The 119,727-nt window shown below is 44.9% G+C and overlaps 7 protein-coding genes across 20 annotated transcripts; 4 read left to right on the top strand and 3 right to left on the bottom strand.

Annotated features, from left to right (window-relative positions):
* The first annotated feature begins 13,446 nt into the window (after positions 1-13,446).
* Positions 13,447-19,532, top strand: LOC100538849 (protein C19orf12 homolog). 3 transcript variants are annotated; one of them, XM_085234917.1, is made up of 3 exons: positions 13,447-13,605; positions 16,963-17,139; positions 18,492-19,532. In XM_085234917.1, the coding sequence occupies exons 2-3, from the start codon at positions 16,980-16,982 to the stop codon at positions 18,755-18,757; spliced, it is 426 nt and encodes a 141-aa protein (XP_085091043.1). In that variant the 5' UTR covers positions 13,447-13,605; positions 16,963-16,979; the 3' UTR covers positions 18,758-19,532. The 3 variants fall into 3 exon arrangements, with proteins under 3 accessions (XP_085091043.1, XP_085091044.1, XP_003209831.1); XM_085234918.1 differs by lacking the exon at positions 13,447-13,605 and adding an exon at positions 13,638-13,760; XM_003209783.5 differs by lacking the exon at positions 13,447-13,605 and adding an exon at positions 16,403-16,560.
* LOC109369771 (protein C19orf12 homolog) lies at positions 19,500-22,195 on the top strand. 2 transcript variants are annotated; one of them, XM_085234922.1, is made up of 3 exons: positions 19,500-19,637; positions 20,090-20,266; positions 21,766-22,195. In XM_085234922.1, the coding sequence occupies exons 2-3, from the start codon at positions 20,107-20,109 to the stop codon at positions 22,029-22,031; spliced, it is 426 nt and encodes a 141-aa protein (XP_085091048.1). In that variant the 5' UTR covers positions 19,500-19,637; positions 20,090-20,106; the 3' UTR covers positions 22,032-22,195. The 2 variants fall into 2 exon arrangements, with proteins under 2 accessions (XP_085091048.1, XP_085091047.1); XM_085234921.1 differs by having other exon boundaries at positions 19,517-19,664.
* A 496-nt stretch (positions 22,196-22,691) lies between these two features.
* Positions 22,692-26,760, top strand: LOC146543478 (protein C19orf12 homolog). Its single transcript, XM_085234920.1, has 2 exons — positions 22,692-25,471; positions 26,335-26,760. Exons 1-2 carry the CDS (start codon positions 25,312-25,314, stop codon positions 26,598-26,600), a joined length of 426 nt encoding a protein of 141 aa, XP_085091046.1. The 5' UTR covers positions 22,692-25,311; the 3' UTR covers positions 26,601-26,760.
* Positions 26,761-40,017: 13,257 nt separating this feature from the next.
* PLEKHF1 (pleckstrin homology and FYVE domain containing 1) lies at positions 40,018-42,324 on the bottom strand. Its single transcript, XM_010717770.3, has one exon. It carries the CDS (start codon positions 42,322-42,324, stop codon positions 41,503-41,505), a length of 822 nt encoding a protein of 273 aa, XP_010716072.1. The 3' UTR covers positions 40,018-41,502.
* Positions 42,325-42,334: 10 nt separating this feature from the next.
* Positions 42,335-87,290, top strand: LOC146543477 (uncharacterized). 10 transcript variants are annotated; one of them, XR_014886117.1, is made up of 5 exons: positions 42,335-45,944; positions 48,838-48,942; positions 67,721-67,780; positions 77,560-77,672; positions 80,468-87,290. XR_014886117.1 is itself a non-coding variant. In XM_085234914.1 (4 exons), the coding sequence occupies exons 1-3, from the start codon at positions 45,436-45,438 to the stop codon at positions 67,755-67,757; spliced, it is 651 nt and encodes a 216-aa protein (XP_085091040.1). In that variant the 5' UTR covers positions 42,335-45,435; the 3' UTR covers positions 67,758-67,780; positions 86,845-87,290. The 10 variants fall into 10 exon arrangements, 5 of the variants coding, with proteins under 5 accessions (XP_085091040.1, XP_085091039.1, XP_085091038.1 ...); XR_014886115.1 differs by having other exon boundaries at positions 79,682-87,290; XR_014886114.1 differs by having other exon boundaries at positions 79,155-87,290.
* Positions 58,135-60,853, bottom strand: POP4 (POP4 ribonuclease P/MRP subunit). The gene is made up of 7 exons (XM_085234999.1): positions 60,752-60,853; positions 60,633-60,685; positions 60,271-60,494; positions 59,694-59,771; positions 59,435-59,496; positions 59,018-59,119; positions 58,135-58,518 (listed from the first exon to the last, which is right to left on the bottom strand). Exons 1-7 carry the CDS (start codon positions 60,756-60,758, stop codon positions 58,382-58,384), a joined length of 663 nt encoding a protein of 220 aa, XP_085091125.1. The 5' UTR covers positions 60,759-60,853; the 3' UTR covers positions 58,135-58,381.
* Positions 76,055-106,332, bottom strand: VSTM2B (V-set and transmembrane domain containing 2B). 2 transcript variants are annotated; one of them, XM_085234909.1, is made up of 7 exons: positions 106,317-106,332; positions 93,467-93,583; positions 91,850-92,081; positions 91,500-91,684; positions 90,373-90,402; positions 89,717-90,110; positions 76,055-76,783 (listed from the first exon to the last, which is right to left on the bottom strand). In XM_085234909.1, the coding sequence occupies exons 1-7, from the start codon at positions 106,317-106,319 to the stop codon at positions 76,695-76,697; spliced, it is 1,050 nt and encodes a 349-aa protein (XP_085091035.1). In that variant the 5' UTR covers positions 106,320-106,332; the 3' UTR covers positions 76,055-76,694. The 2 variants fall into 2 exon arrangements, with proteins under 2 accessions (XP_085091035.1, XP_085091036.1); XM_085234910.1 differs by lacking the exons at positions 93,467-93,583; positions 106,317-106,332 and adding an exon at positions 92,149-92,333 and having other exon boundaries at positions 91,850-91,995.
* Between the last annotated feature and the right edge of the window lie 13,395 nt (positions 106,333-119,727).

Raw genomic sequence — 119,727 nt, 5'->3', positions numbered from 1 at the left:
GCTAATGCTTATGATGTGGGGAGGAAGGAACTTGAGTTTCTCCAGATGTGTCCTTTCCAAGCCAGAAATGTTGTTGTGAGGTTATATTCAGAGGTTCTCTATGTCAATATTTCCAGATGTTTAGTAAACCCAGCCTTTCCTCAGCATGTGAGCAGATCCTTTCTACAGGGTGAGCAACACAAATCTGATGCTAGAAATGCCCCCTGCACTGCAGGTGGTGCACACACTCACAGTAAAGGTGATGTGGTTGGACTCTCATGCATGTACTCTCCTGCTGAGTTGCACAAGCACAACAAATTGTATGTGTCCCAAACATTTTGGAAATACATTGCATGCTCAGACCATCTGTACAACACATGTACCACAAGCCTGATGATTCTTTAAGAGTTGGACACAGTGCATGAACTGCACCACTCCTGGTGACATATTACAGCATAGGAAATTCAGAACAGGGTAATGACACAGAAACATTGCCTTTTACTGGGAGCCTCTAGGAAGAATTCTGCCATTGGAAGAATGATTCTTGATTCTTCCGTCTCCTGTCTTGTGACAGAGAGCCATACTGTAAGACTTAGCCTGCTTTCCCTATGCTTTGCTATTGCATAGATTTTGACAGGATCTGGGAAGGCAGTGGTTTTTGATTTGGGAGGGAAAGGGGATGCCTTGACTGGAACATATTTTCTTCACCCATGTGAATTTAAGCCAGAAAAGCAGAGAAAAAACAAAAAGAGCAAATTGGGAGTAAGGAGAGGAAAATATAACCCAGGGTGCTCATTATTCAATCCAGCTTTGCCATCCTTCTTCAAATCATGTAAGAGAATCAGGCCCAGAATGAGAATTACAAGTGCTCCCATGGAATTCTGCCCTTTCCAGGTAAGTACAGAAAGCTGTAGTTACTAGATCAGTGATGAATCATGATTTTGTTCATCCAAAGAGCCTTAGGCCTTTTCCCCCTTCCAAGCATTTAACTTACTTGCAAGGCTGACAGAAAAGCAGTCGATTTCTTTTTCTTTTTTTTTTTCCTCTCAAATATCCATTTGCCTTTCCATTTATCTACTTTGATCTAAAATATAGAACCTGATGGATGCTCTAGGTAAATCAAACATTTTCTGTCTGCCAAAACGGTTTTGCAAATGCTTATTTCATGCCATTACCATTTTTCTGTTTCTAGCAGTAAATCAAAAAGTATCACCCATTCATCCACTTTAAAAGTAATGCCTTTCCTTTGCATAATTACACATACCCAGTGGAGATCTGTATGCACAGTAAATCTATTCCTTTAAAAGGTTTCGCCTTAAGTACTGCAGTGACATAAATTGGTGTAGAGCAAATTTATTTATTGAATGGGTTTATTCTTTTAAATGATCTGGTAACTGTTCCACTTCCATTGTTTGATTTGGGTGGGGAGAGCTTTTATTAATGTATCAGATTTAATTCTGCAGCAGTTGTTTATGTGAAAAGGTCTCGCTCCTTACAGGACTTTGTAGCAATTTATACATGTGTAATTTATTCTCATTACAGGTTTGTTCTTAACTGGTGCTTGGGGGGTCTTCACTGTATCTCCAGTAGATCCTTGAGAATTAAATAGCTTAATGAATTTAATGAGCAAATCTGGAAGAAGTACAAATAGAGTATTGTATGTATTCGTGTACCGCCTCCTCAAATGTGCAAATAAACTAAGTATGGTTTTAAAAGTGAGAAATGGCCGGAAACAAATGTGTTCCAGCAATAAGCAGCCCAGGCAATATTTTGGCAAAATGAAGATAAAAAAAAGGATTTCATCATTCTCATGTAATCTCGTTCATTTTTATCAGTCATGCCTGTAGCTCTCAGGGGTATCAAACCTAAAGCAGACAAGCCCAGCTTGTGGAAGCCTGAGAGTGAAATAATGAATTTTTAGTAGATCCAAGTTTATTTTTAGGCTTAATAGAATTATCTTTTATTTCTCTGTAAGTGAAATTGTAGGAAAAATACTTAAAAAAAAATTAAGAAATTTTTGCCAGAACAGCAAAAGTAGCACTGGAACCTAAGCACAGTTAAGCACATTCAGACTCTGATACTGCGTTTGAAATTGTGGCCACGGCGTACTCTTGCAAAACTTTACATGCGTGTTCAGTTTCATGCACACAGAAGTCTTGAGTCATGTGTTGAGTCTGAGAATATACATGTTTGTAGGCTAAGTTGTAGCAGGAGTGATCTAGTGGAGAGCTGAACAGAACTTGAGTGTTCTTGTGTTTTCTGTGGAGATACTTTGTGTATTACTGGATGGGAAAGTAAAATTCAAGTATTTCTTTAGGCTGCGCAATAAAAACATGCAGCAATGTTTTGGGGAGAGGATGATTCATAGGCAAGCTTCAGGTATCGAGTCTCATTTGGTTAATAAAGGCAATTTCATGAACACGATCAAAATAGTCAACCCTATAATTTCACACTATCCATTTCAAAATGCTGTCTTTTTGTCTCCCTAGCTTTACAAGGCTGTTATACGCTGTTGTATAGTCAATGAATATAAAGATGTTATAATTATGAAATAAACAAGAGAGTTTAGCAAAGCAGATTATAATAACAAAAAGAGAATAGATAGAAAGCTTACCTGCATCCTGGACTCACTGCAAAACTCCAGAGAAGGGATCCCCAGAAGAGAACCTTCCCTTCTGGCAGTCAGCTCTTAAATGGGTCCAGGAGAGGTGCAGCCAGGCTCCACCCCTTCTGGCAGCACAGGTGAATTGCCTTCACCTGTGCTCCTGTGGCTGACTTACTGCTTGCCTCAGGTGATTCAGCAGTTCCCATACAGCTGTCATGCTGTCTTACCTTCAGTTAGAAGGAAAATATTGCTTTATTATCCAAAGCACATCTGAGAAAATGTCATGGGCCTGGGATGAGATACTTATGATAATTACAGATTTAGGAAGGGCCACATATTGAAGGGGGGAAATTTTTACGTGCAGTTTCACATCCCCAGCCCAGAAAGGTCATTCGTTTTGAGATTTCATTTAAAGTGGAACTGGCTTTTTGGGGTCCTTTTCTAATACATAAAGTAGATCAGAGGTTACCAACTGCCCCTTTATGATCAGAACTGAGTGAGGTTTTTGCAATCATATGGCTTCACAATGAGAAGAGTAACAAACTCTGGGCAGGGTAAGCTTGGGGAAAGCCCCCCATGCAAACATTAAGGATCAGATTCAGTACTGGTGTCTTGACTTTGGTTGATTTGTGTATTCTTAAAGTTTGATTCTTGTTTCACATCAATTCTAGCTACTGCATTTAACACTTAATACTGACATGTTACAATAAATCACAGTTTTTCTTTAGTATTTAGGTGTACACGTGAAGATGCATACAGCCTAGTCTAACTCAGCTAGCCTGAGTAGGGTAACATATCTGCAGAGAGATGTATGCTCTGAGCAGGAAGAAGAAGCATTTTAACTGGTTTTTGATAACTGTCAGGGCAGGAGTGTGTGATGTGGTTGCCTGCAATAGCAAGAGACTGGATTAGAAAGTGACAAAGATGCTCCTTTAAATGCACTCATGGGAGATGCTGACTGGGAGCACAGGGGGTGCAGCCTTCTTTGCTGGAAACAGCCTCCCCTCTGTTCTGTAGTTGGGAACCAGAGGAGTCACCTTACAGGGCAAGAGTACCTCATCTCCCAAACTGGCTCAATCTTTGTCTTCCCATGTTGTTTGCATCGATGCTAATCAGTGTTAATTATGGTAGTGGGGCTTGTGATGTACTCATTATAAGAGCCATCCTATTTTTCTGTGCTTGTACAGTCTGTAACACAATAGAGCCCTGATTGGGGTTCCCTAGATGCCACAAATAGTAATACAAATTGTTGTTATAATGAATACGTGGTTCACGGTGCAAGACTACCCAATCCAGTTCAGCCTACTGAAGCATCACATGGTGACTGTTTGTGGCTACCACTCACTGTGGCATACTGGATGTGTCTTGACAGCTGGGGCCTCTGCGCAGTAGCCCATTTAAGCTTTTGTTCATGTTTAAATAGGTGCTTGATTTTAACTTGCATTAATGTCCGTGGTTGGTGTAAATATGTACTTGAAGTTAAGCATCTACTTAAAACTCTTCTGATTCAGATTCCTTATTATGCTACCTTCCCTTTCCCACTACCACTCGGACTACACTGAGAGTTGATGGCCACTGCAGGTGTTTGTTAGTTTCCCAGCTCAGCAGTTAGGTGCAAACACTGGGAGATGCTTCTTCTCGGAGCGGAGCAGCCAGCTGAGTGTAGCTGTGGGTGGGGGCACCCACCTGCTGCTGTGCCCAAGGCAGCTGGCAAGCTGGTGGCTGCGGTCACCTTCCCAGCCATGCGCTCCATGCTGGCACCCCTGTGCTGAGCTGGTATCTGACAGATGCGGTCTCCTGTGTTGGATTGGGTTCAGTTGGGCTGTCAGCCTTGCTGAGAATTCCAAATCCACTGTTTATACAGTTACTTAGTTTAAATAATCACCATTCAGCCCTTGACTCTGCAGCCCCAGGCTCTACGCTCTCAAATTCCAGAGAATTGGAATAGCTTCATAAATTTTTATCAAAGAAACTTTTCCACAAAGACCTCTAGTCCCATTTTTTTCAGCTTCCACAGGACTGTGTGCCTGGATGTTAGTTCCCTATCTGCACACTGGCCTCTACTTGTCTAACTCCCATCAGTTCTCTGTTGTGTACAGCAGTATGTTTATCAAGCTTGCGTGACCAAAATGTTTTAGATTGTTAATATCTTATGTTGCTTCTCTTGAGTGTATGTTTTTAAAGAATTTTGAGTCACTGTTGAGTTGCTTCTGTGTTTGGAATTAATTTAAAATATTTAGTATAGCAGCTAGATTTTTCCCTTTCAACTATGCTGTACTGAAATTTCATGATCTACAGCACACCCTAGTGATACCTGGAAATCATGAAGATAGGCTGAGTCAATTTTACTTGCTCGGTGTTGATATAAAACTTAGAACTCCACAAAGGCCAAGACGTGACAATAAAAATGCCTTAATATCCAAGACAGGAAGAGATTTAAATTCCTTGCTTCATAAAACAAAAATAGTTCTAGAAATTGAGACCACAGTATATACTTATGTGAAGAGGAAATCTATATAATGAGTTCCTTTGGATTTCAGTCTGAAGCGTAGCACACACTATTAAAACAGACTATGGGAGACAGCAGATCCAGTTGTACAGGAAGAGAGGAGAATAATTGTTGAGGTTTTCTTTTAGAGACAGCATGGAGGGAGCAAACAGGTGCAAATACAAACAGTGTGAAGGACACCTGTGGGCAGTCTGTATAGGTTGGAAGTCCGAATGACCTTTTAGTGTCTTATGATGAAAACATTAAAAATTATGCTGGATATTCAGTTGCTCCTTTTGCAGATGGTTGGATCATTTGGGCTTGCAGATGATGGGACCTATATTTAGTTTTCAGTGGCTAACAGGTTCCATATGATCTTGCAGAGGAATGTACACCTACTCAACTTTTTAGGTGACCTTCCACTCATTTTCTTCTGATCTGTATTTCAATAATTTGATTTTTTTATAGTTGTCTTAATGCACAGAATGTTAAGGATTCTGAATTGGCTGCTTGTTGACTCGCAGCATGTAAGGAGAAAGAAGGGTTGAGACGGACTTTGAAAAGAAGTTGAGAAGTATTTATCAGAAGTTAAATCAAACTGGTGGTGTATGGATAACACTGAATGAAAGTGAAAACAATATGAATATAATTGAAGGAGAGTGTAGGCCTTTTAAGTTAATGGGTATTGAAGTTAAACCTCATATGAATTGTCCAAGACATACAGAATTCATCAGACACAAGGTGCCCCAACCTCCCTAAGTGTGAAAGCTGGAGAGCACACACTGCAGATACTCGAAGCAGCTTGTGCCAGTCCACTGTGCCTGTAGCTGCTGTTAGCTGTGTGTCTTTAAGCTCCAAGTAATTAAGCTGTTCCAGGAAAAAGTAGGTTTGGCCAGAGAGCACTGAATGTCTGTAGGCAAGCATTCAGTTCTTATTATTTTCTTGAAGGGTCACTGAAACCTTGACCACTGCAAAGTACCACATTCCAGTATCCTTGATCTGCTTGCAGCTCCAGCTTGGCTCCATGGAAGTAGCTGATCCTCTATCTCTGTTACATCAACAGAGCATTAATTGCCTATGTAAGGCAAGGCTAAGGGTGGGGTCATTTCTGGCTCATGCATGCATGAGAAATCTGTAGCATTCTGGGGAGAAGAGACAAGTTTCATCTCAAAGGCCTCTGCATTTCACTCTTGTCAGGTAATCCAAACAATAATGGAAATGAGTATTTTGTTTTATGTAAATAAAAACAAAAAGTTTGCAATAATTTATGGTATTTATTTAAATGACATGCAAATTACTTTGTGAAACTTAGGGGGAAAAGCAGCACAACTGAAACAGCACAATTGTTTCCAAGAATGCCTCGCATTCATTTCAAATCCACATACAATATTTCATTCATGCTTAATTATTTCCCCAATGCTAGTCTAAGCATTACTAGTTCCCTTTGTCTTTTTGGTTTTGCATGCAGTGTGATTAGCAGAACTGCTTGTGCTCTACCAACTCCTGCACATATGGGGTTTAGCCTCATTGTTCGAGGGGTGGAGCAACAAGCAATATGAGCACTCATGCTGCCAAATTTGGCACACGTGAGCCCTCCAAAGTATACAGATATCACCCGTTTCATTTAAATCCCTGTCCATATTTTGCATTGCCACCATAACGGCAACTCCATTGTCTGGATGTATTATTTGAAGCAGATTTTCTGCCATTGTTTGTGTACTGTAATCCTTGAGGTTTCTGCAGTCATCGTGAGCAGCTTACTTGAAAGAAATCACTTAGCTCTCACAGATCACTCTCTGAACCTGCTGGCAAAGGAACAGGCCATGACTAAAGCATGGGACCTGTGATCTTTCTGAAGAAAATCTCTTCAGCAGAGTTTATAATTTGTTGCTTTCATGGGGCTCTGTTCTCAGGGTTTGGACTTGGTGTTATCTTTCATCCCCCGTGGATTTTTTCTACAAGGCATGATGGGAATGTAAGCTGAAAAAAAAAAAAAAAAGAATAATGCTAGCTGTGGATGTGTACCCTAACAACATTTTACACACATTTCAACTACTGGCAAAGAGAGACATCTACTGTTTGACAGAAATTAAGGATAGTGGCTTATTGTAATTGCATTGAAATCTTAGCCTTTTATTCCTCCATGGAATAGAGATTGGCACATCCTGCTGTGAGTCTTTTCAACAGACTTTGGAGAACTTAATGCTTGTCTGCTTAAGGCAGAATAAAAGATCCCCTGGAACTTATCACAGAACAGGGGCTGTTCAGTTCTTTTCCTTTCTAGCATTCGGTCATCTGTGTGGTCAGTGTTTCGTACTCCAATGGCTCTTGCATCTCGTGGTTGTATATGTGCACACTGTTGTAGGTAGAGCAGCCTGGCAGAAGCCCTTCTTTATAAATTACGCTCATTACAGGTTTTGAATGCATATCATTTACTGCAGAAATAACTATTTGTTGGATTTTTAAGACAGTGGCTCCCAAAATGAAGCCTGCAGAAAGCGTGCAAAGGCTTCTTTGAAGATTGTAAAGAGTGGGCTTATTCCAGGTTTTTGTTTTTTTTTTTCCCTAAGTCTAGATCATGTCATAGAACAACTGTAAATGTGGTGTAAACACTGCTGTGCTTCATTGAGCTTAGCAGTAACTCTTTAGACAACGTTGTTGTAGTCACAGAGGCAACACTTGGTGATTGCAAGTAAAGGAGAGAGGTAGCTCAGGAGATGGTATTGAAACATGGCATGCTAAATTGTGTAAGTCTGAAAATCCCACTATAACCTATTTGAGTATTTTCAGTGGCTTCTGGAAGCTTTGAATCTGGTCTGTCATTACACAGAGTGATTCAGATTCACCTTTCCATCGTGCTGCCTCCAGCACGTGACATGAGAAAATGGGGCAGTGCAGTCTGTGCCTGTTGGCTTCCTCCCTTCCCTCTGTACCACCTTGGTGAATCTGAGCATCCCTCTGTCTGCAAATTGTCAGAATTCAAACCAGAAGACTAAAGAGAATTGTTCTCTGTGCCCAGAAGAACAGGAAGCTATGTAAAAGTCACTCTCTTTCATCACCAGTGATGATGTAAATTTGGAAGTGTGGTTGGCCATGGACCCTTGACTTTGATGGGACTTATAATCAGCCCAGTCTTCGTGTCCCCAAAGTACTGTATATTTGTGGTCAGAATTTTATGTAGCTGAACTTACTGCTCTCAGGCTCTGCAAGCACTGGGCTACAGTATGGATTTCTGAACCACTGAATCATACTGAGTGTGGAAATTTCACTGAAGTCGTTTCAGACATTTTTGAAAATCATCCTTTCATCCTTGTTACTAGAGTACTTTGTTCCTTAATTGAATTTACTGCACACGTTTTAGATCGGATTTCGAACTTTGTCTGTTTTGTGTGCTCTTTAATGAGAGATTTGGAGAAACGTCAGATGCATACATTCTGTGAAGGAGTGATCTGTCAGTGGAGAGAGGAAGTGGTAGGGGATTCTTTTTTTAGTTCCTCTCTGGAAGCCTCACAAGATATTTTATGTAGCTTTTTTTACTAGGACTTTCCTTCCATGTTCAGATGTGCTACAACATAAATATACAGACTAATTCTAGGATACTAACTTTAACGTTTAGATTTATTGTAATTTTTTTTTTTTTCTGAAAAGGTCACAGAAGGGCTATTCTGTGCCAGTAAGTATAATTATTGAATTAGACTGCTGAGGAAACAAAAAACACAGCATGAATGATTATTATAGTGATTCTAAAGGATCAGAAGATACGTATGCTGTTTGTAGTTAAGGATATGCTTTAAATATATTTAACAGCTTGCTTGGATAATGCTAACTATGAATATATACTATATTCCAAACAAGTAGTCTATATTTTTAGATCATCCTTCAAAAATGAGATGATACGAGGTAACTAATAATGTTTTGTGACCTTCTTTACCAGTAGTCCATCATTTTGGCATTGAAACTGATTACGGCAAACTTGTCACTTCATCACTTGGGAGTGTGTGCAGAGAGACCAAAGAAGCACTTCTTAAATGTGCAGTAGAATGATTTAGTTCACTCACACTGTTCTTCGAATTCGTCCCCTTTCCTACAAGCTGATGAGGCAAACCTCTTCTTTGCTTAATGTCACACAAGGTACGTTGAAAGGCTGTGAAGAGACAGATGTTATAGAACTTCACTTCATATGCAAAAACCTGTTATATCGTTTATTTGCATTCAATTAGAAGTCAGACCCTGATGAATATCTAATGCAGGAAATGGGGAAAAGATTTGCCATTGAGCATATGCTTTGCTCGTAGTGGATCTCTAGCCTGCTATCATGTCTTCCCGTAGTGAATTGGGTAAGAACTGTCATTTTCACTATGTTATTTACACCCTTATTTCCAAGGTGAAGAGTACCTAATAAGATTACCTAATAAGGTAAAAGTTGCTAGGTTACTGGTTTTAGGATTTCTTTTACTTATGTCACTACACAGAGTTCTGCAGAAAGCACGGCTCCTTTTAAACAGCCAGTCTGTAGTTGAAGATTTTCCCTTACTGGAAAAGCCTGGCTCTGTTCAAGGGCTTATGTGCTATAGAATTACTTTCATATTCATTTTCTTTTTCAGCGTAGGTTGTGCCTGCTTTGTGAATTTCAGAATTTGCTAGGTAATCTGGAAAGTAATGTAAGGAACTTGGACATTTTAAATGTGTTGTTTTCAAGAAGGAAAAATTCAAATTATAATATGAAGCAGAAGTGGCAGACTCTTTCAGAACAGACGCTTCTTCCTGTGACCCTTCAGAGCACTCATATGGTGGGTTTATAGCACTTAGAGAGAGAGAGGTACAGAACCCAGACATTAAACAGCTGAGCTGAGGGAACTGATACAAGCCTCTTACCCTCTTAGACCTGGATATGATTAGAAACCTCTTTTGTTGCATCATCTGTTCCCTTTCTTTGTGACCATTCCCATCACATATTCTGGGAAACATATGATATTTCTTCCTTTTTTATTTTTCTGTTTGCTTTGAATAATATTTTGAATTAAACCATCCTCTCCAGTATCCAAGCTAACACTGACACGAAAGTGAAAACTTAATTGGTACTTTAAGTTGCTTTACAAACTTCCACAGGTGGATCTGTATTACTTGCACATGCCTCAAGTCTTTGTCCTGATACTGTAATAGTGATAAATACAAAGATTGCAGAGAAAAGAAAAAAAAGCTCAACTAGCTGAAAATAAAAGTCTGCCATGTATGGTTGCCTAATGCTTGTGTTTCCCAAGGGAAACTCAGGCATTGAAGAAAATTTAGAGAAGTGGCTTCAGCTTTTTTTTGGTCCAACAAGATTAAGTGCCTTATCTTAAATCTGCCATGGCTTCCTGTGGAGGTAGTAGGGATTTCAGATAATTGCATCAGGTATTTGGGACCGTTCCTCCAGCACTGAGCTTGCTCCTGCTGGACACTTTCTCTAGACCCTGTACAGAGCAGGCTGGAAGCCAGAATGAATCAGTCTGTTGGCAGCAACAGCCAACTTCCAGATGAAATCATTCCTGGCCCCCCTTGGCCTATCTCCTAGTATGTCAAAAGCTGTGAAAATACACAGTGAACACTTTGAAGACATGTTGGACTTGTCTCTAGTTATTTTGGGTTCTGCCATATGCTAGGGAAGGACTTCTGGCAGGAATCTGCTAAGTGGCTCACTAAAACAGAATTGCCTGTGCACTGCTACTGTAGTTGGTTTCTGAGGTATGCTTTTGACAGACAATTTATATGGGTGTTTGAAGACTTTGAGGGGGGTGAAAGGGAATATTTTTTTCCTGATTGCTTTCAAAACTCCTAGTAACCTAAAGAGGAAAAAGGCACAAAACATCCCACTGAAGGAAGTTAGATAGTCAGTGAACGCTGATAAAGAAACAAAGAGAACTGCTACATAGGAACAGCAATGCCATCACTACTTTTAAGAGCCTAGCATAGTGTGGTGAATACAGTGACATTCATGGTGGGATCTGAGTCACAGCAGGACTACCTTGAATTGCTCTCACCCCACCAATTCCTAGAATACAAAACACATATGAATGTTTATCCCATATACTAATTATTTATTAAGTCTGGATGTTGAAATTGGGATAAATACATGCAAAAATTAATGATTCCACAATACACAATCCTGTAAGAGAGAATTCAGCCAACAGAGCTATCCCTTCTGTCACTCGAGATAACTTTTTCCCATTTGGCACACTGTGATTGCGGACCCGTGGCTAGGTGGTCGGACAGCCACCAGATGGAGCCAGCCGGGCAGTAAACGTGGGCAGGAGGAACTGCGGTGGGTCTTCCTACATCGCTAAGACTGAAAATAGGGCTTCTATAAACATAGTTATTACACCAAAACTCACAGGATGTTTGGTGGACTGTGTGATGTGCTGATTTATGTGTAGAGGCTGATGCTCGGTAAGGAAAACAGGTACTGACTAGTAACTACATGCAGGAAGAAATCTGGACCCAAGTGATTACAATGGCCAACGTCCATCAATTTCAACAGCCAGAAATTCTTGGAGAGTGTAGTGTGTCTTAGAGCAGCACTTATAGCCTTAGAGATACATTTGTCACTGTTCTCCCACATTTTCAGTATAGTAACTTTTAGGGAAAATGTAGATCTAGTAGGCTAGATGATGCAGCCCTAATAAATTACTAGTATTTGTCCTTAACTGGAGTTCTGAGTTAATTATTCAGTTCAGAATGGATTGATAAAAATGCCCTTTTTCATGTCCTGCATGCTTCATTGCTCTTCATTTTGCTCCTTGGAAAGCTGCTTACAGCTGCTATTTTGGGGTGTTACTTTTTAAAATGTATGTGACATTTTGGTTCTTTTCATTTTAGGAATTACATTTGATTTTTACATTCAAATCATAAAAATCAAGAGTACCGATAGACCTGTAACATTTTGAGTTGTTAAACAGAGAGTTATTTTATGTGATCATATAAAGCACAGGGAGGTTAAAAAGTCCCCGGTGCAACAACAGGAAAGAGACAAAAATTGCAAGTTATGTTTTCTTTTCCTCATTCTGAATTTTCATCTTCTCAACAAGGAACTGGGGGAGTGGTTGGGGGGGAATGGTTTACTTTAAATCAGAGATGAAATCATAATAAAGACTTAGTTGACAGGGAAACAAAAGCCTCACAATAATCCATCTTTGGAAAACAACAGCTTTTTTAACATTAGGCAGCAACTTTTTAAAGACTGTGCTGGCGTTAAGAAACAGTGTGATATTTCTAGAGCCATATGTGACACAGCTGTTTAGCACTGCTTCAGCTCATCACTTGTTTCATTACATATGGTGCTATATCAGACTAGCATGCTGCACTTTAGTGAACCAATGACTGAAATAAACATAGATTAAGAGGATGCGGAGTTGCTCTTAGATGCAGCTAGTTGGACCAGTCCTAACAGGTGGACTATTTGACGGATGACCTGGCTGTGAGATCTTATCCAGAGAGTGGTGGTCAATGGTTCAATGCCCCGATGTAAATCAGTGACAAGTGGTGTCCCTCAGGGGTCAGAACGCACAGCCCAGAAAGATAATTGTATCCTGGGCTGCATCCAAAGCAAGGGCAAGGGAGCTGACCCTGCATCTGTGCTCTGTGCTGCTGACACCTCATCTGGAGTACTGCATCCAGATGTGGAGTCCTCAGTATGGATGTGGACCTGGTTGGAGAATGTCCAGAGGAAGGCCACAAAAATGACCCAAAGGATGGAACACCACCTTACAAGGACAGGCTAGGGCTGTTCAGCTTGGAGGAGAGAAGGCTCTGGGGAGATCTGAGAGCAGCCTTTCACTGTCTAAAGGGGGGCTGTAAGAAAGAAGGTGACGGACTCTAGCAGAGTCTGCTGTGACAGGACAAGGGGAAATTGTCTGAAAGAGGGGAGATTTAGATTGGACATGAGGAAGTTATTTACAGTAAGAGTGGTGAGGCACTGGCACAGGTTGCCCAGAGAGGTGGATGCCCCATCCTTGAAGACACCCCAGGTCAGGCTGGACCAGCTCTGAGTACCCGATGTGGCAGGTATCCCTGTTCAGTGCCGGCAGATTGGACTAGCCGGCCTTTAATAGTCCCTTCCAACTGACACAATTCCGTGATTCTATGATTTAATCGTATTCTGTGGCACAGAGCCTTCCTTCCTCTTTTTTCTAATAGTCCGGCTGGGACCGGGAGCTGAGAACACCGCAGGAAACGCTGCCATTCTTGTAATATCCAGAGGGCCTTTACTACGCTCCTGCGCGGTTCCCCGCGGCCGCCGGCAGGGTTCCTCGATTCCTATTGCCTACCCCGGGCTAAGCATTTCACCTCGGGGAAAGCAGGGCCGAGCCCATTCCCGGCCGCAGCTCCCTTCCTCCTTCGCCGCCTTCCCCTTCCGCGGCCGCGCCGCGCGGGGTCACCCCCAGTTCCGCGCTCCTCCCCCGGCGCCGGCCGCGCCGCAGCCGCTTCCTGCCGGCCCCGCGGCAGCCGGCCCCGGGCTGCTGGGCGGAGGCGGGCGCTGAGCGTGCCGCGGGCTCAGGTAGCAGGCCGCGGCGGGGATAAGCGGGATCGAGGGAGGAGTCGCGGCCGGGAGGGGTGAGGGAGGGAAGGGCCGCGTGGAGCCCGCGTCGCTCAGCCGGGTGTCCCTGCGTGCCGGCGGCGCTCCGGAAAGGGGCGGTCAGGAACGTCTGGAAGGTGATGGGGGCGGCGGCGCGGGCTCCGGGCCCGGCGGGGAGGCGCTGACGGCACGGGAGGGCTCGGCCGGGAGCCGCGGTGTGGCGGGAGCGGAGCGTGGGGCCGGGAGGAGCGGCCGCTGCGCCTGGCTGCAGCCGTGCGGGTGTGGTGTCCGATGGGCCGCTCCTTGCCGGGGATCGAAAGAAGGATCCGTGCGGTTTATAAATTGAAAGAGAAATTGGGTGGATCCGACTTGTTTTTAAGATATGAAGTGCTCGTGGCTGGGCTTTCACAGAGTCTTATGAGCTTAGCCAGCTTCTGCATACTACAGAATTCAGCTCTGGGTTTGTTTGCTCACTAAGCAGCATTTCGCGTTGAAGCCAAGAAATCCGACAGAATAACTTGACATGCCATGAGCTGTGTCAGGCAGGTATTCCTTCAACACAGTGCCTGGTGCATGGGGACTCAGCCATACACAGCGAGCAGGGCACGCAGCTGTCTGCATTTTCAGCACATTTCCCCAAAATGGGTTACATAGGCATTGAGTTCCCGGGAGCTTATATTGCTCCACCCTCTTGCATGTGCACTCCAAAATGATGGAAGGGCTCTCTGGACTCTGTCTAGTGGTCGTTGGATGAAGGCTAGCAGTCATCCTTGGGAAGGCTCGAAGCCTTCCTCGCTGTGACCTTGTAACTTCTAGGGGGGTTGCATTATGCTGCAACGGCAGCTCTGCCCTCCTTATCTTCACAAGAGTTCCCTAGATTTAGCCCAAAGAGAAGAAGTAAATGTGTTTCAGCATGCAGGCTGTTGGTTTAGCCTGAGATCCTGCTAAGGTGGAGCAGGGTGTTCACGCATTCATTTTCTTCTCCTAGAGAGCAAGAACTGTGTTCTGCAGCAGTTGTCCTCTCATTTCTCATGTCAGTGTCATTCTAAATGGAAAGCAGCTCACCTATTCTTAAGCAAACTAAATACAAATGCTTATTCTTCTCAGTTTTCAACATCACCATTGCCAAGATTAGTAGGATGAGTTGTACCATTGGCACATTTTGGTCTTTGTTTCCTTACCGCTCAAGGAAGAACAGTACAGCTGTTTTTTAATGCTTTGAGCTTGAACTTCTGTGAATGAAGCAGCGGATCAGTGTGTCACCAACCAGCACGCACTGTTACTGTCATGCGCTGCTGTGTCCGAAGCCTGAGAGCACCCCCACTCACCTATGGTACAATGAAGAACTGAGGTGTTTGCTTTAGGCTGGCTTTAGGAAGATGAATGAAGCAGCGAGAGGAGGTGACTGTCTGAAGGATTTCTGAGTGTGTATCTCTGGAGCTGTGGATCATTCTTGGTGCCTTTCTCAAAGAGCACAGTTTTGTTCAGAGTTAACCATGCTTGGATACCACAAAGACAGAGATGGCTTGGAGTCAGCCATTTTATTTCTGTTTCATTTTCACAGTAGATAATTTTTATTGTGAAATGCTTCACTTTCACTTTGCAGAGAGGAGATGTGTTGTAGGAATGCTTGAAAATGACTTGGTTTGAGCTGCCAAGGTATGATACGTGCTGTGCTGTTTTGAGACTGAAAAATCAGACACTCAGCTACTGTGTAGTATCAAAGTTACAAGTACAGCAATAACTCTGTGCCTCCTGTGTATTTGTGATTATATTTTTAGTCATGTTGTGTGCATTGTTTTATTTTTTCCAGCAACACCTTTCCTTCTTTGTTGTGCAGAATGAAAGGCATTGAAGGTATTTGTGTCACAAACAAGCGTGCTGTTGTTCTGTGCTGAGTCCTTTCAGCTCTCACACTGAACACTTCATGAGCTTGTTTGGGCTGAAAGTCTTAATTTCTGTTCATGGCAGTTTCTCTGATCTCAGTGTTCTGAATTGGTATTTCACTGTTGTCGGGATGACTTTCACAATGTGAGGGGAGGGTATTATTTTTGTTATCTCTGTGTTCCTGCCATTTAGAATAGTTGCAAAAGTGGAAAGTATCCTTTGGCTGTAGTGCTCTCAAAGCCAAAGCTGTGCTTTTCATTGCCTGGTAATGTGAAAAGCTGTGTTTAATCAGAGCTGCATTTGTTGGAGGTCAGGATTTTTGCAAATAACCTCTCCTAGATGGGAATATATGGATTTCTGGAAAAGTTGAAGTAGTTACCAAAAGGTGTGCTTTTTGTTCCTGGCTCAATAGTATGTAAACATTGGGTGCAGAAATAGGAATACGATCTTTTTCAGGGCAGCCTTCAGTAATTTTTTTTTTTTTTTTTTTTTTTAATACTCAAAGCTATTCTGCCATTTCCTGTAGCTTCTCGCCTCGCTCACTACACTTGCTGTCACCAACTGTACAGAGACACGGTTATTCTTTAATATTTAGTATGCAGTTATTTCAGCTGGGAAAAGAAAATGCCCTGTAAAGTTGTCAGCTCATGCCCTGCTGGACGAGATTTTCCGAGGAAGAAATCCTCCTGCCATGTCTGTTCTTTCCTATTGTTCCTTTCCCACCTCTGCCTCTTCTACAAATGAGAGTTGTGTTTCTTGTCTGGTTGAAGTCCCATCCTGCCATTCACAGACACCCTGTGTTTCTGATTCTGTACCTCCAGAGCCTCCCATAGGTTCCCAATCTCAGCTGTCACCTCCAAGCCTTTTTGAAGTCTGTTTCCCTCCTCCTGGATCTTCCTGCCCACTGTGGACAACCTTTGGTTTAAGCATCCCAGTCTTCAGCCATCTGAAGCTGGCGTCGAAGTTCTTTAACATGGAAGAAAATTAGGAAAAGAAGTGAGATGTAACAAGAAGTAACTAATTTACTGCAAAAACTAGGACAAAGAGAAGGTATATAGCAGATATGCAAACTACAGTCTACAGGTTATGTTTAGATGAAGTTCTGCTTGATCTTTGTCCTGGGGCCATACCCAAGGCAGAATAAGGCCAGCAATTGCTTGAGGCAAGGGGAATGTACTCCAGAACTGGATGGAAACTTTCTTACATTTTTCATTGCTGTAATTTGCCCTTGCTCGTTCTTCTGAGCTCATCCAAACAACAAAGTCCTCTGCTCTATTCTATGGTTTCATTTAGGTTTGTTGACCATAAACTTTTTGGTTTTCTAGAGAAAAATTAGAAGATAATTTTTTGTTTTTCCATAATGACTGTGCCTTATTTGTCTTACCAGCTGCAGAGCTATAAGCAGCAAGATTTCGTCCCCACTGCAGTACCCAACTTAAACATCTTTTTCAGGTCCTTAACCAGCCAAGATGCCCATCCGTGTGGATCAAATGGTGCAACTGCTTTGCAGTGTTTCTCAGGAGAAGGGAATGACAGCAGCTGTCAAACACTCTGGTAGAGGAGCACTCCTGGCAGGTGCAACTGCATTTGTTGGGGGTTTGGTTGGAGGTCCACCTGGCATCGCTGTAGGTAAGTGTGTTTGCTTTAGGGTAAGACTTGTGGTTAGCTCATCGAGTGAAGAAAGCAGCAGGTCTGCTTAGTGGGGTTGAGTGTATTGGCAAGATTTCATTCAAGTGAGCTTTAATAACATGCCATTTTGCATTTCAGTCTTTCAGAAGAGTGTTTATAAGAAGTGGTGCATCGTAATGGTGCTCACTCCTCTGAGTTCAGAGGGTGATGATCAGCAGCTCAGAGTCCAGTTGGAGATCTTTGACTAGTGGTGCTCCCCAGGGGTTGGTGCTGTGTCCAGTCTTGTTCCATATCTTCACTGACGGCCTTGAGGAGAGGATAGTGTCCACCCTCAGCAAGTACTGAAGGCTGAGCAAGCTGGGTCTGTTCAGCCTTGAGAAAAGAAGACTGAGGGGGGATCTGATTAATGTTTATAAATATCTTAAGTGTGGGAGTCAATGGACATGGCCAACCTCTTTTCAGCAGTCTATGGGGACAGAACAAGGGGAAATGCCTATAAACTGGAGCATAGGAAGTTGCATGCCAATATGCGTAAGAACTTCTTCACGGCAGGGGTGACGGAGCACTGGAACAGGCTGCACAGAGAGGCTGTAGAGTCTCCTTCTCTGGACATATTAAGGACCTGCCTGGAAACCTACCTGTGTAACCTGCTGTAGGGAGCCTGCTTTGGCAGAGGGGTTGGACTTGATGATCTCTAGAGGTCCCTTTTAGCCCCTAGAATTCTGTGATTCTCTGATAATTATTGTGTTGGTGTTCCCTTTTAAGATGATGGTGACCTCAGTGACTTAAAACTCCTTTTTCTGAGAACAGGAAACCATACACAGATTAGAGGCTTAGGTATATACTCTTTGGAGTCTTTTGAACTAGCTGTTATAAGTTGATGAACTTAGTCTCTGTGAACACCTTCTGAAGTTTGGTCTTCATGGGTGTAGGAAGCTGCAACGTGCATCTCTACAGAAGCTGTATGCTGGAGTCATACTGGGGGTCTGGAGTAAAAGATTCTGTGTTAATGGTCCCTGACAAGGCAGTTGTTAACAGTGTGTTTTCCATAGTGTGGAATTCATATAACAGCAGAGCTTGTCCTAAAGAGACCAGTACCATAAGGAATGTTGTTTGATTTCTGACTTTGAGTTTGAAACTGTTAGCTTTCATTGTGTTGAGTTCCTTTGTTGATGTAAAAAGCTGTAAAAACTCTTCTTGGTACTTGATCGTCATTCACCAATTGAAAGAGGATATGCCTTGTTCATTCAACTCTGCACTGATTTCTAATGAGGAGGTAGACACTAATGATGAACATCTCTCTAGAATTTTGGGTCTAACTATAGGGAGTAACATCTCTCTTCATTTTCTAGGAGGAGCGCTTGGTGGACTGCTTGGTGCCTGGATGACCAGTGGACAGTTCAAGCCGGTCCCTCAGATTTTAATGGAGCTACCTCCTGCCGAGCAGCAGAAACTCTTCGATGAAGCCATCGCAATAGTCAGGAATCTAGACTGGACTGATATCGCTCAGCTGACTGCACTTGTCATGGGAAGTGGTCATCTCCAGCAGCAGTTGGCAGGAGTGGTGATAAATTACCTCACCAGAGAGCTAAGTGCAGAGATAAAGTATGGGGAATAAATCTTCCCAGAGAGTGTTTTTAGATTGTAGTGAATTTTACTCTGACAGTTGTGATTCTTCAATGTATCAATTGTTAGTTAGCTTTACTAGTTACAAATGTAGGCAGATCTAAGTATTACCTTGCTTTTCTTTCTTTTTTTTTTTTTTAACAGAAGTTATTATTGGTTTATTGTATTATCCTGTCACTGCCTTGCTGTGTTATTTGAAGTACTGTGTAGTGGGATTGAATTCAAGATCACTGAAGGGAATTCTGGTTCTCTTGCCATATAATGTAGCACTAGGTAAAATTTTCAAAGCCCTTGTATTTTATTTAGGAGATGTAATCCTGTTTGTTGAAGTGCTTTAAATTTCTTCTGTGTATGGCATGAATGCCGAAGTGTCGAGGGCACTTTGAAGGATTTTACCTGGCATCTGAGTATTACAAGGGAAAATTGCAAGAAATTATTTCTACTGTGAACTCACAAACCTCAAGCCTTTCTTGATTTTTTTTGTCACGTTTTTATTGTAATTCTTGGGAATTCGTTTCTGTAAGAAGAGAAGCCAATACCTGTTTGGAGGAACTTAGAAGAACAGGTATAATAGAGCCTACAGAATTAGTAGTTCCTGATATTCTAGAACTGGAATGTGTGGCAAGGAGACTGGTTAAAAAAGGGGAGTGAGGAAGAAGGGCAAGTCTGACATTTTTATATGTTTAGGATAGTCATTTTAGCATTTGTTTCTCAACTGATTCTGAACATCTGGTCCTTTGTTTTCATTAAAATATTCCTAAGAAGCATCACAATGGTCTGTGTTTGGCTTTAGAGTGCATGAACTGTTTTAAGCATGGAAGAAGATGTGGAAAAGAAACAAGTTGTGAGAAGTACCTAATTTATGGCAAGAGGTAGGACATAGAGAAGATATATAGCAGGTATGTAAACTACAATCCACCAGATATGTTTGATTGAGGTTCTGTGTGGTCTCTGTCCCGGAGCCGTACCCAAGGCTGAATAACACCAGCAATTTCTTGAGGCAAAGGGATGTACTATAGAACTGGATGGAGACTTTCTTACATTTTTCACTGCTGTAGTTTACCCTTGCGCATTTTTCTGAGTTCATCCAAACTACAGAGTCCTCTGCTCTATTGTGTGGCTTCGCTTACAATTGCCATAAACATCATCTTTTGCCAGCAAAAAAATCTGGGAAACTGTTAGCTTATGATTTCCCAGAAATGAAAGAGAAAGTAATTTCTTTTTGATCCACAGTGACTGTGGCAGTGTATTTTCAGTCTCACTGACTCCAGAGCTGTAAGCAACAGGTTTTATTCCTGTTGCAGTAGTCAAACATCTTTTTCAGGACCTTAACCAGCCAAGATGCCCATCCGTGTGGATCAAATGATGCAACTGCTTTGCCGTGTTGCTCGGGAGAAGGAAATGAAAGCTGCTGTGAAGCACACTTTTCGAGGAGGGATAGTGACCATTACAACCGCCTTTGTTGGGGGTTTGCTTGGAGGTCCACCTGGGCTTGCTGTAGGTAAGTGTCTTTGCTTTGGGCGTATGAAGTGTGGTTGACTCACTGACTGTAAAAAAAAAAGCAGCAGAAGTTTATTTAGTTGGGATGATTTGAAGTGAAGGGGTGAGTATTGGCAAGATTTCATTCAAGTGAGCTTTAACAAGATGCTGTTTTGCATTTTGTTCTTTCAGAAGAGTGTTTTGAACAAGTGGTGCATCATAATGCCTGTGTCAGTGTTCCCTTTTAGAATGACAGTGACCTTGGTGACTTAAAACTGCTTTTTCTGAGAAGAAGCCGTATGCACATTAGTGGCTTAGGTGTTGACTCCTTGGAGCCCTTCAAACCAGCTGTTAGATGTTCGTTTGCTTTAGGTGGGCAGAGTGCTGGTTCCCATCTGCTAAGGCATGCCAGTGCCAGATGTGTGGCACATAACTGAGAGAAAGTCTCAGGCTGAGAGCTTTGCTCCATCATGGTGGAAAGGAGTGGAGATGGGAGGACTTGAGGCAGTGTCAGGAATGTGAGGCAGTGTTTGCAGACGCACGGGATGGAGAAGAGCAGCAAAACGATGTTTATTTCTGTATTTTAAGGCTGCTCTCTATCCATGTCTTGGTGAACTCCTTAAATGTCTTTCCTCCCCACACTGAATTCTTTCTAAACATTAGAGAGAAGCCAGAGTCCCATAGCAAAGACTTGTATCCTCTGTATCTGTTGAACTAAGCAGTGTTGTATGTATGGTTTAAAAGGTGCCCTGTCACTGAAGTCACATTGCATCAGTTCTTGAGTACACTTTACTCTTAGGAGCAGTTCCATAAACCTGAAGGGCTTACTGGTACTGAAGTAAATTGCAGTTTCTTTGCAGCATTGTAAATCACTGAAAAGCACTGTTCTGTATGGCTGGTAGCCATTAGATACTGCACATCAGTGTAGGGCCATGATCCTAATTTCTTGGCTATAGCAGTCCTACCCACATTATCTATATGTGATCCCTCTGCTCTGCACTTGATGGCCTGGAACCACACTGTGTGGCAGAGAGATTCTTCTCCAAGTCTGGTGGGATGTTAATTTTGGTAGGAAAAAGATTGAATGTGTCTGAATAATCCAAGAAAGTTGATGATCTTGGCCTCCATAAGCATCTTCTGAAGCGTGGACATCATGGGTGTAGGAAGGTGCATCCTGCGTCTTTGCTGAAGCAGGAAGCTTGGATCATACCAGGGATCTGTAGTAAAAGATTCTGTGATAATGGTCACTGGTAAGGCAGTTGTTAACTGTGTTTTCCATGGGGTGGGATTCATGTAATAGCAGAGCTTGCCTTAAAGAGGCCAGTACCATAAGGAATGTTGTTTGATTTCTGATTCTGAATTTGAAACTGTTATCTTTGATTGTGTTGAGTTCCTCTGTTGATGTAAAAAGCTGTAACAATCCTTGATTCTTTGATCATCATTTGAGGAGGTGAACAGTATTGAAGAAACATCGTTTTGGAATTTCAGGTCTAGCAGTATTGAGTAACATCTCTTTTCTAGGTGGAGTGCTTGGTGGATTGTTTGGTGCCTGGATGAACAGTGCAAAATTCAAGCCAGTCCCTGAGATTTTAATGGAGCTACCTCCTGCCGAGCAGCAGGAACTCTACATTGAAGCCATTGTGGTACTCAAGAGCTTAGACTGGTCTGATTTTGCTCGACTAACTGCTGTTGTAATGAATAGTGATCTTCTGCAGCTGCAGTTGGCTAAACTACTGGAAAATTACTTTACCAGAAAGCTAAGTGCAGTGATAAAGTATGGAGCATAAAGCTTTTCAGAGCAGATTTGTAGGTTGTAGTGAATTTTACTCTGACAATTGTGATTCTTCAGTGTGTTAATTATTAGCATTAGTACTGTCATTGTAGCTTTTGTTTCTGAACTGATTCTGAATATCTTCTGTCTTCATTAAAATATTCCTTAGAAGCATCACAACGGTCTCTGTTTTGCTTTACAGTAGATGAACTGTTTTAAGAACTGGGTACTTCATTTTCCAACCAATTGTTCAGCATTTGTTGCAAGGCACACAGGAAACAAGGTTAAAAATTGAAAAATGAGTAGATGTGCTTTTTTTTTTTTTTTTTTTTAATATTTAGGAACAAGTGATACTGCTCTGATAATTTTAGTCTTGTAATAAGGATCTCTCCATTTTTGAGTGGTGACATTTCTCATAGTTGAGTTTTGAATGTGGAAGTTTCAACTCAAAATTTGCTGTTGTTTAGATTTGATTAATTCAGTTCTGCAAGAATACTTTGTTGTTAATAAATACAGTTTACTTTCTTTCCTGGAGTGCAGGACAATGACTGTTGTTTGAAAGTGTTTTTTCAGTGAGATGAAAGCCAGCAGCAAATGGCGGCGAGCACTTCTGATCTTGCTGCAGTTTCATAATACATCCCTGAAGTCAGTGTTTTTTCAGTTTGACAGATTACACACAGTACAATTCTCTTTTAAGTCCATACATACTCTATAGGTGTTTTAAAGTATTATTTTTTAAAACTCATACACTTCTATTTGCAATTTTATGATTATTTCACAAACCGAATTGACTCTTCTGGAAGAGTATGCTGCAACTAGAAGCAGATACGTGTGTGAAACAGGAGGAGAGAGCCTGTCCCCCTTAGAATCAGCCGTTCAAAGATGGACTTGAAAAAACTTGGCATGTGGTTGTGAAGTAGGTCACAGGAAAGATTCTGGTTTCAGTTAATTTATAATAGCAGTCGTTATTTAAACTGATTGCTGGCAGATTTTAGGGTAGTTGCGGATATCAGTGTGACTCCAGTGTAACACATTAACAAATTGAGGACCGAAGGTAGATATTGAATTAATTTATGGTGCTTATGGCAGTGTCACAGCCTTGAATTGAGCTTAATTTATAAGAACGTCAGTCCTGTGCTGTCATATGTTACTCTGTTTCTTATTCTTTCAAATACTTTTCATTATATACACGGCAATGAGAAACTACTTCTAATGGCAACTTTTTGGCATTTGCTGTAGTGTGAGTATGAGATACATGTGTACCAGGGGGAGACTGGTCAGAGTGGTTCAGAGGGCTGTGTGGGCCCATCTAGCTTATGTTAAACACTACTGCTGCTGAGCTCACGAGCAGCTTTGTACTGTGAGTTGCACAGTAGCATGCTATTAGCCAATGTAATTGAATGTACCCATGTTTTCAGGTAGCTGATGTAAAACCAGAAAGAAATGGGTTGTTTGTATCACTATTTATAAAGTATGATGTATGTGGAACTTCTCAAATGGTAACAAGTAGCTATCTTCAGAGTGGTAGCAGTAAGTTTGCAGCAAGGTGTGCAGTTTGGTCTAAAACACAATCTATCATTGCTGGTGATAGAAGAACAGAAACTAAGTTGGCTATTAATTTCAAGTGAGTTTGGGCGTACAACAGGGAGGAAACAACCACTTGACATTAAGGAGACTCTGGCAGCTGTCTACTGTAGGGGAATTAGCATGGGACACCACAGTATTGGTTGTCTGTACGCTAGCGATATATGGCAGTTCATTCTGTTGAATGCTGCAAAAAGAAATGGTTATTGTCTTTTGCCTCTGACTACTGTCCTGTGCTACAGTGTCAAGGGGATAACAAATTTTGACTCTTCCTATTTGTTTTCTTAGTGCTCAAGGAAGAACAGAACAGCTGTATTTTAGTTCTTTGAGCTTGAACTTCTGTGAATGAAGCAACGGATGCAGTGTGTCACCAACCAGCACGCACTGTTACTGTCATGCACTGCTGTGTCCGAAGCCTGAGAGCACCCCAGTCACCTATGGTACAATGAAGAACTGAGGTGTTTGCTTTAGGCTGGCTTTAGGAAGATGAATGAAGCAGCGAGAGGAGGTGACAGTCTGAAGGATTTCTGAGTGTGTATCTCTGGAGCTGTGGGTCATTCTTGGTGCCTTTCCCAAAGAGCACAGTTTTGTTCAGAGTTAACTGTGCTTGGATACCACAAAGACAGAGATGGCTTGGAGTCAGCCATTTTAGTGCAGAAGTAACCTTTCATGTTTGCAATAGATATTTTTAACTTGAAAGTTGTTTTGCTATTGCTTCATTTTAACTTTGCAGAGAGGAGGTGTGTAGTAGGAAGGCTTGAAAATGACTTGGTTTGAGCTGCCAAGCTATTATCAAAACTGTATTTGAGATTGAAAAATCAGACACTCAGCTACTGTGTAGTATCAAAGTTACAAGTACAGTAATAACTCTGTGCCTCCCGTATATTTGTGATTATATTTTTAGTCATGTTGTGTGTATTGTTTTATTTTTTCCAGCAACACCTTTCCTTCTTTGTTGTGCAGAATGAAAGGCATTGAAGGTATTTGTGTCACAAACAAGCGTGCTGTTGTTCTGTGCTGAGTGCTTTCAGCTCTCACACTGAACACTTCATAAGCTCTGCTGTTTGGGCTGAAAGTCTTAATTTCTGTTCATGGCAGTTTCTCTGATCTCAGTGTTCTGAATTGGTATTTCATTGATGTTGGGATGACTTTCACAATGTGAGGGGAGGGTATTATTTTTGTTATCTCTGTGTTCCTGCCATTTAGAATAGTTGCAAAAGTGGAAAGTATCCTTTGGCTGTAGTGCTCTCAAAGCCAAAGCTGCGTTTTTCATTGCCTGGTAATGTGAAAAGCTGTGTTTAATCAGAGCTGCATTTGAATTTAGTCATTATTGTCAAGAAATAACCTCTCCTAGATACGTGTGTCTGTAGAACTGGATGGAAACATCCTTATGTTTTTCATTGCTTTAATTTGCCCTTTTTCATTCTCCTGACTTAGTCTTAACAACAGAGACCCCTTCTGTCCTGTGACTTCATTTACAGTTGGAATGAATATTATCTTTTCGCCTGAAAAAAAAAAAAAAATCATTTATGGGAGGTCTTTACGTCAAGATTTCTCAGAAATGAAAGAGAAAGTAATTTTTTGTTTATCCACAGTGGCTCTGGCAGTGTACTGTGTCAGTCTCGCTGGCTCTTGAGCTGTAAGCAGCAAGATTCCTCTTGCAGCAATCAAACTTACCTTAAATATATTTCTCAGATCCTTAACCAGCCAAGATGCCCATCCGTGTGGATCAAATGACGCAACTGCTTTGCCGTGTTGCTCGGGAGAAGGGAATGAAAGCTGCTGTCAAACACTCTGGTAGAGGAGCACTCCTGGTGGGCTTAACCACGTTTGTTGGGGGTTTGCTTGGAGGTCCGCGTGGCATCGCTGTAGGTAAGTGTTTGCTTTAGGATAAGACTTGTGGTTAGCTCACTGAGTGAAGAAACCAGCAAGTGTACTTAGTGAGTGTCAGTGTATTGGCAAGATTTCATTCAAGTGAGCTTTAACAAGATGCTGTTTTGCATTTTGTTCTTTCAGAAGAGTGTTTTGAACAAGTGGTGCATCATAATGCCTGTGTCAGTGTTCCCTTTTAGAATGACAGTGACCTTGGTGACTTAAAACTGCTTTTTCTGAGAAGAAGCCGTATGCACATTAGTGGCTTAGGTGTTGACTCCTTGGAGCCCTTCAAACCAGCTGTTAGATGTTCGTTTGCTTTAGGTGGGCAGAGTGCTGGTTCCCATCTGCTAAGGCATGCCAGTGCCAGATGTGTGGCACATAACTGAGAGAAAGTCTCAGGCTGAGAGCTTTGCTCCATCATGGTGGAAAGGAGTGGAGATGGGAGGACTTGAGGCAGTGTCAGGAATGTGAGGCAATGTTTGCAGACGCACGGGATGGAGAAGAGCAGCAAAACGATGTTTATTTCTGTATTTTAAGGCTGCTCTCTATCCATGTCTTGGTGAACTCCTTAAATGTCTTTCCTCCCCACACTGAATTCTTTCTAAACATTAGAGAGAAGCCAGAGTCCCATAGCAAAGACTTGTATCCTCTGTATCTGTTGAACTAAGCAGTGTTGTATGTATGGTTTAAAAGGTGCCCTGTCACTGAAGTCACATGTTGCATCACCCCACTGAAAATAGATATGCCTTGTTCACTCAACTCTGCGTTGATTTCTAATGAGGAGGTGAACTCTATTGATGAAAGTCCCTCTAGAATTTCTGGTCGAATAGTAGGGAGTAACATCTCTCTTCATTTTCTAGGAGGAGCGCTTGGTGGACTGCTTGGTGCCTGGATGACCAGTGGACAGTTCAAGCCAGTCCCTGAGATTTTAATGGAGCTACCTCCTGCCGAGCAGCAGAAACTCTGCAATGAAGCCATCGCAATAGTCAGGAATCTAGACTGGATTGATATTTTTCAGCTGACTGTACTTGTCATGGGAAGTGGTGACCTTAAGTTTCTGCTGGCAAGAGCTGTCGAAAGGTTCTTAGTCAGAGAGCTAAGTGCAGAGATAAAGTATGAAGAGTAAACCTTTTGGGGCCTGGTTTCTAGATTTTGTTGACTTTTACTTTGACAACTGTGATTCTCTGATGCAGCAATTAGTAGGATTAGGATTGTCACTGTAGCTTTCATTTCTCATCTGATTCTGAATATTCTGTTTCCATTTAAAAAAAAAATCCTAAAAATCATCACAGTAGTCTCTGTTTTGTTTTAGAGGAAAGGAATTGATTGAAGAAGTGGGCACTTAGTATCTCAGCCAATTTTTCACTCTTTATTTCAAGGCAATCAGGAAACTATTTATTAGGTTTGATGTACACGGACCTTCTTGGGTGGAGGCATGTCCCTATTTTCAGAGTGGTAGCAACATGGTTGTGACAAGGTTTGCACACTGTTTTGAAGCAGTTGAGTGCAGCCCTGTTCTGTTGTGTTAAGATCACCACAATATTTGTCTTTTAGGTTTATCAGAGGATTTGGGCATTAAATAACTTTTCAGCAGATTTGATCGTAAAGAACTGCTCAAGAATGTATTAATATCCCTCTGTTACTCTTCTTTGGTACCAATGTGGCTGTCTGCCACTGTATCCCATGTTACTGGAAACAGCTACAGGCAGGGGATAGTATCTAATGAAATCCATCCAGTTGCAGTGTCCAGGATAAGTATGAGATAGAGCCATCACCTGGGAAACAAAGTAAAGCAGTTGCCAGCAGTTTTAGGAAGCAACTAGAATTGTCACTGCGGGGAGATGTACATACTTACATAAATAATCCATCTGTGATGGATTTTATTATTAATTTGGTTTGGTTGTAGATGTGACAGAATCAAGCTAGATTTTCACTGGCAGATAGTGTATTTTTAGATTTTTTTTTCTAACTGTCTGGTTTAAAAATGGAAAGCAAACATGATTATAAATAGTTATGTTAGCAAAGAGAGACTATTTTTATTTACTTGCTTTATTATTTAATGGCAACCATGAATTCCAACATAGATTAGTAATTGAGATCTGCCATCTAGTGGCAAGTAGATTAATTCTTAAATTCAGCCATCAGGGCTGCCTCTGTGGATAACACAGCTATGTTTTTCTGTGAAAAGTCGGGGTAAATGAAATTGTGTTAGATTACAAATATCAATCCACCTATGACTATAACTCATGTACATTCCCCTGCAAAGAGGCTTTTTTAAATGATCATTATCATAAGTGGGCTGTGACTGCACAAGTTTTTGCTGCAGCTGCATGACAGTTTTCACTGTAGAAGAAAATATGTAGTCAGCAGAAGGAGGACAGTTTGTGTTTTTTGTTGTGGCAGTGCTTCATAGATTTGCATTGCAAGGCAAGTATTTGCTGTGAAATCCAAATAAGTTGCAAAGCAATGTAGAGATACCGAAGGCTGGGCAGACTATGAGAACTTCCCAAAACTTCTATGCTGCTACATTGCCAGGTGAGTCATCAAACAGGAACAGTGGTACTAAAAAACTGTTTTACACTGAGAGCCTCCCTTGACTGAATGCTGCTTTGGGAAAGGCTTGTGGTGCAGCCCTCTTTTGTGCATCAATGTTGTGAGACTTGTGTTAGTTTTTCCCTTTATGAATTCTAGAATAGCTCACAGCAGATTGCAGTGTCTTGTCTAGGTTTGCTAAATTTGTTCAGTTTGGTCCTCTAAAAAATCACATAAAATTTACTGATAGAATCTGTGTTTGCACAGCAAAAAAGCAAAAAACCAAGCTCCTTTTATTGCTAAAATCAAAATCAGTTCAAACAGGCAACAAATTTAACAAACAGGGATGGCAGGAGCTAGATGAATGACAGGCATTAAGTTGTGTGCTGGAGAACTGCTTAAATATTCACTAACTTCCTCTAACTCTGAATGAGCTAATTTATGTATTAGTTGGTTAATAACATATGGAAAATGTGACAGCACCCAGTAAACTCAGGGTGCTCTAATCCCTTTGTTTAAAATGACTTGTGTTTTTCACATCACAAGGACATTGGAGTATCATCTTCACTTAATCTTCAGTAGGTACAATGACTAAAGTTCAACATTTAATTTATCATAAACGTGTCATATTTTTTGTTCTAGCCAAAGCAGATTCCAGTCCCCAAAAGCTGACACACCATAAAGTTTATTACCCTACTACCTAGTTAACGAAGAACAAATAGAACCCAAACTGTTCTATGACCCTATGACTCAGTAACTTAGGAGACAAGATGCTAATTTACTGATCTTGAGTTTACAGCTGGAAATGAGAACCTAGACAGCAATTTCAGTCTGCGCACAAGGTAAAGCTATTTTGAACCTCAAACTTGAGGTTCTGCAGGGTATGTGTGTCCTCACAGAGTGGGGTCTGGTGGCTCTTAGCTCTGATTGTTTAGTTGCCACGTCAGCAATAACCTTTTACTCTGGTATGCAAAGTAACACAGATGAGCATTACATTGGCAGTTTCCTAAGGACAGGTCCCTGTTCTTCCAGGATTGCACACCTGCAGCTGTGTGGGGCTTTGCTGGTGAAAGATGTGCACAAACCTGAGTCTCCATCTTTCTTTGAAATGCAACTTGTGAGCTGCTGACAGGAAGGAGTGCTGAATATCTGTCTGTATAGAGTTTCTGACCTGGAGGGAAAAATAGTAGCTGTACTTCCTCTAGATGCAAGGTTCTTCCCTGCCTGTGCTGTAATTACCTTCTCACTTTGAACAACAGAGTGGTTTGGAGAGGTTGACTTAGAGCAGCTTAAGAAAGCTGATTAATCTGCTACGGCAATAATTTGCTGGATGATTTGATCAGTAATTCAGCTCCCCCAGTGAGATGCTTCAAGGTGAGATGGCAGTGACAATACCAAGTTCCTGGTGGAGGGCTGTGAGACATGACAATTACTTACAGAAAAAATGGGGTGTGATAGTATCAGCACTGAGTTATTATTTATTATTATTTGACTATTTCTTAGCATGTTGTTTGAAATTTTTCTAGTGGTGTGATACCATCTACCATAGTCTGATTATAGGCCACTGTGCTCTAGCAGAACTGCATTTCCCTTTTACAGTTTACACCCCAGTGTTCCTTCCATATGTGCTTCAGTACATCATGACATGGGTGAGTTGGAATGGCTGCATTCTCCTACTCCTGATAACACCCATCTCTTTCTTAGGAAGAAAAGCTCATGCTCCAGAGGACTCAGGTGTGCTAGGTTAGCTCTTCTTTGGAAGACACATTCTATTAAATACACGTAATATAAAAAGTTACTGAGTTTGTATTTCAGATAACAGCAATTTGGTGACTAAACATCATCATTGACTAGTTGATGATGGTTAATATATCTTTTCTTCTTTTTAGTTGGTGTATAGGAAATTTGTTATAAACTCAGAGAAAGATCTTGTGGAAGGGAATGGTGATTGTATTATTCAAAGTCACTAAGCAAATTGATTTTAGACAGTCATACTCTCATGACAAATCTGTTCAAATGATCTGACTGGGATTGCTTGCATTTAACATGAAAGATAAGTCAAGTCCTCAATTCATCTCTTGGATTCTTCTTGATTGCCCAAAGATGAATTATTTTTTTTATATCCCTTAGAATATCTTTGATAATGATTCACTGCTAGCTTTTGTCTTTCTGTTAGCTTTCCTGTTATCCTGTTACTCTGAGGGGCTAACAGAAGAAGGAATGGCATGCGTGATTTGCTATAACCTCTGCCATTGTCCTTGTGTCAGAATGCAGTGTTTCATCTGAACAAGATGCTTGTGCTGTGATCTTATCAGAGTAGGGTCTTCTGTTGGGCTCAGTAGGAACTGCACATTCCTCAACTTGATGAAATGGGATCCCTCATTATCAATGTAGGCTTCTTTTTTGATTACTGTTTTGGTGCTTTCACGTACCTATTTCCAGCCATATATAATGTATACCAATTCAAATAATTTAGTCAAAAATTATGCCAAATTTTTCTGTCTTTCCATTTTTGTATTGCAGCAGCTTCAGTAGCAATAATTAGTGAAATATGGGCAGATCTGTGGGGTTTATGCTACACAGATGCAGTGGTAGGACTCACTAAACTCTGTCTATACTAGCAGGTTAGAAGCAACAGCACAGCCAGATGGTGGCTACTGGTAATATAAAAGCAATGCATTTTTGCCCCAGAGTAAAAGATCTGGTGGAGAAAGCAATAGCTTCTTAGGCTGTCACTGCTTGGCCAGTTGATGTATATTACTCAAGACTAATTGAATTGCAGACCTTCATCAGAGTTGGAAAGCTTTAAAAAAAAAAAAGTCTTTATATTACAGTGAACTAAAGCTATTAGCCCCTAAGTAACACATGGGGTTTCATCTTTACCTTTCTAGAGATCACAGAAATCTATGTATTTTTCAGGCTGGAAGCCAGAAATCAAACATTCATTACATAATTGCAGTAAGTCTGAGCTAATACTTCTCATTAAGTATGATTTATGAATTCCAAAAGAGCCTAGGAGGTAAATACATAAAAATTATTCTGAAGTCTGCAAAAATGAAAGCATTCATTTCTTTGGATGATTGTGCAGCAAGAATGATTTAGGCAAACACGAACATTTGGTAAGGACATGGCATTTCAGTATCTGTACTTTTGTGATCCTCTCAAAGTGGTGTGATTTCATCTAATTTTGCTGCTGATCTTTCAGCAAAGATAATGTTCTAGCCAGAGAATCAACCAGTGCAGGCAGAATCAGCCTCCCTCAGATCAACATTCCTTTGGAGCTGCAGGAGATGGGCGTCTGCCATGATGCAGTATGTGAGTCAGTGGATAAAACCTATTTTGGTTTTAGAATTCCAGGTAAGCACATTCTTCTGATATTTGTGTGTATTTCCTGCTTAAATTGTTCTCACTCAGCTAACTGTGCCAGTGTACAGTAACACTCTGAGGGAAATATTTTTGGCATCTCAGATACTGATGGAAGTTTTCTGCATGAAGACAGGCACCTTTGAGTTTAGACTTCTGTTTGCATTTACTCAAATCTTTCGAGCTCTAAGAATCTTTAGGCCAAAATTAGAGGGGATCTAATTTTTCTTCCTTGCCCTTCCAGGTTAATTTTAAGCCCAGTATTAACAGATTTTCCAAAGTCATAAATTGAAGACTTGCTCCGTATAGAGCAGTGAAGAAAAGATGCAACAGCTGAATGTGGTAGTTGGGCTTGGTATAGATGGCGTGCAAGAGCAAATGCTCCAGGTTAGTTCAGAAGGGAGGGGACTGGACAAAGCTCTTTAGCAAATATTGTGTTAGAACTAAAGACTTGCTGAAGTATCTATAGGAATGCCAAAGTAGAGCATACTTTTTACCAAACTGCAGTTTATTAATTGCTTGTGCAGGAGCAAAATCTGTAATAAAATACTAAAGAGGGAGATGGTAAAGCAGGACCTTGAATCTTTTTTTGTTGGTTCCCATAAAAGGGGCTTTGCTTGCTTTTTCCTGGCATTCTCTCCAAGAATTTATATAGAAAATATTTTTTCCATAACCGCAGCGAACAGCCTTCAATTGCCTGGCAGCCGTTTGCATACTTGAGGCTTCCTTCCCTCTCTGAAGTTTAACTCTGCAGGAGCTTGTGCTGCTGCTGAGTTGGATCTTTCTTTCGGTCTTTTGTGTCCCTAGCCCAGGTTCTTTGGAACTTGGACTGTTGAAAGCGGCTGCAGCATGTCTCACTTGAGTAAAGGGCAAAGATGAGCCTCAGTATTGTAGTGCTAATGATAAGTAGCAATGAGGATAAAATGGAGTACTCCTGTAGCTCTTTACATCTTCAAAGTGCTCCACTGATACTAATTAATCTGCCAAAGTAGCCTTGTGACAAAGGTACGTGTTTGTACTATATGCGATTTAACTCTTCTATATTGTTCTGCAATAAAACAAAACTGGATGCTTCTTCAGATAAAAATCAGGAAATCAGTTAACCAACCTCAACAATTAAGGCGAACTTCAAAGCTGTCTCGCTTCTTTTGGTTAGCTTTAGCACACTTTTGGGAACCTCAAGTATTCGTGCAAAGCACCATCGTGTCAAGCATTCAACAGAGTGGCCCCAGTGTTATGCAATAGTTTGTTTCCATTTATATCCACCAGTGTATATGGCTTCCACCATTTCTTAACCCAACACAGGGGATGTGGTCCCAGTGCCACTGGAACCAAAGTTAAACCTGGGCGCTGTGCTGGTCTTAATTGAAGAGCCTGAGTTTGTGTGCTGCTGGTGCCCCCCTGTCCTAAGTATATTGTATGTGTACACTGCCACAGCAGAAAACAAAGTCGTGCTGTGTGTAGGTGCAGTGCTGGCATGTCAAGGAAGAACACATAAGCTCTGTTACAACTGTAGGATTTCAATGCCTTTCTGTGCAGTTAAATCATCTGCTCCCAGTACTCCAGTGTCTGCTGTCTTCTGTCTGCATCTACTGCCAGCTTGAACTTGAGCAAGTCATCAGTAGAAAGGTGGATACTGCTTAGTATTGAAAAGCACCCAGAGAAGAAAGATCACCCTGACTGTATAGTCCTAATGCTGAGCTCTGAAAGACCTATTTCCTTCCAGGAAAGGGTTTGAGGTCACTGTGGACAGATTTCTGAAAATACAAGCTCAGTGCTGTATTATCAGCAGATCAGAAGACAGATAGAAGGGTTGGAATGGACGAGGAAAGAAACCAAGGACAAAGCTGTTAACTTGCTATGTCACTGAATGGATCCAGTTTACAACCACATCTTAAGTCTGCTTGTCCCATTCTCATCAGTCCTTTTTGAGCCCAAAAGAGCAATTGTAGTGCTAGAAAAGATTCAGAGGGTGATGTGGTATAGAGGTGCATCTGTATAAAGAGAGACTGATAAAATAGTTCAACCTGGAAAAGATACCAATTGAGGGAACTTTAGTAAAGGTTACGAACAGCACGCAGAAGAACAGCAAGAGCAATAACACTGCATAAAAGTCAGGGTGTAGCCATTGAAACAATTGAGGTAAAAGGAAGTGCTTTTTCACTAGTGAATTGTGGAGCAAATTGGCACCGGATGTTCTGGATGCCAAAACAGAAATGTGTTCAAAAAGTGATTAGGCAGATTAATGGTAGGGCCAGCAAGGACTATTAAACACACTACCCCAGAATCAACAGTTGGTTTGCAAGAGACTAAAAGAGAGAAATATCAGTCTATGGGTGCTTGTTACACTTTCCCTAGCAATTTTCAGGTAGGTGACTTGTGGCTCTGTTTTATTAAGGCTATTTATATGTGTTATGCCAAACACAGTCTAACATACAGTTTCTGTAGTGTTGTGCCAATATATGTGCTACTCAAGTAAAACATGACATATGTGCTGCCAAAGCACATTCTGAGAACAGTGCAGCACACTTCACACTGCATGAAATCTTTTTCCTTTAAGAGGGGAAGACCTGCCCACTTGCCTTTGTGCCTGTTATCCCTTTTCAGGAGTGGAGCCTTCCTCCCTGAAAATTTCCAGTGTGTAAATAAGCACATAAGCAAACCAGAGGAAAACCTGACCTCTCTTGCTTGGTTGCAACCGGATATTTCATTTTCTCAGAATTACAGTATCAACTTCAGAATTAATCCAAATGTTTTTATTCTTTGCACCAATAAGAAAATGCATCCGTGGCACTAGAATCTAAAAACAGACAATATTTATCAAGAAACAAAGCTCACTCATACTCGGGTTCAGTAGAACTTACATTAAAATACTGTCATGCCATTGTTCGGTTCTGCAGAAGGGAAAGTGGTTTTACTCAGAGAGATTACGTGAGCCCTATACTGATTGAACAGACCTGTGCTTCTCTTTGAATGTTTAACTGTTGTCACAGAACTAAAGTTGATGTAAGTGTGTCATGTTATTTTTCTCGAAACTGTAGCAAACTGTCAGTTCGCAGATACAATTGCGTGAGGTTTGTTCAGTTCAGCATTCTGCCAGATGCTGATTTCCTAGAGCACAGTGTATTCTCCACATTCCAGCACACATTCCAGCGATCGTAGCTTTGCAGAGTTTGGCTCCAGGAAAGTTCAGCCTCCAAAACACAAGAGAGACATTCTGTTGGGGGAGTGGGAGGGAGAAGTTCAAGTGCTGCTGGATGGGAGGCAGAGCTTTACTGGAGGTGGATCAGTCTGGTCTGGTCAAAACAGCTGCTATGACCACATCTGGCTCTTGAACTGCCTTTGGAAGTGTGTCTCTTGGGAGCTTTGTGGCTCACGCTCACTTTAATGACTGGATTCTCTGCTTGCTTCCAAGATAGGTCTCCTCCCCATCACCCACGTGGAAGAGGAGCTGCAGTCCTCATGGATTCCCTGCATGATTCATGAATTTCCCAGACGATTCTCCAGGGCGGTGAGGATGCTGAAACTGGTTGAGGATTAACACTGTTTTACCAGGGTCTGTCTCTAAATTGTAATATGTAAAATAACAAGCATGTATTTTAGAATTGCTGCTGTGATACAGTCGTTTGCTAGATTTTGGTTATTGCGTGTCCCTGAGGAGAGAAACAGAATGTCAGCTAAAATGTTGAATGCTTTGTTAGTGATTGCCAGCATGCTTGAAAAGCTGAAGCTCATGGAAGGAGTGGGTTTTCAGCAACAGGGCCACACTATGCAAGACTGCCCTGCTCTGGTGGTTACACTAGCTATTACAAATCCCACTCTAATGAGGGTAATATGCCTAGGGAATATAAATAGAATAAACCTGCTGTGGTCACATATTAGAAGCCTGTAACTCAGTGGCTCTGCCATATATATGAGTTATGTAAATGCCATTTTGGAAATCATCGCCTCACTTCTGACAGTTCCATGACAGGAAACAAACTCCATGGGTGTGTTGGAGTCCTGCAGGCCTCCTGCTCCTGTCTGGCTTCATGGACTGGGCTCTTGCTATAAAATTTTGCATCTCTCTTTGTACCTGCTTTGTCTTTATTGCAAGGGAGCATGACAGAAAAGAGCCTGTGCGGCTCTACAAATCAGGCAAATAATAAGCAGATATAGAAGCTCTGTGATTTGGTGGGAGTATCTGTAACAACCTGGGGTTATGAAACTGGCATTTCTAGTGTCTGCTTTGAACCAATTTTATTCCACTATGGAACAAAGAATTCATCTTTTTTCTGTGGAAAAGATGGCAATATTAGGAAAATTCATGCTGTACATTTACTGGTAGTGTTATTCTATCATAGCATTACCTGCTGTATTATAGCAGCAGAAGTACTTCTGAAGTTTTGAAACAGCAAAGTGTGACAGCCTCTATCTGTCACCCTTCACTAATCAACACTGTAGCTCTTTACCATCTGGGTTTTGGAGAATCTCTCATCATTAAAGCTCCATCCTTGCAAACAGATGGCCACATTGTGTGGTGTCCCTGCTGAAGTGCCTCCTGGGATCTATACAGACCTGTTGGGACAGTTGCATGGGTTTGCTCAGCCTGCTGGCATGCACGTCTTGCACTTATGTGGAAGGTGGTTCTAAGAGAAAGAACAAACATGGAGGCTGCCTGATACCCTGTAGGCCAAGCCCTTCCCCAGCCACAGCACCAGTGCCACTGACACTGTCTGGGGTTGGGGGTGAACGAGCAAAGACCTGCAGGCTAAGAAAGCCATGCATTGTGTGAAATCTAGCCGGGCTGCTTGCTTTCTACAGGCTGGTCAGTAAACAAGATTGCTTGAGCCCATTTTGAGGTGCTAGAAACTGGTTTATCTGAAACCTGCTGCTGAGTAAACATTCTTCAAGGCAGAAACTCTGATGAAAACAAAATAGTGACTTGGGTGCAGTGAGCTGAGCGCTGGTTATTCTGGTGTGTGTTTCTGTGTTTCTGCGTTGCCAGCTTGCACTGCAGCCAAGCCATTCAGGTGGTCTGGACAGTCGCTGGATGCTGCTGTCAGTGGTGCTCAGGCACCTGGGGCAGTGCTGGAGGCAGCATATGGAGGTGTCACATATGGCCTGTTACTGTGGGGCTGGCAGGAAGCAGGCTCTGGCAGCTCGCACTCACCCCAGCTGATCTCAGCCAGGCTGCAGCTCAGCCACGTGCCTGAAGGCAGGCTGTGGGGATGTGCCATGAAGATGGTCCCTCTGTGGGCTTTCATGGGGGAAGGAACAGATCTGCTGAGAGGCCATGGTGCCACTCTTACTTTCTGTCTTGTATCTCTGGAGGAGCCTTCATGTATGAAACCACTAAGGCATCTGCTTTTACCTTATGTGTTGCATCTATGACAAAAGCCATGTGTGACCTTTTCTTCTTCTGTTAGAGGAAGAGGCCCATCTGGTCTTGAGTTAATGCTTTTCCTTTCTCAAATCCTGTTTTTCTTAGCGTCTCACCAAAACACTCAGATTGTTTTTAGGACAACTATCTGGAGACCAAGTCTGCTCTGACGAAATAGGAACCAAAGCTTCCCTCAGTGCCCAGCAGCCACACACAGCTAGCACCAGCAGCACTGTGCCCATTGCCCAGCCCAGTGCTGGGCTGCACAGAAGTGCTGTGAAAGCTCTGGCTGATGGAACAGCGACAGGGAGATTGTGTAACATGCTGTGGGCTGTGAGAGTCTGAGAGGTTAACAAAGAACCTGCTTATGGTTCATTGTCACTGCCAGGTCTTGCTGGAAAGGAAGCCCAGCACCGCCTTCAAAGGGAGCTGCTCAGTGCTACTGAGTGTTTGGTACCGTTTCCCTGCATGCCTCTCCTTCAGCTGCTGTCTCAAGAATGCAGCACTGAGTGCTGCTCTGAGGTTTTATGAGCAAGTGCAGAGGCAGGAAAGGCTCTTTCTCATACAGTGTGCTGCACCATGATTTCTGTGTGTGATGTACGGTGTAGAGCAGCCCTGGCTGTTTGCTGCACCAGGTGCACAGCGTTACTGGGAGAGCCCCTCCGGTGCTCCCATCTGGGGTGGCTGGGCAAGAGTTTCTTGGAATTACATTCTGTGTCCACTGTGGAAATAACAGTAAGCATAGAGTGATGTTAAAAATCCAAGGCTTGGAGCAGAAACAGCCAGAAGTAGGAGCCTCTGATTTTAGTTTGAGACGTGTCTCTTTAAAGCTCTGCTGTGGTTGTGTCCATCTGTGCTTGTCATTCCTTTGTTAACCAAAAATCCCAAGCTGAGGGAAAACTGCTTTGCAGTTGTAGTGAGATGGAAGAGGCCCTGGGCTGTGGCAGAGCCAGAACTTCTGCTTGGGATAAAAACTATTTGAGTAACTTGGAACTGTGGAGCTGGCTCACTTCACTGTGCTGCCTTCAGATGGCTGGACGTTGTGCTGAGTCAGCAGTGTGCTCCACAGCTTGTGGTGTTCCTTGGCTGTGCCTCAGGCAGGAGCACGCATTTCCACTGGAGCCCTTCCATCCTTTCTTTTCAGTTTACTCACAGATCACATTTCCCTGCTAACTTTTATTTTGCTTTTGTGACTGGCTGCTGTGGCAGTGTCTCTTCTTCCTTCCCATGGATTGTGGAGGGCTAATGTGGATTTCATCACAGAAATGCCTTCATCTCTGTTTGCCTTTGATGGAGAAACCCCAGCAGCTTGAGTAGGTCTGGTAACATTCCAGTTTTGTTTCTCTTGTTCCACGCACGCACGTTCTTCTCACTCCTAACAGCTATGGGGACCGTCCTCTGACTCATGTGCCCAGCTGCAAAGCAGAGATTTTGCTGAGTGCCAAAAAGTTCTTGCGTTTCTCTTACAGTGACTGGGTTCCAGGTTCTGCTCGAAGGAGCAGAAAGACCCAATTTCAGCCAGCTGGATTTCCTGAACCAACCACCCCTGCTGGAATGGCCACACAGTGCTGCTGTGTTCGGGTCTCGACACCTTCAGGCAGGAACCTGTGCAAGGAAACCTTTCTGGCAACTAACCCCCACACATCGTGTTTGGGAGTTCTTTAGGGAGTGGCTGTGACCCCACAAACTCCCCTGCCTGCATGTGTTTTTTCCAAGTGAGCATTCAGACTGCTGCTCTTTCTGCTGGTTTTTTTTTTCAAATTTTGATGAGTCCTTGGCGACAGAAGTACTTAGCTAAAAAAAAAAAAAAAAAGGAAAAAAAAAAAGGAAAAAAGGAAATGCCCCATTAATGCACTGGAGATAGAATCAGGCTGGAAAACTCAAGATAGACTGTAATAGCACTGACCATAATGTAAAACCCGTATGTTGAAGAGGCCAGATACCTCTCTGTATCTAAGTTCTTTCAGGCGAAGCGTGTTCTCCAACCTGTGGCAGCCCCAGACTTTCCGGGTCTCCCTGCACATCAGCACCAGCACAGCCAGCATTTGCAGGAGCAGCTGCTGAGCAATGCCCTGAAGCTGTCTGTGTGGCTGCAACACTGAGAGCAGCACAGACTGTCTTGCAAGAATGAAAACTGTGAGAAAGAATGTGAAGTTACAGGAAGTCAGTGCATCCGTCTGAAGTTTATGTAAGTGCAAGTGCCAGTATGCACCTTGGGTCTAAAGCAACATTCAGACTGATACTTAAAGTAGTGGTGTGTATCTTGCTCGTTGTCCTTAGTCTCACGGGTGTCACAGCTTTTCTGTGCTTGACTGTTTTTCCATGCAGAAGAAGTGGGGAGGTACTGGAGCAGGGTGCCTGGGGAGGTGATGGAGTCACTGTTCCCAGAGGTGTTTAAGGAAAGGGTAGAGGTGGTACTCAGGGACACAGAGTGGGTAATTCTGATGGACTGCTGGACTAAATTATCTTAGAGGTCTTTTCCCACCTAAATGATTCTGTAATTATTAGAGGTGTGACTGTCCTCCATTAGTGGGTAAAAAGTTCATAGATCTCTTGGGAATTGATAATAGTAAGACCTTTGGATATAGAAGAAAAACTGATCTGTAAGACCTTTGGATATAGAAGAAAAACTGATCTATAAGAGGACTGAGGAATAGGTTCAAAACTGGAATGTATTTCTGAAGCCAATTACTGGGAAGAAACTGAGAGTTTTGCCTAAGGAGTACAGAATTGGAACTTAAGTTATGCACACTGATTCAACAACTGTGCTATTTTTGGCTTGTGAACTGTTCTAATGGCTGTTTATTTTTAAGGTCATTTTCTGTTTGCATAGCATATACACCCTTCTGGTGGGTGGCAGGCATTATAAAAACAATCACTGCTGCTCAGAATTATGAACTAAACTGGAAGAGGGATGGCAAAAAAACAGAACTTGGTGTACTTACTACTTTAAAAAACATCTGTTTCGGTCAGAAGGTTTGTTGACCCGTTCCAAGCTGTGGCCCCACCGGAAAAATCCCATTCCAATTAACATAGACTACCACAGGGGATTGCAAAAGACTTGGGAAAACTCGGACAGAGTATAAACAGAAAGGAAGCATCAGGTTTGGCAATTTCTTCCAAAATACTCACCTTCTGGTAGCAAATACAAGACTAGAACGTTCATCTCATGGCTGAAGAGTTGCTAAGAGCTGGATTTCATGCTGGCTGCCCATGCCTGAATCACAGCATCTGTCCCATTCCTTTCTATAAGGCTCATGTAAAATAACAACACACATCACTGACATATTTTTCTGGCTTCTTTCTGGTGGCCATATCTTTATTCCCACACAGTCAAGTAATACAAATTGATTGGACAGTGGCAGTTTACAAAAGAAAGTAAGAATGATTATTCTGAGCTTAAATTTAAAAAATCTAAATCTGGCCACGTGGCATTCAATGCCATATTTAGACCAGAAACTGGTAAGGAAATGGTTTATAACGTTGACAGTGTATTCTCAGCCGTGTTCCTTTCCCAGAAAATAAACTACACCATACAAAAATATACTAAAATTATTAACTGAGTTGGTGGAAATGTCTGCTGCAATATAATTGCTGTTGTCTAATTATCAGCATATTTACTCCAGCGCTACATTATGACAGAAATAAACTGTGTTTATTCAAATATTCAAATTTATTTTGAACTTTTAAGTTCATCTCAAATTAATTTTCTTGTGCTTCAACCCTGAAGATGCATTAAGGACATTAACTTTGGACTTGTGTAACTGATACAAGTGAGTGAGCACAGGACTGTTCAGTTCCTTGAGGTCTTTTTCAGGAAGGGAGTGGGAATCAAAATGCTGAACCTCTTTGATTTTAAAAATTCTAGAAAAATGCCCCAGATTAAGACTTGCTAAAAGTCTTCCCTGGGCAACTCTTTTACCTGATAGGCTTGAGGTCATCAACTCTAGCAATCTGGTGAAACTGCCTGGTTTTGAGATCTGGAGCTCTGCTTTTGAGTCAGCTGCAGTAAATCTTTTCCTTCTCTCCTTTGTATAAATGTACCTGTCCCTCTTCCCATCCCTCCCTTCCTTGTCTGATATCACAGATATCTGATATCGTGATTTCTTTCCATATGAGAGCCCCAGCCCTCTGATAAGCCTCATATGCATTCACAGTGCCATTTCCTTAGTGTTTCCAAAGTTCAGAATTCCTGGTGTAGAAGTCAAAGTCCATATCTATCTCACCACCCACTGAGGAGAGGCAGGTTTGCACAGCTGCAACAACAGTCTCTGAAGTAGATGTAATACCTGTGAAAAGAGCCTGCCTAGAAGTTCTCTGTTCTTTGCAGAGAGAATGCCTCATGGGAAGCAAAAGCACCAGTTTTCTGCAGAGCCCCATCTGATGGTCCCGCCACCTCTGAAGGAGGAATTCAACACAAGCAGGCAAGCATATTTCAGCCAAGGATTGCTAGCTCCTTTTTTCTCCCAAGAGTATTATTGCTCCATTTTTGCAGACAGGAAGACTAAGGCACAGAAGGGTGAACTCACTTGGATCAAGACTGATCTCTGGTCCGTACTCTTCTCTAAGCTGTCACTCTGCTTGTGTATGTAAGATGTTCTCAGAATGACCTGGGCTAGTCCATGACCTTTGTTCTCCTTGCAGACAGCACAAACAGGGGCCAATATCCACCTTCCCAGGCATGGCCCCCACAGAACACACCAAGAAGGACATGCACTGGAGGCCAGAAGTTGGCTTCCCAGTATTGAAACACCACCGGTTCTCAAGGAGGTCAGCTATGGAAAGATGACCAAGATACCTCTGAGGTATAAAACTCTGTGTCTGCTGGCCACTGGTCAACTTTGTAATCATCAGACTTGTCACTGTCATCACCACTGGAGGGTTCATAGCCTGGGATGGCAGAACGGTACTGCTCCGGCTGCCGACAGTCAGCCTCCTCTTCCTTCTTCTGTTCTGCCAGCAGCTGCCTGTAGCACAGGTTGCAGACTCTCAGGGGCTTGGGGGACAGCCGGGGCATCAAAAACCTCTGCCTGGAGCAGTCTCCACACACCACAAAGCCACACTTGCGGCAGTGGTGCCTTCGAGTGAGCGTGGAGAACTTGGTCTGCGTGCAGCGCATGCAGATGTCTGTCGCCTTGTCGGGGATCCAGGGGGCCGCGTGCTCTGTGGAGGGCTGCCTGCCCGTCTTTGTCAGCAGGTGCCTGATGCACTCCTCCAGATGGCTGATCCACTCCTTCCGCTCCGTCAGGGAGGCCGCAGAAACCACAAAGGACTTCTTCGAGGTTTTGATCATCCAGCGGTTCTTCATCTGCAAGGTGTCTGGCAGCGTCTCCAAAGTGACATCTTCAAGGGGAATGATGTGCTGGGAATTGTACTTCCTTTTGTTAATCACTATGCTCCCATACACGAGGATGTCATTGAACAGGAAGAATATGCGAGGCTTTGGTTTCTTGCGGCATTCTTTGGTTAAAATCCCTTCTCCCAAAAGGACTCTTCCTGGCACAGCTAAGGGTTGTCCAGAAGCCCCAAAGCAGTTTTCCACAGCAGCAATGCGCTGGCTGTTGATCTCGGTGTTTGCGAGGTGGTCCACCATCTCCAGCTCACCTTGAAGAGAGGAAAATAAAGAAGTGGTGAAGCTGCACTTGGCAGACCACCAGGATGAGGCCGAGCAGCAAGCCTGCGTGCAAGTGATAAGCTTCTCACGTCAGTGGAGGTTAAAATAATCTCTTTTCCACTCTTCGCATCAGTTTATGACCTTTTAGAATTATTTTTTCAAAGTTTCTGACCCCACTTTGCAACAATCCGGTCTGCATTGGGGTGGTTCCATTCACAGCAATGGAAGCTCTCTAATACAGAGCCCTCTTTTCAGTTACATCCGTGCTTTTTACCAGCATAACTGTATTCCCATACAAAGAAAGCGAACTGGCCTGAAATACTTCATACATGGGGAGTTTCTGCACTGTGACAGCTGGTGGGGACCAGGGCCAGGCATTTCTGTCCCTGCCAGCAGTGAGCACAGCTGCACAGGCGCTGTGCACAGGCACTGTCCTAGTGCTGTGAGCTGGCTGATGATGGGCTGGATGCAGTGCAGGGAGGATATCTGTGGTCTCTGGAGCCAGTCTCCCATTTCTGACTGCACGCTCATTTTCTTGAGGATTAGCTGCAGCTACGCACCTCCCAGAATGCTGTTTTGGGTCAGAGCTGAGGCAGACTTTTGGAACCAAACAGAGTGCTCTACTGTTTGTTCCCACTGATCCTCCCTGCACGACAAAAGGAAGAAAAAAAGGAAGAAAAAAAAAAAAAGCAAAAAGGCAGCAGCTACAAGAATAAAAAACCCAAACAGCCAGCTCCTTCCTCCATTGCCCCAGCTGTGCTTCATCTGCCTGTGCTTCCAGTTATAAGACTCATTACTCTGAAAATAGCCTGATGTCTGCTGAAAGAGAAGTAGATAGCAGCATGCTCATTTTTCCCTACACCTCTGCACCGTTGTTCTCACACAGCCCGGGTGCTTGTGGTTTTTTAAAACATACATAAAGGTAGCTCTGAAGCAAAAGCTGATGTTGTGCTACTCACAGTTTGCAGTAAGAAAAGTGCTTTATGTTGTACACTAAATTTTTCAGTGCACCTAATTCCTTCTGAGTTTAATGGTACACCAAGACGATTCAGGCCTAACAATCCACGAGAAAGTGAGTCATTTCCTCTTACAGAGAGGTAGTTCAGCAATCACGAGGTAGCCCACAGATCACAGGGATCTGTGCAGTCCTAGTTTCTATGAGCATTTCAGACCATAACCCATATAGAACCTCTCCCCACATTTTTCTCATTTTTGAGTCTTTATAGCCAGTGTGTTGGAATGTGGGGGAAAGGGAAGGCAAAGAGAACAGCACGCTGAGTTCTGAGTGTTTGAGATGACGATTTACATTCTTGTCTTGCCCTTCAGAATGCTAGAAGGGAAACCGCAGAATAGCTGTTCGAGGTCACTGTGCACTGTTTATGTATTGCCTAAGCTATTTAACAGACTGCTCAATTCTCTCTAGCCCCCAGATTTTTTTCTTTGAGAGCAGGCCAGCAGTCCCCATACAAAGTAATCGTGCTGGTTCAGCCCTGTGAGGGAACCTGAAGGAAATGACTCTGCATTAATAGCTTTTTGTAAGTAGTGCTGTGCGACCAGTGCTTCTCAGAAGCTGCAGCTATTGGGATTTCTAGTTGATGCACAAAGGCAGCACCTTCTGCAGCATGGGGCTTGTCTGCAGGATAGCGGCATGGCTTCCACCAGCCCTGCTTGCTGCCTGACAACCTTCCCAAGATTTGCCTTGCAGGAGCTGCTGGGATCTTGGATATGCACACAGCCAGGCAAACCCAAGCTGACATGTCACTAAAAGAGGACAACCCTGGGTGAATCTTCTCCTTGAATTAAAGGCAGGATGCCAAGGCCTCCCAGTTCTTCCTGCAAGGATGTGAATCTTCAGAGTCCTGAAGTTCAGATGTGATGGAGCTGGACAGTGTAAAACATACCCACTCATGTGTGTCCTCCAGTGTGATGTGCAATTTAAAGCTAACCGTAAGTTAAATAGTTACAACAAAAAGCATCAGAGAGATGGAAGTATATAAGAAAATACCTTCAGAGGAAGTCAAAGTGAGCAGCTATGTAGTAGAAAAATGTGAAACAAAAAGGGGTTCCCGTTAAGTGTCACGCTTCCACCCAGAGAGTACCTTCTTCCCTCTGGATTGTTACACACGTAAAAAGCCATGAGTTAACTAAGAAAAGCTAACTCCTTCTTCGGAAAATCTCCCTGCTACAACTAGCAGTATCATCTGTTGCTCTAGGCCTGGATATTTCCCTAAGGAGTTCTCACAGGGAAGAAAAATAAAAGCTTTCTTCTTCCATTTCTATCCCCTCAGGCATAATAATGTTCCAGTAAATAACTGGAGCACAGCAGTAAAAACAAACAAACAAAAAAAAGGAGTAGGACTCACATTGCTTAACTTCAGGCTTGGACAACAGCTTCAGTACAACTCTGCACTCCCTGTTCAGCTGTGGGGAGGCAGCCAGCTGTAACGGGTGGCTCACCCTGTCCCACCATGAGGGAGAGCAGCCCTGCCCCGAATTTCTACACAGCCCATGGCTTGACTAAACAACAGACAGATTCCATGTTAATAGCATGACTCACTGCAGATAGTGCTCAGCTCTGCTTTGGAATGTATCTGCTATGTATGGTAGTTCCTGAATAATACGGTTTCCCTTACTATGAAGCATCCTTGCCTTCAGGAACAACAGCGATGTGGTATAAAAAGCAGAGTATAAATTGTATTCTAGTCATTCTGGTAAATATTTTTTCCCCTTTTTCATCAAGTTAGCTCTGTGACTTCAGATTGTGCTGCTTGTTACCGAGTGATGCAAATGCACATATGCCTCACATGGTAGAAGAGTGGGAAGATGTGCTTTACTGGCATCCTACTTTACATGAGAGTTTTCAGCATGGCAAAGTTTTCTTTCTTTTTTGTGTCACGATCTGTTGACTTTGCACGTGATCAAACATTATCCAGTTCGTACAGTTGGTATTCAAAGGAAAAATACTATTTTGTCTGCACCCAACTCCACGTTTTAACAATGAGTGCTTGTTAACTTGTGAATATAAATAGTCATGCTGATGCTTGCCAGACAGTGCTTCGACTTCAGCTCCCGGGTCACTGAGTCTGGGCTATGTTTTTGAGGCCGTATGCAGCTAAGGTGCAGGCAGAGCAACGCTGGGAGCAGTTCTACCTGACTCTTCAGCCCCGCAGCCAAACTGAACTGACAGGTCTCGGTATCCGCAATGCACACCAACCGCCGGGCCGGCCCAGCTCTGCCGGCACCCGCAGCAGCCCGAGGCTCCGCGCCTCGCCTCCCTCCAGACCTCTCCCTCCTCCCGGTTCTGGCAGCTGGGCGGCCTCGGGACACAGGGCTGACAGAAGCTCCTCCTCACCCAGCGCTGAGCGCCCGGGGCGAGCAACGAACACCGCTCCGCTCCTCTTTCTGCCCGGTTGCAGCTCGCCTCCTCTCCCCCGCTGGCAGCCGGCACAGCCCCGGCACCCGAGTGCGGTGCAGACCCAGCTGACAGCGGGTCGGGCTGCGCGAGCACCAAAAGAACAGCAGCGCACGGGAGCACACAGCAGTCACTCGCCGGGGGACCGGAGGCCTCCGACCCTCCCAGTGCCGCTACGCACGGGCAGGTGTGAAACGCGCTCCTACAGGCTGAGCAACAAGCTTCGTCCCAGCACCTTCGGTTCCGTGCTCGTTCTCGCTAAGCGGAGCGCCTCCGACGCGAGCGAGACCTGAACCCCCACGGCCCAGCGCATGGTGAGCCGGGCACGCCCGTGTCCCGAGCGGAGTTCGCGTAACGCTCAGCACGGGCAGCGCGGCTGCTCGGGGCGTTCTTTCCCTCTTTCTTTCTCCCCCGTCTCCTTTGCAGCCCGCCCCGCTCGCCGCAGAGGTGCCGGAGGGCGCCCGCAAGGACCCCGGCAAGGCGCAAGCTCCCGCGCGCCGCGCCGCTTCACGCAGAGCCGCCGTCCCTCTCGGAACGGAACCCCGCGCCCCTCGCACGAGCCCCCTCCCTCGCGCCGGTACCTCCGCGCTCATCTGACGCCCGACCCTCCGCCCGCGGCACCGCTGCTCCCCGGCCGCCCTCGCGCCAAGCGGCTCCGCTCGGCGGCCGCCCCGCCTCGCTCTCTCGCCCCGCCCACTCAGGGTCCGCCGGCCAATGGGCGTCGCTCGAGCTCGGCGCGCCGCGGGGGCACGCTCCGCCTTTTCGGTGGGCAAAGTGCAGCGCCGCCGGGAGGCGCTGTAGAGCAAGCATGCCGTGACGGCCTGAGGGGGAAGTAGCTCGCGGGCTGGGCGCGGTCACGTGGGGCGGCGGCGGCGCTCTTTGTGCCGGGCGGCTTCGGGCTCGTGGGGCTCCGTCAGAGAGGCTGGCATATAGCTGAGGTGCTCGCTCTAATAGCTCTTCTATTTCTAATGGGCACTGATGGACCTGTCAAAGTATTAGAAATGTGGTTTTTTTCCCCACATCCTCATTCTCTCAGGCAGCGGTAGCACGGGCAGCTTGCGGCAGCTCGGGGCCGAAGCGCTCGCAGTGCCGCGTTCCGCACGGCCGCGCTCCAAGCGCCGATGCTGCGGCAGTGCCGGGCCCGGGGCTACAGGCGATGAGCGGCGGCTGTGGGTCACAACGCCTCCGGGCTGAGGGGGGGCGGAGCGGCGGCAGGACGGATTAGCAGCCTTTGGTGTCGTTATCTGATCCGTCGCCTCCGCCGTTTGCTCTGAAGCCGCTCGCTTAGCGGTAGCAGAACTGTCGTGCCCGGCTGGGGTGCAGTGATTTCAGAGCAAGTAAAGGGAACTGCAGCTGCTCGGCTCGGTCAGCCCGAGGTGAGCTCTACGGGGGAGAAAATGCCTCGTTATCATCACACACCGGCAAAGTTACCTCTGTGCTGCGCTCTGTGCGAGCGGTGTGCATGGAGGGATGAGCGTCGTGTCATCTGGCTGCAGGTGCAGTCAGCCCTGTGGTACACATCTGTGAGTCTGTGCTGTGTCTCGGCACTGTGTGCTTCAAACATGCCGTGCTTCCAAGTCTGGCAGTGCACAAATTGCAGAGCCGTGCTTGGTTCCATCGGTACGGATCCAAACTGAAAATATTTCCAAAAAATTACAAGCTCAAATACACTGAAAGCACTGGCAGCAAACTGGCTGCTGGGACCTGGTGGCTCCTCTCTGCCGAGGACAGGAGTGCCCACTTGTTGGCTTGTTCCTCAGGGCCCAGCTGCAAGGAGATTGCCAGCGATTAAAATATTGCTGAGAGCAGCCGTGAGACTTGCTTGCTCCCATCCCCTTTGTGTTGGGAAGCGACATACAAGAGAGGTGCTTTTGTTTGTACAGCAGCATGGCTGTGTGGTACGTGAGCAGCCGCTGATGTACAGCCCAGCTCAGGTCTCCCTGCAGCAAAAGCTGTGCTGTGCAAGGAGCACAAAAACACTATAACACTATTCCATGCAGATTCTAAACTATCAAGTTTGCATCATAAAGGACCTTGCATTTGCTGTGCCTTGTCCTTCCCTGCTCAATCTTCAGCTGTGTTTCTCTGATCGTGCACATGCGGTGCTGTATGCAGCCTTTAGGAAGAGCTGATGTGCTGAACAACCAAAAGTAACCAAAGAGGTCTGTGGCACAGTCTGAATGTAAATGCTGTGTATAACATACATCATAATGAATTGCTCTTTGGTAGGTCGTAGGAAAAAGAAAGAAAGACATCTGTGGTTGTCACTGTGATGAGAAGTGTTTCAAAGTCATTTTGTCTACGCTGGTGTTTGTGTTGAGCTTTGGCAATTCTCTGCACATCTTGGTGCTGTGAAGTTATGAGGTATTTTCCTTGCTCCTTAATATTCAGTGATGAATAATGGTGGTGAAACAAGTAGTGGGAATGAAGGATGCTAAGGATCTTCCTGCTAAGCCAGTTTTGGCTTAATAGCTTTCTCTCTTCGCAGTAGTCTGTAATTGTAATCACAGAAGTGGTTAGAAGGTCTGATCCAAAGCTTGGCAAGAGTTCTGATTTCAGTGGAGTCTTGGATCAGCGTGTAATATGTAATTCTATTTATAGCCACCTTCTTGACTGTAAAATACGGAGGGTATTTTATTTTTAAAATCTTCTTTATACGATGTCATCAGTGTGTGTCGTTCTGCATGGTACTGAGGTCTGATGGAACTTGAAATTTAAAGCCATGAGCAAACCAGATGCACCAGCATCCTCCTGCAGGGCCAGGAGCAGAGCAGGCAGCAGGTGGGTCTCAGTGGGAAGAAGCAGCAGTGATGGAGAAGCTGCAGTGGCCAGGTGCGCTTCACTCACAGCGCAGATCTGCATCCCATCCCTGCCCGTCCTGTGACACCTCTGGCTGCTTCCAAATGAGTTCTTGGGTTTACAGCAGCGAGAGCACTTTGTAGCTGTAGAAGTGAGTGTAACAAGCAAGGAAGCAAGGAGTTGTATTGTTTCAGTAGAGAAGTTTCTTTTATCCAGGTTACTTAGGCTCAGTTTTTTGGGGGGGTTGCATTGCTAACTGTGCTTTCTTTCACTCTTAACAGGGTGCGCGCTGGATCGGACATTGTGAGTCCCCAGGTTTCACAGAGGAGCTGCCCAGAAGAGAACTCACAGCAGAGAAGATTGCTCTGTTCTGTGGAGCTGCAAGGGTGAGTACCAGCAATGAGAGGGCAGTAAGCTGGGCGTGCTGCCCTGTTGCTGTTTGTGTGTAGTGTTCACCCAGTGATTGGAGCAGGTCTAGTGTTCTAGTGTGAAAAAGGATGAAAGAGGAGGGTTAAAAAGAGGTGAGGTAAGAGTGTGAAATGCCAGAACCATGAAACAGAGCGGGTGTTTGGTGTGGAGAGAGGTGTGATATTGGAGAAGAAACATGTGAAATTGATGAAGAAAAGAGAGATGTCTAAAACAGCATTTTGCAGCACGCTTTGAGGGAGTACTGCATTTTTGGGTTTGACTGTCCTTCCTTAGTAATATAATTCTGTGCACGTTGTCCATTTGAACTCTTCTCCTAGTATTCTTGTTCTGTTTGAACAGTGATCTCATATTCACTGTGTGCTTTTATTGCACAAGATAAACCATGGTGAACAATTAGGTGTTTCAAACAGTAAACTTATGTAGATAAGGCATTTCAAATATTAAAATGGAGAAAAAGCAGAGGGAACAAGAGTGTGATGATCATCAGTTAATTTAAAAAGATGTAGATGTGTTCACCTATGATTGATAAGTCAAAGACACACAAAGAGTTTAATTCAGAAACCCTGCTTTGTGAGTGCATATAGCTTCTATTTATGTGATGAACGTGCTTTGGTCGCTTTCCTTTGGAAAACTCCTTTGGAACTGCTGCCCAAGCTGAGTGTGTGTGTTGCTCTGAAGGAGAAAATCATCTCTTTATGAGAGATCCGTGCCTTGCCCCACATCAGTGCCATTTGTGCAGGAAAGGAGCTGTCGTGGTTGCCTGGGGCGTCTGAGGAAGTTGTGTGCACTGAGTGCATACTGCAAAGAGTTCTGTGAAAAGAGAAGGAAAAAAAAATGAAGGAAAAAGTAAGGAAATATAGTTTCTCTTTGTGTTCTTCAAATAAAAGGGAAAATCAGAAATGCAGTGTGTTTTTTCAAGGTGTTGTGCTGATACGGTGGAAAGAGCATGTTTCAGCTTGGCTGGGATCTCTGCCCATTGGCATGTTGGATCTTGAAGTGGAAAGGTGCTGAGCTGAAGGAGGAGCCCCAGGGATTTCTTATGAGATGGAAGGCTTATCTGCTTTTAGGTAATGTCTCGCTGATGAGGTTGTGCAGGGTAGGAAGTGTGACACTGGCCAGAATGCGGACGATGTGTGAGAAGGGTCTCACTCTAAGTGTGAAAGTTGTTGCCCACTTGAGAAACCAGAGGGGTTTTTTGTGATAGGGGTGTGCAGGAGTTGTCCATATGCATGAGCTACCATCCTGCCTTTTTGGGAGTGGTGGGTACCTGCAAGAGTTAACGTTTCCCGAGATGTCTCTTTTTCTGGTATAATGAGATCTGCAGAAGGCCTTATTTTTTTTACTTTTTTTTTTTTTTTTGGGGGGGGGGGGGAGGGTTCTTCCAGAATGAAATACTTTGACCCTAACCTCAGTCCTGAAAAGCAATTAAGGGGAGGCAAAGGAAGGCAATGCAGTTTGGCTCTGTACCTTTTGGGCCGTCTGAATTCATTAGCTTCGGAGCCCCCCCAGGTGCTTCAGCCTGTAGCTCCTCCTGCACCCAACCTGGGAGACTCTCTTACCACTACCGCATGCATTAGCCTTCATTAATACAATTAGCATAATATCAGATAGGATTCATTATTCCCTACAAAAAGATAAAGCCAGTAATACGTATCTCAGAATCAAATTCCTTAGCGCCCTGTCTTGGGATTGCTTTATTTTGGAGTTGTTTGCCTCTTTATATCCTTCCATCCCCTAGAAAAAAAGAAAGCCACTTAATTGTAAAACTGTTTGGGTCAGAGAAATGCGCGGAGATGATTCTTCACGCATGCTAAAGAGGTGAATTGATCTATGGGACCCACGCGGCTCAGACACCACTCAACAGTAGGAACTGTGAACTTCATCTTCTTCAAGCACAAAAGCTACTTAGTTTCCCCATGTTGAAGACTTTTTATAATAGCAATAAGACAACTCTAGAGAGAACCATCTAATATTAACTCCGGGGAGTAATCATCTAATCACAATCTGGGGGTGATTTGAAGCACTCATCTGGACCAAATGCCTCACAACACCCCAGGAGTGGTTTTATTGCATGGTAGCAGTACCCCATTGAGCCTTATTGCTTAATTAAAAACAAATTCCCAAGTAATTTTTTTGCCTTTCCATAAAAACACAGTAGTACATAGCATGTATAAAACATCCATTAAATGATGGTAGATGCAAATTTACATTGTGAGATACAGTGCTTTTCTTTACCACTTGGGGTTGAAGTTAAATGTAAAACCATTTCCTATAATCTGCGCACTGCTGCGTTTAGAGAGGAATAAATATGGAAAGAGAAGTTCATCGTAGGATGCCTTGTTTTTATTAAGTGATATGTTTGGTCTCCTTACAAAGCAGTTTGGTTTCCCGTCCATCTTACAAACACAGCAGTCTACCAGCAGCATGGCCTTTGCTGCCTCCTCCTGCAGGCTGCCTCAGCTCGCAGTCCTCTGCCAGTGCACATCTGCAGTAGGAATCCCAATTTCTCTTTGGGGTTTCTGTTTCTTTCTGAGCAGAGAGAGCGGGAGTAGTGCAGGTGACATATCTGGAATGCATCCAGCATACTGTACAGATGCTGCCCCCATGTCCTTTGTGGGTTTTAACACTAGCGGGTTTTTAACACTTGTGGGTTAAGCCTAGTAGACGTGGTAGAGCCACTTGTGGTTTTGCAGCACAGCTGAACTCCGACTGCACGAGGCTGCTAGGGCTCCACCTCCCACAGTTTTACTGGACTTGCTGCTACAGCTGTGTCTTCTCTGCAGGAGGGCCAGGTGGAGAGGTGGAAGGGCAGGAAAGTCGTTTTTGTACTGCTTCAGGATCTCAACCTACACCTACAAAGTGCTTTCATAGCCTCAAAGTGATCTCCAGATGTCACGTTCCCCAAGGATTCCAAGTGTTGTCCATGTTTTACAGGCAGAAGCAGTAAGTCCAAGGTTTTATGTGATGGTGTGAATGCCACAGATGTGTCAGTATGACTTTTTCTTCATTAAAAAGCACCCAGTGCCTTTAATTGGTGAAGATGTGTCTGCAAGTACACTTGTTTTGAACAAAAGCTGAGTATTAGTGGTAGCTATTACTCTAGTTGTCCTCGTGCCAAAGCCTTCTTGTGGCACCACAAACTCTGGATGGAGGCTGACACTTGGATCAGTCTCACCTGCTGTGGGCTCTGCACAGTGCTGCATGCTCCTTTCTGCCTTTCCCCATCAGGCGGTGGTTCCCTGGGGCTGGTGGGAGCTGAAGCTGCGTGCTGTGCAAGTCTTGCTGACAGCAGTTTGCAGCATCCAGGGCTCATGCTAAAGAGGCAGCCTGCTTTGTCCTGTATTTAGGTTTTGTAGAAAATAATTACCTTTATCATTTGGTGAACGTGTTGCTAGAACACGTCTTGTTACAGAGATGTTAAGCGTTGTGGTGGAGGATTTGTTAAAAAGAGGTTGTGGCATTGAAGTGGTGAAAAGAATGAAAGTAAAGATTACTGCTGCTTCTGCTGCCTGAGATTAGTGAGGACAGTGCATAGTGTAACAAAGTCTGTGTATTTAATCTGATCTGCAGCAATGTGTGACAGTGCTGGGTCAGGAAGGGATGTGAGAGGGCCTGACAGTGTTCTTGAACAACACCCATTTTTACCTGGCAGACCTGGGTTTATTAGGGATGCCGTTACCGTGCTGTGATCTGACAGCCTAGAGCTGCTCATACAGCTGACATGGAGCACGTACCAATAACAGGAAGCCCAAATAAGTTTAATACCTTCAGCAAAGAGTTTCTTGTCCCCTCAGCGTCACATCACTTACAAATGCTCATTGCATCTTATCATACCATGAAGGTGGCTCAGTGCAGTGGGACAAAGGTGCACTGTTGGCTAAGGGGCTTTGCCAGCTCCGTACTGCCCTGCCGGCCAGCAGCTCCCACAGGCACTGCTGCAGCCCCACAGTGAGGGTGAGAGGAGAGCTGCCCTGGAGCAGCACCCGAGGAGCGTTGTTGCAGTATCTCCTGCTTCTCTTTTTGCAAGTAGGTAGCAGAACAGGAGGGCTGTTGGCCTGCATTACACTGAGCGGAACCAGCTGTGCCCAGCCTTGCTGGCACCTGGTCACGCTGCACGTCTCACTGCATGGCAGCAGCAGCTGAAGGGTTTGCAGAGCACTCTCCTCACCTGTTCTCTCATCTGAGCATACACTTTTAAACTTTAGGACACAATAAACATATTGACATGTATTGGCCTTTAACAAGATGAAGAGTTAAGAATTTTACATGGATGGTTCTGGGATGTATATGACTTCTTCATAGAATATATTTTTTTTGTGGGGGAAATGAAAGGCATGGTATTTTAGCAGTTGAAAATGCCTACCTTAGTTTGGTTCTATTTCCTGATGACATTTTGGCACCGAAAGCAATTTAGGAAACATATCTGCAATAAGTAAAAAGCAGGTGTTACAGAAACATCAGAGGAAGGCAGCTGTCACAGGGTAAGGAATGTACCGGGTTAGCTGTATACATATGCACAGTAAAAAACGCAAGTTCATGTAAGGTGAGGGAGCGGTTTCTGAGCACTGTGTGCTTCATGGACAGTTTTTCAGAGCAGAGGGAGAAAAAATCCCTTTAAAACTGTGAGCATCTGGCTCCATCTGCTGGTAGCAAAGCAAAATACGTCGTTCTGGGCCTAGAGGGAGGTGAGGTTTGTGTTTAAGATAGCTGCAGCAAAACCCAGCCAAAACCCAACAATCATACTAACAAATTAAGTGCCTGCGCCTCAGAACCGTGCCCCTGCCCTGCACTTATCTTCCAGCCTCATCCCGTTTCATTTCATTGGTGGCTCCAAGCGTTGATGTCTGGGGGTTGTTGTAAAGATACTGTAGGAGTAGCGCCTTGTGCTGAAACTAAGTAAGCAAATACTGCAAGCTTCTTTTATTGGGAAGTACAAAACAACAAATTCTGCCTGGAGTGTGTTTGATAAACCAGATCTTTCATAGACATCTGGAGATTGTGTTTGCAAATCCCCAGCCAGCTCGTTTTGTAGTCATTGTTACCGTCATTCAGGTTAATTCCTCCACTTTTTACTTGCTAAAACACGTGGTACTTTATGGCTGAAGAGAGTGGAACAGAAGTTCTTTTAAAGCCCTTCTTGGAAGTTTGCTATTTGGAGAAACAAATGTCAGATCATTCACCCTAGCTCAGAACTGCTGCTCTGAAAATGCAGCTGTGAAAAGAGATTACTTGGATACTAGATTAAGAATAATGCAGCAATAGAGGCCTAAAATAGCATGTGGAACAAGTACACTTTTAGCCTTTCCTGCAAAGACTTGCCTAAAAAATACTGAATTCCAAGCGAGAATACTCATGCCAAGTTTTAGAATCTCATTTGAATTTTTACAGCAGTTATAATCTCTGACATACAACCTTGGAAGTGGGGTCTCATAACAGAAATGCCGTGTCCCTTGACACCAGAAAGGAGATGCTGTGGTAGGCTGCAATTCTGGAAAAGTTTACAGGGCTGGTTTATGTCTGCATAACATCACCTACACGGCACTGAGATTTTCTTTCCTTCCTCCTCCATATTTCTATGCAGAAAAAATAGAAGTTGCCAAGAGCCCAGGCTGCAAAAAGATCCCACTTGCCAGTGCTTTTTCTCCTCTCATTATCATACGCTTGCAATCAAACTCTAATTTCTGAAATAAAAAACCTCCAGGATTCTTTATTGGGACTATTAAACCTTCAATCTTCATTATTTAGGATGGCTACTTACCTTTGCTCAATGAAGTCATAATGCAACTGCTCCGTGGAATGGCTACTGTGGCAGGGGGTAGATTCTCCTTCGTGTAAAATAATGGGCTGTGAGTGAGACATAACTATCATTTACATTAATTAGGCAGCCATATAATGGGGTGTTCAATAGCTATTACATCGTTTAAATTCTTCGGTGAGCACCTCAGCCACCCAAGAACTATGCAGCTGAACATCTTCGAGCCCATAATACTAAAATAAGCCTTTAGAGGAAACACCGTGTTGCACAAAAATTCATAAAAAGAAAAAAAATTGAAACATTCGTATTTATGGGATTATTTTAAGTTTTACAGAAAATGCACAGTTAATTTCATTTCTCCCTCCCCAAAAAAGCCCACAATCCTGTTAGGTGGGATTGGTTCTGGGGCTGTTGCTGTAGGTTTGTTAAAGACAGCCGAGGAGCTTGTATTGAGAGGTCTTCACTGACAGCTGGCCCCCAGCACAGGAGCAGCTTTCCCTAACAATCCCATTACAGACCTGGGGCCATGGGCCTGCAGAAGTGTGTATGTATGTCATAAAGCCAGGAGGTCATTCTGAGAGCTGAAAGAAACAAGGCTGAATTTATTAACTAATGTGCCAGGAAGAGATTTGTATTGATAGACCTATAGTGCAAATCTTCAACGTGCTGATCAGCCGCCTGTGGGCGGTGGTTATCAGATCGGTCAGTATCCAAGATGAAAAATGACACGTTTTAAATCAGTTTTGTTGGTCAAGTGTTAGTAGAATAGGTCCTAACAGAATGAAAAATGAGTGGCTTGGAAACAAATGGTTGTCTGGGGAGTAGGGCAGCTCAGACCTCGATGTTTAGGTTGTGACTTTTCCTTCAAGTGACCTGGTTCAAAACTTTCGGTCATGTTACTCTAGTCAGTAGTATACTCATTTCTCTTCTTAATGATTGTAAGGTACCAAGCCTTATCTAATAGCAGGCAGCAGAGCTTCTTAGTGGGTGTAGCTCTTAATTCAGTGCTAATTGTTGCTGAGATTTCTTGCTGCAGTCCCTATCTACAGCTGTGCAGCCCAGGTGTCAGAACGGTCTGTAAGTAGAGCACTGGGTGCTGCTGGCTCTGCAGCCCAGGTGTGGCTGCTCCTCTCAGCTGCAGTGGGTGCCTGATCCCACACATGTGAAAATATTTTTCACATTTGTTAATTAATTTAATTAAATCAGAATGCTGAGGGAGGCTTCTGTCTTAACAAAGCAATACCTATTCATCAAACACTGGGAAATGTGGCTCAGAATAGAAATGACAGAATCAACAAAGGGGAACATGAGGCAAAGGTGGATCAAACCTCTGTGAAATTCCGTGGAACTGCTCATTGCTACCATGTAATCTGGAATTGTATTTCTTAGCAAGGTACTTAAGACCGTGGTTTGGTCACCACTGAAGGATGAAAAGATTTGTAAATCCAGTTTTTCTTTCTGCTTAAGAAAACATATGAAGGTGAACATTTGTTACGTAGGTCAGCTACTGCGCTTTACTCACTGAGGCCTCCTGTGCTCCCTTGCTGACCTCAGGAGTCAGGAGGCAATCAATACAGCTGGGATAAGAGGAACGGCTGAGGAAGGTTGGTCTTTCAGAGCACTCAGGTGTTTGCCATATTGAGAAATCTTGTTGCCTAGGAGAGCAATTGTTGGGCACTGGTCTCAGCTGTGCTGTGCAGATTTGTTACATAGTGCTGGTGGGCACTGGACACCTCATTCTCTGCTGACATGTAGGCTGGGGAAGGTTACAGGGATGATGGTGCTAAAAAGAAGAGCTAATGTGTTGCTGAAGTCTTATACTTGCATCCCAAGGTAAGATCACTGCAGAATCAGTGAGAAATTAATTATGGAAATGTTATCGTGTAGTGAGGGAGCATTATGAATAGCAGGAGCCAGGGATAAACCCTCCTGCAGGGTAGGGTGGGAGAAGCTGCAGTAGGAGCAATAAGGTGACTGAAACCTTTTATTAAACAACCTACATTTGGATGTTTAGAACGCCTTAATAAGGCAAAGACGCCTCTTCAGGTTTGTAGCAACAGCAGTAAAGGTTTCCTGAATGCTTTGGCTGTTCAGATCTCTTGTTAGGCTTCGTTTCATCTAAGTACCTCAGAGACCTCTGAACACCTCTTCAGCACTATTCACTGTAAATAATTATTTCCTTACCATTGCTTATTGAAAGGGACTGCTAAGCAGCATGTCTTCTGGTCACTGAAGTAACATTTAGAAAAATGTAAATAGCAACAGCTATGGAAAATGCTTTTGTGTTTGTGTGCACACGTGGCAGAATACGGTATGTCCTTTGCAGCACAACGAAATAGAATTGTGCCTAATTCCAATTTGTATGTCATTGCCATTAACGATGTCTAGTTAAGACATCTATTAAAGGTCTTTAATGTTAATTAACAGGACTATGCCAATAAAGTTCCATTAGCTTCCCTCTATTAATTTAATATTATAGGCATTTAACAGATGTCTTAATTAGATATTGCACTGATAGCTATAAGCAAAATGAAAATGAAGCCTTTGTCCTGCAGGGAAAGTTTCTACTATCACTTAAGCTTTCTGCCAATTTGTTGGTATTTCCTTGTGGATTCTCACAGAGAACTTTGAGAGGAATAGTGCTTAAAGGGGAGATAGCTGGGGTGTAACAACTTGAACGCTCAACTAAGTGCCTGTTAACTTTAAAAGGACTCGTGAACAAAATCCAAGTCCTTGTTTAGCAATTATGAGTAACTACAAGCTCAGAAGAGATCATGATTTCTGTCTGTGAGGCATTATCCTGTTTTAAGCACCTATGGGTTAAGAGATGTCTCCATTCTTCAAATGCAAAGTGTTCAGATAAAAGTTTCACCTCCATTTCACTTCTTGTGTGTTAGCATTTTAACCATTACCCCAAACAATGTATTTTTCCATTTGTGTAGACAATTCTATGAAAAAAGTACAAACAGTTCCAGACTGAGAGCATTACTGACAGTGGTATTTATCAGTCCTTGCAAGTTGGATACTAAAACATTCCCTAGTATTTAGTGGAAGACAATCCAGAAAGCATTATTGATACTCATAAAATGCATTCTCATTGCTCTGTCAGGAAATGATACCTTTTGCAGCACAGAACACCTTTGTTGCTGATTTAGTACACGTGAAAGACATTTTTATCCGATGCCCTCAGTAGAAGGTCTTTCAGAGTAGCACAGATGTAGCTGAACAGGCAAAGATGGTAATCCAGGAACAATTACAGAAAAAAGTTACCAGCTGCAGTCTCCTTATACAGTAAGATAGGCAGATAGAGCCCAGTTCATACAGAAGGCATTAGTAACACCTGTCAAAAAGTGCAGATATTCATTGTATAAAGTCAAAATTGAAACAAGCCAGGTAATCAGTACTAATCACAAGTTTAATAAAAAGCAGAACATTACACACAATTTACAAAAAGATGCAACTAAGACTCCAGCAGTTTGACAGGCCGCTTTAAAGACAAGAGAAACCGGTCATTCTTCAGTATGAAGAAAAACTTAAAAATTTCTACTAGTTAACTGTATTTTCAGTCTGCCAGAAAACCTGTTTATTAAACTGCAGGAAAACAGCAAACATCTTAAGTTTCCTTTTGATTTGCTATGAAGTCATAGGTCAATAGTTCCTTTCAACTTGAACTTCTTTGCAGACCGCTCACTTGCTCGAAGCTGGAACTTGCTCCCATAGATGTAGGAAATGAATCCATCAGTCTCCAAGCTAAATACGTTGTTAATTTTGGGAACAACTGTAAATGCAGAAGAAATTAGCAAGAAGCGGACAAATTCAAGCCCCCACTCTGAATAAATACTGGTGCACCAGGGAATACTATTTGCATCCAGGCTTCAGGTTTGTAACATTTCCAGTTTTCATACTGTAGAATGAGAAATACAACCTAAGCCTGTACATTTAAAACCAAAACTGCTAGAATTTAGTCCTCTTTCGCAAGCACGCATTAAGTATTGCTGAGAACAATCTACAGTGAATCAGGTGAACAAGCCATGTGCATAATCATGTTGGAAATCACTGGAAGTGTGTTTTTTTTTTTTAAAGTTACTTCTAAAATATATTTTTGGTACGTTATTGGGCTTTCTGTGGTAGGTAAAAGACATTAGCTTTTGCCACTACGCAAAGAATTATATATAAGCAGTGGTAAAGAACAGCTCATACATTTGCTAAGAAGTATAATATTTGATAGATTTTTAGTTACTCACATTATAACAAGCACTGAAAAAGATTTTGCATACCTTTTAATTTGTTGTCTTTAGTAATAATTTTGAAGACGTGTTTAAATTCCTGTAGAATTATTCCTGTTATCCCAACATAAGATGGGCACTTTGACTTTGTGACTGAAAGAATAAGAGCATGCAGGTGTTAGAATAAATTCAGGTGCAGTTTGCTTACTGTTCCACTGTTGCCTCATGATTTTAGAAGCTTGTTTTAGTAGTCTGAAGTAATGCAATTATAGTGATAACTGGTAGACTTGTAGTTAATCTTTGCAATAAGAGCAGTTAAAATTAAGTTGTGCTGGTAAATGGATAAAGATTCCAACACAATCACAGTTATGTGACTCTAGAGTTGATACTGAAAGGAATTCGTTGCTCTCCTTTGTTTCAGGTGCTCACTGAATTTCAGATAACTTTGTAGAATAAAGCAAACAATACCTGTAACAACTGCTCCATGGAGGTCAGCTTTCAGCAGTTTGCTCTGAACCATCTGTGGTTGCCTTGAAGGGTGGGATCAGAGAAGAAAAATACATGGAAAAGTGTGTTTATAAAGTGTGACTGGGATATTGAAATAATGGTCAAAGCTTACAGAAATAGTATATAGTCCTTATTAAATAGACACTAATTAAACAATCGAGTTACTACTTGAAATATCTTAAAATTGGTGGTGGTTGGATCAGTAGATATCTCAACTTACGCATCTGGTTTAAGTCCATAACAGAGGTCTCTGATATATTGTTTCCAGAGTTCATGTAGTGGTAGAAAGAGTTCGTATCTGCAGTTAGAAGGCAAACATTATACAATAACTTGGTTATAAAAAGCATTGCTTACTAAAACCATCTATAGAGTTAAGACTAACAAATACAAATATTATCATCTGCACTGATCACTTGGTAAACCAGTCTGAGCAACAAGTTGTTTTTTTTTATTATAAAAAAGCTGAATATGCTTCTATCAAGCCCGGGGGAGGGGGGGGGAAGGGAAGGGAGGGAATGTGTTTATGAGCATTCTGCTCCTCTCCCTCCTCCTCATTTCATTTTAGGAGCAGCACAGGCCTTACTCAGCATGCACTGGGTCAAGGAACGTAAGGCAAAATGGAGGTTCTCTGGTTACAGCCAGTCTGGGGATTAGAACTGAAGTCACAGGTGGTTGTGTTTAGGAAAGGGGATCGGTCAGGGCTGAGCTGATCAAACGGGCAGCCCGGGTACCGGCCGTGCCGCGGCAAAGTGCCACGTTCTGGGGCACCGCACAGGAACGCGGGCTCACGCTCGCACCTCTGCTGCTCAGGCTCGATTTCAAACAGGCGCAGCTCCCGCCTCTGCTTGGCCGTGAAGGTTTTTGCTTTCCTCCTCTTCGGCTTTTTCCTCCTCGTGCAGCGGTGCTCCAGAACCACGGCCTTCCGCGTTAACACGTCCTGGATGGCTTCGTCCTTCTTCTTGGGCATGCTGCGCTTCAGGAAGGCGCTCACAAACGCTCTGGCCTCCTCTGACCCTTGGGGCTAAAGGTGTTTTAAAAACACTCTAAAACAGCCGTTGTAATGAAATCGGAGCCAGGATGCCGGCGGGCAGCCCGCCGAGCTGCGGACGGCACGGCAGCCGCGATGGTCAGACACAGTCGGGATAAACGGGAGCGGTACCTGCAGGCGCAGTTCCTTCGCCGCCTCGCGGGGCAGCCCGCCGTACAGCACACCTGCGGGCAGAGAGCGGCGTCAGCCGGCTCCATCCTCCCCCTCTTCCCCCGGCCCGCCGCACTCACCCTCCATAGCTGTGCTCCGGCGCAGGCGCTGACGCGTGCGCGCTACCGGCGGGGCGCATGAGCGTGGCTGCGTCCCCCCTCCCCGCCGGTCCGGCAGGGGGCGCTGCAGGCGAGGCGGCAGCTAGAGCTGGCGGGTGGCGCCCTATGGAGTGGGCGCTCCCCTGCCCAACAACGCGCTGCGTCCCGCGGAGCCCCTGAGCGCAGCTCCCGGCGACGAGTCGTGCCGCAGCACCGCCGCCATGGAGCTGAGCCCGGCCGGCCCTGGGTCTGCCTGCTTGGTGCGCTGCCTGCTGCCAGCTAGGTCTGTGCACCGCACCTGTATTGTAGTGCGAGGATACACATCCATGTGCACGTAGCACCTCCTGCTCTCCCAAGGGGTTTGCATCTTCTGGATTGCTGCACCTCTCGGGATAGAACGCAGCCTGCTCTCCGTGCCGCACAGAGCTGCTCTGGAAGCAGTGCCACCAATTCATCAGCCTGGCCGGCCAAATCCCAGCTCACATTAAAATAAAGGAAGCATTTGTATTCCTCTCACGGGGTGGGTATCAGCCAACACGTAACCAAGCGCTGCCTGGGGAAAGAGACTTACAGAGCTGCTCAGACAATGTAGGAAATGTGGCCATTTTGTTGAGTGCCGCTGCGGAGCACAAAGGTACTAAAGTGGTATATAACAAGGAACAGAATTGCAGATAAGTGTGTGTATTTGTCGAGAAAAAAGGGCCAGTCTCTTCAGATTAATAAGCGTGAACGCTGGTTGGTGTAACGGTCAGAAAGAGCAACACAATTGAAAGGCAATACAAGAGGTGCAATGATAAAGGGACTCACGCAATAGAAAGGTGTTACAAGGGAAAGAATAAGGACTGCTTACCTGTATGTGAAGATCTAAGCTCACAGGCGAAAGCATCACCAAGGAGAGACCTCCAACCAGAAATCTTTCCTGTAAGGCAGTCAGCCCTTAAATGAGGTCTAAGAGAGGTGCAGCCAGGCTCCACCCTGAAGCTGAATTGCCTTCACCTGTGCTCCCAGGGCTGACCGAGTCCTTTCCACAGATGCTCAGTTGGTGGTTCAGGCCGTGATTCGACAGTTACCATACACTGTGTATGAAAGGTCTCCTGGCAGTGAAGAATGTTGCCACAGCAAGCAAGTCCCTTGATTTTACAAAGCAGGGACTCCTTGAGTTGTCATTGCTATTTAAGAAAAGATCAGTTTTCATGAATGGAGTACCAGGATGAACACTATGGGTCTTCAGGGCCGTATGAGTGCTTCTTGGCTGGATTTATGCTGCAGTTCCTAAGGCACTTAAGGGATTAATAGTCAAATCAGTGTTGGCGATGCCGCTGCAGTAAATCCAATGATCCAGGCTAAACAGGTGCCTGGGGAAGCCAGTCTCTTCCAACAGCTTTACATCTTCATTTCCCAATCTATCTTCAGAGATGTCTGAGGAAGCCGGGTCAGCTTGTTAGCGTGTGTCCCAGGGAAAGGGCTTCAAGCCAGGAGTGGGGCTCAATCAAATAAACACGAAAAAGAGCAGAGGAGAAAGTAGAAAATGTGGAAACAGATTTTATAGATCAGTAAGAAAGAGAAGGCCCAGAGAAATTAGGGAAGGTGAGTAAAATGGGAATATAGAATAAAATCAAAGCAGAAATATGTAAACAGAAGTGCAAATAATTGTAATGTATGTTTCTGAATGTGCGTTGTTACCTGCTCCACCTCTCTTAGTGTCATAGGCCTTTGAAGCTTTTTACTTTTTCAAGTAAATCAGCATGAAAGCACGATACAAGTTTATGGTGATATAAACCCCTAATATATATTATTTATTCCATTTTACAGTGGAACATTGGCATTTCTTATTCCATTAAGTCTGTGTATGGCTTTATTTATTGCGTTTTAAGCCTGTCTATGTATTTGTAAAAACCCAACAGTGAACCACCATACGTGTGTACAGTAGGGGGCCATGTTGCTTCGGCTGTTGGTGTGTTGAATTACAGTGGGTGACGGGAGAAACACGAGCAGGCCAAGGCAGGTAACAGCGATGTCCTGGGGGAACTTCCAGCGGGCACAGAAAGCTACAGGTGAGGTGCAGAGCGTCCAGCTGCAGTAAATAAAGATGTTTGTATGACATAAGAATAGAAGATCGCTGTGTTGTTTGTTCATTGTTCAAGAGTAATTGTGAACTGAAGCTGGAGATGAGCACAAGTAAAATGATATGTGTAGAAGGTGACTGGGCTATAATCACGGACATGTTTTTCCTGATTGCGGCTGATACAAGAAATAGATACTGTAATTCTCCAGAAAGAGCATCTCAGCAAGCATTTGAGTTCTTAAGATCAATGTAGTTTATTCCTCTTGGCCAAATTCTATTAGTCAAATTTGGTCCCTCTGGACAGGTATACTGGTGAAAATAACAGCCGCTTTAAACCCTCCGATCTGATTTCTCTATCCAAATACTAAGTTGTTAATACATTTCCTAGCTCCTCCCCATCCCCTGGCTGTGCTGAAGCAGTGTACAGCCAGCCTAGCTCCCGTCTGCTTCTCAGCGCTCCTTCTCTGCCCCTTCTCCACATCCCCCTTTCAGCCCAGCCGGCCGGGAGCACAAATCAGGCCATGCCGGCACTCCCAGGGCCTGGCTGACTGTAACACGGCTGGCTTCCTTGTGGGTGCTGGGCTGCTTGGCCGTGGTGTCCTGCCTGCGCTGTCACTGCTGTGCAGAGAGCCTGGGCTTGTGTGCGGAGTCAGGAAGGCAAACAGTAATCTCAGAATATGTTCAGAACTTCAAATGATTTAAAAGCTGGATTTTAAGCGAAGAAAGAAGCCAGCTGTTGGGACTAGCAGGCTGTGTAACGCCGCTCCTCGCCAGAGGGCAGCCCAGCACCGAGAGCGGGGTGACCGTGGGGAGACACGGGTGTGTGCCGGCCTGCTGCAGTGCTGCTCTTGTGAGCTGTCCAGGCCCGCTCCTACGTGGGGCAGAACCCAGCTCTTTCAAGTATTAAGAGTTAAAAATTGTTTTGTCTTTGGAGAAAATGTGGCTGTTTGCAGCTTCTTGCAGCGTACTCAAGTTCTCATGTACACCAGCCTGTTCACAGTAAAATTATCTGTAGAAGGAGGCTTTGGGGGAATTCATTAATCTAAGGAAATGTTTTTTTTTTTTTTAAACGCCATCATCTTTTCTATATCAAAATAATAAGCCATACCCTTCTTAAAAAATGAGAGCCTAGAATACCTGGTGGTAAATCCTGCAGAAGTGTGATTGAAGTGCCTCGCGGGATGCTGAAAAGCAACATTTGGTCCCAAAAACAGTAATGAGGAGTCAGAAGCTGGGCTGCTGGCAGCTGACGTTGGGCTTCCCTGCGTGCTGAGCTCACGGCTGGCGCAGGCACAGCAGTGTGACAGACACTGCTGCTCCTCCCCAACAGCTTGTATTTCTAATTAATAGCAGCATTCTGCACCCACGTGTTAAGCTGTGGCAGTCTGTCTAGGGGTTGCTATTTTTGCTGTCTTTAATTTTTGAGTCCCGTTTAAATCTTGTGTAATATTTTATTTTTAAACATGGCAAATACTTGTATTGTGCTAGGGGTGCGTCACACAAAATGAGTATTAGATAAAAATGATAAAGTAATAACAGTCACTGGAGCTATAGCAGATTGAATTGTTTAATGATGTATTTCATTTGGTTTTGGTCAAACTATGTTAAATTAACATGATTAAAATTTAAGGTATAAAAATGAAAAGGTTTGAGGCTCAAAAATATCCATTCCGTTGGATTTTTCATCAAAGAGAAGTTTATACTTTTTTCTCTAGGAAATGGTTGTCAAACTCTGCAGGTCTGCATGATACGGTGTGGTGGTGTTGATTGTGGTAAGTTCTGGCCAAAGATACATTACATCATCCCGTGCATCACTCTGTAGGGCGCAGGAGCCTCCTGTGCTGCTGGCAGTGCTGGGAGAGCATTCCCTGGCTGAGGGCAGCTGTGCTCCCAGGGTGAGAACAGCCCCTGCCCCATTGGCCGGCCTGAAGGTTGGGGATCTGGGCTGAAATCCCAGGAAATTTGAAAAGATTCATTAGTTAGAGACAAATTTCTCATCTTTGCTCTGTAATGAGGCATCCATCTCCGAGGCATTGCTAGCTGGCAAGGCCCTGTTCCTGCCAGACTCTTTCAAAGTAACACAATTAGGCTGTCAGGACTGACATTATTTTTAATAAAATGAGTCAGCTTGCGCTGTCCTTGTCGAAGAGATGCATTTCCAAGTCCACACTAATAAAGGTGTCAAATGCCAAGGCAGCCAGTATCTTTAGGTCCCGCAGGTGTGAACGTGCCTGTCACAGTTCCCCAGTGTGCGCCGAGTCCTGCCTGCCTTACGTGTGTGTCCCTGGAACTGGGGCTGAACAAGATCAATGAAAAGGCACTGCCCCCACAAAGCAGCTTCTGAAGAGCCTTGCAGTGGTGGTGCAGCTGGTTGACCTGTCATATCGTGGCCCCAGCACCCGGGCTGTGTGCTGAGCTGCTGGCAGAGGGAGGGTGGCAGCTCGCAGCAAGCCTTGCTGTCAGGGGAGTGCTTACAGGGCACAGTTAGTTACCTGGGATAGCTGTAACAGCAGTGCCTGTACTGGGAGCTCAGGTAGGGTGGGGTTATTTGGGAGTTGCTTGTAAATATATTAGCTTTTTAAGACCAGTTATAAAGGTATCCGTGGCAGTGGAATAACTGTCCCAGAACATGGTGGAGGAATTCAGGCAGATCCCACTCGGTGGATGCAGTTATGGCACTGATCTATATACTTGGGAGTCAAAACTATATTTCCACGTTTGTGTACGAGGAAGAAAGGAAAGGAAACACATCAAAGGAGCTGATGGGTTTGCTTTCTGCTGTGGGCACGCTTGTTAGGAAGGGTGCTCAGGGCAGGCAGCTGCCAAGATCCAATGGAAGGCTTTCATCTCCCTGTGTGCAATCTGATTTCCTCTGAAGTGAAGGTGTGTGCTGGGCAGTGAGGGGGTTAATGCTGCTGTGCTGCTTTGATAATTGAACAGACCAAAAATGCTTGTTTGAGTTCAGTGCTTCAGTAAGAACCTTTCCTTTAAAAAAAGCGCAACACAAAACCCCGCAGCCTCATACAACAGAAAATACTTTGTCCATCTCTTTGGGAGAAATCTGATAAACCAGGGTGAGAGGCAGGTGTCCAAGGAGATAAAAGTAATAACTGTGGCCATGGCTCTGGAGAGAGCTAGCCTGTCAGGCGGTTAATTAAATGAAGTTCCCGCTCAGGAAATGCTGGAAGCTAATAGATGTACGGCAGTTCATTCGCCTTAGCAATATATGTTAATTTTAGCATGAGATGAATTCATATATTTTGCAGTGGGGAATATCTAGGAGGCAGGCTTTCATCTTGCCAGTAGTGGGTTTTTTCAGGAGGTGGAGACTACTGAGCGCTTTGTACTTCCTAAAAACAGAACGGGGGTGAGAATGGCTGAGAGAACATTTTTTATTTAGGCAGAGCCTCTAAACAGAATTAACTAATCACAGATTCATAACCGAGCTGACCCATGTTTGCTGTTGCCACGGGTCAGTGAGCACAAAGCCCTGGCTAACAAACACCTTGAGCCCAAGTCTCTTCTGCATTAGCCTAGCTTAAAAGCATTTTTCTCTGTGTTACGTTAGTGTGAAATTAGGACTGCTGCAATGGCATGTGGCACCTAGGGTCGAGGATGCTTTGGTAGAGGCACAGAGGAGATGCAGTGCAGGAGTAAGGATTCTATGATTCCGTGACTCTATTCTATGATGCCTTGTATGTAAGACTGCTCCTGCAATCTGAATTTGGGGTGGGTTGTTGCTGGGAGTAACGCTGAAGTCTCTGTTCAGGTCCCGCCAGCTCTGGCACTGCAGCACACGCTGCTGAGCTGCCCGGCTCCCCCTGGTTTGTGGCAGCGTGTTGTGGAGCAGTTCTTTGGTGTGTTGGGGCCTCGGGCAGCCAGGTCCCTCTTGATGCTTCCAATGTGGCACCAAGGGCACCACTATAGTTGTTTCAACTTGGAAACACACTGCAGCACAGCAGGCTGCTTTCTGAAAACAGAATCCTCTGATCTGTGAAATTATCAGCAGTGAGACTGCAGAACAGAACACAGATATTAGTTTATTTTCTTCTGTTTTTTTGGTTTTTTTTTTTTGGCTGTTTTTTTTTTTTTTTTTTTTTTTTTTTTTTTTTTTTTGTGGAAGAATACTCCCTTACCCTTCAGCATGATTACAGCCCATTTAGCAACAGTTCTTTTTGAATTTCAGACCTATTTTGGAACAGTCATAAGCAAGACGTGTTTCTTTTCAGAGCCCAGTGCAGTCAGTCCAAGGGTAAAGTTTATTTAACAAAAAGCATCGTTCCAGTTGAATGCACATTGTGAAATTACAGGTCCATTTAAAGCAAAAGAAAAACAGTGGCAGGTTAGGGTCAGGAAGGAGGATAATGACATCTGCTGCAAAGAGTGTTCGACAACTGCCTTCAAATTTTTAAGTTTCTATCAGACATTTTTCCTTTCTTTGTATAGTTATGCAAAAGAATAGAACTGAAAGAAATGTACTGGATGCTGAAAGCAAGCTTGAGGCTTGTTCAGGCACACAAATTCCAAGTGGAGACATTATAAATGATGTTTAAAATGCCAGCGGATTGCAGAGCTGTGGGCTCTTTCCTTGTGGGCTCTTGGATGGGGTCGGGTTTGTGCCCCCTGCCCAGGTGTGGCTGCAGGGCATTGCCCAGCATGGGAGCCGTCCCCATGGGTGCCCTGTCTGTGCCGGCCTTGCGTTGCAGCCGTTGTCCTGATCCCACAAAAGCCAACTCCATCCTTTTGGCTCCATACTGCAGCTGTCAAAATCCACTTTTTTTTTTTAATGGAAAAAGGGTCATTACCAAGCTTTTGTAATAATACTTGAAATATATTTTGCTCTTGCCACCCTTGATAACACGACTGCTTTCTACTTTGTCTTCCAGGCTCTATGCTTCTGCCCCTGCTCTGCGGGAACCCTGACTGCACTAGTACAATGAAGGAAGGTGAGCTAGAAAAAAAGTCCTCTCTAGAGCCTGGGGAATTACCTGTGGTCTGTTGAGATTACCTATAGAGATTGTAAGATGCTTTGGGGCATTGCTTTAGTGTATTTCTGTCTCAACATTACTGAATCCTGCTGATCCCTGAAAGCCTATTTGAAGGAGAAGGTGCTTATGGTTGGCCTTTTCGTATAAGCTAACAATAATGATGCAGTTGTTTCACCTATTGTCTTTCATGTAACAATTCCAAGCTCCAGAGCTGGCCCCCTTTTTGCTGGCCACACACTTACGGTTGGTTTTGGGGGTAGAAAAGGGGAATGTTTAAGTTGCAAGTGAAGATACATTGCCTGAAAATGACAGCTGAAATTGTGCTTCAGCTTGGTAGCACCCTGAAATGTTTGAACTTTGAACACAGGCAGCCAACAAACAACCAGTTTGAGCCTCTTTTTCTCCCTGAGCATTGGAGGAGGTGGTTCTGCCCACCTCGAGCACACTTCAGGCACAGCACAGCACTCACTGCAGCTCCACTTCAGGTCCTGGTGCTGCCAAGGGCTGAGGGCTCACAACTGGCTGAGCCTCACACATGGCAACATGATTTACTAAACCGCTAAGATATTAGGTCAGCACTGTAAATCATTTTAATTATTTCACTAAACAGGTTGCGGAGATAGATCAATAGAAAATATAGCATTTAGGCTCACAATGCTGCACATTCACTATGGGAATGTAATTATATTAACTGATTTAGGATCTGATAATAACTGAAAATAACAATTTAATAGAAGCCTTCCAATCCTGCACTTTGAAAGCAAGATACAGCTGTATACAGTCTACACATTTTAATCTCAGTCAACTATATGTAGCAATTTTTTGACTCTCAGAGATTATATCATTATCATTATAATATTACATTATAATAAAATAGAAAAGAAACATTCAATAGCATTTTTATATACTGGCAGGGTCAGATGAACCAGTCACATGAAAAATAAGAAGATGCATCGCAATATAGTAAAGTAGAGATCTTGCACACTGGGAGCTATTTTCCACTTGCTATTACCATTGCCATGAGACTACAGTTTGTGCTGCTGGGCTTAAGGGGTATGTACTTCTCTCAAGATGTTGGGTTTGGTCTGAGGCAGCTGAATAAAACATATACTGTGTATATATATGAAATATTTATGGAAAGAACCTAATCTCTGCTGAGCAGCGATAGCCAGGTGCTACCATTCGTTAGTCAGGGTCAGCATTTCTCTGTTACAATTATTACTGTGGCTACACTGAATTTCCTTCACTGTGTCCTGGTTTTTGTTAATGTGTGCACAGGAGTCACTTGTGCTGTTTAAAGTATTTTCTTTTGAAATAAGCTGTACATTGTGGCTATTTAATACCTTAACGGCCATTGACTGAGTATACTGAACCAAGCAGGCATGACTTGGGCAGAATTTAAGCTGCAGTCAGATAGTGCACCTGTGTTACCTGCTCTTTTGAAAGCCTGCAGCCTACAGATAGGCAGTTGTCACATCAGCTATCTGTACTGTTTTGCAGAGGGAGGTAAGCTTTTCTTTAAGCCCTCAGGCTAGATAGCATTGAATTATGCACTTTATCACACCCCAGTTAGGCAGATGCATGGGAAAAATCATTTTCAGTGAGTTTATTTGGGGAAACACCTTATTTTGCTATTTGGCTCAGCATATGAAGGAAAAAAACTGCAGTTTTCTCCTGACTTAGAGGAGCTTGTTTTAGAGCACAGTTAAAGTTTGAGCCATGGGCAAATAGTGTTGCTCCTGCTTATTCCGCTCCCTCCTTGAGCTGAGCTTCATCCGGCTGTTTTGGGAACATAGGTTGCTCAAATAAAAATAAATGGCTTTGGCATGACCGCAGAACTGACGTTAGTGCATTCCCTGCACAGGCTGTCAGCTGTCTCCTACTTCAGTAACCCTACAGCAGGTGAGGTTCAGTGTCCGCAGGTAAACGCTCTGTGCAGCCTCCCACATCACATCCCCTCCTCCCTCACCATTTTGTAGTTGCATTCCCAGATGTAAACAACAGATCAGACAGATTTTTCCCTGGCACTATAAATGCCAGCAGCAACAGAAGAGCTCTGGATAAAGGGAAAAGTGCTGTGTGGAGCACATGGTTTTTTCATGGCACTGAACACTGAGCGGTCCGTTGTCTGGTGCTGCTCCAAGAAACGGCAGTGATAAGGTTTGAATTACCCCTGGGTAATGATCCTAAACTTAGTTGACTTTTCCGTGCACGTTTATGACCACACTGACAAATGCTTCCTGAACCCAGCAAAGCTCCAGGTATTTGCTTTTGAGATGATTTATTCTAGTGAAATACTTCAGTCTAGAGTAAGTAGCATAACACCTATCTAGTTTCAAAGTAATTAACTCCTGGGTTAATAAAAGGATTTTATGTTCTTGAAAAATATTGAATTTTTTTTAATTTTAGACTTTGTACACTGTAGCAACTTGAATTCAATTTCGTTGGTTCAGTCTTGCTGTTAAATCACATTGCAGATGAGATTTTGACAGGTGCATATCGTGTGTTTCGGAACTCCTATTTGCTTTTGGTTGAGCTCCCACAGTTCTGGATGCAGAGGTTAGGCTTTGTTCTCTACGTGCTGAAGAAACTGCAAGGTAGCCAAACCAACAAACTCACAACTGATCAGAGCACCAGTACATACTTAATTTTGTGTTTTTTTCTGCCTTGTCAAACCTTGCTTACTTCCCTGGGGACTGAAATGCCAGTATTATTAATTATTAAAGGAGTCATACAAAAGAATTCACTAAATAAGGAGTTCCAGTGCTGACTTCAGTAGGAATTGAAACTAGCTAGATTAACTAATGTTTCTTTAATCAGCTTGTACATTTTCAATGTTGCATTTGATAGTTCTGTCTTTAGCCTGTCTTGCAGCCTTTCTTGACTTTTTCTCAAGGCAGTGGGCATCACTGAGAGGCACAGATCAGTCTAGACCTCCACTCACTATTATTCCTTGGCCTGACTGAGATGTAAATGTACACCCTGTGTCCTTACCCAGAGATTTTTCAGCACTCCAAGTGCAGCTCCCCAGCTGACACACTGCTCAGCCTAGCTGGGGCAAGGCAAGCTGATTAGCTGCTTCCAGCTTTCCAGAGCTCAGAGCAATGTATGTTCATTTGTGATAAAATAAAAGCGTGGGTTGTTTCGACAACATCCCAATTCCTGTTGGGAGTCACAAAACTGCTCAGCTTAAGTACAAAAAGCAGGCTTTAAATTCCTCAGGCCGTTTAAGGTGCCTTCAAGATCTAATACAAGATCTAAAATGGCTTTTCCTTGTGTTTCTGCTGCCTTTGCTGGCTCCAGGCTGGGGAGGAGCAGGTGGCTCTCCTCCCAAAACAGCGTGGGAGGCTAACAGGCTCCTGGGATGCACCAGGCCCACTCTGGGAACCTGGCAGTTCAGCCCCTGCCACTATCTGCTAGTGCAGAGGGGATTTGGGTAAGCTGAGAAGAAAAACTGAATCCTTACTCATCACACTGGTGATGCTCTAGAGAACCCAGGGAATTCGTTCTCCCGGTACAACTCTTAGTGCCTTCTCTAGTTTCTCAGAGCATTGACTGCCAAAGGCTGCCTAGTGCCACGGGAGGCCACACATCCCAAGACATAACTGAGGTATTGCACCCTCGGTGTTCATTTCTAGCTGCCAGCAACCCACCATGCTGCTCTTCTGGGGGAGGGGGAATGAGACAAACCCCCCTTCTTCTTTCACACTCTGACAGTGTAGAAGCTCCCGTGGGGCCAATGACACATTTTTAGATCTGCAAAGAGCAGCTGATTAATGACACACTGACACAGTCAGTCACACAGATCACTTCTGACAACTCTGGAAGCACTGATATGCAGCTGTCCTGGACAAGTAAATAAATTACAAGCTTATACGTTAAGGGGAGGCTCTGACATGGAAATTTAGAGCTAAATCTTATGTTTACAGTAGACTAAGCATCTTTGAGTTATTTATTGAGACCTTGTTCATTTAATTTTTATTAAAGATGATTTTACATATGAGATTTAAGAATCACTTTAACAATAACAGGGAGATAAATCTATAGCCAACAACGAGGACAGTCCATTAATGGATCTCTTTTATTCAACTTTAATATAACTAATTTGTTTAGAATGCCCATAATGGCTATAGTTATTATAAGGCTAACAGACAACAAAGGTAAAGTAGAAAACTTCAGTTCATTGGTTAACGCTGGCATAGATGCTTAGAAAAGGCCATTTTTTCCAGTCATGTTTTGTATTGTCAGCGATGCAAATCTCAACCAAATTACTTTTCCTGGCTGGCTCTATTTACAGTAAAATCCATCTTTTACTGAGGAGACATTGTTGGGTTTCAGACGGATGATCTAAAAAAGAATGCCACCCTTCTTTTCTGCCCTGTCAAGCCCAGGGCTGTGCCTGGGGAACAGGCTGTGCAGCACAGCCCTCACGCCTTGCTGGGTTTCTCCCAGCCTTACTCCCACTCCCTTCACTTCAGGACCAGGTAATTTTGCTGTGGTGCAACTACAGCTCCTGTGTGGATTAAAACCAAACACCTCTCCTGTGCGCAGCCCCCAGCTCTGCCTTTTGCAGAGCCTCCATTTCCCCTGCATTTTGCTACGGAACAAAAACACCAGAGAAGCCCAAAACTGTGAAAAGAAAATCCCACGAGGATTTTACCATCCAAACACTCTTAATCAATCAGGACAATGTGTGTATATCAATATATATTTGTTCTCTCCCAGGGCGTGTAGCATGGTTCCTCCCTTAGCTGGTGGTGCAGATGCCCAGGGCTGCACCAGGCTGCAGGGCTGAGGGCTGGGAGAGCCCCTCCACTCCGGGGAAGGAGCAGCCGCTGGAATCAGGCAGCACATTCACTGCAACTTCATATTCCCACCACACCCCTCCAATCACTCTTTGCTAAAAAGCACTAATTAAGACTTGAGCATTTTTGATTCCATCAATTTTCTGTTCTTTTCTTTATTAAATAGATGTACTGGAGGGAGCTTGACTAATAACCGCCCCAAGTTTAAGGATAATGAATCAATGAACTTGGGCAGCCTCTGGCTAAGCATGAAATTTACCATGTAGTAACAAATGCAGCAGAGGCAGCTCATACATTAACCAGCCCAGTTCTGACACACAACTTTGGGAGGACGTTATTTATTTACTTAGTAATTCCACATGAGATGTGTGGAATGTCCAAAATGTTTTACAGAAGAAATGAGAAAATGGCACAGTTAGTTTCCTGCATTCTGTGTGTGTGCACCCCTCCATCACCCACCTTTCCCTTTGGTGTGTTACACACCTGGCAGTAGGCAATTCTGCTTTTTCCTTGCAAGGTCTTGGCATCTTGAAGGTGATCCATGTGGTGTAAAATCTGCTTTTGTTCCACGTATTTTTACATGTGCACGGCTCTAACATTAGATCTATTACACTGTTGTAAATCCATTCATTTTTGTTGAAATCCATTAACTTGCAGTGAATTTATAGCAGTATAACTGTGAGCAAACTATGGCTGATGGCACAGGCTGGAAATATTACAAGGAAAAGTGCAAAGTTCTATTGATTTTCTCTCAGGAAAAATGTGTGTTTCCTTATGATTATATTACAGATGACTCAGCTCTGGCCCCTAGCAGCCATCGCTCACGCTTCCCAGCTCAGCCGTTACTGGCATTGCAGGCGTGCTGTCTCCTGCTGCAAGGAGCAGGGGCCAGGGGCTGCCTCCCCCCGCTGCTTGGGGACACGGCCAGGCTACTGCCAGTGCTGGAGGAGCTCCTGCCTGGCTCCGTGCTGGTCTGCTCTGTCTCTCCACGGCTCTGCAGTCCGAGCACTCGCTCCTAATCGATTCTGACAGCAGACACCAGTAGGAATGCTGAGATTTATGAAAGAGCAAGAATTGCCACTAGCCTCTGTCCATTAAGGGTACAGCAAAAACTGCCTTTGCCCTTTGTAAATATAATCAGCAGAAGTGAGGCAGCTGCCCTTTTCAGAAGAGCGAGCGCTCTCAGGACAGATGTTTTAGCAAAAGCCCTTAATGCACTCACAAGCAATAAGGCTACCAATTCTGTACTTCTTTTCCGACAAAATTTTTCTCATTCTTTTGAGTGCTCCTGGAAGACCAAATTGCATACCAAAGTTGCAGCCTCCCTTTTCAGCTTGTTGTTTCCCCAAACACAGACTGAGTATTGGCAAAAAAAAGCTGAATGAAATGTAGAAACCAAGACCGCAAAACCTGGAGGACTCCTTCCTTGTGTTTCTGAAGGTCGAGGCAGCTCCTCTTGGCAAGGAGCTCTCTTGTTGAAGTTCTTCTGTTTGCTGGGAATGAGTGAGCTCTGCATGTGTGTTCTTCAGTGGAAGGAAAAGCAGCCTATTGCTCTCGTTAGATTTCTCATCAGAGCCTCAGGTTGTTGTTTAGTAGTTCTGAGGTTGTACTGTGAGTGAATGAGAATACAGGAATTGTTATTCCTGCAGCATATTCTGATCTCAGAGAAGAACAGTGCTACTTAGTTGCAGATTTAATACTTTTTTCCTTCAGTATGATTAAGATCAAGAGGACTTTGTTAATTCTACTCCTTTTGCTGCACACAGAACTTCCAGGTTCACATGCCTACACAGGTAACAGTCTACAGTATGAGGGGAACGACAAATGCAAGATAGTGCACTTCCTCACAAATTTTCTGCAAAGCATGCAGTATGCAATTCAAGAAATAACACAGCCTGTTAGTGATGAAACAAAAGTATCAGGGCAAAGCAGCTGATCTCATTACCAACAGACCACGCCGAGGTACAGTCAAAATGAATAAAAGCATCACTGTTCACTTCTAGACAGGCTCTGCAACTTCAAGTTTCAGCTGTTTATTCAGATAAATTTAAACAGAGGTATTTCTTCCTCTTGTGGAAAAAATTGTTATGTTTTTCCTCTTAGACAGAAGACAGGTCACTGAGAAATACTTACTGCCCTTGAGAAAAAGCAGCAGTGATGAGCTCACCAGGACGCACAGTTCAAACCTGGGCAGGTTTCCCTTCCATCACCAGCCATTTCTCAAAAGCTCAGTGCTCCTGTGACATCGCAGGCTCCACACAGAGCCCCGCCTTCAGCAGTTGTCCTTGAACAAGTTTCCAGACAAGAATTAAATGTCAGAGTTAATTGTGGCAGGGACCAGCACCCCAGTCTCTTTTTCTAACTCTTTTCCTTTCACACTGTGAAGTGCTCACCCCACCCTGCACACACGGCCAGGATGGAGCTGGGCACCACCTCACATGGGCATCTCTCAGCTTGCAGCAGATATCTCCCCCACGTCCTTCTGTACAGCACTCTGCTTTTGGTGAGATGGTGATGGATTATTCCCCAATCCAGAAGATACAACAGGAATTAAGATGATGAAAATTCTTATAAAAAAAAAATTATCACCTGCAGATCCCTATGGTGAGCCTGCCCCAGAGCAGGAGGGCTTCTTACTGTGAGTGCAGCAGCACGCAGGGAACACAGACGAGTTTTGGTCTCACGCTTACAAGATGTGGGCAGCACAAGTCCCTCACAAGTCCTAGGAAAAGTGCTGACCATCTGAGAAACTGAAACCCCCTTCCTACCCTGTCTTAGAAGGGGAGCACAAGCTGAGGCAGCCAGCACGTCCTGCTTTTGCTCCACGCCTTCTGCTGACAGTCTGCTGGCGCTGTAGCTGTCTCTTTACCATTTCCACAATTAAGGCCCTTTCTAGAATGCCATATAAATGACAGGATAAGAACCACAGTCGGGCACAAGAGATTTCAAACTGCTTCAATAAATGCAGCTAAAGAAAGTTGTGATTCCTTGCCAGGTTATCCCATTATACACAAAACAACAGACATTTTGAATAAAAGCAGTAATTAACCTCTGTATTTACTGTAGAAAAACATTTGGTTCATACGAACAAACTCTCTTGCTAAGAAAAAAATATTCAGTTTTTTAAGATTACATAGTTATACGTATTTTAAGCCAATACTGGAACAAAGCCTGACAAAGTTCCAGAAGAACTTGCTTACCTTGGCAGTGTCAGGCTGGCACACAGAGCCCATGCTGCATTATGAGCCCCAGCTCACCACCAGCCCACAGCAGGACGCGGCCGTTCCGTGCTACAGCTGCAGCACACAGCAGCACGGGGCTGTGTGAGTGCAGTGAGTTCATCTGCTGTGCTGTGACGAGTTGGGGAATGGCACACAGCCACAAATCCTCCTTCAGAACATGGGAAAGTCACACACAGCTCAGAAACTTTATTTCAAAATCTTTTTATTCAACTGTTATTCAGCAATATACAATACAGTTTATAAACAAATGTCTTACCTTGTTTCCAATCTTCATTTAAAAATAAATATTATCAGCAGTGCCTATTAATTATGGTAAGATGTACCTTTTCAATTAAAATGTCTCCAAAAGAAATAATTTAATTAAAAAAAAGAAAAAAAAAAAGAAAAAAAAGAAAAAGGAAATTCAGAAAAACTAAACACAATCTACTAAAAATATTTCCTTTCTTAGGAAGGGTTTTGACCCAGCATCTTTACATACTGTCATAAAGATAACTGCTCAACAGTTCGTGCAAAATGAAGAGTCTGAAGAGTCAGAGGAAAGGTTTAGAAAAGAAAAATATTACATTAAAACAGAGAAACCATAGGTGCTGTGCACAGAGCAGGGCCTTACACCATAGGGTCTGGAAACTAGATGCATTATTTTTTGTGGTTTACCTTCTGTGACATCCCCAAAAATATGTTTTCCCCTCATGTAGAATTTATCATGCTTCTTTCAGTCTCTTTCTGTCCATCCTTCCAACTGTGGGTAATGTTTTATCAGGGGCTTGTCCTGTTCTTAAATAGGTTCCTTTTGTTTGGCTGAGGAGTAGTGGAGGAAGTAGTCCATCAGTGGTTTACTAATAAACGTACAAGCTTATGCAGTATTAACAGGAACATGTATAGGAGCGGGTCTGTAGCATAAATAGGTCCTGTGCCTAGAAAAAGAGACAAGGGAAAGAAGGAGATTTTATTTTTTATCTTTTCCAATATAGAAGATTAAACACAGAAGAGAAATACAGGAAGATTTATTTTTATCACATCAGAGCCAGGGGTCAGAAGCTTAATTTTAATAGTAAAACAGCATCCTCCAGCTATCCAACTCTAATAGCTTTCTCTTCCCCCTCCCAAATCTAACTCCACTCAGGTCATTTCATTATACATCACTAATGGTATGCCTAAACTTGGCTGTGGCCAAGTTACCAGCAATTGAGATTTCTATTTCTATACACCTTAATCTGGTATACAGTTTCTTGGGAAATGACAGGTATCAACCACCCATTATTTTAAAGGGAAATGACAAATGCTGCAGCCGTACTCCTTGATTAACAGGACGTGAACCCATTTCATTTGGAATGGGAACAGCAAGCCCTTGACATCTTCTTTACCTTTTATAGGAAAGAGCAGAATTTTAAATTAAAAATGTGCACAGGAGCTATAGAAAAACAGAGGTCAGGTGTGAAACACATCCCTTACAGACACTTGGTCCTAACGGCACGACTGCTTGTGCTCCTATGAGATAAGCTTGTGTGACACAGATGGGGTGCAGGGCAGGGCAGCAGTGGCACGCTGCAGAGGATGCTGCAGGTAGGGCAGGCACCCATGCATTGGCTCACACCAAGAAGTGCCATCAGAGTCCGTGCTGCAGCTGAACAGGCTGTACCTGCCTCCTATCTGCTTACACTAAGATATTTGCCGTTTTTTTACTTTCTAGTTACCTGTGCCAAAGAGAGAGGAATCTACTGGGTAGCACTGTGGTCCAGCCTCACCAGTGCAAGAAGCTGAGCACTGGGGCCAAGGTGCACAGCTCCAGCTCTGTTGGCCGTGGTGAGGCCCCAATACTGACACAGGTCACACTGGGCGAGCATGGCAGAACTCCCATGCAGAAGCTGTGCCATCCTGGCACGGCCTGCAACAGTGCAGCAGGACAACAAGTTGCTGCCATTCACTCCCCCAAGCCCTGCTGAGCAGACAGATGAGCCTGGACTGGTCCACAGCCACAGGTGATTGGGTCCCCAAGTGCCAATAAGTGACACCTTTCACAACCTGCAACGTGGAGTTGCATGTATGGTTGTCACCAATACTATGATGTGACAGCATACAGGGCTGCACAATGTGACTGATGCTTTATGTGCCCTTGGGCTGCTTCCACCGGTGTGAACACAGGAGTCCAGCTGCAGCCTCACACCACATCTGGCATGAGAGCTGCATCAGGGCAGCCTGCAGACTGAGCACTAGAGTTCCCAGTACCCAAAGCACAGAACCCAACCAGAAAAGTGACCTCAAAACCACTTCTCAATGTACTGGAGTTATTATTTTTTAAATGCTCAGTATCCTTGAAAAAGCAATGAAGCCGATTCTGTTTAGGAAACAGGGTACCCCAGTGCAAATACCTCACATATCTTAGTCTTGGTCTCCAGGAGACAGATGTCTCTCAGCTGTGGCACAATCAAAGGAAATACCTCAAGAAGTTCCTGAGAACACCTCTGCTCAGGCTGCTCGTATGTATGCCTCACCAGCAAAGCTAGAGTATTATTATCCAATATAAAAACCAGCTCACTGTAATGTGTTGTGCAACTGAGGAACTCAACTATTGTCCCCATAGTGTGCTATCTCATAGACACCTAGACTGTGGAGAGATTATTTAGTTATTAAGGTTTTAATTAAGTCCTTGCATGCAGGCACATGTGGCAAAAGGCTGCCTACTTAGCAACAGCAGATGATTAAGATGAATACAGGGTTTTTCTTTTTAAAGCTGAAAATCATGAACTAACACAATCAACTCAGGTAGCTAAAGCACCTAGTGAATTCTTGTAAAAAAATTAAAGTAGGAATGTGTGCAGGAGCACAGCAGCAGCTGAAGCTCGTGGTCCTGGGCAGCACGCTGGACAGACCATCAGCAGCCCCCACATTTGCTCACTGCTCAGATTTGCCCTCATTGCCGTAGAGCCCAGCCCTGAGGAGCTGAGCACAGGGAGGTTCTGCCCTGGAGACGGCAGGCAGGAAAAGCAGCCCCTTCCTGCACCAGGAGGGCAGTGCAGCAGATCCCAGCAGCGAGCCCTCAGACCACTGCTGCTGGGATGGAGGCTGCTGCCAATAGGAGTGAGCCTTCCCAGCATGTTTCACATCTGTCCTCTGCTGCAAACAGAACGTTCATTGAAGCAGCAGAAGCTGAGAAGCAAGTAACAAACCTCTTTAGACATCTCTGGGCTCTTTAAAAGTGGAGGGGAAACACATCAGGAGTCTTCACTATTTCTTTAAGTACGTCTCCATATTTGCAACGCTGCAGTGCCCCATCTCTCATTTCAGACCTGCCATGGGCAGCAGCTAGCAGACTTCTGGCAGGCAGGACATCACCTCAGGAACACTCAGCAGAGCACCACGTGCAGGGTGGCAGTGTGCACGCAAACTACTGGGCCCAGCTGCCCCTCGCACACCGTGACTCCGTGCAATTCCCTTTGCTTCCCTATCACCAGGGCAGAACACCAGACCCAACAAACTATCCATGTACCAACACAACCCTGAGACAAAGCGGTGTCCTGGTGACACCGGCTGCAGCCTGGTGTTTTGCAGGGCACGTGGCTCTGGTGGTGTGCTCTTCAGGGAAGGATCCGAGCTCTCAGCTGGAGCAAGAACCTTGCAAGGCCAGTCAGCCTCCCGCAGCCCATGTCTGCTAACACAGCATCTCCAAGCACAGATTGGATCTGCTTTTCTGGCTCACGTGGACACAGCTGCAAACACTATGCATTTATTTCTATTTACATGAATGCTGTCTAGCCTCATTATTTTTCCTTAGAAACATACAGTCAATTCACTAATGTATTCCACAATTTTAGCAGGGATAAAACCTTAAAAACAAACCTACCTGCACCACATAGAGAAAACTGAATGGAGAGAGCTGAAGTTGAAAGCCCATCTTCTGAGTCTGACACACTACAGGATATCTGAAGACAGAGTGCTTAATCACAGATTGCAGTCACTGACACAATAGACCCAAAACTGCAGCCAACACGTCCCCATTTCCAAGCTCACCTCTGGGTCACGGCATAGATGCAAGCACAAGCCCAGGTTGGTCTCTGAGTGCTACCCCTGTGCTGAGAACAGGGAGGGCAGCCTGGCAGAAGCCAGCATTCCTGGCAGCTGCACTCAGAGGTGCTGAATTTCCACCAGCTCTGCAGTTGTCCACCACTGCAGTGAAGATCTGGCCATCAGTATTTGCTCAAAACTAAATGCCATAAGGACTCCTTTCTCCGTGGCAAAGCTGAACTTGGTTTTCTCAGCACAGAACTCCAGTCACAGTGTGTGCTGCCAGTTACTCAGGAAGAAAGCTGCACTTCTGTAAGGGGGGAATTCCCCTGGAAACACTAAGGAACAGGACCTGGTGTAATTGGCTCTCACAGCTCAAGCACTCTAACGACCATCATAAAACTGAAGGGCTGCAAAGGACACCAGGTGAGGGCTGTTTGTATTGGAATGGAAAGCAGCGTTAGTCACAGCACACCTGCCACCCCAAATCATGTCAGTTGTAGCTTCACTTGCCAGCTTAGTTTAAATCTCAATGCAGAACTAAGAATTAATGCAAAAACATTTTTTTGTTATTATTTTTTCTTTCTCTTTTGCAGAAATTGCTGTTATTTTTAAGCTACGTTCTCCATCTTCTTTAATGTGGATGCAGAACTGGAGTTCAAAGACTGTTAACAGAATCTCGGTGGTTAAATAAAAGCGAAATGTACTTTTACAAATTATTTTATAACAGTTATTCTTACCAAACGCTGATGACAAGTTTTGTTTTTTCCATACCAATTCAGTGTTATTGTGCTGTAATACATTGGGCAGCAAAAGCAGACACACAGGACTGCAGAATTCTTCTGCTCTGAACACAAGGAGAACTGTTATTAATTTCTCCCTGCGCAGTTAACCTGAACCACTTTCAAGCTCACATTGCTTATAAACAACCTGGACTTCGTGTCCTCAATTCTGCTTTTAGTGCCTCAGTGAAAGTTTTGACTTGAGTTAATACATTGCTGCATTTGCAGATGTAAATAAACAGAATGTGGTCTTGATCCCCAGAATCTGGACATGAGATCTGACCCAGATTTGAGAACAGAGAGCTATTCTTCAGAGACTTTAAATCAGGAATACAGTTATTTACAAAGTACAAGCACTTAGAACATATTTAGTTTATGTTTTGAATATTGATGTGATAGTGGGTTTTTTTTTCCTTCTGTAGGCTTATTTATTACTATACAGACTTATAATTTTGCTTTTAAATTATTTATATACACATGGCTTAAAGGGAGAGTCTACCAGTAAGGAGAACAATAACAAATTGTTCTGTTCGTGGATGGTGAATTGCTCCTTGGCATCACTCATCCTTCTTTTGGATTTACAACATAATAACATTTTACTGTAGTTTTCTATTTAATAATTTGTTTTGTGTGAACATTCATCAAAGTTTGACTTAAAGCAGTTCATCCAATTGAAAACAACCATTAATTAACCAACTGCCTTGTGTCACACGTTAAAAATGGGATGATTCTTCTACTAGCTATATTTAACCAACAGCCAAAACATTTTCCAGCTGTTCACTATTTTTCTTCCCAGAATCTGAGCAGACCCTTGGTATTTCTTTCTGAGATGGCAGCAAGATGCAGGGGCACATTTAATACAGAGCTGGAAGGTCCGTTTTCCTTCAACTGTGGTGTAACACCTAAAATTTGACTGCCCACATAGGATGGAACTGGGACCCTGGTTGGTAGCATCACCAGACATTTCTTTGTAGTGGCCATGCAGGAACAGTCCATTTCCTTACATCAGTGTTCAATTAAATATCTCAAACCTGGCATTTTCATTAAGAGGTCAGGGACCAAACTGACCATAAAGACTGATTTATTCTCTCCGTCTGGAATCTTCAAGCTGTGCTTGACAGAAATTCTTTGAGAAGCTGTCCCTACTGTCTTGCATCTGTGGAAGGAATAGGATTTTTCTGTGGGCTGTCAGTCAAGCTCATTACTGGCATTACCTTCTAGGTACAGCACATTCTCTCACCGACGTAAATTTGGTGCACTTCCACTGAACTGAATTTACCAAACTTCAGATCTAAGAGCTGCTTAGAAGTTCTTAATTAAAAAGACACCATTATTAAAGTCACTATACACTTTCTGAATTAAAAAGACAATAAGCTGCACCGCATTAGAATTACTGCGCAGTTTGGGACTTGATCTTACGAGTCACACTGCCTTCCACTCAGACCCCTGTGGCACAACACGTGTTGTATTCCTGACCGTGTCATCATTTCACATCTTTTCCACTACACCAGTTTTACCATCTGCCTGCTTCTGTCTTCTGACACCCACTATTGTACGCAGACCCCTACATAGAAATGAATTGCCAAAATACCCTGTAACAGAAGTGACAGCTACTCCTAATTTTGCACAGTTGCCAGTTTCGGTATTTCAAGTAGGACCTGTGTTTTCATTTGGAGTGTACAGCCCTCATGAAATGAACGTGATTGGACGCTTACCTGTACCCGTATCTGTGTACCTGCTGACTGAACTAATGGCAGTGATCGTGGAGAGAATGGAGCACAGGCTCAGTAATTCTAAAGAGACTGCAGCACAATGCCCATTTCTGGCACTGGTAGAAAAATAAGGATATTTCTGTACCAATTCTCTGTAGCAGTCTGGTTCTGAAATTTCTTTGTTCTTGTTACATCTGAGAAAAGCCCATCTAGGATACAAGCTCAGTGTTTTAGTGGTAATCCACAGCACTGGTGGCAGGGATGGCATGGGAACTGCAGCACTCAAGAGGCTTGACAGCACTGTTATGGAGCCTGGGGGAATCCTGTTTTCTTGTGAAACAGAATTTCCCAGCAACCTGGGAGCTCCTGCTGACATGCTTAAGCCCTCTTGAAGACCCTGAAGCCCCCGCTTTAACAGTGGTATGAAAAATGGGTCACATGCATCATACAGTTACAGACAAGTTAGAAAACAAAAATCAGACTGCAAGGAAATGATGCAGAAAGGGAAGTTTGGTTCTGATAGGAAATTCAAGAAAACCATTTCTTCTGCAGTTTTGATTTTCTGAAGTCCTGCAGGGCTTTGTTGGAAGCCGGCCTGCGAGTGCTGTGGGACAGGAGCTGGGTCCGTGCTGCTTACGGCACTTCAATTATTGAAGTGGATTTTGGATCACGTTAGAGCTCATTTCAAGGGAACCACGTTAAGGCCACTAACAAACAGAAGGAGCTCTGGCTCCAGCAGTAGATTTGATGAACGTGTGGAAATGCAGACCAAGCAGTGAGCAAGAAATGCTTCTACTTCCTAGATGCCAGAAAAACGTGACATGTTTGTCAATGGGTAAAAACTCATCTTCCACTGAAGTCACAAGCAGGGACACAGACTGCAGGGAAGAGCTGGCGCACTTTCCCTCAGCATTCCCAGTACCCCTCTGTGGTAGCCAAAGCCCTGCAGAGCAGCCAGTCTTACCGGTGCTTCTGAAGCCCCTGTGCCATTACCGAGGAGCAGAGGTGGCACACTGAGCTCTGATGGAGCAGCAGCTGGGTCATGTGGCACCCCGGCCCCAGCTGCACACAGCCAAACAAGCAGCCCCACCACCCCCAGCATCCTCTCACAGAAATTAAGGAAAAGCTTCACGAAAACACCTGCACTGATTTATAACGAGCTGCAAAAGCTGCTATGGACTGTGCCAGGATAGAAGAGGAAGGTAGGCTGAATACTGAGAAAGAGTCATTCATTCTATATAGATTATACAGCCTAAATCCTTTATATTGGTCTGAATGTAACTAAGCCAGTAGTTTTCCTCTCAAGACATGCAGCTGGTCTCTACTTTGTAGCACATTCCTATAAACAGATTTCTGCCTTGGTGTCTGTGATCTCTGCTCGGTGGGAAGTAAAGACACGAAATATCTGATTAATGAGACCCAAAACGTGCAGCTGTGAATTTGTTTCAATCCAGAATTTCCTGCAGCTCCAGGATCTAAACCCAACTTAACAAAACTGAGCACCATTAATTTACTCCTTGGCACTTGAAAAATGGGATACAAAATTCCTTGTAATGTGATCAGGTGAAAAATGAATTTTGAACTAAAACATGCAGAAAAATAACTAACTACATTACTGGTAGCTTAGCAGTAAATCAGCATCCAGCCCTGCACATCCTTCTTCAGCAAGACTGTGGGAGCAGTTCCACCTCATACAGCAAACAGCAAAAACCACAACTCAAATTACCCAAATCACGAGGCTGATTAAAAGTGCTGGGGTTGAGGTTCCAGCTATTGAGCTTTAAGCCTGGGCCATATTCTCAAGTTTTTCATTGTAAGTAGGGAAACCAAAAAGCCACACTGCATAAAGCATGCAAGCTAAATAATAATGCAGCCACAGAATTCTGAAAGTCAAGACTATAAGACTTGGAATACAGATCACATGAGATGGAATCCATGTATTTCACATTCTGTGGATGTGACACGAGCAGTAAATATTTGCAACCTCAAAGTAAAGAGCAAGATGTGTTAGTTCTCACTTTACTGTTTTCACAGTATTTTTGAGTTGAGCAGGATTAGCAGCAAGCTGACAGTATAGTTGCAGTTATCATTTCAATCAGAATTACCAAAGCTAAGCAAATCCAAGTGCAGATTATCTAAGAATTTTTTTTTTTTTCCCCAAGCGAAACAAAACACAAAAACCAAAACCCTATCCAGTCCATACTTAAAGAACAAAGCTAAGTCTGTTAGCAGAGAACAAGATGATGCAAGGAAAAATGCTGAGAGCAAGTACCACAAAAAAGCAGAGCCCATCACCTGCACTGAGGGATGGCCTTTTTGCTGGACGCCAGCAGGGGTGCTGTGGGTGTCCTTCACAGCTGCACAGCCCCTGCCAACCTTACACACTGCTAGCTGGCAGCTCAGTGAAGGCACTGCCATGTCCTGGGCCTCAGGGAAGGCAAACTTCACAGCCTAAGCCAGCAGGGGAACAGCTGTGGATGGGGGACATTCTTCTGGGCCTTCTTGCATGTAAGCTCTCGAGCTCCTGGGCCTGAAAGGGAATCAGGTTATAAATGCGACTTTAAAATGTATTAAGCAGTACAGATAGTAGGGGAACCTTAAGCGTGATCAACAGGCAATGAAACAGCAGACAGAAGATGATGTCTGTTAGGGGTGTTCCGGACTGCTCAGCCCCAGCCTGCAGCCAGCTGCCCCCCAGCTGTGTGATGCTGCAGCTCCCGGCAGCACGGTGCCATCACACGCATCCCGGACACATCCCGGCAGCTCAGTGCCCTGATGCTGGGCACAGCAGCCCACACTCAGCACTCACGCTGACTTCTCCATGGAGCACAGCTGCTGCCCTGCCAAACTGCTGCTTTCCAGCTAATAAAATTGCCTCCCAGCTGATAACAGCCTGGCAATATAAAATACTCGGTTGTTAACCGCTGTTGTGACAAATAATACCATTCCACTGACAACTCTGTTTTTTCCAATACAAACCTACTTGAACTATTTATTATTGACAAAGGGCACTACTCTGCCATTATCCAATTTAAAAAAACACAAAATAAACAGCGGTAGCAAACCTGCCAGCACTCTCTCTGCTTTAGCAAGCTAAATCAAACCCCTCTCACTGCCAGCAGTCCTATCAGATCCTGGAACATCACCTTCATGGGACCACGGCGAGATGCAGCTCCTGCCTTGTTGGCTTTTCAACTACAGACCAGTGTCAGCAATGGCCTTCTCCAAACTTGTTCCTCTGAGACTGCCCCAACGTTCCTTCGTGTGGTGACTGCTGAGCACACCACTGAAACATCACAATCCACAGCACAGCTCACGTGTTACATTACACGCCAGCAGAGCTGCATCCCTGGTGGTGAAGATGTAACAATTACTGCCTGTCTTGCCAATTACACAGCCTGCTGCTGGTACTGCACCCTCAGACTCCATTTTGCCAAGTTTATCTAAGAAACCCAGCAGTACGTGGATATTCCCAACCGAAATGCTGTTTGTTCATGCAAAAAGACACACAGGTGCACTCAGCTTTCTTCATAACTACTTCAGCTTTTCATTCACAAATGAATCACCTTGTAGCAACATCTCAAGCAGCTTTCGGCACAGCAGCCACATTCATCAGAATGACTTAGAATGCCCCTTTCATTACATTTAGTCATTTCGTTTTTTAGTATTTTTTCATCTGTAACTTGAATACATGAGAGAAGTTCAAACAATACGCAAAGTTCTGCAAGGACACCATGCAGGCTTTCATGGAATAGGCCTGAGCTGTTTGTCCCATCCCTCTGGGGAACAAGTGCAAACTACTCAAAGGAGGTGACTCAAATAGATTGCATTGCCACCCTTCAGAACCAGCCCAGCACAGCCAGCACAGTTCTGCCCTACGCACTGAGGTGATGCTGCTGCAGTCTGTGCTTTTGTCCCGTTCAAGAATTACTCCATAGCGCGCACACAAAAGAAGATATTTGACCTCACTTGTCCCCAAAGGAGTCTAATTTGCCCAGATATTGAAGTGCTAGTGATGTGTATTTAATGAGAATTCTTTTTGCGTGTTTATTATCCAGTGACATTTAGGAGGCCAGCCTGGTAACTCAGTTATGGTGCTCTGTTCTGCTCCTTTATTTAATGCAAAGGGAAATGCGAGTGACCCAGGTTGCATTTCTCTTTAAACAGCAGCAGTGTGAGCTCACAGACGGTCTCATGAAAAGCATGGGGGGAATGAAGGAGACCCGGGCAGTGCAGGGCTGGGAGGTACAACGGAACAGATTTCCCTTTTGGGCTGCGTTGTGCAAAGCACATCCATCAAACACACGAGCTGCTCTGGCTGCCTCCCCTGCCAGCAAACACAGCCACTCACATTCTGACAAATCCTGGAGAGCCCCAGACCCAAACGCAGTGAAAGCTAGCCCCAACTCAGCTACAGCTCTCCAACAAGGCCCAGCTCTGTATCCTCAAGGAACTGTGCTTCTGTTCCCATCTCTGCAGCACAGCAAAACACACCTGCTGCTTTCCAGCCCGAGTGGAAGCCAAATAACTGCACCACTCCCCGACGTGGTCTCCAGCCTCAGCTGGGTGTTCCAAGCACCACCAGGAGCTGCTCCCAGACAGGGACTGCAGAGCAGGGCTGGGCATGCTGTTATCCCCACAGCGGGCCCAGGCAGGACGCCCTCCTCTCCTTTGCCACAGACATGAAAGGCTTTGGAGGGGGAGACGGGAGAGAGGCACGAAGCAAAGACTTACTTTCTTCCTAGCTGTGAACATTTCATCTTTGCATAACACATGAGTTTCTCTGTGTCCTTCCTAGAGCACTCCGAGCATAATGAAGCACAGTTTCTTGTTTGACACTCCCCTCTTTGTTTATTTTATTTAAAGCTTTCACTTCAGAGCTTTATGGCTGGAGATCAAACAAATAAAAGGGAATTTGGAAGCTGCACTGTCTGATCTGCATTCTGCTCAGAAGTTAAACTAAAAATTGCCCCCAGCCAATACACAGCACTCATTTTGGAGACCATTTGGCAGTACATACAAGCTCTGCTCCCTAAGTAATGCCTCCTGTTTTATTATACTGGCCCACGACATCAGAGGTGGGTGGCAGTGGTGTGGCAGTAAAGGCCGAACCTTCCCACCAGCATTGCTTTACATGCTGTTGCTGTGTGACAGATAGCAGCAGAGGGGCACTCTGAATGGCATCTGAGATGGGAGCGTGGATGAAGCAAAGGAGTGTCACTGCAGTCCTCCAGGCAGAAAAAACTGCACCCACTGACATCCATCAACGTTTACCGAATGCTTACAGAGACCACACGGTGGTGTGAGCACAGTGAGGGGTGGGTGGTACGTTCCAGTAGTGGCAGCAGTGTGTCACCTCCACTAGCACAGCTCTAGTTCATTGCTGGCTACAACACACAGCTAAGGGCGCTGACTCTGTTGAACGACAGTATTTGTAGCTGAGAATGTGCTCTATCAAACAGTGTAATTGTGCTCTTTGTATCTGTTGTAGCTTCCGTGGAAATAAATAGGAGGCATTACTTTCAGAGTGACCTAGTGCAGCCAGTTTGCCCCCGGAAGGGCAGTATAAAATAAACTGCTTGTTTGTCCTTTCACTATCAGATAACAAAGACTGACTCCTGAATCCAGTGCCTTGCTCACATTTATGCGATGTGGAATCACTGCTATTTAATCTCACCACCAGCACACACGAGATGAACCCACTCCTCCTGGACACAGCTCAGCAATGCCCTTACTGGTATGCACTAAGAACACTTTATTGCTGCACCATATGCAGCCCTTCACTTGCTCACCAGACTTCCTCCCTACAGCAAAAGATTAAACCTGCATACAAGTATTTAAATTGAAAGTTACATTTTTCCTTGCGTTTAGAAGCACTCATTCTCTCATGGCACAAAACGCAACAAGTTTACCAGCAGACTCTGGACCAGAGTCTGCTGGTAAACTGCCTGCAGGAAGTGCTGCGTTTCCATGTCAGCCTGCTTTACTGGCAGAGGGGCAGTGATCTTTTCCAGTCGCACGCAATCACAGCACTGAGGTTTCATACTGTAGCTTCAACAGAGAACGCTATTTGAGTAGGCAGTATCCCTGGCACAGTGGGCAGCCTGTCGCCTCAGATCTGTTCCCTTGCACACTGACATTACTGATCACTATTTTTTCTTAAATCAAATACAGTATCAGAGTACTTGTCCCACACTATAGATTTTCCATTTATGGCCTGGTCCATCAGGTGGGACTCTGCTCTTTAAGGCATCTTGTTGACAGACACATTTATTCTGATCATTTCACACTTCGGTCCAACAAGATGATGCAAAGAATCACCTTTCCCCACACAGCATGCATGCTGCTGAAGCCAACAAGAGCACACCTGAAAGCAGCATTTCGTCTATAATCATGTTGAAATACAGCACGGAGAGGCCCTACTTTGCTGCACTGAACATACCAGGAAGGGCTCTGCTGCAATGGAAATAGAATTAGATCTCAATTAATCGGGGACATGGCAGCCAGTGCCACACCATCAGCTTCAGCAGTGTGTTCATCACCTGCAGCCCACTTCTGCTTTCGTGCAGAGGAAACATCCCTGTGTACAACAAAAGGACTTACAAATGCTGAAGGCTTCTGAGTTACCATATTACATGATTCAGTCACTACACACAGATGTGCAGCACTGATCTGTCACCGAGCTCAGGCTCAGAGGTGCTGTGCACACATGCCAGGCTCAGCCAGTACAGCACCGGGCCCTGCAGCCCCATCTGAGTTGACACCCAGTTTCACCCCACGGTCCTCTCTGCGGAAAACACACCACTCTGCGGAAAAAGACACTGCTTTCACGGAGCTCCACAGCAAAAACCCAAAAGGAGTCGCCTCCCCAGCGCAGAGGACAGCAGATGCTGCTCTACGCCTTACCTCACTGCCCCGACTGAGAGCCTGGCGCTATGCTTTCCCGGAGCAGCAGCAGTGCCAGCAATGCCGGCAGCACCACACAGCAGGCGGCTCCAGCTTTGCCGCTGCGCAGCCGGCAGCATCGCTCCCCATCTGGGAATTCCCACAGAACGCTTTCCTACATCCTGCTACCTCGCTCACAGCTTCTTATCTCTCCATTACCGCCACCGTCGGCCGCAACACCTGCATTTTACTTTCGGCATTCAGTGCAGTCCAGAAACGCACGACGGCGGCCCCCTGCAGCCGCAACCAGCACCGGCACGGCGCGGCCCTAACAGCCCACGCACCGCCACCGCACCGCTCTCTCATCGCCGCCTCCGGCGCTCGCCCCGCAGCGGATCCCGGACGGCTGAGCTCGCGACCGTCCCACGCCCCGGCCTCCCGCCCCTCCGCGCAGCCCCGCGCCTACCTGAGCCGTGCTGCTGCTGCAGGATGGCGGTCCGACCCCGGCCCTGGCCCTGCCCCTGCCCGGGCGGCGGCGAGGCCGAGGCGGCGGCGGCGGGTCCCCGCTCTCCGGGGGGCGGCGGCGGACGCTTGCCGGGCCCGGGCGGCGGCGTGGCTCTGCCGGCGGGGCCGTGGCGGCGAGGGGCCGCCCCACTCTGGATGTGGGACACCGCCTCGGCCGCCTGCACGTCGGGCGGAGCGAAGCGGGACAGGACGCGCAGCAGCGCCTGGGCCTTGTGCTCCTGCGTCTCGTCGTCGCTGTAGTCCGCCACGCGGCACTCATAGACGCCCTCGTCCTGCCGCCGCACGCCCGACAGCCGCAGCCGGTGCGAGATGTCGTTGCCCTGCACGCGGACCGTCTGCAAGAGAGCGGAGCCTCAGCTGCGGGGCCGGCCCCGCCCCTCGGCCCCCTCTCCCCCCCCTTACCCTCGCCGCTCGCAGCGCCGTCCGGCGCCGCGCTGGGGTGGCAGTAGCAGCCGCCGGGCGGCCCCCCCCCAGCCCCAACATCCCCTCCCCAACGCCCCGCCCGCAGGGAGCGGCCGCCACGCCGTGGCTGCACCGTGCGGTGCTGGCGGTGGGGTCGGGGTGGGACGGGGTGCGCGCCGCTCCCGCTGAACTTACGCTGATCTTCGTCGCGTCCTTGTTCGCCACCTGAGGAATAGAAAAAATAGGTCAGAGCCCGTCCCGGCGGCACGCGGAGCGACGCTCCCTTCCACCCCGCTACTCGGACGAGTAGATCCCCGCCCATGGCACGGGGAAAGACAGAGCCCGGTCCGCCCCGGCGGCACGCACCGAGGTGCCGCACCCTCGGCGACACCGCCCAGCGCCCGCGGGCAGCTCCTGGCACCGCGCTGCGAAACGCGCCGCCCGCGGCAGCGCCAGCCCGCAGCCCGGCCCCGCTGCTCGCATCACAGCGCTTTACCGTCCGCCGTGGGGCTGTCCCCGCTAAATGCCGTAAAACTCGAGCGATGCCACAGCTCTCGCCGATGTACCATCAGCTCCGCGCGCACCCCGCCATCATTTCTGGTGAAAGCGACTCGCGGCTTTTCTACGAGGTTAAATTCGAGCGATTTACCTCCCTGTCTGACAACTGAGTTACACTTTCCCCATCCAGGCGGCACCGCAGTAGCTCAGCGCCTATAGCCGTGCATCTCGATCGGAGCGCTGCAGGAAAACGAGCGGTACCCGAGCCGGGAGCGGAGCGGTCCCCGGCCGCACCCCGCCGGCGCCGCCCGGGGCATCGTACTGAAACGGGGGCTGCGGGCCGATCCAGCCGTTCCGGGGAAACGCGGCGGAGCGTTCAGAACGGCGCCCGCCCCCGAGCCTAGATGCTCGCTAGGGGGAGGGGACTCGCAAGATTTAACGCTACTTCATGCATTTTAATTTCTACACTCGACTGCGTGAAAACGGCTGGCCGAGCTCCACACGCAGGTGTACGCGCGCACCCCGCTCAGCGCGCATCGGCACAGCGCTGCCCCGCGCCGCTCCCGCAGCTGCCGGCGGAGCTCTCAGCCCGCGGGGATGCCCCGCTCAGCGCGCTGCCCGCGCCTCCAACCCCAGCTATTCTCCTCGAGCCCTCGCTCCCGGTTTCACATCCGGACTCCGAGCGTTTTCTAGTTACAGCCCTTAAGACGCTGTCCTTACATTCCTATGGTGAATTCCCCCCTTCCCCGGAGGCCGCGCTGCCCCCCTGCTCCCGGCCGCCTCCGTGCCCGCCGGCTCTCTCCCGGCCGCGTCCCGCCCGTTACCTTGCTCCTGCCGCCAGGGATGCTGACGGCCAGTTCGTGTGCGAGTTCTCGGGCCGGTTCCTTGAGGTACCACCACTGGATTTCCAAGGAATAAGAAGTGGATCCGCTGGCTCGGAAAGCGCAAGGCATCTCGATATCGTCTCCCTCCCTAACAGTCACATCTTTGGGAACTTCGGTGAAGGTGGCTGGGAGGGGAACACAGAGTTACGAGGCCGGTTAGCGGGGAACGGGCTCCGAGCGCCGCGGGCAGCGCGCTGCAGCCGGACCGGGCCGCGCCGTCCCGCAGCCGCCCGCCGGAACAGCCCCGCTGCGCCCCAGCAGAGCCCCGGGAGGGCCGAGCCCCCACTCACCGGTGACGCCGAGCAGCAGCGGCGCGTGCAGCACCAGGGAGCAGAGCGTGCAGAGCAGCCCCCGATTTTCCATCGCATCGATGGGGCCGCGGCGGGCGCGCCTCAATCCATCGCACGCCGCGGGGCCCGGCGCCTCCCCGACAGCCAAAGCCGCCCGGCCGCACCGCGTCCGCGGGAAGCTACTGTAACATCCGCGGCCGGCGGCCGCACTCCGCGGGAGGAAGCGGCGTTCCTGGGAATTAAAAGAATCCCGTCCCGGCGATTCGCTCGGCGGCGAGCGGGTTCAGCTGCCCTGCGCCGAAGAGGGACTCCCTCCGTCCAGAAGCGCGCAGGCGACTCCGGGCTCCCCTCCGAGCCCCATCCCAGTGACGCTGCGCGGCGGCACAGCCGAGCCCCGCTCCGCACCCGCACGGCCCCGCGGCGCCGAGCTCTGCCCCCGCGCGGCCGCTCCGCGTCCGGCCCGCGCCTCCCCGCCCCGCCCCGCGTGTCCCCGCCCCGCCCGGCCCCTCCCGGCCCCGCGCTCCCTGGGAAAGACCGCCCGAAGGAGCGCGGAGCTGCGTGCCGGCAGACCGGCGCGGTGCGTGCCCGGGGCTGATGGCTCCGTGCCTGTCAGGCTCCCTAAATCCCTATGTTTATTACTTGTTAAAATGCATTAAGGAAAAAAAAGCGAAACACAACCACCAACCAACTCTATTGATTTAGAATCGTGTCGTAAAAAGAAAAGGCTTCTGCGGATCAGCTGTTTCTTAGGCAAACGTCCCAGTTAAGAAGCAGAAATAGTCACAAGTCATAGCAGCAAAGTCATTGCAGGGAGCTACTGCCCCAGCACAGACTGACTGCTGCACTAAGTAATGAGCAGAGGCTGTATTTTAATAAATCCAAGGCGCCTCGCTACCATCTTTGGCTTTATTTCCCCTCTGAAGCTCCATTTGAAGGCACCATCCTGTTCAGCCACAGCTTCATTTCATCATCGCAATGGCACACGGAGTGGATTTAATGACCCGCAGAACATTTTCTTTCTACTTTTAAAGCTTTCACTCTGTACCAGAACACCAAGCTGGACACGTGATGAGTTCTACGGACCTGATTATCGAGACATACCTGTTTGAGAGTCACTTCATGGTGATTACTGGGTGCTGGCAGCACCCAACCACCCTCCTCCCAGCAGCATCCGTCTGCAGTGTGGGTGGGATCTCGGAGCTGCATCAATCCATATTCTTAATGGAATTTTTTTCTTTCTTCAGAGTATTCTCAGTCATTTCCACCAATTATATCAGGATTTAAACCCTGCAGTGGTCCCCTGCTAGATCTGTGGTATGATGCAGTTCCTTTCCAGATTCCCCCCGGAGCCTGACCCCTGCCAGCAGCAGAGCCCAGCACCCAGACAGCACACTCAGTCCCAGGCAGCACACTCAGTCCCAGCCAACCATAAGGGCAATAATTATCAAACACCACTTCATCAAATAACGCAACAATCACTTCTGCTTTGCCTTCTGCCCAAAAGCTCATCACACTCCATACGTACATGAGCATCATCATTTCTTTCCATGCAGAGCCAGCCTTAAGCCACGCAGCACTGCAGGGAGCTCCTTGAGCCCCAGGCAGCTCATCGCCTACCTGGTGTGCAGCGGTGTCCCCAGGCAGCGAAGCTGGGTGGCGGTTTGCAGCAGTGCTGTGCTGTGCTAGTGGGGCAGCTCTGGGGCAGCAGGCGCTCCTCAGAAGGATCAGGGACACCTGGGGACAGACAGACCGGGCTGTCAGCACACACAGACCTGCACACACAGCCAGACATGGCAGCTCTGGAAGCATGGTGGCCTTAACAAGGAAGGGTTCTTTCTCTGGCCTTCTTGCTACTGAGAACGCAGGGAATCTCTGCTTACCTCTAACCATCACATAATCACAGCAGGTATACACAAAGTTATGACAAAATATATTTGGAAACCTTTTACTTAGGTTTTTATTTAAACTGATATTTAAAAATTTCTTCTGGAACTGCAGCATTGAGAAACTTTATGTGGGCTCAGATGGCAGAAATACCCGGCTGATGTTAAGAGGCTTTTGTTTCTTGGATATAAAAAATAAGCAATAAAAATGAAAAGGAAAGGCAAATGCATTTAAGTCAGTTCTATTTTCATAAATCTAAGGTTGTTATTGTGGTAATAGTGTTGCTGAAGTGAAGGCAGTTTCATCTCAAATGTGCCCCTTGGTTTATGCCATTAAGCCTTCAGTCCCACAGTATTTACTGGCCGCCAAATTTGATTTTCCATGTAGCAGCTGAACACTTGAGCACCGATATCTTTGTATTCAATTAAAGTAAGGAATTAGGAACATGAGTGTGTTTTCCACAGTCTTAACTTAGAGCAATAACAAGGCTCTTTTATGTTCTCATCTTCTACTAAAATTATAATGGGGGACTATGGTGCTCGAAGCTGAATAGCAAGTGTTCTGCGCAAATCATGTTGCTCTCAGGATTGTAACAACGTTTGAAGCCATTTATTGATTCAATCCTGCCAGCAAAAGGGACTTCTGCAGCGTGTAAGCTATCACCTGCCCACGCTCGTGCCCTGAACGGTTGATGAAAGCAGAACACCCCAGTGAGAAGCTCCCTTTGCTGGCCCTGCAGCATCGCCCACACCAGCAGTTCTCAGGGAAATGAAGGGAAAATTCAGGTGCTGACAGTGAAGGCCATGTTTTGTTGATGACTGGTTTTGCTGTAACCATCACTCAGACACGGCAGTATGCTGTGCAACAGATAGATAACATTATTTTACAGCCAGGCAAACTCAAATTGCTTGCTTTTATGGAAAAGTCCTGTGGCTTTTTCATAGCTTTCCACTTCCAAATCAGATTTTAGCAGAGAAGACTCTGCTGTAGGACAAGCCAAGACATGGAGCATTTGCTTTTGGCCACGTGATCCGAATGGCTCCATCCCTAAGCCTGAGAGAGAGGGGCTGGAGAAGCCCTGACATCCCCTCCTGGCTCCTGAGCACCTTCCTGGGAAGCCGGGCAGCCCGAGGGGCCGCTGGATGGAGCCAGCTGGCTCCTCCCAAAGACACAGCCATCTTTGTCTGCCTTCTCTTACTCCGGCTCTCACAGCCTCCCTCAGCCCCAGCTCCTGCTTGGTGAGAGCTGCGGGAGCACGGCTGATTGCAGGCGATGGCAGCCATCAGCACTTACCATCCTGAGCCCTCGGCAGGCACGGTGACTCAGGGGCTGGTAACGGGAGGCCATGTTTTATGGCGACTTGGGAAATCCCACAAGTGATTCCTAGCACTGTGTAGCTGCTGACATTTAAGAACAATTCAGCCTCTAACTTTTTAAAATGATGTACAGCCCCATTATTTGAATAACCAAAAGACTTGCTAATGGCTGCTCAGGAGCCTTTATTCATACCCTGCTGTTTGGAGTTACCCCGTTCAAAAACTAAAATGGTGCAGGTCATATTTCTGAAGGAGAAAGCTGCAACAATCATCTGATTTTACACCCAGAAAGCATATGTGATGAGACCTTTATTTTGAGTTGGTGCAAAAGCACTCAGTATTCCTACCACATTTAACCAACATCCATCTCTGCCCAAAATCCTCCAGCAGAATTAAGTCCTGTTCAGTGCTTTATTTGTAGATTTTTGTTAGATTTTCCTCACTATATGGATCATAGCTATGGGGCCCAGCTCTGCTCCTGCTGGCATAAAGTAAATGCTTTTGCAGAGGGCTCTGGGGGCTCAGGGCAGCACCTCCCCAGGGGCTGCATTGTGCTCACAGAACAGGTGAGGGGCAGAAGTGAGGAATGGACGTAAACAAACAAAGAAAGCAAAAGAGAGAGATGCTAAAATGTTCCCACTCTGCTTCCAGCACAGTGACCTTCACTGTGGTGCTTCTGCCTCAGAGTAGCTCATAACAATGGACTGGCAGCTGCCAGCCCGGTTGCCTTTAAAATGTCACTGCTTTAACATCAAATCAAGAGGTATAATTGCATTTTTCCTTCCTTCCTCCTCCCTCTCCTCACTTCCCCAGGTTCCAGCTCTGATCAGGCCCAAGCCAATCTGGCAGCGTAGCTGTATTTCTTCAAGAAATTTGGAGAAGGCCACAAGAGCTCAAAGGGCCGCACTGTGCTCCATGCACATGATGGCTTTCTTCTTTGCATCCACAGCCGTGGGCTGTGCAGGATTATGGGACAGGCAGAAGCTCAGCTCAGGGTCTGAGAAAGAACCAATTGTCCCATGTTAGGAAACTCAGTGTTAAAGCCATCAGCCCGTGCTATTTGTTTTGCTAGGTTTTATTCATTCTTGTACTCTGGACAAGAGACATTTCCCCAGAAAAGCTTTATTTTGCTGTCCATAAATCTGAGTAAGGTAGAAAGCATGTCTCTGCTTTTCAGCTAGTTCTTGCTTTATGCAGCAAATGCATTTTTAATTGCCTTTAGTTTCTACTTTATCTAATCCTCTGATATTCTATGTTAGAAGATCTGACAGTGTGAGACACTTGTGCAAGGACAAACAGAAAGAGAAGGCAGCAGGTCTGTAGACCCAGAAGTGTTTGGGCAGCGCTCTCAGACACGGGGTTTGAGTTTTGGGCAAGAGCTGAACGCAGGGATCGCTGGGGTTCCCTCCCAGCTCGGGATATTCCATGATCCTGTCATCCTAAAAATTCCATGTTTAAGTTAGGCAATAATTTTAGCAAGTGTTTCTACCAACATCCTGCTACATCACATTCTCACAGGGGTAGAAATAGGGAACTGGAGTCAAAATGTTATGAATAAAGACTAGTTATCCTGCTGGAAAAGAAAGTTAAGGTGCAAGAGAGAACGGCGCTGATTGAGGCAACGCCTTTCCTGCTAGGCTCAGAGAAACCAGCAATCTCTCCCACACTGAAAATGGACGTGTTTGACCTCAAGGAGCTCCGAGCAACTCAAATGGAGAAAATTCACACAAGACACCAACAGATCAGACAGGATATGCAGTGATCTCTTAAAAGCTGAGGCCTCAGTTCTGCAAACATTTTGGAGGCACAACACAAACTTGTCAGTAATCTGTCAGCTCCTAATGAGCTGAGGAGATGAACCACTGTACAAGATTTTAAAGAATACATGTTTTCTATGTGTAAAATTGAAGATTCTGCAGCTGAGATTGCTTTTCCTTTCCTTTTTATCACTCGCACTGCCAGGATCACACCATGCTATGCTCTCTAAAAGTACAAAGCAAAAAAAAAAAAACAACACACCTGAAAGAATTACAAATTCAATTCACATCTATCCAGTTTTTCAAGAGATACTCAATGGATGACTGAAGAATTAGTATAATTACTGCAACATCACAGATACTAAGCAAATAAAGCCTGATTAACTGGAGGTAGGGAAATGAGTTTTATTTGCTTGAAGTGCATTGATTCTCTTCTTCTTGCCTTTTTAAAAAAGCAATAAATGCACAATAAATCACTGGAAGAAAAATATTCTGCTGTTAAAAAGTCACCTCTTGCCTGCCTCCAGCCCAGGGCCGAAGCTCAAGCCGCTATGAAAACCTTTTGGATGAAGCTGTGTAGCACGAGGCTTCCTGATGTGGCTGCTGGGCAGCTCGCACTGAGCAGCAACTCCAGCAGGGAGGACACTGCTCTCCAGGAGTGGGGAAGAGAGCTGTGTGTGCTGAGCCAGCAGGACACAGTGTTCTCTGCAGGGCTTTGTCTCCTAGCTGCACCATGCTGCTGATCCAGGTGTGGGGGGAACCCATCAGGTCTCAGCTGTGCTCATATTGCCAGGCCCCATCACTTCAACAACAGTTTAAGATGCACTTTATTTTATCTAAAATTGTATTTCTCTCTCTTAATATTGTACATACAACATTCAGCACTTAGAGCTAAAACTGAACTGGGTGTTGTACTTTCAATGGTTTGCAAGGATTTCTACATTAAATATGTGTGCAAATATAGGAAAATACTCCAGATACCAGTTAATGTAACAGCTAGGGACCTAAGAACGCATCATACCTGCATTCTATGCCTTTAAGCCACAGGTGAGAAAAGGTGCTGATAGCGTGATCCTGGTTAGTTCACTTAGCTAACAGGAAGACCTTTGTCAAACCAATGCAACTGGGACATGTGTAGAAATCCTGCCAATTTGTAGCATGGAGGAGAGAATGTCGGAAAAAGAAAAATTCAAGTAATGCAAGAATTTCAAGTTTACACACAACGCAGAAAATGAGACTGGGCACAAACACTCGTGCTAAGCACACTGTATCTGGGCTGAGCACAGAAGGGCTTCCAAGCACTCAATTTATTTTCCTTTGAAGCTTGAGACTGTATTTTTATCTTTTAAGGAACTCTCTGCCTAACCACAAGAACCCATCCATTTATAAAAGAATGCATCACCACTCATTGGAGCCAACAGTTTCAAAAGGCATTCATTAATTTTGGATGCTTCTGGTTTTAGATATCTCCCTTAATGAGCCTAAATGCAAACACGCTTTTAATAATTCTGCCAAAACTAGGCTAATAAGTCGACATCTTCATTTATCAGCTGAAATACCTAAGCTAGTACCATACAGATGAATTAGATCTCTGACTTAATCATTTATACAACTTCTGTTTGTGAAATAAAACCTTTGGGCCAGACTTCCCATCCCATCCCTGTTGATGCCACCTTCCTGGGCCCCCCACAGGTGCCAGCTGGCTCATGGATGCATCACTGCATCCCATGGTTGCCTGACCGATGGCACATTCCCACACCACAGCACAGTGCCCAGAACAGGGTCAGGGCTGCGGAAGGATGTGCGCATTTTTATTACCAGACAACACTGACGGCATATCCCCTCAGCCTGCTGAGCAGTCAGCCCACTACTACCCACTGTTTCAAAAAGTCTCTCTAACCTGAGACTGTGGATCCTAAATTAGAGCTGAAATGCTTATTTTGTTTGAGCAGGATCAATTACTTGCTGGTATTTCCTCACTGCTCCCTGCAGTTACAAAGTGGCCTGGCTGACACAGGTGGAGGTGCTCTGGGATGCGGCACTGGGCAAGTCCGGCTGGGGCTATTGCTACCGTAACATCAGATGGCCTTGGGAGGAGGGACTCCCACTACCAGAGGGCCTGGGCAGGTTCTGCCATGAGCAAAAGGCAGAAAGGTGACATCTGAAAGGCAGACGATTCTTCATTCTGCACCTTCCACTTGTGGACTCAGCTCAGAACTCAGATCAGGCATCGGACATATGGAAAGATGGATTCAGTGAAGCACTCAGGAGTGCTGGATTCACACAAACATTTAGGGTTTTGCCTTTTTAAAATACTGATAACAACCACTACAGAAACAAAAGTTCCATCAGTTAATCTGCAAACATATCTTGGAAAAGACTGGGACAAAAGATCTTCATGAAATGAGTGTTCTGAGGTGAGCAAACAGTTCTAAGAAAGTATTTAATTGACAAATAGCTGCATTTGCAGGACTTTAGAAAAAAAAATTCTGACACTTTGTTCACACTCCTGCTAGGGATAAGCATGTGTCTGCCTCCAGATGCTGCCTTCTAACAGCAGGAGATCAATCCAGGTTACCACATAGATAACAAGCCCGGATATATAAACACGTTCCTCCCTTCTCTTATGTAGATAAGAGTCCTGATCCTCAGGAGTGACTTTGCTCTGATTTAAGCCTTTGTCAGGGACAAATGTTTTGAGCAGAACGACTGTTTCTTAAGCTGTAATTCATTCATGCCCAGTTCACTGCAGGCAGCCATTCAAACACAGGGGCCGGTATCCAGGTGGACTGGAAAGGACAGGCTTCAGAGCGTGCCAGGAACCAATCTGTGCTCCTATGGATCAGGCTGCACGGATGACATTTGTGAGGTATTTCAGATGGCAGGCAGGGGGCTGTGGGACTGCAGCTCTGACTGCACTGTGCACAGGGTGCTCCTGGCCCAGCCCTGGGGGCTGCAGGCAGTGCAGACCTGCACCCACCGAAAGCACAGAACAAGCAGCAGGAGGAAACTAACCCCTGTATTTCATTGCCCACAGAAAAAAATCATACTGTTAAGCAGAAAGATACGTGAAATAAACAGTAACAGCTCTACCAAAATGTTAGAATTCAAATATTTACAGCTACTTAACTGTTAGGGCTTTTATTCCACTAATCTGAAATTAATCCACCATGTAAACATAGATATTTGTTTAACTAAATTGACTACACTGCTAGTTAGAGATAGAGATTTCCATTGTTCAGTTTTATTTTGATCTTTTTTGGTGATAAGCCTCATAATCCTTTTAAAGTTGACTACAACGCGTGCTCTCCCTTGGAGCTCCTTACACACAGCAGCAGCCCCACCACTCACACTGCTTTCTGCCGCCAGGGAGCTCAGGTTTCAGGAAGAAGGCAGAAAGCAGCTATGAAGATGTTAATTGCAGTGATAACCAGAATTAATTCCACCACAGCGCTGTTAGCAGATGGAAGGAAAGCACTGATTAGGGTTTTCCATCCCAGCAAAACTGGAGCTTCTCTTACAGCTGTTTGTGCTCATGGACTGCTCCAGAGCTTCCAACCTGAGCTGCACTTTGGAGAAGTCCGCTCTGTTTCCCCAGCATTATTATTCTGTGTACGCGAGCTCTACACATGATGTTTTCTGCTTATCTATTTTTATTGCATCTTAGTAATAAAGCCTCTCCGAGCTGTGCTTTGTACCTCAGAACAAGCCCGCTGGCCAGATGGCTGCTCTCACAAACGGGGAGAAATGTCAGAAGCACTTTGCCGTACCTGGGCAGTGAGGCGCACGGCTCCAGCTCCTCGCTGCCAGCACCGGCCATGGTGTGCCAGGGCTGAGCGGGCTGTGCCCTCCTGGCACAGCCCTCTGGGGATGGTTGCTGTGCTGGGGAGGCCTCAGAAATCTGCTCCCGGCAGCCAAAGCTCACCCGAATGTTTTCTGTTTCCTTCCTGGACGGTATACACAGCTCTTGCTATACACACCACACCAAAGAGTTCAAAGCCAGCTTTGTATGGGATTTATCACAACCTCCACCCCTCGCTGGCTTCCAAATCCGAACCTTGCCATGCTTCATCTCACACTGCCTGCCAGCACTATATTACCTGCCTGACAGGGTTTCTTATCATATGGGTGATGATTCCTCACTGCTGTTTATGATTTTGTACAAAATCCTTTCTGTTGTCAGGAACAAAGCTTTTTAAAGTCCCACTTCATGGCCTGGTGGCATGCACGAGAAATGCCAAGTCAATTAGGCAAGCTTGGTTGGCTAATGAGGCTCTGGTGGAGTACATCACAGTGAGTCACAGATTACCTAGTACTTACTGAAAATCCTAATAACAAGCAGCATTTGTTGCATTTAGAAAGCTCTTCTATACTCTATATTCCTCTACCAATGAGATACCGACAAGACAAAAACTCATCTCTGGGAACTAGCAGCCTGAAGTTGGTGTTGGTGGTAACGGCTAAAAGGAACCACATCAGTTTGTTTGAAATTAATTCCCATGTCATAGCGCGGCCCTCGAGAAAGGGGAAAGGTGCTGTGGGAAAGAAGAGGGATCTGCTGGAATAACCCATGCCTTTCTGCATGTGTGCGGGCAGCTATCACAAGCCAGGGGACGAAGGGCAAGAGGACATGTTTAGAAACCCTAAAATGAAGCTCTCTTCCCCTAGAGAGCTCACACAGGGAGAAGGAAGCTCTGGAGAGAGAAGCCCAGAGCCTCTCTGGGTCACCTCCACTGTGCCACCAAGCAGGAAGGCTGCTGGAGCGGTGATGGCCAGGACATGAGGACCTCCCTACATACTGCCATGGGGTATGCACCTATCCAGGGCTACAGTCAGTACAAGAGATGATTAGAAAAGCAAAAGCAACTTGGTTTCTCCCTCCAGTGCAACGTCTGCAATAATTTACACTTTTCAGATACCATCGCCTTTATCTAGCTTTTCTTGCAAGATAGTTTTGTTTTGACTTTGGATCAATCCCTGGATCCAGCAACAGAGAATTCGGTCTCTGGCAGTTATTTCTGACCTTTTCCTGAGCAATAGCTGATAGCTTTCCAGACTCTTTGTCTAATGGTAGAGGTTAAGCTAAGACCAAAACTTTCACCTGATTGCACTTGAACTTATGGCCTAGCCAGGTAGAAGAAAAGCTGCACTTTTGACACAGAGCTGCTTCCAAAAACATTGAACAAGTGTTTGGGTTATAACTTCATATGCTATTAAGTTGTATTGCACAGAATTTTTTCTATGCTATTCCACACAGGCTGAAAACCGCCTTTGGAGTTTATGAAATGTTAACAGCACAGCACACATTCATATAGGCGCATAATTAGAAATGATAGCTTGGAGAAAGAAATCTTACTTACAAAATTTAACTTGTTAAATAAAAATGCAGCTAACGGACTCACTTTTTCCCCTTCAAACCTATTAGAAGTCAACATTTTCATAAATTCTGGAAGTAATTGATAGGTTTTAGTACAACCCTGCTAATACACAAAGGCACATTACGCAAGCAAATGTTTTGGATGTGGTGAATCCACTGTTAATTATAGAAAGGCCTTCTTACAAATCTAGGATACCATCTGTCCTAAAACTCTCCTTTAGCTAGCGCTCTGCCTTCAGCCTGTGCAGCTGTACTTTGCCATTGCACTTGGAATAAATAGGAGTATGCTACAGTACAAGTTAATGAATAAATGACGAGCTCCTGAAACAGTCTGACCAGATTACTCAGGCTCTTCATCACGAGCCAGAAATTCTACTTCTGTTTCTTCATCACTTGTATTTACATGTGTATGCTCCCACAGAGTGTGCTTTTTGATGTCATTGTTATTGCGCATTTTAATGGTTGGTTACATTTGTCAGTGTTGCAAATTCAGAGAAACACCAAGCAGGGGGAACACATGAAACGCAGCAGAAGAATTAGCATCATTGCCACATTTGACTTGTGGTGGTGTGAGAGAGGGGAGGCAGGTGGTGTTCCTGAAGCTGCATGCTACTGCTACCACACTACATGCCAATTGATCTTTTTCTCCTGGATTCAGCAGTGATTTTGGTTTTGTCTTTGCCTCTGCCCTGGAGATAAGATACTGGTTTAACATTCTTCTGTGCAGGACCTAAGATGGATGAAACTTCCAGCTCAAAAAATCACGAGTCTTTACATAAATAGGAATAGTGGGGATCCATTCCTTGAGTAGGACACTAGGAATGATCAGGTTGGGGTGGCAGGGAGCCTGTTTCCTCACCCAGCTGCACACTGTCATGATTCACCACTGATGCCCTGACATTCTCTGGCAGGTGCTTGGGCACCACAGCATTCATGTTTGAGAAGAGTGCCCCGGTTGTGTCCATACGTAAATCTTATGGAGCAGGTCTCAGTTCCAGCCCCTCCATCTTACGCTCCTTTCCATGTAACAACATCTAACTGCACAATCTGAATGAACCCCAAGCCCCAGGCCACCATTTCCTCTGTTCCCAGGGTCCAACTGCCATCTCACCTTCACTGGGGCCACGCACACCGCCACGAGCCGCAGCAAACCCACGTGCTGCCTTCCTTCCTCATGGGAATCAGCCCAGTCCATTTCTATACCCTATTGAAACACGCACAAAAAACGACACTGTCCAATTTGACAAAACTTCTAAGTAATTATAAAGTACTTTTTGCAATTTCCCATGTAATATCCTTTCAAACTTGTCCTGTTTTCTTTCTCTTCGAATGCATATTCAGAGCGGGCAGATTCGTGAGCAAACAATGAGAAGCTGATTTTGAAAAGAGGTAAATAAATTGCACTGGCTGGAAAAGGGCTTCTTGCTGCCCTTCTATTACGATGCACACACAGCTTGCTACAAATCCTTTACTTTGCATTTCTATCACAAAGATAAATGAAATTGTCAATCCTGTTCACATTTCCTTTTGACAGCTATATAAAAGTAACAGCCAGGATGACAAGAAAAGCTTTCATTAATTCTTCTATTTATTAAGGTGAAAGGAGGACTATTTTGCAAACAAGACGGATAAACAGACTGCTAGGAGAAATATTTGCTTTTTCCAGAGAATATACCATCTGTGCGATTCCCAACCTCAGGAGGATTCTGAGCAACTCTTAAAATGGATAAAAATACCTTCTAGTTTACCTATTTCTGTGACTTCTTCCTCAGTATCACACCACTCCAATACCAAACAGAATAAAAGAAATGCAGTACTGTAATGCTGAAACTTAATCCAGCCACGAGCTGCCTCCAGCTCCAGGGATCTGGAGCAGGCAAATATGCTCAACTCTGCTGCTGCTGCCAGGGGTGAAACTCCCTGCTGGCTGGGGAATGGCAGGCATGAGCTGGAGAAGAGAAGGAAGGTGGAAAGCTCTCCTGGGATGGCAGTGGAAAGGAGACAACTTGGGGTCAGGGAGGAAGCTGACCAAGGAGCAGAAGCAAGTAGGCCAGCACAGAGCAGCCAGCCACCGCACTGTCCTGCAGTGGGCAAAAGGCTCCAAGTCCACAGCAGCTTCAGCCTGGGAAGCACTCAAGCAAAGAGCCCGTAAATGTTTACGTGAGGAAGAAACCCCTGGGAGAGGGAAATAGCAGCATTTCCCTGACCTCCATGAGAAAGGATCAAGTCTAAATTACCACACTGTGGTTGCCTTGTTTGTCTTCTGTATGAGACTCAAAAAGTCTCAGGACAACGAGCTCCCTCTCTTCATAGCTTCAGTGCAGATCTTAAAACCTTTGACCCTTTATCCCATATATTTACTCTCAGATCCATAGCTCAGGAGACGATTAAAAAAGAGATGTGTGTTGTATGTTCAGCAGAAAATGCAATACTAATTCATTTCTCCAGCCACAACAGTCTGAATCCTTTTGTGGGTGCAGCTCTCCTCAGCCCCCTCTGACAGCAGTCAGTGTGCCACTGACCCTGCTGCTCCCAGCTGGCCCCATGTGTGATGTTCACAGTTAAAGTCCCGAGCCACCTTTCTGCTCCATTTAGAAGGAATTGCTCTCTATTAGCAAAGAAAAGCAGCAGCTTGCCTACCCCAACATTCAGAACCCTTCCTTTCTGTTTGTCTCTCTCTCCCACAGTGGTAACGTGAACAGCGGAGATGGGACAAAAATAATGCAGTGTTTCCCAAAGCAATTAATTTGACTGTAGTGCTGTATTAACTTCCTTGGATGTGAGCAAAAATGGGAAGAAATATTAAAGCTTAGATATACAAAGCCATGAAAAACGGCAGCAAACCACTTGCAAAAACAGTGTTTCCTTATCACCAGAAAGCAAAGGATTTGGCCACTGGGAGATGTTTAAAACCTGGTCTGTTGTGTGTTCTTTTTTCTCTTTTTTTAAAATCTATGTAAACACTATTACTGGTTCCTTGTGAAATTCAGATCCAATTCCAGACAAAGGCTTCAGGAAAATGTGACACTGTGTTTGAAAACATGAGCTATCTGAAAGCACAGCCTTCCCTAGTGAATGCACAATTCAAATATCAAGTTTTACACAGCGCAGAAAGACGAAAACTCAAAACCAATCCTCATGGCGTACCACAGGCGGCTGTTTTAAAAGGCAGCCCTTGCTATTATTGCGTATTTTGACACATCAGGTGCCAGAGGTGCCCGTGGTGCCCTGTGATGCGTAGCATTGCTACCAATGCCTTGGTGCGAGGAGCTCAGTCCCAGGCTGCCCTGGTTAAGGGGAGCACCACTCCGCAGCACACAAGTCCTGGTGTTCCCAGTGTGTGATGATCTGCAAGAAATGAGGCCCTGAAGCTTGCCCAGCAAGGTTGCTTTTTCTATCCCCCATCCTCTTTTTTTTTAATTTTTAATTTTCAATTTTAGATATAATTTTTTTATATAATCACACTTAAAAATTGTATAAACATTATGGGATAGATTCTTTTTTTTCCCCAGACTTTTGCTAGCACGCTCGCTAGCTACCCGGCTGAGTGCTCATTGCCATGCAAAGCTATGCAATATTTTCAGAAGTGCCTATTAATGTCAGCTTTCAGAGTATGATAAGGTATCTTCACAGTTTCATATTGCATCAAGTGGAAATCCAGCATACAAATTACTAGCTCAGGAATACTTTACACAAAATTATTGAAATCTTTAAGCTGTTTCTGTTATTACATGGGAAATGGAAGAGATTCTATGGTATACAAGTATTTTTTAGGAAAGTTTTTACTTTTTAAAAAGATCTCTTAAAGAATTTTATATTCATGAAATATTAAAAATCTGTCCTCTGGTACATTCCCACATCATCCAATAGAAAAAAATGATGTCAGAATAGACAGTGTGACCCAGGTATGCTCAGTGCTAGGGCCACATTCAGGCCATGCCACCACCAGTATGTGAGGTACCATTTTGCAAGATTATCACTCTCTTGCCTGTGGAATGGCTCTGTAGCTGATGTTCAACCATTATGTTCATTAGTAGGGAAAAATCCTTCAGGAGGATTATTCTGTAAAAGAAAAAAAAAAAGTAAATGCAATTGTGTGGCTAAAAAGCAGAAATACCTTTAATTATACTAACCATGCTTGCAAATTAAAGGTATAATAAGCCATTTGCATCTCTGTAAATCAGGTGCTTGACTTGAATTCTGTATTCATTTGTGTACACCTAAGTAAAAAATAAAAGCGTAAAATACACATAAAAGGGCAATGTTTAGCATTTCTGATATACTTGAACGATATAAAAGAGTGTCATATCAGTAAATTAGTGATGCCATATAGAAAGAAAACCATGAGAGATGCCAGATGATAGCATGAAAGCAGGGAAATTCGCCTCTACTTTTTTCTCCACAAAAGCAATGCGAATATTGTCATTCATCCCTCACTTTAATAAATCTGCAGGATGAGGCTTACAAATACCTTAGAAGTAATTGGAGTACAAAACCTGGCATCCTTTCCTGGATGTCAGAATATCGCAGAAAAACTTCTACTAGGTGCATCAGCATGATGGTTAAACCTTCTCCTTCACATTAGCTTCAGATTCTGGTAGGGAGATACAGTTAATGATTTTATGTCCAAAATCTAACTCCAGACAAAACCAGTTTAAATATCTGTAAGAAATCTCTGGAAGTTCTTTACCCAGAGGGTGGTGAGGCCCTAGCACAGGCTGCCCATGTAAGCTGTGGCTGCCCCATACCTGGAGGAATCTGAATCCAGTCCTGGGCAGTCCTGGGCAACAGGTGGGAGGTGTCTCTGCCCATAGCAGGGGGCTGAAACAGAGTGGTCTTTAAGGTCCCCATCAGCCTAAGCCATTCTATGATTCTGTGATGTCCTTTCTCAGACACTAAAAAAACAAAGTGCTCAGGACTGGGTTCTTTGTTCATGACTGGTTAAAATATACAACTGCATCAGCGGCAAACAAATACTTGGAAGAGCTACAAGGAATTACAAAAGACTCCTGCTCTCTTTACATCAACTGCATGATGCTTCATGCTACTGACTCTTGCTGAAGCTGCTGCCAGATGCAAACAAGCAAACAAGCAAATGCTAGAGCTGTGCAGACAATGTTGGAGACATCATTAGCCATGGCTGGGGAATAAATCAAGGCATCTCGACACGGAAAAGCAACACACACTTTGAGTCTCTGTTCCAATCTGTTCACTTCAGTAATTTTGCAAGGCAAGAGACAAGGAATGTATAAGCAAAATGAACTGATCTGAGGACACTTTTCAGGATTGTCATGAAATTGCTGCTGTGATTAGTAACGGTGCAATAAAGTCCTTGAAGCTTACCAGCGCAGAACAAGAGAGTTTATAGGAAAAAATAAAGTTTTCAATTCAAAATGCATTTTACAACTGTTGGGTCAATTCCTGCTATCCTGATTTATGCAGATACTCAGCCAATCTGCAGCAGCCCTTTCTATAGTCTGGACAACTGCTCTGGTCCCATGAATGGGACCCCCACTCTGGGTCTTGCACTGGGGTTTTGCAGTAAGGGCTTACAGTCTCAACACAGAAAATGCTCAAGCACAGGCAGCAGAGGGCTTCACCCAGTGGAAATTAAAAATTTGGCCCCATGTGTCTTAGCAATAGGTAACCTTGTCGTGTTAGTTCAGTTTGTATTTTGTAATGGGCATACATCTGACATTGAAGCACATTTGGTTAATGGACCTGTGTGAAAGAACACAGGAATATAAGTAATTCTTACAAGGAAAGCTACTCAGCACAGCACTACTTCTACCAGACACAAAGGGACATTACTGATTAAGGGTCATTGCTTCCATTCCCACAGGGACTATTTCTGTGCTCTCCCTAGAGGAGACAGGTTGGCCTGATGACAGAAATGAGGGAAGCACGTTCAGTACTGAGAGGAGGCCTGCAGGAGCTGATTTCTGATCTCCAGAGTTCTTATGCCCTAAGAACAAGGAGATTTTGTTCTCCCTATAACTCTTTTAATCTTTTCCTAATATCTGCCTAAAACAAAATCTAGTTTTATCTGGTATTAGGCCAATTAATACTAGTGACTGTGGAAGCTATTAGCAGCTTCAGCAGCAGCAGATACGGTCAGAAAATAAAGCTGGTCATTTCTGTACTCTTGTCTTAATTGCAGTTTTAAATCTAACACTGTTTTGCTCATTAAAATAATGCTGGAGAGAAAAGCTGTGGGTTTGGTGGGGGTTGAAAAATCTTTTATTTCCTATGTTCTTTTTGAAAAGCTATAGTAATTATTTTTATAGTGACAAGAGGATTATTTGACTTAATTTAATATAGAAGATTAAGTTCTCAGGAGAAAAAAAAAAACAAAACACACTGTAGCATATGCAAATGGAAAAAACATGTCAACTTTTCCCATATCATCGTCAGAACTGCCCCATCCTTCTGTGAGACAATCCAGCTTCAAGGTGTGCAGCGAGGTGTAACCTGGTGCTAAACACTACCAGTTCCTACAAGCACACATGCTTGAGCAGCACTTGAAGAAAAGCTCTGTTGGATAACTTAGTGGGCCACCTTGTTAAGAGTCACTTCCCCCCCCACCTTGCAGCAAGGTCATGACAGGAGAAAAGTTAAGAGGGAAGGAAGAGAGTAATTCCATAAATCCAAGAGGGAAAATGATGCACCACATTATTGCTCTCCTCCTCCACCAAGTGTGCCTTCACTTCTTCTCCACACCAGTTACAGAGCTTCAGCAGAACCCATTTAACCATCAATATGATGCAATCAAGGGCCAAACTGCTGCATCTGAGACCCCACACTGACTCACAGGTTGAGAAATTCCTTTCTTTTTTGCAATACTTCTACACTGGAAACTCTCCAGGTTTTCCCCTCTCAAATCCAATTTTTAGAATTTCTTTTAAATTAAGTTTAGCTGTGAACTAATGGAAATAAATTAACTATGAAGTATATCATGGTGGTCCTGGTCTTGCTGATAAATGATCAGCATCATAAAATAGCTGTTAATAGATTTTAAAGCCAGAGGGGAAAATAATGATCATCTAATTCTGACCTACAGCCCAGTGCTGGTGACTGGACCCTCCCAGCTCCTGCTGCAGGACTGGTGCTACTGGAGGAGCAGGGCACCTTCCAGCCACATAAGCCCATCTGACTCATTAAGCAGGGAGTCAGATCCTCAGAGATGAAAATCAGCACAGCCTCGCTCAGCCTAGAGATGGATCTCTGCTAGTCTCTCTGTGTTTTAGCTGCTTCCTGCTGGGTGTCACCAATGCCAGCAACATGCACCACGAGAGCAGACACTGATCTGCAGCTGCACAAGCAGGTGAGCAGCACTCACATGGAAATGCGTCACCACCTACAAACAAACCACGAGCAGAGGGAAGGGCTGAAGGACTTCACCGATCCTCTATCAATTACTTTGTTATACCCACTTTTAGTGTGGTGAGCCCTGTAGCTCTCACTTGCCATAAGGTTTATGCTCTATTCCATTACTTCATTGTATGAAACAAATCAACAAAAAATTGCTCAGGCAGGTCACTGTATTTTCCTGCCTATACCTCACATTTAGGAGAACCTCCACAGAGCCCAGCTGGCAGTGCAGCTCGTTAACACTGCTGCACTGTTCGCATTCTACTTAAAAAGTTATAATGCCCTAAAGGGTTTTGAAGTTAATTTTATTACTAGAAAGAGGTCCAGATAGAGTCTGAGACCAGAGCACTCATCAGCTTTCATTTCCTCAATGCCATTCTTTAACTTTATGTGTGTGCAGGCCTGCTTCACTCTGACAGGCCAACGTTTGTCAGCCTGTGCTATTTACCACTCCTATCAAGTAAATATACAAATAAGCAGAGCAGTACAGTCGTTTGCACAGACAGACAAGTATCTGGTCGTATTCCAACCCAGCATGATTCACAACCTAACATCCAGGGGCAGACAGAGGGAGCTGCTCCAAGGACAGACCTCAGCCCTGCAAAGCCATGGGACCGCTGAAGGATATACAATTGCTCAAGGCCCTTGGAAATACTTACAGTATTTTCTTAGTGGCATGGGATTCCTGTGCAGGGCCAGCACACTCTAGTGTACAAAGCAAAGGTACTTGACACTCACTCTAATCAAGAAATGGAGTGACCAGAATTGATTCTCAAGCACAGTTTTCCTGGTTAGCGGTGTACAATGCCCATTTCAGCACTGTCAGGCCTTGATGTGATGAGGGCATAGAGCACATTTCGATCCTGAAGAGCAAAATAAATTACTTGGCTTGGGCAGTGGGAAAAGGACACTTCTTTCACTGCTATCTAGCAAAGCAGGAGCAGAGTTCAGTCTAGTGGGATCAAAACCAGCCCAGTAATACTTACAGTGTGCTGCAATACAGATGGCTAGCATCACTAAACCATTTACTGTTCAAAGCTGAAAAATGGCAGCACTGGAATTTTAGGTGAGCATTTCACTGTAGGTGATCACCACACTGAGCAGCATTAACTCATTCCCTCACCTTAAAACCATACTCTTGGTGTTCCACTCCTCATCCTCCTGCCTCTTCTCCCCCAGAAGCATTAGAAGCAAGGCAAGGCTTCAGCATCCAGTGCAGGACCACTAAGTCCAGGATCTTCTTTCTAAATATCCCATTCTCTTTGCCTACAGAAGCAAATGCTGATTATCACTTTCACAGATACTTACTGCTTCCTAATTCTTGAAAAGAATATATTATGAAATTCTCCATATGCCCAAGCTCAGCTTGACTTATCAGGTAAAAGACAACAATAGTTTTGGATTCATGCTGCTGAAAGAATACTCACTATACTAAATTCATACCTCATTTAAAATTGCTTTTACAGACAATAAATTCAAATGTTTCTTTGATAATTATTCCATACTAAAATTAATGTCAAATAATGTGCAAGCAAGCAGGCAGGCCTTTATGGGTATGATTACAGCGTTTACTCCTCTTTGGGAACTGCTGGAACTGTCTACATAAATAATATCGTGCCATTATCCTTAAAGCAGCACATTTGTTTTACACTGAACTCATGAAGGGAGAACTTGCACATCTATACTATTGCAGCTTTCTGTATAACTTAATCATCTATCATACCAATGAGAAAAGATCTCCTAGAACTCTTCCCCCCCACCTCACTATTGCTTTCCATAGAACTTTAATGGATTTAAGGCATATTGTACATGCTCTCGTGGGTGTAAGAGACAATTTCTCTTTGTTCATTCTACCTGGTAGCCTCTACAGAGAAAACCTTTTACTATACTTCATCTGAAATTCATGTAACCGAACTCTGAAGCTCAGCGTGTTTCTCCCAGCCCAACATTCCTCAATGCTTGAGAGCCCTGTGTGCTGCAGCCCCTCTGCTGCGTGCCACCTCCTTGCTGGAGCACTGCCCATCCTGCGTTTGGCTCCTGTGCTTTGTGCAATTAGACAACAGAAAGAAAAACAGCACCTGGTGAAGCCATTTGACAAAAGGTAACCTTCTCCTTATCAGTTCTTACCAATGAATTCTAAGTCAACAGCTACATTTTCAGCTAGTCACAGCAGATGAGCATCAGGAATTGTGAAATAATTACAAGCAGAAGGAGCTGACGCAGCCCCGAATCCAAAAGCACAGAATTCTTGAGCTCCTTCTCACAGAAATTGGCATTAGAAAGCCAGAAATACACGGATGAGGCGAACAGGTAGGTTTGCTGGAGACTGCTACTAAATAACAATTACACTCTCATCAAAGAGAGTGTCATTTAAAGGAAAAGAAAGAGTAATTCAGTTCAGTGGCCCTTTACTGTCAATTACATCAGACCTTTTCTTATTCACTTGGCTGAGCCGTGCTGAGTGCCCACTGATGGAGTGAAGTCACGAGAACCACATGCCACCAGGACACACCTCTCCCAAGCCTACCCACACATACACTTCTTACAAGCCCAAATGGGATCTGATAAATCAGGATTCCATGATTCAGATTGCATTATCAGGGGATTTCTATTCCTGGGCCCTTTCCCACACAGACAAGCCGAAACATTAAGGTTGCACTACTTACCTTGGGCTCCCTGCAGTTGTTTTGTCACTGCCCTCCTCTAACACATTTCTGTGCACAGCTCTCTGAAGTGCTGAGCCCACCTCTGCTTTGTAATGGAAACAGTTTCCAAACCTAGGAAAGACCGTCACACCCAAGAGCTTTGCAGGCAGGTCCTGGATCTGCATGGTTCTGGACCACTCAGTAATACTGCTGCTCTAGGGCAGGATACTGCTACCACTGCTAATGCAGCTGGGAGAAGCCTCTTTCCCCTTGGAGGCCCCAACCCCAGAGACAACAAAGCAGTACTAGTACAGCTCTAGCAGTACTAGAGCTGAGTACAGCTTTTTGCTTCACTAGTTTTATTTTCCAAGAACATTGCTCCTCTTCCTTGTTTTTCCTCCACAACATACATTCAAATTTCCAGATTTGTGAACTCTTGTGAACAGGAATCTTCATTTTTCTTATGTGGCAGTGAAGTAAGAGGATCAGTTGCAAAGGCTGGTAAAAAAGGTGGCCCTTTTGTGCCAGTGGGCACATGGGTTCACTGAATACTTTTTCAATAGAAATTAGCCTGCAACAGAGGCAGGGGTTGCAACAACATATGCTCCCAAGATATAACATAGAATCGCTTTTAGTTGAATATTTAGGGTTGGAAGTTTCCTGGCCCATTACACTGGGAGTTATTAATTGGACATTTCCATTTCCAACAAATGATTTAGTCAGGGGTTCTAGACAGCCTGCTGATACCAGTAGCAACTGGAGCCTACACACATCTTGCGGGCATGTTACACTTAAATGGTCATCATTCACCCCAACAGGCCTGTCCTGACTCCCAGTGCCTACCTGCCTACCTCAGCAGCAAGGAAGAGCACTGCTTGGGAGAGATGGCAAGATGCAAGGCAGCAGAAGCAATCTCCCTGGTGCTCCCCTGTGTAGCAGCAGGTGCTGCTGGGCCATGGTACTGAAGAGTCCTTGTCCTCTCCACTACCCTGTGTTAAGCCAGGTGCTGCTGGTACCTCAGGGGAAACCAACCCAACTTTGCCCTCACAGAGGTGCAGAGTGGGAGAGCAGAGTGCTGTCAGGGATGGCAGGTGCTCCCTTCTGCGCTACTGCTGAGCCATCAGCATGCCAAATACCTCAGGGTAGGGTAAGGCATAGCCACAGCAGTAAAACAGAGCTCCAGTAGGGTCGTTTGCAGCTCTTGCACAGAGGGCAACAAACCGAGGGACCATCCTGTCTCAGAATGAGATACACAAACCCTGCTGCAGGTTGGAAAAAGCAAACAAACTGCCAGGATGAGAAGCCTGAAGGAAATGGGCTCAAACCAATTAGGAAAAAATATTTAACTCAGTTACTCTCCGCAGATTTTGGCCTCTGAGAGCCAGTCAAATGTAGAGACAAAAAAGACAAAGGGCTGCTTTAGGAAAAAGCTCTTCCAGCAGAAGGCATTTAAAGGAACAATACAGGAAAATCCGTGCAGAAGAAGATATATTTCTCCTCCAAGTTTACTTACCCTCAAGTATTTGCCATCTTTTTTCAATTAGTTTTCTCAGCTGAAAGGACTCTGAAAATGTGATGCCTTACAAAGACACATGATTGAATTGACTTGGACAGGTGAGATTCAGAGATCACTGAAAGGTCATACAATTCGAACTGGCAGGTATCACAGAAGACAACCTGACTAGTCCAATATATTTTCCCTGCTAGAAAAGCCATGGACTTGCAGTCAACACATTATCATGGCTGCTGCTACCAAAAGTTATTCAACTGAGAGAGTAAACAGAAGTTCCGGCACAAAGCTGGCTGCTGAACCTGCCACTGCCTACATAACAGCACATCACCATATATGTTCCACCCTGTTCTGAAGCCCCTTGCTGACTAATGCCAGCAATGCCACCACACCAATTTGGGCGCAGTGCAGCTACCTCAGGTGAGAGACACAAAAGACAGGTGCTTGGGCTCAGGTCTGCTTCTCTCTCAACGGTCAGCCCCTGGTAACGAGAACAGATCTGACCAGCCAGCTCCTTCCCTTCTGCATGGGTGCTGAAGAGCTTCAGTGAGACTTTCTATCAGAGTGGCTGAACTTCAGTAACTTTATGAGAATACATGTCACCATGTCACCAGAATACCTAAACATAGGTGAAATGATTTTGGTCTGTTTTGCCAGTTCTACTTTGACAAAGAGGTATGGTAGATCCATTAGCCATAAAAGATGGTGCTTAATAAGGATACAGATAAGGGAATCAGAGCCGTTCAAGGCTTCTTAGAAGAACCTTAAATCCATGACATACCATGCTTTGTAAAAGACGGTGAAACCTTTGCTTTTCCTCAGGACAGGAACAGCCGTAATCCTGGCAAGAGGACCAAGCAGAAAGATCAGCACCTCCAGACATCCCCAACCAGGTGAGCATCAGCACCATCTTGAGATGCATGCAGAGGTGTGACAATGAGAGGGCAGTGCCATCAGAGCAGCACAGCACCCTCAGCGTGCAGCAGTGTGAGCTGGCGAGGAGGAGAGCTGGGTAACAGAGCTGCTTCCCTGCTCCCCAGGGTTTCCATTGCGTGGACAAAATCGTCACGTGGAACAAACACGCCTGCTTTCCCTGACTGGAATGCAATTTTCATTAGGTGTTTTTATTTATAGATAAATAATACACTTAGTTGCTCAGGACTCTGAGTGGCAGACAAAACGTTCCTCCGGAGATGAGTCAGAGCGCAGTCCTTGTAGCGCTAAATTACAGAGGGATTTTCATTCCACACTGACTGCAGTGATATGAAAGGTCAGTGTACACGTATCTTCAGGTGTGAATGTGAGATGAGGAAATGCTTAAGCTTTTATCTTGTTTCAGAGTGTTTCAGGGTTAAGCCTTACAGCTTTCCTGAAAGCTTTAGTGCCTTACATCTGCCGAATGATTGTGTTAAATCATGACTGCATGTCTGTCCTGCACAGCTCTGTTCCCAGCCGGCTCACCCCCGCTGCCCACTTTTTATAAGAGCACAAAGAGGTAATGGGATTGCAAGGAGCATCCCTGTCACCTCCACACGGTGAGATGGGAGCAGCCAGCCGTGCCAGCTGAGTGCTGCTAAGGCGCTTAGGACACGCCTGGGGAGCAGCATGGCAGGCTGCACCAACAGCCCTTGGGAGCTGAGGGGACAGAGAGAAAACAGCTTAAAAAAGGCATAAAGCGCTGCCAGAGAGATGAACACAGACACAAGTCCAGCAACTGCTGGATGATAGAAGGGTTCGCACAAGCCACTGGAAACTGAAATGAATGTGATGAGAGGACTTTATCCCAACAGAGAGGGCCTGAAGGAGCAAGGAACACGTGTCTCACAGAGGAGCTTCACTGCATTTGTGTCAGCTCGCTGCTGAGATGCAGGGTGCTTAGGGCCAGTACAGTTGTTCACTGTTACATTGCCTGTGGTGAGAGGCCATACTTTTCCATGCGGGAGGCAGCAGAGCCCTATCCCTGCACCCTGGGCAAGCTCACACACGCTGTGCCAATCGGAAGGAGCAGACTTGCCAGCTGCACCTTCACACTGCAAAGCCCAAAACGTTCATCCTGTCCCTGAACATTCAGCTCTGCTGTGTTCATGGTTTGCTACTGCCCTACTCTGTCAGGTTCGGGTTGCTGCCAAATTTTGTGAAGCACGAGTTTAAAACAAGGAAAAGAACTTCTTGAAAGAAGTGAAGCAGAAGCAGCCTTCCCTTCCCATCACTGCAATGCTGGCATTCCCCACTGCCATGCCTGTGCTCAGAGAACTTGTTTTTCTATTATTAGCTGCTCGGGCTCTGTCACTGTGCCTTTCCATTGCGGCTCTGTTGATACCGGTGGGACTGCTCACATTTCTGCCTCTTTTTCACTCCTTAAATAAACCTTAAATAACATATGGGAACAAAATCCCCAAACGCTCTTTACATGCAGAAAACTGATTCACCAGCAAATAATAATTTTGCCATGAAAGCTGATATTTTGCTCTTTCACTGCCTCTTTGCCAATGGACAACGCTGACTGTTACTTTGGTGCAGTTATTTTTCATTAATGCCGTTATCTGACATGGTTTTCAGCAGCTCACTAAAAAAGTACCAGAACCTCACTGATATTTGTCTTACAGCAATAATACAAGTGATTGCACTTTCTAAACCCAAATGACAAGTCCAGAGAAAGCCAACATGTCTGAACTAAGTTTTAGCTTGGTTTTAGCTTTACTCCCACCACCAATATCATAACAAAAAGCAATGCAGATGACCTTCAAACATCAAATCACACTTTGAACTTTCCAGAAACTAACTGGAAATTAAGGCCATGAAATACATCTCCATTATGCAAAATCTAAACATTTTACTTGTCTCGGTTTTCAGAACAGTATATCCTCAGGCATCAGTAGCTTTTAACAAAACATCAAACTTAAGAAAGAAATGCACAGGTTCTTACTCAGCAGATTTTACAGACCGACAGACAGTTCTGTTCTGACCTGTCAGTGCAGTTCCTTTGACTTGTGCTGAAGTGCTCTTACTTCTGCTGACGCAAAAGGAAGGAGAAGCCTGTCTTTCAATCAGCTACATGATGGATGATGGTTTGCTCTCTGCTGTTCTGAGGGCAGTTTCCATGCCAAAAAAGGGAGAGCATCAAGAAGCTTCTGCTAATGCTGTGCCCACGTAGGCTTTGCCCAGCACAAAGAAAGCCAGATCCTTGCCATGCTGAGCTTAGCCTTTGCTGTTTGGCTGCAATAGGTTGAAGAAAATAAAAGGTTTGAAGACAAGGTGAGATCCAGTTCCTCCCTGCACTGAGCCCATGAGCTGGGGTTTAATCTTTACATACATTCCCAGGGCTGAATTATGCTGTCACCTCTGAGGTGAGAAAGTACCATGCACTAACAGGATTATTAATCTACTGGAAAAATAAGACAGTGAAGGGAACCAATATCCAGGAGCTGAAGCCAGACAAAGTCAAATCAAAAGCCAGACATGTCCTTGTAAACACTGAGGGAGATGAAATGAATGAGCACACTCTCAAGGGATGGAAGAGCACCGTGTTCCTATTTCTTATAATCAACATGGTACCACTGCTTCGCAATCTTTTTTTCAGGAGCGGGTCTGTTTCTGGAAGACACGCATTGCAGGAGACCACTGCTCTCTGCAGAGGAGAGAAAAGCAGAGACAGCAAACTTGCTCCATTCTGGAGGTGGCAGGACAAACCCGCTCACTGCTGCAGCTGTTCTCCCCTACCCAACAAATCCTGCTTACCAGAGTATCATTCAAAACCCAGCAACATTCGAGTTTTCCAGCCACTGGGGACAGGATCTGTATTTGCGGACAGAGCCCTGGGCAGTGGGAGCACCAGCAGCCCCCAGCACAGCTACAGGGCATTTAACACGGCTCCCTTCCTCTCTTTCTGCAGAAGGAGCAATGAAATCTGTAATGTAGTCAGCAAAGTCTGAATGATAAATGGTGATAGCACTTCCACTTTTTGCTAATAATAAGGAGCCGGGGAAGACTACCTCTCCTGAGGTGAACCAGAGCAAATTAGGAATATTTTAAATCAAAAGAGACTCAAGGCCAACTTGCAGTGAACTCTAAATTGCATCGAATTGACCGTGCAGGATTTACAGATCCCACTCAGCCTGGCACTGTCTGCATGCTGAGGTGGGAGATTTAATGCACACCACGGGTTGCTCACAGCCGATTTCCTTTCTGGCAGCACCTGACAACCTTTGCATTTTCATGTTTGGTGCATAGAGATGTTGCAGACCTTAAGCAGAAGAGAGCTCACAGCTGTCCTTGTAGAAACAGCATTTTACAATACTGAGAAAATTACAAATTCAAAGCCAATCTTTTTTTAAATGATCAGAGTCAACATTCCTCTTTGTATGGATGTGAGTATGTGGATGTACTGGAATTGAATATACTTTACTAAGCACATCTTCTCATGCTGCACAGAGGGACAACATGCTACAAGTGCAGAACAGAATAGAGGACAGCTTGAAAAAAAAATGTTTAAAGTTTCCCACTTAGTCACTAGTAAATATTAACAGCTTTTCCTCTTGAGGATGCACTGGGAGGCTTTTGAAGGCTTTTTCCCAGGTAATTAAAGTAGGAGATGAACATCCTCCCAGACATGTTGGTTAAAACCAGCACACAGGGGAAATGCTTCAACGCAACAATGAAAGCTGCACAACGCGCATGGAGCTGGCTGCAGTGATCAGCAGAAGAGCATAGTGTCCTCTGGGCCAAGAGCATTTCTGGAAGAGGCAGGAAACTTGGCTGGGATAGGCTGTCTGGACCCCACTTTGGGGTGCAGGCGTGCTTCTCTCCAGACACTGCCAGGACTGCCCTCATGCAGTGGTACACAAATGCCACCAAAGCACAAAGCATCTCTAAAAGTCATCACATTTCTGAGCAAACTGCTCAAATTAACACAAAACAGTTATTGAAAATATACCCAAAGCCTTCACCATGATTTGCTACATTCAGCTTTGGACAATCCATCAGCAAATACTCACCTAAAAACTTTGAAACCAATCATTCGCTAACTTGGAAAGAAAAAGCCTGCAAAAATGCCACAGGTTGGATCAGTTTCTGTCAAAGTCAGTTTCAAGACTGACTTTGTTGGGTCCTAGGAGAGGAGGTGGCAGAAGCTCCAGATGCAAATAACTCCTTACAAGGTCCCACCCCTCTGAGCAGCCCTCAAGCTGCTGACTCTGCATCCCCCTATGCCCAGGGATGAAACCCCAGCAGCCCAACTCTCTCCAGACACCAGGCTGAATTTAAAATGTACTCCGATGGCCCGGTCAAACTGTTTTGTCTGAAGAAATACCATTTCCTCTGAGTTCAGCCATTAATCCAGTTAAGTGTAATTAATGCATTTGCACAAGTCTGAACTAATTTCTCTGTTTACAGAACAGATTGGATAAATATCCCTGTGAGAGGCAGAAAATTCATTACAGCAACAGCTTAGGTCCCTGTATTTCTAAGCTGTCTTGATATGAGGAAATTACTTCAGTACCCTAACATAAATCTATCCTTTCAGTAAGCTCTTAATGTAAAAGCACTGTGAAAGTAATGTCAACAACCTCGTGATGACTAATAAACAGACTAATGTGCATCCAGCTGCATGTAATAAACCTTTAGAGAGCCTAATGCCATCATGAGCCATAAGAACAGGTATCACGAGATCACAACTGAAGTCCTACACACAGACCCGGCACTTTGTTCAGATTAATGTCTGTTTTATTTCCCCTCCCCCTGCCCGGCTGGCAGCCCAGCTGGCTCCCTCTGAGCCCGTGTCTTGCTGTTCTGCTGGGCTCTCGCTGCCTCTTAGCACTGACCTTTCCCAGCAGCAAATCCTGTAGCTGCCACCTTGCTGGATGCTTAATGCTTGTGCATTAAACAGAATACTGACATTCTTGGTCTTTTGTGAGAAGCCAGGGGCCATAGTGGCTAAAACTTGCATCCAGGAGGGGCAGAGAGGAGGTGACCGTGCTCCAAACAGTCCTCGCTCAGGGAGCAGGAGTCCCGGGCCAAATC

Source organism: Meleagris gallopavo, chromosome 13 (genome assembly GCF_905368555.1).
Source record: "Meleagris gallopavo chromosome 13, MGAL_WU_HG_1.1, whole genome shotgun sequence".
In the NCBI taxonomy this organism is placed as follows: Eukaryota; Metazoa; Chordata; class Aves; order Galliformes; family Phasianidae; genus Meleagris; species Meleagris gallopavo.
Note: the sequence above shows the minus strand (reverse complement) of the source record. Positions and strands in the feature narration are given on the sequence as shown.

Excerpts from the sequence above, each read along its gene's own strand:
- LOC146543477 (XM_085234914.1), top strand. The coding sequence starts at position 45,436 with ATGTTTTTGAGGCCGTATGCAGCTAAGGTGCAGGCAGAGCAACGCTGG. Across the intron at positions 45,945-48,837 it reads GTGCCGCTACGCACGGGCAG|GGTGCGCGCTGGATCGGACA; the intron begins GTGTGAAACGCG and ends CACTCTTAACAG. Across the intron at positions 48,943-67,720 it reads TGTTCTGTGGAGCTGCAAGG|GCTCTATGCTTCTGCCCCTG; the intron begins GTGAGTACCAGC and ends TTTGTCTTCCAG.
- LOC146543478 (XM_085234920.1), top strand. The coding sequence starts at position 25,312 with ATGCCCATCCGTGTGGATCAAATGACGCAACTGCTTTGCCGTGTTGCT. Across the intron at positions 25,472-26,334 it reads TCCGCGTGGCATCGCTGTAG|GAGGAGCGCTTGGTGGACTG; the intron begins GTAAGTGTTTGC and ends TTCATTTTCTAG.
- POP4 (XM_085234999.1), bottom strand. Across the intron at positions 59,497-59,693 it reads TATGGACTTAAACCAGATGC|GCAACCACAGATGGTTCAGA; the intron begins GTAAGTTGAGAT and ends CCACCCTTCAAG. Across the intron at positions 59,120-59,434 it reads CCATGGAGCAGTTGTTACAG|TCACAAAGTCAAAGTGCCCA; the intron begins GTATTGTTTGCT and ends TTATTCTTTCAG.
- VSTM2B (XM_085234909.1), bottom strand. Across the intron at positions 92,082-93,466 it reads GGGACACCGCTGCACACCAG|GAACGCCGCTTCCTCCCGCG; the intron begins GTAGGCGATGAG and ends TTTAATTCCCAG. Across the intron at positions 91,685-91,849 it reads GCTGCTGCTCGGCGTCACCG|CCACCTTCACCGAAGTTCCC; the intron begins GTGAGTGGGGGC and ends TTCCCCTCCCAG.
- PLEKHF1 (XM_010717770.3), bottom strand. The coding sequence starts at position 42,324 with ATGGTGGACCACCTCGCAAACACCGAGATCAACAGCCAGCGCATTGCT.
- LOC109369771 (XM_085234922.1), top strand. The coding sequence starts at position 20,107 with ATGCCCATCCGTGTGGATCAAATGATGCAACTGCTTTGCCGTGTTGCT. Across the intron at positions 20,267-21,765 it reads TCCACCTGGGCTTGCTGTAG|GTGGAGTGCTTGGTGGATTG; the intron begins GTAAGTGTCTTT and ends TCTCTTTTCTAG.
- LOC100538849 (XM_085234917.1), top strand. The coding sequence starts at position 16,980 with ATGCCCATCCGTGTGGATCAAATGGTGCAACTGCTTTGCAGTGTTTCT. Across the intron at positions 17,140-18,491 it reads TCCACCTGGCATCGCTGTAG|GAGGAGCGCTTGGTGGACTG; the intron begins GTAAGTGTGTTT and ends TTCATTTTCTAG.